Source organism: Alligator mississippiensis, chromosome 9, assembly GCF_030867095.1.
Source record: "Alligator mississippiensis isolate rAllMis1 chromosome 9, rAllMis1, whole genome shotgun sequence".
In the NCBI taxonomy this organism is placed as follows: Eukaryota; Metazoa; Chordata; order Crocodylia; family Alligatoridae; genus Alligator; species Alligator mississippiensis.
The window spans coordinates 16,008,268-16,139,343 of NC_081832.1; the positions used below are offsets into that span (position 1 = coordinate 16,008,268).

Sequence of the window (131,076 nt, forward strand, 5' to 3'; positions counted from 1 at the left end):
TCGATGATTTTCCAAGGTCCCTTCCAGCCCCAATGTCTACGAAATCTGTGAAATATGTATAATAAGCAAAACTGGGCCCCTTCTTCACTTAGGTCCCTAGGCGTGTTTGCCTATACATTAATCCAGCCCTGGGTACCACTCTATTTAACTGAAGGTGGCAGAAGCAGGCCCTATGGATCTCATCACAGCCAAGTTAGCAAGTAATATAGGTGTTGCCAGACTGGATCAGACCTGTGGTCCAGAATCCTACCTCAGGCTTTGGGCAGAACCAGCTGCTTCTAGCTAATGTCATAATCCCACTGTTGTTAGAAGTGTAATAATCAAGCTGGACATTGTCCAAGTTGGTGGGGGAGGAGGTGGCAGGGAGCAGCATTACCTGTCCAGGCCTCCTTCCACACCCTCTTTTACTGACTGCATAAATCAATGACCCTCTAAAGGGAGGACCTGTTATAGATAAAAACATATACAGGACCTAGTATATAAGCTATGAAGGAAAAGCAGCTGTAGTACACCCTTATCTGTTTAACTCAATGGCACACCAACAGCTTGTGTTGAGTGTCTGGATAGAAACCTTATATCAAAGCAGCAGCTCCATCCTGTCTCTGAGCTGTGAGTGCTCTATGTGTTAAAAAGGCCAGCATCTTTTTTAACTACAGTTTCCTTACATATCCACCCCGCAAGTTGTGCAGTGAATATGCTGTTGCTATAGAGACAGAGGAAACTGCAAACACACTTACTACTTCTCATTGTTTCTCTAAAAGGGAAGGAAGGGATGCAGACATTAGGAATGAAGCACTTTAAAAAGGGTAATACATCCTCTGAGCATCTTAGAACAATACTGTTAAAAGGAGTTTGATTTTCCATTTGTTGTGGCATAAATACTTCTACCCTTGTTTTCCATTAGCATGGGATCAGACCTAGCTCTACCTAACAACAATCCCGATTCTTTACAGCAAATATGATTTTCAGCAGTTAGTAAAAGGTTATGGTTGTACATCAATAACAATCAGAGTGAATAAATAGCAGTGCCTGAGCCTAAGTTTGCCCTTAGAGGATATAGGATGGACTTGATGTGGGGGGGAAGAGGGGGGTGCAAAATATCAGTTAATCAGAGTCATAGAGAAGTTGGGCTGGAAGGGACCTCCAGAGGTCATCTAGTCCAGTGGTCCCCAACCTTTTTTATACTGCAGACCTGCAAACTCGCTCTAAGAATTTTGGTGGACCGGGCATAGAAACAATTTAATTTACATATTTAAATTAAAATTTTATGTGAGGAGGGTTGTGAGGATCAGAGGCAATGTATGACACAAAACAAACTCAATAGACAGAGGCACAGTGCAAAACAGACCTGCACATATAATGCACAGTGGTTTTGGAGCCTGTGAATCACCCGATGGGATAAACCCATACTTTATGTATGAGGAATCATACTTGCGATTGAAAGTTGCTTTTTGGCATTGTTTGGCATTTTCCTAGCATTGTACATCCTCTGCATGGTTCTCCTCTCTGTCATTCAGAACTCCATTGCCCCTTTTCACAGAAGCACTCTTTCCAAAAAGCCAATCTATTAAAGTTTGCTTGATTGTCTCTTAGCTGTTGCATTCGAAGTGACTAGCCACAGGTACCACGGTCCAGTTTCAAAAGCTGAAGTCACAGTCATTGGCTGAGTGAGGACATTCTCGCTGAGCCAGTCAGCATGGCATGGGCATGGCCCGGACATAGAACTGTTGCTAGCAGTGATAAAAGCTCTTGCCACGACTTGGCAGCCAACCCTTCGTGGTCCGGTACTGGGCCACAGCCCAGTGGTTGGGAACCTCTGATCTAGTCCAACCCCCTGCCTGAGGCAGGAGCATCTCTATCCAAACCATTTCATACAAATCCATAATCTAAAGCAGGGGTGGGCAAAATACAGTCCATGGGCTGGAGCCCACGATGGGTCCTTTGACCCTGCCGAGCCTAGGCACAGGGTCAGCCCAGGCTCTAGCATGTGCAATAAGTCCTGCCATTGCTGGGCATGTACTGGGGCTGGGGCAGCATGGCAGCTGGACTCAGCTTCCCAGCAACCCCAGCAGTGGCCACTGCTAGTATTGCTGTTGCCGCTGGCCCCAGCTCTGCTGCCCAGGCACCCCAACCAATCAGCCCTGCACCCACCTCGGGGCACTGGACAGATTAGGCAGGTGGACAGATCAGGCAGGTGGGACTCAGTCGTATGGATGGGATGCAGCTGCGGGCAAGTAGGTAGCAGCATTGGGGAGCAGGATGGGTAGGCACGGCCAGGGCTGGGGCCAGGATTGTAGGGGAATGACAGTGTGGGTCTAGGGCCTAGGGAAAGCCAAGATGTGGGGAGTGGGTTGCAGCTATGGCCCTGGCCCCTGCCTGCCTGTCCCACTCGTGGATGCTGCTACCCACCTGCCCATGGACACATCCCTTCCTTCTGGCTGAGTGCACCTCACCTGCAGAGGTTCTGGGTCAGCCTCTATGGAGACCTGCCACTCACCAACTCTACCTGGCACCCTTGGCAGTGGGTACAGGGCAGACAGGCTCACCACACTGGACTAGGTCAGCACCTCCCTCCACCCGCTGGCCCGCAACAGCTCACCAAAACTCCCCTAGTGGCCCTCCTGCCCAAATAAATGCCCACCTGGGACTTCATAGATTTCATAGATTTTTAGGGTCAGAAGAGACCTCAATAAATCATCAAGTCTGACCCCCTGCCCTGGGCAAGAAAGAGCACTGGGGTCAGACGACCCCAGCCAGGTGCTTGCCGAGTCTCCTCTTAAAGACCTCCAAGGTAGCGGGGGGCACCACCTCCCATGGAAGCCCATTCCAGATTGTGGTCACCCTTACCATAAAAAAGTTCTTCCTGATGTCTAATTTAAATCTGCTCTTTGTCAGTTTGTAGCCATTGTTTCTAGTTACCCTGAGGGGCACACTAGTAAACAGAGCATCTCCTATTCTTTGCTGCTTCTGCCCCCCTGATGAATTTATAGCTGGCCACAAGATTGCCTCCCAGCCTTCTCTTGTGGAGGCTGAAGAAGTTTAGGTCTCTCAGTCTCTCTTCGTAGGACCTTACCTGCAGGCCCTTAACCATATGAGTGACCCTCCTCTGGACTCTCTCAAGGTTATCCACATCCCTCTTGAAGTGCGGCGCCCAGAACTGGACGAAGTACTCCAGTTGCAGCCTCATCAATGCCGCATAGAGGGGAAGTATCACCTGCTTAGATCTGCTTGTGATGTACCTGCTAATGCATGAGATCTAAACTTTCAGGAAAACTGCTGCCATCCCTGACACAACACAAGACATAACACCCTAGCCTGTCACAGGTAAAGCAGGAGAACCTCGATTATCTATGTCCTGCTCCTACAAAAGGATGTTAATATATATTCAAGAGATTCCAGATAGAGGACCATGCCCCCTGCTTCAGGTGAGAGCAAAAACTCCCACACCCCATACCAATCCAGCTATGGGATAAAATTCCTTCTTGACCTCAAACGTGGCAAGAAGTCTTACCCGGAGTGCAGGGGCAAGACCCTCTATCCAAGAACCTCCGGCTTTAAGTCCCAGCAGGGGCATTGGCACACCCCAGTCAAAATCCCCAGCCTTGGCCACAGTAACTTCCAAGGACTCAGAGGAAGGCATAACCCACCCCTGACACATGTAGCAGAAGGGTTACTACCAGCAGAGCCCAGAAGCATGGGAACAACCTGTAGTAGAACACAGTAGAAGGGGATGTCTGTCCCTTGCCATACAGATATGAGGTGGAAAGGAGTTTCAAAGAGATAAGGGCACCTCCCTCCCTCCTTCCTCACTAAGGACCCCAAACATCCCTAAAATGTCCAAGGTCTGGGGCATCAAGAGCTGCTGAGAGCTCTGAAAGAGTCAGCGTGGCTCTAGCTCCATCTGCCACTAGCAAGAGGTCAGTGATTGATGGAAGCAGTGAAGTTTTTATCCCTCAGTCCTCAGGTTTGCAAGTCTGCTCGCCTGCAGTTAGGGACCTCTCACTTGAGATCTGAGAAGCAGCCCAACTTTTACCCACTGCTCTGGGGAACTGTATCACAACTGGGCAATGAAAATGAGCGAGGAGGTGGGAGGAGGGGAGGGAAACGATTGCAATTCCAAGCCCTGCCTGGGCTCAGAGATCAACGGCTGTGGGGATGTGAGCTCTACTCTATGATGCAGACACTCGCTGGCTGATCCCATCACTTATTTAAAAGGAAAAGTGTTTATCTCAGCCAGGCAGTGCCGAGGATTTGCTTTGCTTTGCAGACACAGAAATAGATCAAATTAAGACAGCTGCTCACAGTGTCAAACCCCTCTGAATGCCTCATCTATTCCAGCCTACAGCTAGTCCTTAGCTCTTCACAGGAATGGCTGCTCAGCCCTGGACATCTGCGAGGGGTTTTGCTTTACACTGGAATGCACATAGTTGCACGTCACCCCTGGCTGCTGCACACCGGGCAGAGGACAGACGGGGCAATAGGAGGAGGGGGTGCATGACTTCCACCAGCTACAGGAAAGCCGCATGTAACATTGCAAGGGAAATGCTCCTCCCTCATCATCCATTGTGGGGAAGAGGCTGAAAGCGCAAAGAAAGCCATTTTTCTACTACTTACCATTATAATCTCTATTACAGGGACATCTACAGATCCCAGATGAGAGGGAGGCCGCTCTGTACTGGTGTTGTACTAACACAGAATAAGTTCCTGCTCCAGGAGGTTACAAATTGCCCTCACAACAAACCCCACAGGGCTGTGTTTACTTGTCGTGGAAAGATCCAGGTGAGTCCCTGCTGCCTGGATTCAAAGCCCTGGTTCTAGGGAGCGCAGGGTTTCTGAGGCCTGGAGCTGGGATGGTGAAGGGTGCCCGAACAAGAAATCAAGAATCCAACGCAGGTTGAACAGAAAGGAAATTTTTCCTGCTTTTTTGGCAAAACAAATTTAAAAAGGGAAAATGTTCATTTTGGATCACCCCAAAACACTTTTTAGACCCAAAACACACTGTTTAGTTTCATTTGAGGGCTCTGGATAAAAACCTTATATCAAAGCAGCAGCTCCATCTTGTCTCTGTGTTGTCCTCTTCTTTAACTTTTTGCCTTTTAATTTAGGTCAGTTTTTGTTAAGTTTTTAAACGAAAAAGTCAAACGTTTTGTCAAAACTAAACATTTTGGCATTTGCTAAAGAAAACTGTTCATTTACAAATAGGATGGTTTGACATGTCCACAACGTGCTCCCCGCATTTTTCCAGTCAGACGTGTTCTCTGAGGGAAACCCGGATGTGTGGAAAGTCCCACTCCCTCCCGACACTCCATTTTTTGGCCTCTGAAGCTTCCTCCTGGCCCTTCCAGATGCTGCCCCTCCAGCCGTGTGCCTGGTTCAAGCATTGCACACTGGCCATCCCTGGTCTTGTGCACCTGTGCTTGCTCCCACCTGAGACCATGTTGGTTGCCCTGTACTAGCTATAAGGGCTCCCTCCTCCACAGTCAGCTGCCATCAAGCCAGAATGGATTTTGTGGCATTTCTTGTGTCTCAGCCTTCGTGTGGTCCTTTGTTCCCCATGCCAGGGCTTCACCAGAGCAGCAGAGGGACTGACAAGGCAGTGCCACTCTGTTCCTTTCTTTTCTCTGCAACTGGGATCTTCCCCCTTCTTGCTATAGTTGGAGGAACGCGATGCACACTCCAGATGGCTCTTCTGCTTTTCCCCAGCCTCACTCCCACTCAAAGCAGCAGGGGTGCTGCTGTTCTGGCCAGTTGCTTCTGTAGCAGATCTGTGGGCGCCAGAGTTGACAGCCAGTCGTCTCTGGCAGCTCCTTGGAGAGTCACTAGGAGGGTGCAGAAATAGCTCATTCTGTTTACGGATTAAAGCAAGGAGGAGAAAACCCTCCCAGTAAAGATGCGCTGAGCTGGTAGATGGGATGAGGAAATCTAAAGGATAAATCCTGCTCTGTGTTAGGATCCCTAATGCCTTTCTCCCCTCATCTGGTTGGGGCAGCACTGCAAGATCCTGATGTGGAACAGCACAGCTCTGAGTAGAACAGGCTGGCTGTGGGCTAGACAGCATGGCCACACTACCATCTAACTAGTGCTCAGGCTGTAGCTGGCATTACATGAGCTGGGAAGACCATGGTCCTTTACAAAGTGAGTCCAGGACTGCCTTTGCCATGCACTGTCCCCAGCCTGTCTGGGACCAACACAAAGCAGGGTCAGAGCTGAACTGTTCTCCTGTGCCCCACACTGCACAGCCAGACAAGGTAATGAGGTACTGTCAGCATGGGCACATCTAAGATTTTGAGAAGCGGGGTGCAGATGGTCCAGTGCATCATCTCATATAAACACAACATATATTCTTCTCCTGCTAAAGAGAAACAGGAAGCGTTCCTAATATGGTATGGGGCTAGCACTATCTTATTCAGTTTAAAATCAAAGCAAAATGCAACGATTGGAGTGGGCACTAATTTGCTAGTGTATATATAAAGTTTAAAAATTAACACAACAAACACGGCAAAAAGTAGTAAAAGGATAGTGTATCATTAGTCCTGATGTCATTATAGTTAAATGTATACCTCTTATTCAGACTCGTAAAACACAATCTAGCCTTCCTGAGCATCTTGACAGTGCTTCCAATACTTCACTGTCCGTCATTTCTACACCTGAGCTACTATTACCACACCTGACTTAAGGTTCTTAGCTAGAGCTAAAAATAGTCTGCAGTGCTTTAAAACAGAAGAGACACATCAACAGAAATAACATACAGGAACATCGCAGAAGAATGGATAACTTGGATAGTGAAACATCAAGGGCATTAAAAAGAATAGAGGGTCATTAATACCTGTGGAGTGGAGAGAGATTAGCAGGAATTAAGGAGTTTTAGGGTTTTTTTTAGAAAAAATGTTTGTGTCCCAAGTCAAATTAGCCAAATCAATTCCAAATCCAGGAGTCATTCAAGAACCATACATGGCCCTACTACCGGCAAGCATTTTCCACTCCCACCTGGAGCTTCAGATGCTTCCAAATCTTTTGCCGGGCATCTTATGTGGAGGCCCAAGCCCGTAGGCTTGGGGTTCAGATGCCCCTGAGTTTCATTTGCCCTCAGCAGCATGGGAGGAGCAAGCTAGGGAGGAGTCTCCCATTTCCATAAAGTCGGTGTATAGCCAAAATGTTCCCACTGGAAGTGAAAGTGGGAGACTAATTATGCATTACCTTGATCAGAGTACTACCCCCAGCCACATTTATGGTTTTCTCTAGCCAGCAGGAAAACCACATTGGTGGTTATGGTATTTCCCCTGCCAGGTAACTAGGGCAGTGAGCCATGAAGTCAGCTGACTCTCTCAGCACTACCTGAATAGAAATGCCACTGCCCCTCCCAGGCAGTTGGTTTGAAAGTTTGGGGGGGAACAGGAATTAAATGGGGGTGCAACTGCACCATTGCTCACTCCCTCTCCCCCCCCCCCCCCCCCGGCTGCATCCCTCCCTGGCTGTCTGCTTGCATTGCTGTCTCTCTTTCTCCTCCCTATTTCATGGTAGTCACCACCACGTAGCAAATTTGATCCCTGGACACAATAAAGAAAGCAGACATGATGCTCCACTTGTGACCTTAAAGCTCTGACAGAAATTATATTTGTCACATGATTGGACCCCTGAAAGCACTCTACAGCCATGCCCTGACAGAAGCGCCAGGCTGCAGAGTGCTTTAAAAGTGCCTGGTTGCATGACAAATTAACCCTATTTAATGAGGGTTCAGATGAAGGCACTCTGAAGCACAGTGCCTTCATTAACTTCTGTATGTTTCTGCGTACAAGCAGGGCTGGGCTGCCCCATGCTGTCTACAAGGACGGGAGGGGGATGGAGGTGGGGAAGAAGCTCTGCTCTGGGGTTTGCCCAGCCTGTGCTGGAGGGGAGGCAGAGGGGAGCAGGTGGGTTGGAGCTCACTCCACCCCCAGCTCCAATGCACCTGTCCCCCCTCCACCAAAAGTGGAGCAAACCACAGATGAGAGCTTCTTCCTGCTTCAGTTTCCCATTGCAGGGGACAGCAAGCTAGCCTCTGCATTTTTGATTGACCTGGGTTTCCTCCTGAATCTGAACTGGGTCCATCACGTACCTTGAGCTCTGGAGAATTTACTGAATTTCAGATCTATACAAATCTATCAAAACTCCTGAGAGTCCTCAGGACCTAATCCAGGGCGATCTCATGTGGAGAACTTTCCTTGGTCTTTCATTTGGGTTTTGGATCATTTTATTACAACTGTTTTACGGGAGCACGGAAGCCTCTTCACTGGAACAGACCAATGGGTCATACAGCAATTCCATAGGCTGCTGCTTTGACTGAAGATTAAGTTGAAATTATTCATGAGCAAAGGAGGCCTGTGTGTTCAGAGGTGAGTCACTGCTGCTTGTCACAAGCCTCTTCAACCTACTGTAAAAATACAAGACTGAAGATATCTTTCTCAACAATCTACTGCCTGGGTATGTGTTTAAAGTCTTTTTTTAAAGTGGCTCTTAGCATTTATTCTAAGCCTATTCTATCTAGCTCTGTTGCTATGTGCTGTCTGACTAGCACACCTGTCTCCTCTTCATTACCTATCTGGAGACTCTGCAGCTGGTGGCACCTTTAATTTCAGCATTTCAGGTGGAACTGGACAAGAGCCGTTTCACAGCCACAGAGCCCTTCATTGCCTACCAAGTGCCAGGTGACTTCTCAAAGTCATTGCAAATTTGCTAGCCAGAAGGTATTTCAGAGTCCCTTGGGAATCTCTTGATTGAAAGGTCAAAGAACCATGGACTTGCCTATGCAGCAGGGCTGCTTTGGTTCTTAAATGAAAGGAAACCAATACAATGCTCAGATTGTGCATATACAGAATGTAGAAACATGGTCCAGTGTTGCCCTAATCAGACAAAACACCTTGATGGGTTCAGAGGGGAGCATTACCATGGTCTGGCAGAGAGAATTTAGCCTATCGGGAATGGAGGAGGGTGTATCCATGTCATCTGCGTTTTCAGAGGTTAGTGTATGTATAATGCTCATGCCCTTGTGTGCAACAGGAGCCTTTACAGAATAGGGAATCTTTACAAAATAGGGGCTACAGAATAGAGATTGCACAGCAATAGGCAATTGATCCTTCACTGCCTGGTATTAGTGCCACATACAAAAGTAACTTAGGTGCTTAGGCCACATTTTAAAAAGTGTGCAGGTAGGTAATTTATCGTGCTTCAGGAAGCTACTAATGTAGACAGGTGCCTCAGACATGTTGAGATCTACATGGTGTGTGTTTCTGTGACACAAGGCAACTACCTCAGCTCTGCTAATCAGTCTGATTTAATAGGATGCACAGTTGGGGCCTGACAGCATCCATAAACTGTGTCCAAAGTCAGGCGAAGATGAAAAAGCTCTTTGTTCATTGCAACCTATGCTATTTGTGACAGGAAGAACCACTTGGGTCTTTGGCATAGCCTCAGGGTCGTATACTCTGAGCATTTCACAAGTGAGCATGTGTGTATCATGCAGGAAGCCTTGGTGGCACCTTGTAACTTGGGCATCATAGCAGAAGGCTGAGGAGCATAGACTTTGACATTTTGGATCAGAGGTTGTCCCTCTCATCTCATTGTGGCTTCCTCTTCTATGGCTACTGAAGCTCAAAGACAATTAGAAATTCCACTAAAAACATGATTCAATAAGACACTTGGAAATGGATTCCCTTCTGGCAGTTGTTGAAACATAACAAGGAAAAGGACTTTTTCTGTAACCCTTTGGCATGTTCAGCACCTCTTGCCAGGCAGCTCCAGGCTGTACAAGGCTCAGAGCTGGAATCAAAGTCCCCTTGATTCTGTGTGAGGCTGCTGAGAGCCCTACTTAATGAAGCCATCAGTGACAAAAATCCTGGCATACCACTGCTATTCACAACATTTAGTTTATAGGCTGGGTGGATCCGTCAGGCAGGGAAAGGACCTTTCCCCCAGAAGACCTGTCAAGGGGCTCAGAAGATGAATTCCTACAGAATCTCTGGTGCGCTCAGCTAAGGCAGTTTCCTTGACTCATTCTCAGGCAATCTAGTGAGTGGTGCAAAGTGGCCCTCCCCTCACTACTGCAGCATCTTTGCTCACGGCAGGAACAATGGAACAACCGGCTTTCCCAAGCAGTGCAGCTACCATCTATTGCAGTTAAAAAGCACTCTTCTGCCTCATATCTCTTATACCCAATTCCTCCCAGAGCCTTCCCCAGACAGTTAGTTCACTGCTGGGAATATAGTGACAGTAAGGCTCACATACAGTCTGCTGGTGGGTTTTAAGTGGCGGAGGGAATGATGAGACCTTAGGTTTATCTTGAGTCCTTCTGAAAAGTCTGTGGGGTAGACAGCTCATGGGATAAATGGGCCTTCTGTAGCAATCTCAGCCTCTCCTAACTCAGAGTATTAACAAACATTAACTGCACGTTAAAGGACTGGCCTGAAGTGCCAGTAAGATTAATTCTAAAAACAATCTCTCTCATGCAGCTGGAAATAAAAAATAAAAGGCTCTCCTGCATCTGGCATTGCTTTGATATTGCCAGATCCACTGCAAAATGGGAACTGAGTATGGAGCCAAAGTGACAAGGTCCTTATTTGATGACATGTTTGTGAGAAGCAGGGGAGAGGATGCTGGGCTAGATTTATATCTTGGCAAGTTGTTTCTTAGATGCGGTCTATGGGACATTTTATAACACAGTAACTTTAGTGTGTATAGCTGGTTTGCCATGAAGTGCCTTCCATCCTCGCATAACCTTTCTTTTTAAAATTATTGGATATCTTAGCTCGCAGTAAATGGAACAGGAATGACATCACTTCACAGGAAGTGTGTTTGCTTAAAGGTTTGGGTGGATATATTCCAAACTATTTTTCTTCTGGCAGTCCCCCAGCTACTATCCCACACTGCACTGTTTCACGTGTGGATTGGCCTGCTGCTGTACCTCACTGCCCTCTGCTGCTGCAGGGACATCCTGACCAGATGCTACTGTTCCATTAAATATAGTGAACTAGCAGGACTGCCTCATTTTGACACCAAGTAGTTCATATACCATTATAGAATCCCTCAGGAGTTCCTTGTGCTGCTGCTTTGACCCCTGCTCACTTAGAGAGATGCATGTTCAGCCCCAGCTCTCACCAGAATGCCAACATCCACAAAACTGTATCAGAGCAAATGAACAAGAGTTGATCACCTTATAAGTCAAAGCAGAGGGGCTCTGGCAGAAGCAGCAGAGGACAGGAGACTAGAACAGAAACTCCAGTAAGCCTTCACTCCCTGCCCAAACTATGAGGAACTGGGCTGCAGATTTGCAAGTGTTGCCACAACTGAATCTGATCATGATGTTATCCCTACACTACCCAAGACATCATAGCCAGAGCCCAGGAATCCACCAGAAGCCCCCTTGGCCCCCCATATGATGTGGGGCCTGACAAGGAGATTTATCAGTGCAGCCAAGAACTGTATGGTCTTGCAGATTTAGACAGTACCCAGGAGGACAGCCATATTGAAACCACTGTGGTGAAGAATTTTTCCAGAGAGTATTGTGAACTCCATTATAATAAGAGTTGAGACCCCATGGAGCAGGGGTGGGCAAAATGCAGCCCATGGGCTGGAAGTGGCCCACCAGGCCATTCTATCCAGCCTGCGGGGCTCCTAAAAAATTTAGAAAATGAATATTTAGCTGCCCCTGGCTGCCTGTCATGTGGCCCTTGATGGCTTGCCAAAACTCAGTAAGTGTCCCTCCACTCAAAATAATTGCCCGCCCCTGCCATAGAAGGTGATACATGAAGTAGACACAGTTGGCTTTATCAGAGACTATGCATGGAGACCATTAAAAAAAGCACCTACTGCAGCACATAGCTCTTCAACTAGGTCCTCACCAAGCACCTCCTAGAGCAAAAGGGGGTGTTCACGAAGGGAAGGACTGAAACCTTGGCCATATCATTCAGTTCCCCAAAGGCTATTGATTGGAATCCAAAGGGGTGATTCTCCATTACAGTAATGCCATGCTCATGTGGGAGGAACATTCCTTAGGTAAATACCCCCTGGGAAGGGGGGAATCCTTGGCTGTGGGCCACTTCTGATCCCGCTCTTCCCTTTCCATTTGGCACAGAGATGAGATAATTCAGCGTACTGATCTCAAAGGCCGTCCATGGGCTGGGCCCTATGAGCCATCTGTCTCCTGATGCACAGAAACAACAGTTCAGGGCAGCTGTTGTAGTCTGCACATTTGGCTGTGCAGGGCAGGATGCTCCTGAAGGACACTAAGCTCTGGAACCTCTCTCCCACCCAGTCTGAGCATAAGGCTGTTGACTTTCAGGCCACGGAATACTAACCACGAACCAGTCCATTTATCCTGGCTCTTGATTACTGAGCTCCTCTCTCTCTTCTAGGCTAGGGAGAGACATTCAAAAAGCCTGAGTCTGAATTGATTCAATCTTTGCAGGTTAGTCTACAAACCAGTTTAGCCTAGTCAGGTTAATCACACAGATGTCCCCCCTGGACTGAAGAAATGCAGGCACCCACCAGTGACTCAGGCTAGAAGCTGGGGGGTGCTACAGCAGCCCTCCCTTCCCTTCTACAGTGCTCAACTGAAGAGGAAGGGGGGTGGTTTGTGATTAGGCCCTGGCAGGGTGTGCTGATTATTAGGGAGAGGTGTAAACCCCCACCCTGCTGCTCCTGACCAGCCCAGCAGGGAGTTGATAAAACAGTGTTTATCAGCCCATTAAGAAAACAAAAGCCTCTCTCATTAATTCAAGCTCTTCTTAAACAACTTTTTCCAAGGAAGGAATGAGGGACATTACCAGCCAAGCTGTTGATTAGCTACAAAAATGCCTAAGTGGGCGCTGTCCTGTCTGCTTTTGTCCTGCCTGCCTGTCACAGACACCTCTCAGCAGGATCATCCCTAGGGGAGGGTGAATCAGGGTAACTGCCCCAGGCCCTATGCTTTGGGGGGCCCCATAGTCAGTGCCCGTATAGGCCCTGCCACTGCCAAAAGCCGCCAGCTCTGCTGCCAATGCCACAGGCCCTGCACACCCCTAGGGATGATCCTGCCTCTCAGCATTTGCTACCATACCACATGCTGGCTATGGTCCATGCTCTAGGAGAGGGGAGGGGGGAATCCCTGCTTGAGCAGGGAGTGGTGAGGCAGCTGAGGGGCACAGGGAAGCCAGGCAGACGCAGCCGTGCCTACCCTTTCTGCTGGAGATACAGCGAGAGAGCAGTGGGGAGGGGCCAGCCCAGCTCTCTGGAGCAGAGAGCCCCACTCAGGGCCACAAAGCATCTGGGATGCTGGGGGACTCTGGTTTAAGTTAAGTGAGGAAGGGGTCTGGGACAGACATTGCACAAACCAGTTTGACCCAAATTAGTTAAGTCTGATACTACATTCAACCAGGTTTATCTCAAACTAGTTTCAGTCATTTTCAGACTGGTTTATGTGCACTGAACGCCTGTTCTGTTACAGGTTTAAACCAGTTTCTGATCACTTAAACTGGTTTATGTGTAATGTCTGTCCCTAGCCATAGAGGTGGCAGATTGGCAGAAGGCTGCATGGATGAGCTTGCCCTGGAGGTCCTCAGCTTCCAGCATGGGAACCTGGTACTGTTCTCCTGCAGAAAAGGCACATGATTTTTTACGTTTTAATTATTAGTATTTTTACAGCATGATCTCATCACTGGAGTAGCAAAACTGCCAGTCCTCCTTGCTGCCATGGGCCCAAATAGCTGCTCTATTCATCAGCATGTGATTTATTAGGTGCAAGGCAATTCAGGTTACTGAGCTCTCCCTAGCCCTTCTCACATGGTCTGGATGAATGAGGCCCCTGGTCCCTCCCGTTACTACGTGGAAAGCAACCCAGAAAGATTGCAAAGTGAAGCAATCACTTCACATAGTGCAAGTGGTTTCCTCTCCTCGGGTCTTCATAAATCATGGCCCCTAGAGCTGTTTGAAAGCAACTCCGACAGCTCAGCCCATGTCCCAACAATTCTGCTGCACTGTTGCTGTGCACAGACTGGCTTGGCCCCTCCCAAAATAGAAAGTGGATTTAAGGTGGAAGCTCTGTTGGATTCCTTCTCCTCTGATAGCCGTTGGCCCCCGCCACACACAAGAGAGCATAGTTAAGCTCTTCTCTCCTTCCCCTCCCCGCCCCCCATAAATCTTTCCTCCTGCTTCTTATCCCTCTGTGGTGCCACAGCTGCATTCAACATTGGCTGAGAATTCACAGCCATGGGAGCTCTTTGATCTGTGTAAAAGTACCTCTCTGACCAGCACAGGGAGGAGTGGGTGGTGCTGTCCAGTGCCGGGACTGAGCTGAGCTCAGGACTTGAACATAACTGGTGAGAACAACTGCGATACTCTCCTGAGTATTAATGCACAGATTTATCAACAGGCTTAAACCAAACCCCAGGTTCAAGTGTTGCAGCTCAGCTGCACCTCAATGCAGAAAGGCCCAGGTAGGTCCCTGGGACTCACAGGATTACACTGGCTCTTCCAGACCCTTCCCTAAGGCTCCATCCTTGAGATTTGATGCTGCCCTTTACATTTGGCTGTTCGGGAGCCTGCAGAGAAAACGATTGATACAGATTGAGCCCAGGAGTTCTGGAAAGGGCAGCAACTTCCAGGGGCATCTGCTGGGTTCCAGGCACCTATGGGTCTTGCACCAAGTGTGGAAAAGAGAGGTCTATCAAGGTCTGCTCCAACCCCCGATTTACCCCAAATTCTCTTTCCTCTACTGGGCTCCTGTAAGCTAGTTCTGCTCCTATATAACAGGCCTTTCCTCTAGGCAAAGGGTGGTTTTCCTGCTCCTTTGTGGTGGCACAGCCTATGTACAGGAGCTGAGAGCTTCAGTGAATCAGGCTGAGGAGTCACACCACCCCGTATGCTTTCTTTCAGGACAGTACAGATAACCCCTAACAGTTGCCGTTCTCCTGTGGGGTACAGCAACACAACAATCTCCACTGCAGAGATGGCGAAGCTAAGGCCCAGAGTGGTGAAGTAACTTGATCTAGGTGGTCACACTGTCTATGGGATAACCAGGAAGAAATCCCAGATGTTGCCATACTGCACTTCTTTCCATCAGCCACATGGCCCTGTTAACACTTTTGCACAGAGACACACCTGCAAGGTTATTAGATAGGCATGTGTCTCTGCAAATGAGCCCCACAGCATGCCTAGCCATGGGATGGGAACATTTGCAGCCTGGGGTTCAGACAGCTAGTACACCCTAAATCCTAGCAACTAGGGTAACGTTACCACAGGCTGGACGTAATTAAAGCAATTGATTCAGTATGCTCAAAATAACTTTGCTGTTCTCTCTTTCTCTTTTGTTCTTTTATGATTCATGACCTCTCTCTGGCACATGCGGTGCCCTTTCTCTCTCTACAAGCTTCCCCAGCTCCATCTATGCCATACAACTGCTTTTCTGAGAACCAGAGATATAGTCAATTAAATGTGAGGAACACAGATTGACAGGTTTCCTTAGCAACAATTGCTAAAAACATCCTGCTCTTCCCCTTGTTTCTCTGATCTGTAGATGCTGCCTAGATACAAAGGTGATGGGCACGCTATACATGCTGCAAACAGAGAGGGTACACGGGCATTAGAGGCAGGTGAAAAATGATGTGGGTCACTTGGTACCAGCAATTTCCACTAAGGCAGATGAGACTTGTTGAGGCTGAACAAGGAAGAACTAGAGGGACTAATTTTATTACAGTTAATAATATTGAAATTAAATGCTACTAATTAAATGCCTCTTCTAAAGCTCTTTTCATCAGAAACCTGAAAACTTAATACCTACCGCCCTTAATAAAAAGATTTTTAGGGTATTAAGGAAATGAGCCCAGTGAAGCAAATAGCCTTAAGCCCATTTAAGAGAGGGAGAAACAGTTTATGAACATATTAACTTATAATACGTCCCCAATTGCTCCACAAGATCTGCCCATGTGCATGCTCTTACTTTGTGGTAAGTAGAAACTAATCTGTCACTGGGGGCTAAGCTACTTCAACTTCCACATGCTATGGGATAAAAGGGTGCACACAGGCACATGTTACTATGAAGCAGCTGAGGTGTGACAAAGTTTTTCTCTATGGTAAGTTGTTTACAAGCTGTATCCTGATTCCCACAAAAGTTCACATTTTCATAAGTAGTCACTGACTATCGTGCCTTTTTTGTGGGTGCCTCACATGCTTTCAATGAATGTTCAGCACCTAAGTATATTTGAAGATGTGGGCCCTAGGCTCTGATTTTCAGGCATGCTAAGCACTTAACAGCTCACATTCATTTCAATACAAACAAAGGCTTTGACTGAATATCTTCAGTGATAAACTGCTGCCTTATGTAGTTATAGTATCTTTAAGGATATGGAGCTTCAGTACCATAACTGGAGGGGCTACAAGGGCCGCCTGGGTCCTGTAGTATCGTGGTGATGTGGACTAACAAAGGAGTCAGCAGAAGGTAGGAGTCAGGGGTAGGCTGGGCCAAAATAACCTATTTTTACTTGATGAAAATTGTCACTTAAGACAGGTCTTTTATAATTTGTGGTCAGTGAAGATTTCCCAGCACTTATTATGGAATGAGAGCATGGGGAAAGGCTTTTCTTTTTCATCAGAAAAATCAAACACAAAAAACAGTTTATTTTATTGCAAATCTCCTTGAACATTTGATATTAAATTAATCTTCTTTGCAGCTCTAGCAAATCAGCCAGTTACATGTAATGCATTATATACCACCTCACCTGTCTGCCCAGGAGAAATCTCAGAACCCAAAGAGAGAAAAAAACCTGCAGGAGAGTGCTCAACAAAACTGAGAGTTGTGGGCCTGTGGCAAGTGGTCCACAACTGATCTCTGTGTCACAGTGGGCCTTATCATGTTGAATGCCTTTGTAGTGTTTTCACTTGAAAGGTTGATGCTAAGAGACCATGGTGGTCCAAACAAAATTTTAAGGGTCAATAATAACTTCTTGTCTGCAAAATTTTGGGAACCACTGCTGATGGGATGGTGATCGCTCAGAAAAACAAGCCTGGGCCATCATTGTGCAACCTGCTCATTTACCAGCTGCATACTTGAACATTTTGCATTCAAGAGCAACAGCAATTCATTGCTGGACTTGGGAGCACACATGGTTCATAAGGCAAGTAGTGTGCTATTCCTCTTGGGATGCACAGCCCAAGTGCATAACCACATTCCATTGGCTTGGTACTGCTGTGAAAGCACCAGAAGAGGATGATTTCCCAGCTGGACTAGCAACAGGCCCAGCACCATTGGACAAGAGTGCAATGACTTTCCCAGCTGGGCTTGCTAGACACTGCATTATGGCTGAAAGTGGTCAATGGGAGTATGAGAGACTCAGAATGACTCAGGATATCATCCAAAAGTGGCTTTTCAATAGGATGACTCTTTCAGCTAGAGCTCACAAGGCCATCTGCTCATTCCATAGTGTCTGCTAGTGATTAATGAAAAGCCCATGTCACTGCTAGGGCTCTATTTTGATAAACATGGTTCTAATAGGCAGATCTGCTTCCCAATGCATTGGTAATTAATTGAGGAAATTTATAAGCACATGGCAGTAATTGAACAGAATGCGCTTGCCTTTTGTCTTGCACAACATGTACCCACCCAGCACTCATTCCTGCCCATGGTAGGTGGTTGGACTGCTCAGGTCTCTTCTGACCCTACCAACTATGAAACTATGAACCTATGTTTTCCCAACATGGATCCTTGATCAAGGCCAGCTAGCAGACTAGCAGGGATTGCCCTGAACTGATGTATTCATGAAGGAGAATTACTCACTGGGTATGATTGTTCCACATCTAGCTTCCAGTCATCTCTTTCCAAGAATGCATCTTGATGTTTAGTTTTTCTTCTTTTCCATTTCCCGTTTGTTGTGCCCTATGCTCAATTAGTTATTTACATCCTTGTTTTTAAGGATTAGGTGTAAAACAGTTCCAGGTGCAATTCAGCAATGAACTTCAAAAATGTTATCAACCTTCATTGTCTTGAGTTTGCATGCCATAGAACTCCTCTTCTCTTCCTCCATAACCCGAGAAACAGAATAATTCAGTGTGCAAGTATTCCTTGTGGTATACATTGTCAAAGGCTGGTTTTCCTTTGGTGGGTACACACAGTTCGACCAGTATCTTACTGGTACATCTGTTTGTGGGTGGTAACATCTGTGTGCCCCCTTTAATGTAATTCCTGTGCGTGTGTATATGTGAGAATTTATTTTTACAAAACTTATTGAATGGGATAGTTTTGCTGATGCTAGTGCTAGATTTGTGTGGTTGCAGCTGCTAATCTATTCAAAGGAAGCCTGTAGGTGTTTCAGTAACAAATATTTCAGGACATAAAATGGCATGATCATGTGGAGTATGGGGATGGCCTAGAGGGAAATGAGTTTCTGTCTGTCATCTTTGATATGAAATTTCAGATGGAGGTCCTTTCAAACTTATACTCAGTGAACATTTGGCACTTTTCATGAAATTTAGTGAGTAAATTTCAGCTGGCTAATTGCTTTCTGTTGATTTTAATTTTCCCCAACAGTTTCAGTCAGGGACATCATTTTCCACTTCCTCATCTAGCTCAAGTTGTATAGTGTTGCACTTCAGTGAAGGGTGATTTCAGTGATAGAAGAATGGTCTTTCTCCATGAACACCACCTGCAGGTGCTGCTGGCAGTGTCAGTAGCACTTCTCATAAGGGGTGCACTGCCAATCTCAGGGGGTGCACATGCATCCGCATGCACCCCTATGCATTGCCAATGTCTTTCTCTAAGGGAATCTTTCAAATGGGAGGTGCAATAGGAAAATAGATATGTTGTTAAGTTGCTATCATTTTGAGCTACAAAGGTGAAATGCAGCCAGAGCCCATGTTTTCTTCAACATATTGCAAAAGTGTATTAATACTGAACTGTAACTAATGGCAGATTTCTGTTCCTGTCTGTGTTTGACCAGTACATCCAGTAATTGGTTGCATGCAGTAGGGTACTCTGACAACATCACAAACCTTTTAAATCAATTCACTAAGTGGCTTTGAGGCAGACAGTCAAAGAGAAAGAGAGAACAACTTACAGAGTCACTTGATTTTTTCTCTCTAAGTCCACGGAGATTATGGAGATGAAGGAGCAAATAGAGATGCTGTGGAAAATTTTTAAGGAAGAGGAACTGAAGCACAGAACTGCCTAAAGGAAGCCAGAGGGCAAGATACTCAAGGATCTGCCATTTGTTATCAACTTTGGTGGTATTTGGTCCCTGCCTCTGGGACACTGAGAGTAATGTCTGTCTAGAACAATCTTCAGTTACTGTTTCATGGGTAGACACACCTGCCTTGGTCTGAATTCAATAAACAATCCCAGTTTAGCAAAGCACTTGAGCATCATAAGCATGGACTTCTGGCCTAGTAAAGGATTAGCAGGTACACACATCGCCCTTCCAGTCAGGGTTTAGTGAGTGGCTGAATGCACTGCACTTTTGTGCCATTGATTCAATGATGCAGTCCTGGGACAGCCATTCAGATGCATCTCATGATGTCCTACTGTTAGCACTTTTTATCCCATGAACCTTTCTAGGGTTTGTCCTGGAACAACAGACATGGACGCCTGAATGATCGCACTTTTTGCTGAGTAGGGTCCTTCGAGCCCAGTTTCAGTGAATGCAACTAACAAGAATGACCTGGAAAAAACCCTAAAATCCTTACTGAGAAAGTCTGCGGGTAACAAAAAAATTTGGAGGAGTGGTAAATAACAAAAGAGACAGGGCACTGATGCAGAGTGAGTGCACTCAGTAAACTGGGCACAAGCAATATGTATTTCAATATGTAAGGTTATATTTCTAGAAACAAATAATTCAAGCCAGGCTTACAGGCTGGGGGCTCTCTTCAGGAAAGTAGCAACTCAGAGACAGGCTTGGGGATCATGGCATCTATCAGTCGAAGATGAGCTATCAATGCAATCCTGCAGCCACAAGAGCCAGTCAATCCTTGGAAACATAAACACCTGTAGCTATGAAATGAGAGGGTGATAATAGACAAGTGGAACTATAGTAGGACTTGTAACCTTTACCTATATGCCCTATATTCTGCATATGTAGAAAAAAGACTCTACCTTATTATGATTCACCTGCTCCATTTGTGAGGACCTATTTATTTAAGCAGTGTAGAGGACAGAAATTCTGTTTCTAGCAAAACTACGTTATTTTGAGATATGGCTCTTTTCTGAATCAGAGCAAAATCTAAAATTCCTTGCAAAAAATTCATCCCCAAAATTTCATTTTGAATCAAGTGAAACTCTTTCTTTTGATAAAACACAAGTTTTGTTTCCATTCTGATGTTTATCATATACCGTAGCATATAACTCAACATTTAAACAGTTCAAAACACAAAGTCTTTTGAAAAATGAAAAAATCAAAATGCTTCATTTAGACAATCTCAAAACAAGACCTCTGGGCATTGCTGGAATGTTTTCCCTCAACTTTATCCCACAAAAATGGAAGTTTGTCAAAATCAACATGTTTTTGCAAAGTCTTTGGATTTCAGTGGAATTGTGATGGTCTGTGATTTTTCAAAGTTCTTCCTCTATCTCTAATGTATACAAATTTCTCTTCAGCCAAGTAGCTAATACTTCCCTTCCTCTATCAAATAGTAATTAAATTTCTGACCTCACTGTCCTTCCATGGTCATTCAAGCTTTATCACATCCATACTACAGCATCTATTTCCTAAGTCTTCATTCCTGCAGTTTCAAGAGAAGACCAGAAAGAGAATGTGAATCTCTGAAGCCCTAATCTTTAGCCACAGACTCCCATAGCTACACAGGTGGACCTCATCGCCCCCTTCAACACAAAAGTAGTTTGTGAAAAGCCTAAGATGTGACAGCGTGTACATTATCATGCAATGTGTGAGACTCAAGATTGACAATTCACCTGCTTTCAGAAGGAAAACTCTTGTCTGAATAATTATTTGCCTCTAAAAGCATTAACTATGTGACAGACAAAATTCCCAGTCCTGGGGCCAGCTTTGAGGACTTCAGTTATGACATCCAGATTCCTGCTCTTCCAGCTTGTGTCTTGTGAAATCATGGCGCTCATGCCTCAGTGGTAAAGGCAGAGGCCAGCTGGTCTACTCTATACGCATCCCCATTCTTTTGCTTATGCTTATGTGAAATGCATGTATTAGGTCATCCATTACTCTCCTTCAGTCATTTCTGTTGTACCTCTGAGGTGCATGTGGAAGTGGGTGAATTTGTATGTTAGAAGTGCTGCCAGTTCCCTGTATATTTTCCCAAGAGGGTGATTATCTCACAGTTTCTCTGTATTTAATGTTTTCACACACAGCTATAAACGTATTACTGGTTATTTGTATTGTTGTCGTACCAAAGAGCCTCGACCTTGGACTATGGCCCCATTGTGCTTGGCACTGAACAAAACAGAGATAATACATTTAGAGCAGAACAGGATGAAAGCCCCCTCTTGCTCTACTCATTGGGTACCTCTACACGAAACATTTACTGCAGTTGCCTAAGTAGCTCCACAGTAAAACGCCACTGTCTACATGCGAGGTGCTGTCAGGATGGAGTAAACTAATTGACTCCACCGTAGGATAGTACTGCTAAACACTAATACTATCCTACTGCAGAGTTATTTACCTCATCGCAATGCACATGTAGACGCTGCTGGAGCTGCTGGGGTACGAGGGTGCTTCAGTGAGGGGGCTGCCTGCCAGCTAGCCCCACACTGAAGCACTCTCGTGCCCCAGCTAGCCCCCCTGCAGCATGTTGAGCTGGGTTAGAGCAGCCCCAGTCTAGCAGGCTGATCCCTGGGTCCCCCTGCCAGCCAGGGCTGCTCTGTCCTGGGACAACATGCTGCTGTCCTGGGCGCACGTGCAAACAGCATGCCCAGGAGCAATAAACTCTTGTGTGAACTATGCTGGAGTTTATTCAATCACCTTAATAGCACATGTAGACGCACCCCTTGGGAAGTAGATTGAGCTGTTGAGCATCTGTAAGGTATGTTTCGATCTTTCTCTGAGTCTTCTCCAATTTATCAATGTCCTCCTTGGAATATGAAAACCCAAACTGAACAAGCACCAAATGCATTAACCAGCACCAAATGCAGAAGCCATACAGCCTTCCTATAGCTATAATTATATTAATTTGAAAATGCAAATACATAAAATGTGAGGGTGATTATATACACGCATGCATACAGACCATGAGCCAGCCTTTAGAAAGTGAGGCCTCTTTCAAGCAGGAGTCAATGTGCCCTGGATGAGGCAACAGTCAAACATGACTCTCACCTGAAGCTATGGCTCTAGCTAGCTTGTAGCTATGATTCTGGTTCCACTCAGGTGCTTGGGTTGGAGTGTGTACTGACAATTCACCTTTGCTGCTTGCAGCAATCTGCCTGTTGAGCTTGCTTTTTTGCTGCGTATCAGCAGCTGCTGCCCAGAGACTCCTATAGCTTAAAAGTTTTGTGCATTGGGTAGTGCAGTTTGCTTGCACGTTGGCTGCCAAGCATCCTTTGTGCCACCCTGTGGTAAGGAAAACAAATTCAAATTTTGGCCCAAAGATTTCAGATGTCAACCACTGAGTAATGGGTTTCAACTATAAGTCTGGAGCCTATATAGAGTCTAGTGTGTGGATGGGAGGGTGAGAGGGTCCTTTGCTGGGGAACTAGGGGTGCAGAGACTGTATCAAGAGTCAGTATCCAGACATGCAGAGTCCTACATTGGGGGTACCAAGGCTGAGGTTTCTTATTGCCCCCGTGCATTGTTATTTCATCCTTTGTGGGTTTATGTGAAAAATATTTAACGGGCCTGTAATCTGACCTTTTCCCTTTGAGTGGCAGCAATGAATTCACTCATCTTTTTCTTCTGCTATATGACCTATGGTCCTGAATCATAACCCTTGCACTTTGAAGAATTTAACTCCTTCAGTTGCAATTGCGCTAGCCTATAGGCAAGCGTGGAGGGCCCTAGTAGAGAGGCCAAGGACCAGATTTTCCGGAGTACTCAGCTTTCACATTTGAGAACGATGGGAGCTCCTAGAGGCTAAGCACTTTTCAAAATATGTCCCTAGAATTTTAATCCCATCCACACATCCCTAAGGGCTTCCAGTCTTAACAGGATCAGTTCCTGTTACCTATGTCTTCACCCTTCCATTACAATTTTCTAGCTACCCCACCCAAAAGAGATGTTCACCCCCTACTCCCCTCTTGGCTTAGCCATGACAACTATGCATATCACACTTCAATCTGTAATGGCCTCACTTTTCCAGTAGAGGGGTCTAGCACATAAAACATAAGGAAATAGGAAGACAACTGCTCCTTTCTGCTGGCATGCTCTCTTTCTGCTGGAGTTATTTTACAGACTCTCCATACTACACTGCAGCTGGTATTTCTGGACTGGAATCTCTCCGGGGTATTAGGTTTGGAATCTTTCCTTGCAGTAACATGTATATCGTTTCACAGTTATCTGTTATGTCTTGGGGGGGAGGGGGGGGGGTCTCTCTTATTTCTCCAGTCACCCAAACTCCACATTAGGCTGAACCAAGCCTTGCAGCTGAGGAGTCTTGAATAACAAACCTGGGGCAGCTGAGGAGCCTTTGTAGTGCTCCCACACGGTACATTCCAGCCCCTTGCTGGTCTCTGCCGTTCTATTCTGACTGTAGGCTGCCTGCTTTGTAAAGAATATATTTTCCATGAAATTAAACTGCTTCCAAGCCTGGCATGTAGACATATGCACACTCGCAGGCCTGCTTTTGCAAGAGGACTTGTGTACACTGGTCCTCTCCTTGTAGGGCCTCCTCCTCAAGCATTGTCTACACTGATCTTGATACTGTATTATAAGGCTATCCATGACACAGAGCAGCTCACAATGCTCTGTTTTGTGATCTCCATGGGTGTTGTGAGTTTTCCAGCAAAGTATTTTAAAAGCCAGAACTACAACACCTATTTGGATAAAATATCTCTTGGAAAGCACACAGATACAAGAGAGGAGAGGAAGGGGAAAAACCCAAACAAGTGCCGCAGACCAAATTTTGGACCACACAATCCTAACTGTTCATTTAAGTCTGGCCAAACTCTAAAAATGCACAATAAATAAAGTGAGCAGATAACTGTTTATTATTGCACGTAATCCAGCAAAACAATTGACAGAAAATTCTGGACAGCGTTACACAGATTGTAGTACACAGATTGCAAAACCTGGGGTGAAGGTGTTCCTTGTGACAAGTGAAATATATCTGTAGCTTCGTAAGACCTGAAAAGTTTAACAACATATCTTAGTCAGCTTGGAAAGCATGCAGTTTGAGGTAAATCTGTTACTCTGCATCTAAGGAAACAAAATCCCTAAGGAGCTATAATATTGTATATATACATATATCCACATGCAAATATGGATATATTTATATATATGTCACATAAAAGCAAATCTACCTACTTTTCTCACAACATTATTAGGAGCAAGGCACATAGCTGAGTGCACATCACATGCATAGAAAACTGGGGGAGAAATGGCCTTAGGATTTTTGAAAAGATCAGTTTTGTGCTCTGTGATAGATAAAGGCCTCTTAGGTCTCCCAAAGGTAATCATATATGTGGTTATAAAAAGCAGCTGGTATACAGAAGCTGTGCAGCTGACCACTGACTGCCAGCAAACAGAGCATAAAATGTCAAGGCAACTGAGCCTGGTGTTTACAATACATTTATAATTAGGAAAAAGAAAAAAGGAAGCAAATTCCTACTACTCTGTGTCCCATGGAAGTCCTAAGACATGCCGGACAGCTCTCTCAGGACTGATACAGCCATGTGGATTCAAGAAAGGGTTCAAATTCTCTTCTCTTTCACCAGTTAATATCATGTAATTGCTACTGTGGCAACGTTCCTGAGCTAACTAGCATTATAAAATAAACTTGGTTCAAAAAAGAAAAGGGAAAAAGAGGAAAGAGAAAAGAATTACTGTCACTCCTCTATATCAGCATTTCTCAACCCATGGGTTGCGACCAAAACGTGGGTTGCAAGAATCTATGAATGGGTCACAAACAAACTTTTAAAATGGATTCTCCTTTAAAGGAGACAAATGTGGGAAACCACGGGTTTTCCTTGCAGGCTGGCAGAGCTCCAGCTTGCAAGGGGCTGCTTGGGATCCTAATGCCACCCCCACCCCAGTCCCACACACTGGGGACTGGGGGATCCCCCGCCACCCCAATCCCACACACTGGGGACTGGGGGCCTCAAGTCTGGGGGCAGTGGGTAGGGAGTGCAGGGCACTGGGTCAGGACTGGCCACCAATGTTTACAAATGGGTCCTGGTACAAAGACGTTTGAGAACCACTGCTCTACATCACAATTTTAACTTCAACAACTGATAAATTATACCACAACCACACAGAATTGTTACCTTCATGTCTCTAATCTGTACTAAGCTCTTCAACATCTGCCACACCCTATCTAAACTCCTTACAGTTTGGTAACTGGAAATGACTGTTTCTCCCCCCACTTAAACATCATTTCCCCCTCATTCTTCACATTCTCTCATTTCCCCCTCCCTGCCCCACCCCCCGTGGGACTTCAGTATACAGTGAGGTGCACAATTGACTATAAATACAGGTTTTCATTACCTTCAAAAATGGATACAAAATGCATATTGCTTTTAAAAAGGAAGAAATATCTGAGCACTCAGTTTTACACTAAACTGTAACTTCATCTGTGCTGACTTTTTATCCTTGCACTATAACAGTCACAAGTATCATGGTAGAAGTGTCTCATTCCAAAGGGATGTAGCCCTTTTGTAGTCAGTTTGTAGCTCTTTATAAAGACTCTTGTGTATCCCCAAGGCATTTAACTTTAGGACAACAGAATAAGGTCTAGCATTATTCCCTCTTTATTTTATTGCTGGTCAAAGCCTGTATTCCGTGTATTTTTCTGCCACAGGGCCAGATACACTGGAGTCTATTGAGTTCCTCAGCTTTGTTTTTTTCATGAATAAACTGGCCTCTTATTGTAATAGTTTCATACATATATTTGAGCATTTGTTCACACATATTTGTTTCACTGGACTAACAATGCTGGGATGCCAGGCCTACATGCCAAGATTTAGAAGGGGAAGGAACTGGTGATACCTAAAGATGGCACCAGGTAAATCACTCACTGTAATAGAAACTTCCACCATTTTCACTGTGTTAAAGAAAAGGAGTTCAGCACATCTATTTCATCTCAAGTTATAGCTGTGGAGTAATCTGCTGCTAGATGATCTTCTTTAATTACACAGACAACTCTTGGCAACAAGAGGGTGTCTGGATGCTGCTTAGCCCTTAAATGGACACAGTCTCCATCTACTAGCATTTGCAGCACTCCTTGCTCAAGTGAAAGCCCTCGGATTGGCCGATCCGTCAAACATGAACAAACGAGTGCACCCTGCTTACTGGTTCTCCAGCAGCATCATGTGCAATCCAGGCATCTGGATCGAGTTTGCTTGCATTTTATGCAGTCCAGTTTCAGTTGCCCTTAAGCAGGAAATGATTATAGAAGATAGGAGAAGAAACAATTTGCATTCATCACTTGGGGTGATAACTTAGGTGTTAGGACATCACTAGCATGGGTTCCCTGAAGGATATGCTTTCTATAGGAAGTTCCTTGCTTCACTTGGGGTCAAGACCTTATCAGTATGCTTCACTATTTAACTAGAAATCTGTAACAGCAGAGGAAGTGGCCTGAGGCTTTTGCTAATAGAAGAGACATAATACTCTTGGGTTTGGGGGACTTGTTTGAATATCCCTCCGTGGCATGGCTATTAGGCATACTCATGGTTATCATGAACACTGCATTATCTCCTTGTATTCACTGTTATTCTTTGGGAAATAAATTACATTGAGGCAACCAAGGGAGTCAAAAGACACAGGGCACTTGAGTGCATGAAAGAGAGTTCTCATTCACGGGTCTACAACTACAGAAAAATTCCCCTTCCTTGGCACTGTAGAGTAGCTGATGACTTTGGTGAGGACACTATAAGGCAACGGCTTGTTCATATAAAGGAAAGAGCGAAGATGGGCTGCAGAAATCCAGGCTTCTTCTTGATGGACCAAAGAAGCTGGCCGCCGATTGAGAGCATTGAGGCTAGCAGAAACGTTCTTTTTAGGTTCATGTTTGCAGTGGAACCTGAGGTACTAACGTCCTCTTAGATGTTTCCGCTGGGCCGCAAGTCTAATCCCTGCTAAGGTCTGTGGATTCCATCAGTGACAATGCCTGTTCTGGACAAAGATCAGTGGGAGAGTCAACAAGGAGCAGTACTTATACCCAGCACATAACCATTCCTACTGAGGTTGTGCAAAACTAGATTCAGTCACAAAAAATCTCTTACCTCACCAAAGGGTCAAGCCTTTAACCAAATCTAATTACTAGGAGCTGCCATTTTCCAATGCAAAGGATGACCGTGTTAACATATTTCCCACGTTGACTTCAGTCACACAATTTGAACAACGATCGATAGATTAAGATGAATAAAGCAGTGTTCTAACTGATCAGTTGTATCTCCTTGGAGTCCCAACAGAAAGGGAGCTTGATTTGCTGACCTGGGCTGAGGAGACACCCGTTTATATCAGCTTCAGGCTTGAGACTAGGTCAGGATTAGGGTTTGAGTTCAGAGTCATTATTTTTTCTTACACAGTTTCAGCCCAGGGCCTCTAGTCACCACCATTCAGCCTCCAAATTACACTTTGAACTGCAGCATAATGAGGACATGTCTCCTTCAGTGTAAGTCTACTCTTGACCAGGCTGCTAATTAGGATTCTCTGCACTGACAGGATTAACATGGATGCTAATCAGAGCTACATAAAATTGTAACCAATATCCATTCAAATTTCCTTTGATTCTGCTTTGGTTAATATGAGGGAATGCAGTAACATGAGTTTGCATAAATATACTAGCATACAAATTAGGTGGCAACAATATTAATGGAAAAAGCGTATTTTTAGTGACTTTTCAGAACATTAGTGAAATGTGATTTTCAATTTGTATCACAAGTTCTTCCAGAGGAAGTCTTACTCTTTGGATCACTTTCTTCCAATGGGCAGAGGTGGGAGGGAGGTCAAACATACATGCTGTGACTTGTACTCTATGAAAATCATTTAATTTTTAATGCTGGAAAACAAATCCCTAATGAACAAACTGCTGATTGAGAATTAATCATTCAAGTTAGTAAATTGTTCTAGCACAGTAGTTGGTCTTCCACCCTTTGATATGCTATTTAGGCATGTTTTGACTCATGGAGTGTGTCTACAGGTCGCCATACGGCAACGTTGTTCCTGCGCCATGCTTTAGTACTTCCTTTTGGAAGTACAGCAAAAGCTTTGTTATCTGGCACGCATGGGGAATGGGGGGGTGCCAGATAACCAAATATGCCAGTCACCTGAGAGGCATCTTTGCCTGTTTGGGCCGCCATCCCTCCCACCGCGTCTGGCGTGCCACCACCCCTCCTGTCACGTCAGTATGCCAGGGGAAAGGGAGGGTGACCCCAGGCACACTGAGGAAGACTGCTATGCCCCGGGCAATAGGGACTCAGCAGCACAATCTGCTTTGTCCCAGGCTGTGGGGGCTCGGCAAAACTGGAAGTGCCACGGTGGGCACTTCCGGTTTCGCTTTTGCTGCATCAACTGGCATGCCGGTTAGTAAGGTGCCGGATAACGCAGCTTTTACTATACTAAACTGTCCATACAGTGCCATGCACACAGCATACGGTTAGTTTTAGGTGCTACTTGGCCGTAGCAGCACACTAAAATGAGGGAGCATGCTGCTACGGTGAACTAGCTGCCAGTCATGTGTAGACTCATATGATCACTACATCACTGTAGCGTATTGTACAGCGACGTAGAACGTCACTGCAGCGATGTAGGGTGACGTGTAGACGTGACCATGGAGTAATAGAAGTATTCAGTTGCTTAACAATCTGGAAAATCTTTTTTCTTCAAATGTATATAGTTATTTCACAAAAAGTCCTGACAATGTATAAATCTGAGAACCTCAATCTGCCTGCAGACTAACTGGAAACATAAAAAGATATTACACATATTGAATGTATATTTGCTATGAATTATCTATCCACTCAGTTAAGCTGGTCATTTATTAAAGGATCCAAATTTAAATCTTTCTTTCTTTGAAATGTTAAAAAAGGAGGTAGAGAATTTTCTTTTGCTAATATTCCAGTTCATTGAATTTATTGTTCTTACCTTGTCTGAGGGGCACATCATGTCAGAAAATGTACAAATAAGATGGCCAGACCAATATTCAGTAAGATGACCATGCAGATCATGATTGTGTTAGGTCCCTAGAGGAAAAATGCAAAGCAGAATATTATCCACCAGACTCAGACTGAGGACAGATATGATTACCTTGATTACTAACATATTCAAAAGAGATGTAAGCCTTTTCTATCCAAAACAGATGCCTAAAGCTTAGGCATCTAAATAACTGGCCTGATTTTCAACACTGTTAAATATACATTAACTCCCAGCCTTGATCTCCTAATTAAAGCTCTTTCCCTAATTAACCATGCTGAGATTACATCAGATCAAAGCAGCCTCTGGTCATGTAGAAACAACTTGCAAGCCTCCTTTCAAAATTTCATGCACAAATTATTCCCGTTTGCAATTTTGTAGATTTTATGATGAAAACTGAATGTTATTTTGGTTAAACTGTCCTCATTTCAGAGGAAAAGCTGTCCAAATTTTGCTTTTTCCAAATAACAAGGTAAATTGCACCAATCCCAAAGATCTAAAAATAAAACACGCTTTAATCAAACGAAATGATCTACAGATGTGTTTATCTATAGCAGCTTCAAAATGAACTTGAATTTTTTTTCATGCCAGGTTTCAGCTCACAAGGAATTCCTAGTACAAAAGAAAGAAATCAGCCCACTCTCCCATTTTATAATTTTCTAGTGTCCCTGACATACGTGAAAGATGGGAGATGTGAAAATTATGTCAGAAAATACCTGTTTTTTCCCACATTTTGAAATTCTGAGTTCCTAAATGTCATGAAAATGTAACTAGCCCAACCACCACACCTACCTGGCAACTGCTTGGCATGAACGACATGCCCAGTCTAGATTAAATGGCCCTCAATGCTTTGTAATCCAAAGGACTCTACAGACAAAACTTCATGGAAAGGATTTAGTGGTGTATTTCTAAAATCCCAGGGGATGCCAAAGTCCTTGTTGTCTGTGTGTGATACAAACTCGGCACCAGCCATTCATTGCTCTCACAGCTCACAAGAATCCAATGTCCATGGCACGTCCACCAGCACATAGTACCACACTGACATCATATCCTGTATATTTAAGCCACGCATTAAGTTCTTTAGAGCTGAAACTATCTTTTTCTGTCCTGTGTTTGTACCATACCCAGCAAAATGGAGACCAGCTTTGTGACTGATGCTCCCAGGCACTACCTTAGCACAAGTAATAATTAACAAGAGATGTGAAAGAAATTTAAATGACATGTGAAGCAAAGCCTCCTGACATGGGCAGTTCTATTGGTTTATACTATCCAGGTCACTCTGCCAAGTGACCAGATTCAAAACCGTACAGACTTTTCCGTATAATTACTGGTGTGTTGGTCAGTTCTATTGAGAACAGCAATTACTACCCAAATGTTTGATGCACAGGAGTCCGAGCCAGCAAATGAAAGCATGGGATTCTAATGCTAAGCACTCCCCCGCAAGGCACGTCAATATGGCTATTGCCACTGCATCGTCACTGCTCAAGCTAGCTAGACTAAAGCCAGCTCAGAGATGCTCATTTATACTACAACCACACCTCCCGATTGCCGTACAGACACAGCCTTCCTAGAGTGACTACCCCAGTTTCCCTTAAGATGCAGCTCCTGAGACACACACAATATGACAGCTCTCTAGTGGTGCAGATTGTTCTTTAACTTTCATGTTCCCAAAACGCTCCAGGGCTGTTTACTCATTGATTCTTTCCTACAGAGCTATTGGCCTGCAAGGCACATGAGAGAATAGACTGTAAAGAAGATACCAGTCAGTGGATATTTTAATCCATGTAGGTCCCCCATAGATTAATATATGGGATAAAAGGTACATATGAGAGATGCCTCAAAAAACCAGTGGTCCCTTCAGTTTACCTAACCTGGCAAAAGAAAGAAAATAAACTAACACATGGGGGAGGGGGTGCCATTCCTTGTGATATGTTATGTTCTATGTGGTTTTTGATGTGTTCTTTGAGTTTCTAAGTCTTGCAACTAGGAGCCAACAATTTTCATTACCCTCTAGGTGAGGAGAGCAAAAGCTGTGCTTGCAATGGTGAGAGAGTGATAGGAATGTTTCACTAGGCAGGTGGAGGAGAACTTTATGTCTGACCATTTTGTTCTGAGCTAGAGGCAGGGCTGGCTGCAGGAGTTATTGTGAGGCAAAGAACTGACTTTTTTACAAATGACAGATCTAAAAAAACATCTAGCTGCCTGCCACTGATCACATGGCATCCTGGAACCAGAAGCTGTGGATAAATTCTGATCCCATCTATCCCATTTGTGAGCTGTATTGTGTGTGTAGGAGGCACTTGCACTTGATGTTGCAAAGATCAAGGGAAGGTTGGTTATTGTCTGGAAGTGAAAGAGATGAACTGCTAAGAAATAATTCATCTGAATGCATGTTACTGTCAGGCTAACTGATAACTGGATTCCTTTCCAGAGTGACAATTTATACAGAAACCTGACTCTATAATAATCATTCTCTGTCTCATATCTGTCACTGGGGCCTCAGATTGGAATAAAATAACTTTCTAGTAGCTTATTCCTTCATTAAGCCCAAACAAAATCCCTAGATCTGGATGTCCCCCTGGACTGTGGGTCCTGAGTGGCTGGTAATCTTAGATTGGCATGAGAACACAACCACAAGCACCTAAGGAAATTCAGCTTCTGGTCGCAGCGTCAGGGCAGGGGCCTATCCTGTGATTGAAGGATCATGCAGGATGGCGTGTTAGTCTGGCACTCAGGAAGCCTGGATTCAATCCCAAGTTTGCTACAGGCTTCCTATGTAGCCCTGAAGAAGTCACTTAGGCAGAGGCTTCCGCAAACAACTAGTGATTTTGGGTGTCTTCCATTTAGAGAGGATAGCCTGGGAATATTTAGAGGGAGGGTGTTGAACCCTTTCTGAGAAGCAGGGGTCTTTGCATTGTCTCAGGTGGGGCACCCTGTGAAAATGAGGCTCATAAAATCACTCATTACTTCTACAGTTAATCTTTCTGTGCCTCGGTTCCTTATCTGTAAAACAGGCAATATCCTGGTAGTCCTGTGGACATAAATACATGAGAGTGGAAGGCATGCAGATAGAAACAAAATAAAATCATATATAAATACAATACAATAAAAAATGTAACTGGCCTGAACCATCATCTGAACCTGGAGTCAGAAAGTCAAACCCCAGGCTTATCCTACGTTAACATAAATTCATATTTTTAACAAGACATCCCATGATGTATTTCACCTGAGACTAGAAGCAGAAACAACTGAAGACGAGAAATATTCTCCTTGTGGTAGTACAAGAGAAAAGCTAATTTTACAGACAAGTTTTAAGTTAAAAAAAGATATGGGAAAGCCTCTAAACTTTCAAGCCTCCATGAGCTTTACCTTCTACTAGTCATTGCTCACTTCTTACAGTTACAGACCAATGACCAGTGTCCTGAACCTGTTCCAACTAGAAAGCCCTTCTTTGGGTATGGATAGAATTATTCCAGAGATCTTTCAGAGTTTCACTGATTTTAAGTGAACATCTAGTCTGAATTACAATTAAATTAATTTAAAATTAAATTGCTGGAAAGTTGCTTCACCAGAAGTCAAATTATTGAGCCAGCTTTCCTAATGTGACCATGCAAATTTATTTCCCGAATTTGCGCGTGTGAATGGGTGAGGGGTCTGCAAGCCTCCTGCCACTGAACTGATGCATAGGCTGCTTTGAAAACCAGCACAAATTCCCCTTGTATTAAAAACACCATACAATATCACCTCTTCAAATTCTTCCGCTTCCTGTGCCTCTGCTTCAGGAGGTCCCTGTTTAGTTACCACCTTAGGCTCAAGTTTAGCCAGAGCTTTGGTTTCAGTCTTTCGCTCAGCCTTGGCTTCAGTTACAGGTTCTGTTTTTGTGGCAACCTTGTGCTCAGGTGGATGGTGCTGCTTCGGCTCTTTATGCTTGGGCTCTGGCTTGTGCTGCTCTGGTTTTGGTTCTTCTTTGGGCACAGGTTTCTCTTCATGTGCTGGCTCCTGCTGCATGATGGGTGTCCCCCCTTGCCTCTGGGGTTCTGCTTTGTGTTCAACAGCCCTCCTTTCAGCTCTTGGTTCTGGAGAGGCTGATTTGGTAGGTGATCTGGGCTCAGGGAATGGCTCTTCCTCATAGTCCAGGGGTGGAGTGACCGGGGAGGTCCTCACGGCATAGCTGTGATAGCCTTGGTATAATTCAACATCAGGTTCTTTCGTTATCCTCTGGAGGGGTTTGATCTCCATCTGGTCTGTCGAAGTCCTCACGTTGCTGTGCTGGCTGGGGCTCCGGGATGCAGGTCTGCCATTGGCTGCTGATTTCTCCCCGTGTGCCAAGAGTGCATTGGATGGTGTATTGGGCCTACTTCCCCCATGACTGGCATTCCAGCTGCCAGGGCTGAGAAAGCCATCCTTCTGGGAACTTTGCTTAGCCTGCTTTGCTGCTGGGGATGTACCAGCCGGACCCGGCGATGGTGTCTGGACAGGACTCTCCTTGTGGTGGGCAGTGTCTTTCTCGTGCAGCTGAGGGCTCTCACGGGGGGTTGAAGGAGGCGGAGGTCCTTCTTTGCGTGGTATTTCCTCTTCCATGTTTACAATGTTCTCAGCATTTTCCATAATTTCCTGGAGCAGCTTCCTCTTCTGGTACTCAGGGCCTGCAGGGAGAAGGAAAGCAACGTTCAGCACTATGTAGGAGCAGCTGGTTGTTTTCTACCCATTTCCTGGTTCTCATGAGCTAATGGCCATGAATGAATAGATACTCCATAGCCTCTTCCACTATTTCTCAGCACACATCAGCAAAAGAAGCTTTGTTTTCAGATGTGTCATCACCTGGTAGCTGTCTGTGCCCCTATATTTTTGAGCTTGAACTTAAGGACAAGTGCAAATATAAAACACCAAACTACCTCATTTGTGGATGCAGACCAGAGGCAAGTTTGTAGTTATTAATATGCAGCACGGACCCATTTTTTACCAACAGGAACAACAACAATAAATACCCTCCACAAAAAAACATAAAAAGGATCTTTTTGGAAAGACGGGCTCTGGGTGTTTGCTGAATCACATACACTGCAGACAGGAAAGAGCCTGTAGTGTACTTGGACGGACCAGGATTGCTCTCAACAGTTAGAAGTAGCACCTACTCACAGACTGCAGGCCAAGACTGTCACTTTGCCAAAGTCCTACCCTAGGATAAATTACCTCACATTGGGTGTGCTGGCTGATTCCCACAGCTTAAGGGAGAACTCTCTGTGCTATTTGTCATGCAGTCTATATCTATCTCTGAGTTCAAGTAACTTAGCTCATGAACTGAAGCCCATTTGGGGCAGGGGGACTGGCTAATGGAAGAGGAGACAGTTCAGATCAATAGCTGGGGAGTGACCCTGCAGGCTGGTTGTAACCTGCTCCCCCTTCCCCCCTGTATTTTGAAGGACAGTTCTGATTTTATGGTTTTCCCCTGTGTTTCACAAGGTCAGCAGATGCTATGGGGAATTTAACAGTTTCCCATTTCAGACTGGCATTCACCTTGGCACCAGCAGTCCATTTCAAACTAACTAGTTAACAGAAAGAGGAAAATTTTTCTGACTCTGACTATCTTATTTTATTTCCTCCATGTTCCCCCTAGACCAACATGTCTTTTTCATTTTCTGTGCTTAGATTAACAGCCCTGCTGCTTTACCTCAAATGACAGACTTAACCAGCTGGGGCTTTTGCTGACGATGGCACCCCAGTCCAGACGAAAGGGTAGCCTGAAGAACCCAAGAGAAAATCCTCCTCTTAATAAACTTTCCATATGTTTACTTCTCCATGCTTGAAGAAAGCACTGTACAAGCATCTTGCATCATTGGAGATTTTCTACAGTTTATCTAAACACCTTAAATCAGAGTATGGTTTTGGAAGGGACTGGCCATGCAGTGGACACGCAGTCTGATCTCCACCTCTGATGCTGCCTGTTAAACAGAAAGCAATGGGGAAACTGAGGCAAGCTATACTAGGTGTTTTGCTTTTCATGCATTTGTGCAGGAAAAGAAAATTGTGTCACTCAGGATTGCAGGGACAGCACCTGTGAAATGTCCAGCTAAGTGACCTGTGGCACAGAGATCCAGCCTGGAACAGCAGCGAGACGACTCGATGCAATGACACAAGGTGACTCCAGGATTTAAGTTTCACTCTGTCCTTGTCTGACTTGCTGACTTGTCATCATCTCTTGGTAACATTACCATGGGCTAAATTATTGTTTGTCTGTCAGTAAATCCTTACTTCTCATTACTCCTGGGCAAAGAGTGCCCTAACCAAGCTGACCTGCTTATGTCTTAAAGTGTGCTAGTGGGCCTCTGCTAGATGCCAAAGGCAGAATGCAAAATTGAGGGTACAGAGGTACCTTATCCCTTGCCCCACAAGAGTGGGATGTGGAATTCCTGCCACACACAGTCCTGGCTGTTCTTATTATTTATATAACAGTGGTGCCTAAGCTGCCCCTGTGGCCATGTCCAGATGAGCGTGGATGTGTGGTACGTGATGTCGCAGACCACCTTGTGGCACCACACACCACACATGCAGGCTTTCCCCACACTGCTACTTTTCAGTGCGGGGGCGTTTCTTGACCCCTGGATCACTAGGGTAAAAAAACCCCCAAAAAGTGGGGCAGGGCATGTGGCAACAATGTGTGCCATCCTAAACAGAGCCTGGCCAGCCAGAGCTGTGCTGCAGCTGCCAGCCAGGATCCCTGCTACAGGAGTGCCGCAGTTGCAGCTCCCCGAGGCCACCAGCACCCCAAGTGAGGCTGCTGGGGCCACCGCAGTTGCTGTGCTGTGACACAAGGGGTGCCGCTGCTACTTGTCCTTGGGCAAACGCACATTCCTGCTCGTGGGGACGCAGCCTGTGGTGTTAGGTGCTGTACATATATTTGACAAGGGAGAATCCCCATCTTGAAGACCTTCAGGAAGACGATCAGGAAGACGATCAGCCCGGAGTCATACGGCAGTTTAGCCACAGAGCAGTAGAACCCAGGTGTCCTGATACCAAGTATCGGGCTCTATCCAATAGTCCCTGTCACTCCTCCAGGGAGTCTAGCACAGTTCGCTTCCACACCATATGGTTACAAAACTTGTCACAACAACCATTCCAGAAATGCTTAGGAAAACTGGTAGAGAGAAGAGGGTGTCTGCGGCAGATAGTAGGATAGCCAAAAATCCTGTTCACGCTACAGCAAGCAAACCAAATGTACATCAGAACTTGGAACTTATATAAAGCATGTGTGTGACTATTCACTGAACTAAAGGGGGGGATCCACTGAGTTCACACTCCTTTTAGGTTCACTGTCTGCCAGTTCTTCAGCAAACACATTTCCTGGCAGTAACAGTGAATCTTATGGGACCATTTGACGACATCATTCCTGTAGATCAAATTTTGAATTTGGGATCACAGATATTTAGAAAAGAAGCCTGATTCTGAAAGCTACGCTTGGTGGATCAGAGAACAGAAATGTACAGATGCTGTATGGGTCTAGTGAGGACAGTCTGCATTTTGAACACAGTGGCTGCTGACAGATGTGAAAAAAAACCAAATAAACAAAAACACATTTTATCAAAATAGGAAGCACATTAGTTGGGCCCAGCTTCCCAGCATCTGTATAGATCATGCGCTTCAGCAAGGCTTTTTGGCGCTTTTATTGAATAGCCGATTCAACCAGCTATTAGATAAAAATGCCAAAAAGCCGCGCTGAAGCACAAGATCTATACACACACTGGGTGAGCTGATAAACTAACATAACGCCTCTTGTAGGCATGTGCTGTGCTTGGTGTGGGGATCAAGTTCAAAGTAAAGCACTTGTTGGGGGGGGAGGGGGCAGGGGGGGTATTGTTCACATCTGTAAGCAACCTGAATGTAGTTTGCTGCTTGTGGCTGACTAGCAGGGCAAAAACTTCTGGCAAGATGCACTTGGCAAATTGTTTTGAACTGTTTGTGTAAAGTGCCCACCATCCTGGGGTCGTGCTCTGGGACTGGGGCTCCAGGTGCTCCACAAAACATCAGTAAGAATAATTAGAGATAAGTATATGCAGCTCATGGACACTTTGGGAGCTGAAAAAGGAGTGTGCAACCAAGTGCTTTATTCACTGCGAATAATGATGTTTGCCTCTGTCATACCATCCACAGCTGGCTTTGATTACAGTATCACATGGCTAGCTCTAAAATACCTTTGAAGAAGTAGAAATATGTCATGATGTATGTGCTCCAGGGGTGAGGGGCTTCCAGTTTTCTCATGGTGGGCTGTCTGGTACTTCTTGTCTCCCCAAGTATTGACTAGGGTTCGGAGCTTGGAGACTAGAGTTTGCTGATTTTTTCCCTCCAATAAATCAATGGTGTGATTTGTCTCCTCCTAACTCTGGGCCACACAGGCCAACTCCTACTAAAGGTGGTGGTGGGGGAGAAGTAGAGAATTTATTTTAGCTGCCTTGCCCTTCCTGCGCGCTCCTGTCAATCAGACGGAGCCCCATCAGGGCCATTTATTTCTGGCTGCCACTAGATTATTTGGAGACGATTTCACCAGTTGTTCAGTCTCCTCAAAATAGTGCTCAGCTGGCCCCCCACCCGCCTTGAGTTCCTCACCTCTCAGCTGGTGCCGTCTTCTCCCTCTGAATAATTTACACAGGAAAAATCAATGTCCTTTGAGGATATTGCCTCATTCCATCACCTCCACCTTCTCTCTCTCTTTCTCTCTAAACAGCACACTACTAGCTCTGTGCAATCACTGCCTGGTGAAAAAGCACTGCCAACAGTGACTGATTAAAATGTCCCATGCTGAGAACCCATGGAGCTTGCTACTATGAAATTGAAACCATGCAAGAGAGAATTCATATTTATTTTCCTTTGTGTACATTTCAGGCTCTTTATTTTATCCACTTGAACCTGAAGCTGCAGACAAATTGGAGTTTGCATTGTTTAAAAACTGACAAAATAAGGCTTGATAAGAGAGGGGAAACATTCTGAAATCAGAAAGATGGACACAAACTGGGAGAGATTAGCCTCTGTATGGCACTAGATAAGAATTTGATTTCAGCTGAGCCAGGTTCCTGGTTACGCTGCACTTCCACTCCTTTCCAGCCCTCTTCTATTACCAGAGCAGTGCGATGGAAGCCCAGTGTGCACAAAAATGTGCGCTGATGTGTCTTGGTTAATAGAAATGTTCTCCTGGTAGGTCTGCATCATTTTTATTTTTCTGTTCCCCATTCTCTCAATCCAAAAAAATTAAATTGTATTGAAAATGAGTAAGAAAAGAAATGTGAATGCTAGAAAATGCAAGAATCTTATGTGAACCTAAATACACAGAGCTTTTTAAAAGATTCAGGTACCTGAGGCTTGAAGCAAGAAGATACTTGCTGTTTCAGCCACTGAGGCCATTTCATAAGATGGTGCAAATTATGCTATAGAATCATCACAGACCCAAAGAAGATATATATCTTAGGAAGAAAAAAAACACACTGGGAATTCAAATTTCCTTTTACTTGTAGGCTATAAATACTCCAGTATGGTTGGGTGAATTGTGGGGCCATGAATAACAGCTGATAGGTCTCATGCTGGGATCAAATGATGTTTAGCTATTGTTAACTGAAGTGTCATACCTTGGCTTATAGACACGCCAAGGTGTATGGTGATTCCCAACCTAAAGCCAGCAACAACAGAACTTATCCTGCTTTGTAAGGGGCAGGAATGGGAAACCTTCCACCAACGGCAGTCTTGCAGGCTATTACAGCCAAAGACAAAAACAGACAGCAGGGAATCTGGGCAAAACCTCTGAGGCTTCTTCTTCATTCTGAAGAATGTCTCTACATTGTAGCGATAAGCAATTTTCCTTTCCTATTATGTGTCCTGTTCTTATATTTTGATAAAAGAGATCACTCTAGTCCTCAAGGTCCTGAAGTGGCAAGAGAGGTAGGGAAATACAGTTCAGTGACTAATAAATATGACTGGGAGTCACAGCTGGTGAGTTCTGTTCTGCCTTTGGCTTACTGTAGTACCTGAGGCAAATTACTAAGCGTCTTCATACAGTCAGGCACAGAGGAGAGGGACTTGCTAGAGATAACAAAGCTAGTTAACAACAGCTTTGGAAAAATATACAGGAGCTTGAACAGTTATCTGCTCTGGGAGTCACCCAAAGTGCAGGTCTATGGGCATGCCTACACACCGCCCTACGGGTGATGTAGTGACATGCTACGTTGCAGTACGGCGCTACGGCGATGTAGCGATCACATGGGTCTACACATGATCAGCAACTATGTTGCTGTAGCAGCACGCTCCCCTGTTGTAGTACACCACTACAGCGAGGTAGCGGCAAAATCTAACCATGTGCCACATGCAGGGTGCAGTAGTTACTTTTGGAAGTACTAAAACATGGCGTTGTAGCAACATTGTCATATGGCAATGTGTAGACGTGCCCTGTGAAAGCTGAATTGGAACCATCAACCTTTGTAGCACGTGCCCTTGCCTCATGAGAGTGCACCACTGCTTATAAGAAATCAAGCCTGGCCCATGCACATCAGCAGCTGAGGGCATCGTTGGACCCACCAAGAGGAAAAAACATAGGCTTTTAGTTCCATTCAAGTTAATTATAAATTTGTTTCATTTCCTCTCTGTCCTTTCAAGCATCTGTTGACCCAAAAAGCAAAAGACATCGGGGGAAGGGTCTCTAGGTGAGTATCTCTGAGCAAATTGGCCCGCTCAGGTTATGCTCATGCTCTGTGCTTGACCAGAGAAATTGCACAGCACTTGCTCAAGCCTCTCTCACCCTCTGCTCCTCTTTGAGCCTGCCTCCCCCCTGCCCCAGAGGGACACAGCAGCAGCAGAGAGAAGTAGAAGATGCTCCTATACTTACCTGGCTGGTAGAAGTCTGGTGAGAGCTCCCTGGCCATCATCCTTGCTAGGCTTGATTCATTGTTAGCGGCCTGAGCTGCCTGTTCAGCTCCTTCTGCCTTGGCTTTTGCATGGGCAGTCCTGGGGAGAGAACATCATTGTGACATTAAACGCCTTCCAAGTTACAATCAGCACTGCCCAAGCACATGGCACCAGCTCTGCAGTAAACATGGAAGAATTAACAGTCTGGCACTACAGAACCACAGCATTTCCAAATGATCCCTGGGACACATGGGATGCAGAAGCAGTGAAAAGTTTAGCTTAACCTCCTGCCAATCAGTAATCTTACTAGGAAGTTTTCTGCCACCCCCACCACTGTAGGCGACATTACAGTTAAAAACAGACATGAATTACTAGTGACAGGTGGCAAACTACCATCAGGCTAAACTATCCCCATCAGTTAACCCAAAACCCCCACCCACGGGAAATGAAAACCCCGACCCCACAGAAAAGTCAAACAAAAAAACCCAGACTTCAACAAGTTATGTGCATACGTGTATATGTGGAATGTCTGCAAGTGTACATCTAAATATGCCAGAAACCAAGGATACTGGGCTTTGAAACTTGCTGAGATTACCTACTAGTTATGCTAACAAACAAGACCTGTGGGGACTGTAACACCTCCAACTGCATGGCTGGACTCTTGAATACAGCCTGCAAAGGTATATCTTGTACCGCATACTTTGAGAGATGAAGGATAGGCTCCAATGTGCCAGAAGGAGCATTTTCTAGAGTTCAGGATCTGACTCCACAAAGCTCCACTGAAACAGCCTCCAAGCACCCAAACTTGGGAGGCTCTGGTAGAGGGGCCCCAATGAATCATAACCGCTGTAGTGGGACAGGGCTGAATAGTGGCCCCTGAGATGTGGCAGCTGTAAACTCTCCTGGATTGAACTCCACTTCTACAGTAGGGGCAGGAGATAACAGTTTTTATATAGGCTCCTTCCCACATCTTTCACCTGACTTTGAAGCAGGGACCATGTCCTCCAATGTGTCTGGCCCAAATTGAGCATGTATTGAATGTACATGGCGGTAAGATTATGTCCTAAAGGTCAACAGGAGCCTCAGAGTTACAGTGTCTGGTACACAACTAGCCTCATCTTTCCTGCTCAGCTTGGGAACAGATTGCAGATCCCAGCATGAAACAGGAGGGAAAATTTCCCAAGTTCTCTCCTGACCTCTCAAGATACTCAAGAGACTTTAATGCCTCTCAAGTAATTACCAAAGAAACAAAAGTCTGATTTTGCAGAACTGGCTCCCTTATTACTCTCAAACTCCAGCGCTGCATTTGTAATAGGAAAATTACTGGGATGAGGGGAACGGATGTATCCTCTTTCATAACATGGATTCTTTACTCATCTCAACTCCTTTACAGAGCATCTCCTACTTGCCCTGTAAAGCTAACTAAGTTATCTGGCTGGCTGGCTGGGTGTCATATTCCTAGGATGCCTGGCATTTTGATCCCTGTGGCTTTACACAAAAAAACCCATAAAGCTAAAAATTAGGCTTAAAAACTAAACAGCCAGGCTCAGAGACAAAGATGCCTACTGTTTAGAAGGAAGCCTACACAAAATCACATACAGATTGTACATATATCACTAATCAGATATGCAAATATCAATCCACAGTCATTAACACTACTATTAATTACAACTTTGCCTTACAGTACCCTGTGCACTAGTTAAGTGACCCCTTTTCTCCATTTCACTGAGTCTCCTTCAGGATGGAAACCAGCCACAATGGTTTGGTGAGCCACAATGGTTCAGATATATTTTAAGCCAGGAATTGAAGAATGATGCTGCAATGAAGCTGTGAAACACAGAATATAATCACCACAGGTGAACCTGCCCAGGATTAAATGAGCTCTCAAGGTGCCTTCTACCCTATTTTTTATTATTCTACGTTTGAATTTAGTTGGAATAACCAGTTTAACTCCTCCACTCAACAAACTCCCATATGCAGGGGGGAGATGTCTGCAACTATTGCAAGTGCAAGGTGTATATACTGAGGATGTTCTCCCCCATCTTTTTATGGTAAAAAACAACAGGAAATTCCAGTTCTGAGTTGCAATGGTTATGTGAAAGAAGGAAAGACATAGCACATTCTTTAGGTCCAGCAGTACTGTAAAATAGCTAGGGCTGAAAGGGCACCCTAGGTTGTAAAATACAAAGATAACAACATGCAGCACACGATACTTCAGAATTCATGTAGCTGGGAACATTCCCTTTTATGCAGAACACTGCATTCATCCTACTGCTTACATTTGTCATCTTCCTTGTTAATGCCCAAGCTGGTCTGTGTGGGATAATTTTTCAATAATTTGGGGGGGGGGGTTATTCCAAAATTATTGGAGCTCCTAAAACATTAAGAGGTAACTTCTGATAAGAAAGAAATATGCAGTTTTAAGCCTCGACTGTATGCAGGAGGTCACAAGCAACTTGGATTCAGAGAAACAGAGAAAGCATCTCCTTTTTTGGTAGCATATAATCAGTGAGATTAATTCCAGTATAATCTGGTGAGGACCTGATAGTATATTTATATGCTTCTCAGCCCCAAGGAATTAGTGTGGGCTCAGAGCGTTCAATGCACATGGTGGGAGCCTCGGAGCTGCCTCCATCTTGCAGGATGGCACTTGCTTTAACTCTCCAGAGCATGGCTTCAAGAACAAGCTTGATAGCCATTGGCAGTGAACTGTCATGCCTGCAGCCCAGAGGGAAAACCTGAGGAAAAGAGGCATCAGCTTTTAAGAGCAGGAACCTTTGAGTCTGTCCTACAGCATCTGGGGACAGTATCAAGAGGCTGAATTTGCACGTTTCAGATTAATATATGCCACTTCCCAGTACATCGGCTAAAATGATGGGCCCGATTCTTTGTTTCTCTCAGCATAGGAATAGAAACCATTGTGACTTTTCCATTCTTGGGCCTTTCTTGCTCTGCGTCAGAGTTACTTTAGGTCTGTCCCAACTTATGTTTTGGCCCTGTTCCCTTCCTCCGCCAATGCCAGGGCTGTGAGGGGGGTAGCTCAAAACCATTTCCTATACAGAATGCTTCTCAGAGGCCAACTCTGCTGGGTTTTATGCGCCTATAAGCTGAATAAAGTGCCATACAGTCAAATCCAATGGGACTAATTACTGGTAAGGCTGCACCACCCAACCCTTCTTATGGCCCATGACTAACGAACGCAAAGCACATTGTTTGTGAGAAATAACAGTGATCCTCAGAGAGTCAGGCATCAGGCAGGCATTTTCCTATCTTCAGCTCCCTCTGTGCAAAAATGAAGTTTATTTCCTACCTATGTGGACTTTTTACCATCTTGTACCATCTACATTTTTCCCAGAGCCTGACGAAGGGCCTTTGATCCCAAAAGCTTGCAGAAAAGGACAACTTTCTTGCCATTTTCCAGTTGGTCTAATAAAAGGTATCATTGTGGAACCAAGAGTTCTAGGTTTTTGTATGTCTTTTTGTCTCAGACCAACACGGCTACCAAAGACACCCCTGAAACATGGAAGATGCCGAATTTTAGCTGATTTTGGATTTTAAACTTAATTGCAGAACAACAAACAAGTTTTTTTTCCTCCCTGCCTGCCATCTGACACCTCCAGGGAAGGAATTCTACCTGATTAACACATCAAAGAGCTACTCATCACAGCTCACAAGACACTCTCATGGACCCAGAGGAACAGCCTTCCATCTTCAGCTCCCCCTGTGCGAAAATGAAGTTTATTTCCTACCTATGGGGACTTTTTACCATCTTGTACCATCTACACTTTTCCCAGAGCCTGACAAAAGGACTTTGATCCTGAAAGCTTGCAGAAAAGGACAACTTTCTTGCCATTTTCCAGTTGGTCTAATAAAAGGTATCATTTTGGAACCAAGAGTTCTAGTTTTTTGTATGTATGTCTTTTCCTATTTGTGGCTTTCTCAATTCAGCTGAGCAGGAGGGAGCCTTTCAAGCTCAGCTGGATGGAAGGTTTCCCTTGTCATTAGCAGCTTTTTGCCTTTAGCAAGTTGTGGTGTGGGGCTAATACCATAATGGAGCCTCGCTCTAAGGTGCTCAACTTCAATGGACTTTTGGGGGAACTTAGAAGGCCAAAGAAAGGAAGAAACTTGCCATTCATGGAAATACCTTTCCCACCTTCATCTTGGTTTTGCTTATTGATAAAGCCCAGAGAGGCCCCTATACATGGCTCCCATGAAGCTTGTAAGTGCCATATGCTGATTTGTGGTGGGGATGGAAAGGTGTAGTTTTCAGGGCTCTTCCCTGAGGTTTGGTTAACATGTACATCACCAGTGCATCACTGCATGGTATCAAGGAAAAATGGATCCAACAATGAAACACAATTGACAATATTCATAACTTTCTTATCATCATGGACCCCACATTTAAACCCCTGGCTTTGCTTTACCAAGGTGGACAATGTTGAACAGGGTTCATACTGAACAAGGTAGATATAACTACCCACTCCATAAATGGAATTTTATTAAAGACCCCAAGTGCGAGTGTGGCAAAATCCAAACTATAGCATACATCATGGAGAAATGTCCTATTTATCATTTTAATGGTTGCATTGAAGACCTGCACTAGGCTACTGATAATGCTTTGTAATGGATATCAGATCTAAACTGTCACTCTAGCCTTGTCCCTTAGTGCCATTGTTTATGGATTGTTCTGTCATTCAGTTGCTGTATTCCATACAAATAAATAAATACATGAATAAATAACTGCATGGCTTATACAAACCATACAAGCAGAGGATGAGAAGGGACTTTGATCAGGTGCACACTGACCTCTTATGTGCCAAAGTGGACTTCCTTCTCTACCACTGTGTGTAGAAGCAAGGCAAATGCTAACATTACCTAAGGCCAAAGCAGATGGCTGCAAACCTGCTCAGCTATTCCTCAGTACTCCAGTGGTGGAATAGCCTAGGTTTGCTAACCAGACAACACAATTCCTGAATATGCTAATCTGATGGAAGCCCCCATTTGGTATTCAGAAGTTTCCTACATAGCTGCTGTTATCTTATCTTTATCAGGCTGCTGAAGGGCCTTGGGGAGTGGAAGAAGTAAGCTTTTACATCTGAAATTCCCACAGGCACAGAGAAAAAAGGCCAAGAAAGAACAGTAAAGTTGGCTGAATCCATTTGACCTGATGCAATGACCCGGTCAGTCTTCCCAAGCTAAGCCCAGTTGGGCTGAGTCAATCCTTGGATGAGGAACACCAGGGTCTTGCAGGCACTGATGGCGGTGCTCCAGGGCTAGCACTGGTGCTAGAGGCTGCACTCCACTGATACCAATGGAACAGCTCTGGAGTTACCTTGATACGAGAGAAGGATCTAGCTCAGGGGTGCTCCTTTTCCAGCAGACTGAGAAATGGCAACAGTCACATTACCCAGGAGTGCAAAACAGAAAGTGAAAGATAATGCCACATCCGACTGGAAATGCAGTTCAGCTTTGCAGAATGTAGACACCAACTGCAGTTGGGGTGGGGCTGATTCTGACAGACAATGAACTGAGTTTGGATTTGTTCACTTTATGGTCTGAGTCTGGGATCTTTCTGGTTCATTATAAATGTGACCTCCTGTTCAGACATGCAATTCCTCATGCTTTCAGGAACATGCTGCTTCAGTCCCACGAAGGTCTCATTTATCAGCAACTGACCCAACCCTTTGAATCTGGGGACTAGCGATACCACAGCTACACCACGCTCTACAGCCTTTTGCTTAGAAATTGGCACCTCAGTTGCATCACATGCTTAGCTCTGCCAGCTGCTGGGAGAAGATAAGTCTGCTCTGAAACCTCTGTCTATGCAACTCAATGCCAATACATTTACCCTTAGGCCTTACAGTTCACACAGTCTAGTAGTGTCTGATTAACTTCTTGTAGATACTAGGCAATTACCTCTCTCTGGACAGAGGTGCTGGGCCTGGGCCCCATCATCATTTAGATTATTTTTTACACCACAGCTGGTGCGACCAGTTCCTGTATTTTGTAGATATCGACTGGCTTCCTATATTGGTTGCCTTTAAGTTCCACCCACAGTATGTTCATGGCTCAATGATATTAGGACTCTAGGAACAAGGAGAATTTGAGCAAAGATTGCTCCTATTTATTACCACTGAAAGGGAACTGTTTCTTTATAAACAGCAGGTACATTTGTTACAAAGCCACACACACTTTTAGCTTCTAAACTACCTTTCAGTTTTATGCTTATTGTTGTAAGGACTAGAGAAACCAAAATCATGTGCATCTGAGGAACATGATAACCAGGAACCAGAAAACATGGTGGCCTGAGTAGAGAAAACTAAGACATGCCTCTACAGCACAGGAAGACAAGATCAGCCACTTGCATGAAGGGACCAGGCATGGAGTCATACCTGGCAATAATAACGACGACGATGATGATATCTAGGTCTTATCTTTTCTTATTTGTATTAAAGGCTCAGGAACCCCCATCATGGACCAGGACTTAATTGCACTTGACACTGTACAAACACAGAATAGAGACAGTCCTTGCTCCCAAGAGTTTACAAGGCAAGGTGAGTACAGACAGACAGATGAGGGTGCCCAAATGCTGGTCAGCATTTGAAGCAGCATCTCAGCACACGTCTTATCACTGTCAGTTTTCTGTAGACATTGAGACAGAAGAGAGTCTTATGGTGGGAACTGTGGGAAAGAGGCATCACTTCAGTGCAGAAGAGGCAAGAATTCTTCCCAGAACTAGAATTGCTCAAAAAGTGATATTTTTTTTCTGCAGAAAATCTGTGCCTTTTCCAATCACAAATTTTGGAAATGTGACTTTTACCAACCAACACATTAGCTGCCCCACAGGTGGACTTTTCTAGCCACCTATACATCAAGCTTCTGGCCTGGCACCAGGGAGCAGTCCAGAGGGAGACAAGCAGGTTAGAAGAATTAGAACAAGGATTGCCAAAAGAGCCTAAAAGCATTAACAAATCCACCTAGATAGGTTAAATTAAGCACATGGGCTAGGCTTCTTGGTGTCAAATGTAACAGTGCTGGATAATACATGATAGCCAAATCTCGGGTAGGATGGTGAATGGAAAGGAAGGGAGCTTAAAAATCATGAGCTCAGTTTCTGTTAGTCAAGGAACAGTTTGTGAATGTACCCATCCAGGATCATCTGGCATTACCACCACTAGCAGCAGCAGCATTGCGTTCATGTTGCTGTCGTTAGGAAATTCTCTTCTTAATTTTTTCTTGAATTATCTCATTTGTTATGCTAGAAAAGCTCTAGACTCCACCCATTTCAGTATTAGTATGGGGACACAGCAGCACACCTGTCCTTTCTGGCCATCTCCCAAAAGTGCTGCCCAAATCGCTCCTTTGATTGCTGCTAGTCCCAAGAGCTGCAGCTGAGCATGGTCACTAACAGGTGAAACCCTAAGTCAAGCCAATAAACCTGCCTTCTTGGACTGTTCATGTATTTTCCACATCCAGATTACAGTGGACTGTAAGTGAGATTTAAATTAGTTGAGAATACTCCAAATGCCAGACATGGCCGGAGAGTCATGGGCAACCTCTGGCTGCTGAATTGACCTTGTGACCAGAAATAGTGAAAGAGCTCAGACTTCTGATCAACTATTTTAGGTTTTTATGGTACAGGAAGGACAGCCCCATAGAGAAAAGCACTAATCTCTCCAGGTTTTCCTTCATCAGAATGATTAAGAGACCCCTTGGGGAAGAACTGGCAAAGTCCCTTTTTGCTGTTCCTTGCTGATCACTTGTTATTGTCTTTCCAAACTACCTCCTACTTCCTAAGTCTGTCACCAGCTACGGCCTATATGACTTGCAGATTACTCACTCTCTGGGGCAGAGGTGACTTATTTGTTACTGGCTTATTTGGTGCCGTTCACTATGGGATTGCAGTTCCTAGGGACTATCATAGTACTACTAATAATAGAAATGCATTTATATATTGCATATTTATTTGATGGGTTGGATGGCCCTATATAAATGTGGATGATGTATGTTGCTCTTGGGTTTTCAGACAAGTTATGTACACAATAAGAAAGCAGAATTGCATGTCTAACTGCATGCACAACTGCGGGTCTCACATAACCATGCATACAATCGGCTCTCTCTGTTCATGGTGAGTATACAAGGACCTGGTTGATATACAGTCACTGTAAATGGACCAAGTCTTCATACCCCTTTATTTAATCAGAAAATATTGGACATGATACTTTGCGGTAATGGTGTCTATTCTAAATATCACCTTTTCTGTTTTTTTAATCCTTCCTGGGGGCTTTAAATACTTTGGTTCAACATACTAATAACATTTTGGGGGAGGGGGGGAGAACAGGAAATGAACTAGGCATCTTTGTGCATAATTCAGTATTATAATTTTCATATTTACACTAAAGAGAGGACAAATTACCCAGATGGAGGAGGGAACAGCATCTGCAATGACCAAATGCTACTGCCTGCCTTTCTATTTTTGACTTCATGTTGTTGGCCCTGCTGCTTTTGTTCAGAAAAGTCTTCTGATCCCATGCTTCCCAAGTGATAAGACACTTCCCTTTTCTCAAAACCTGTACCTTTCGTTATACCACTGGTTGCCTATAACTTTACTGCTACGTTGTGCTCTGCCTCCTTTCCTTTAGCAAACTCTGCCTCCTTTTTCACTTCCTCTGCCCATAATTCTATTCAGATCCATCTCTGTCACCCACCCCCTCCACAGACAATCACAGGCCTTAAAAGCTATATGGAACCTCACTGTCCAACCCCCTTTGCACTTCATCTTTGGTGTGTATTGTAGCTCTCCAATCTCAACTACAGGCTACTTGAGTCAGAGACTTGACTGATATTTCTTAAAATTTATGCATATGTAGGGTGTTATATAATTAATAAATACAATACACATAATTTTGTTACTACCTAATATGGCTGATATATTCTCTGTTCTAAAGCATATCTCTATAAAAAAAAAACAAACTAAGCTAAAACAAAAAACACTGGAACTCCACAACATGGCCTTGGGGAATTACTTTGATTTCTAGTCTTATTTCGCAAGCAAGTAATTTGTGAGATGCACTGGGATTTTCACTCAGTGGTACCAGCACTTAGATATTGAAATGACTGGCACTACTTAAGTACTCAAGCAAGTTAACTAGATAAACATAATCTTTTCTCCTTCCTTCTGGCTTAAAGGGCAATGCACAGACTAGCTTGTTCTGGAGAAAAGCATCCTTTTACACAGGGAATGCTTAAGGAGCAAGGAATTGTCGTCAAAGTTCACTGAAATCTCACAAGCTCACCAAGCATTAGTCTTTATGATTACTGGGTGAATTTTTAAAATACTGAAATGTTATCCTCAGCTCAAAATAGCTCAAAGCCACTTGTATCCGTCACTGAAGGATGCTTCCCCACGGAACAATTAAAGTGATATTAATCTTATGGCAGACAGATTTGCAGCTGTCTTCATGTCTTCTGCATCTACCTAAGGATCTACATTCTGTGGAGAGGAAGCATCCTAGCTGTTGCATGCTAAGGCTTTCTAATTCCACATTGCTGTCAGTCTGGCTTATTACAAGGTCATGTTCTTTAATGCAGCAGGTAGGGAAGCCATTGACCCAGGTGAGGGAAGGACTAACTTGAGCAACTTGTTGGGAGACTATGGGCTACTGAGAGTTGGAAAAGCAACAGATTGCAGCTGCCCTTCTCTTACATGTGCAGGTGAAGCTCATGGAGACTTCAGATTCGAATGGGCAGTGTCCTGTGGCAGCTGTAGTACTGAAACTGAATCCTGGGATCTGCGGTCTCCCTGGGTCACACATGAGCGATAAGGCAGGCTGCATTATACAACTCCATGGGCTGTGTGTGCCCTGTGAGACTTGAGGGCAGCTGAGATATCAGCGTAAGGAATGTAGGAAATGCGGCTCCCTGCTCTGCTTTAACTCTTCCTGCTATCATCTCCTGCCGCAGGAAGAGCGTGGAGGCTGGGCTGGTGAAAGGCTTTCCAGTTCTTCCTCATGCCTAGTCGAAAGTGCGCTAGGACAAAGTCAGCCAAGTTCTCTGTAGAAAAAAGGGCAGATACAATCTGTTGCTAGTAGCTGCTGTATATCCTTCCACCCATTTTCTTGGCTTGGAACAATCATCTTGTTCACTTCCAGGGAGAACTCCCCCCCAACCCTCCAAGCGATCTCAACAGCAATATTGGATGCAAGGTAGAAAAAAGAATAATTGTGTTTGTTGGAAGTTTTCAGCCCCAAATCAAAAGTTTTTCAAAGAAACTAAACAGCTTCCATAAGATGTTCATTCAGTCCAAAGGCTAATCTTTCATTGAAAATAAGTTCTGACAGAAACATTTTCTATTTGCACTTCTAGGTTCAAGAGGCCTAGATTTTAAGACCAGAAAGGACCATTTACAACCCTCTAAATCAGGGGTTAGGCAACATGTGTATGGCCCATGGGCAACATCTGGCCTATGGAGTCATTGGATCTGGAGCTGGAGGGCTTTGGTGGTATTCTAGTGTAGCAGGCTTGCCTTTTGGAGCTTGGGTCGAGTCCCAGGCTTGAAATCTTGCTGTTTTGATTGGTGGAGTTCATCTCCCAATCAGGAGGCAGCAAGAGTTGTTCAGTCTCCCCCTTTCCTGAGGGGTGGGGGAGAGGAGTTCCCCCCCATCCCCGACCTGATTGAAGACTGCAACACTCAGGTCTGGAAGACTTCAGGGAAGAGCCCTGGAGCATATAAAAGAAGCTGTGTGCCCAGCATGAGGGGAACACAGTCAGGACAGAAAAGAGAGAAGAGCGGGGCTTAGAAGACCTGAGGGGAGCTGCTCAGCAGCAGCTCAGCAGTGCCCCTGAAGACTTCTATCTGGCGGACGGCTCCGGCGGCTAGGCTCTCAGCGTGCAGCACGGCACATGGCGTCCAGACCCTGGGAGCTGCGTGAGGCAGCTCAGGTCTGCAACCTCTGGCGTGTGGCCGGAGACAGTGCACAGGCTGGTGCATGGAGCAGGACCTTTGAAGCACTTGGATGGCTCAGGTCCTCAACCCCTGGAACAAGGCTGGGAGCTCAGTCCCAGGAGCAGACCAAGCCTGGTGCTGCATGAGGCAGCCCAGGCCTCTGACCCATAGCAAAAGGTTGAGTCCAGGGAGACAGATGGTGCTCGGGCTACTGAGCCAGCAGACAGGGCCAAGCCAGAGGCCCCAAAAGCCCTGCATAGTGGAGCCCTGTTCCAGGGGACAATGACTGCCCCGAAGCCCACTGCAGGTGAGAGAGCAGCCGGGCGCAGAGGACAAGGACCACCCTCCAGGCCTGGGCCCCGTGAGTTGCAGGGAAAAGAGGATTCCCACAGGGGAGGGGAGCCCCCCCGGTTAGTTAAGTGCTCCTGAAAGGGGAGGTCCCACTGAGAGGGCCCCCCTGAAAGTTACCAGCTTCTTTGTAGGGCTTGGGAAAAGCCCAAGGGCATTGTGGTTTCCCCTCAGGATTGAGTTTATCTTTGGGGTTTACCTGTTTCAGATCAGATACTTACCTGTGACATACCTGTATCTGGAGCACTGGTATAAGGTTTTGTGTCATTTACCCAGAGGGTATTGTTTATGTTACTGGTTTAGATATCTCATATATATATACACACACACACATTGTACTTGTGATAAGTTAACGTAAATAAATGTCTATATAGTTAAGTCCCCTGGCTGTCCTGGCCTGGCTCTATAGGGACGGAGGAAAACTGAGCTGTCTGCAGTTCCCACCCCACAGCACACCTGCCAGCTAACAATCCCTTTCAATTGGAGAAGGGGAGCACATACCCAAATTTACCTGGGCTACACTAGCAGCGGGGCAGTTTCACCCATGCCACAGCCGAGCAGCTCAGAGCCGTGATAGCGGTGGCAGCAGCAGCAGCAGCAACCAGGTTGAAAGTACTGGCCTACCTTGCACCCAAGCCAGGTTGCCCCCGCCTGCCACTACTAAACCTTGCCAGCCACTGCTCTAGGTTGATCTCCTGTGTAACATGGGTCTTGGACTGTCACCTGCTGGTTCTGGGTTATTTCCCCCCCTGTGCACCATCAGCAGTTAGAAAGCTGCAGTCAATTTAGGCCCTGAGTGGGGCCTCAGTCTCTTCCAAGTGTTGGCACAGATATCACCAACTGGAAGTCACAAAACAGTTCTATAGACAATGTAGAAAAAAGGAATGGACTCCCTCTCCCCCCTTGTCTGCAAGGCGTCTGTAGGGCTGACTGGAGTTAAACAGTAAAGACTCCAGTTTTAAAGGGCTGCTTGGCTGTAGCTCTGCAGCAAGAGAGGTAACATGGATTTTTTAAATATAACAAAAACATTGGATTTCTTATTTAAATTGTATTTTATATTTACAATCAGACTGTTTAGATTCCATAGGAAAATATATTGAAATTACATTTGAAATCCTGACAACATATATTAAGATCCAAACTTGCAATAATTCAAATGAAACAAAACCAGTAATAATGAAGCAGTACATTTGCTGCTGCAGTCTGAGAGGAAGCCAGACCACTGAACTGGTCGGTCACTGGCTAAGCACCTACAATCAGAATTTGCTGAAGTGAAAAACTTCTTTTGCCAGCAGCACGCTATTCTGCAGGTGCAGAGAGGATATTTTCTTCAGTTTATTCAACTATTTCATTCAAAGGTGGGAAACTGGGAATTGAAAAACAAAGAAAGCTTATTATCGTTTATCAATCTAGGAATAAAAATGGAGGTAAGGTGATGAGATATACTAGGCCTAAAATCTTATGGGATGTTATAACAAGAAGCTGTCCATTCAGTTGACTGACTGCAGAAAATACTTTATTTGTTTAATAAGTCCGTTTGTATTTAAAACTAAATAAGTTTCCTATGTAGTTTAATTATTAGGAACACTTTTAAAATGCTATTTTTGGGCATTTTAACTTTTGTGAATTCTGACTTCTGTGCATATGCAGCTTGACACAAATCATAAGTAAATAATCATCATCATCTAGTTAAAAAGAAATATTTAATTCATAATTTTCTAACATAAAATGTAAACATTTACAATCTGGATAAACATATGTTAAGATATAAAATTGTTTAGATGTAACTTAGATCTGAGGGAAAGCTAAAAAGAACAATTGATATCATGTATTTTATTTACTTTCTTAAAAGCACTAATGTGGCATTCAGTAACTACCCAGCATACATACATAATGAATGCGTGAGCTCTTGTGCCACTCCTTTAACATCAGACCTGTTCTAAACATGAGGGAGGAGAGAAAATATTAAGTGATCAACTCAAATTTACAATGTATGTTTCTAGCACAACTGGGGATAGAATCCCATCAAAGGAACTGGGGTTACTTGGAGATGATAAATAATATGTAAATCTTCCTTCTGAGCCAAAGAATATATGTAGCATACAGTTGCAAATCAACATGTTTTTATGATTAGCAACCAATGAGAATAAACATTTCTTTGGAAAAATAACTTTAAAACACCTACTTAAAGCAAGATTAACACTGATTACTAAATCAATGCTTGCTGATCATTTAATCATGATTTCAATCAATCCACCTCATTCTGCCTACACATGTACACAGATCAGGTGTGCAAGCTGCATTTTATACGGCCACTTTTCAGAACGAAGTCACACTTCATCTTATCCTATTCACTTTTTTCTTTATTTAGATAAGAATTTCCCATGAACCCAGATTTAACAGGCCATTAATTCCATTGTCTTTGCCTAGGCAGATATCTGAATGTACCCCTATCCCTCTCTCTGCCTGTGCCTCCTGTAATTGCTCCCCTCTGAGGGATTCCACCCACAAATGGCTCTGGCAGACCCAGGAAGCGGTTGAGGAAAGTGTGTCATGTTGGAGAGAGGCTCTCTCTCTGTACATGAATTTGCTCTCCCTCATCCTAACATGGCATGAAAGTGTGTAAAAAACAAAAACAAACAAACAAAAAAAAACCAATTAAAAAAACCCAGATGTGAGGAGTCTACAAAACAGACAAACCTGTGTTCAAATGCCTTGTAAGCTAAAATCCATCTCAGCCTGAAAAAGGTAGGCCAAAACTATGTTGCCATCTTCTGCTTTGATTATAGAGGAAAAGCAGTTTGTCTTAAGTGTAACTTAGATCTGAGGGAAAGCTAAAAAGAATAACTGATATCATGTATTTTATTTACTTTCTTAAAAGCACTAATGTGAAATTCAGTAACTACCCAGCATACACACATAATGAATGTGTGAGCTCTCGTGCCACTCCTTTTACATCAGACCTGTTCTAAACATGGGGGAGGAGAGAAAATATTAAGTGATCCACTCAAATTTACAGTGTATGTTTCTAGCACAACTGGGGATAGAATCCCATCAAAGGAACTGGGGTGACTTGGAGAGGACAAAGCTGGAGGGTAGGAGGCACAATGAGAGACTGCAAATTCATAATGACTAGAGCCAAAAAGTTAAACTGAACTCCATGGCCCCATCCACACATGGTGTAAATGTTTGGTTCCCCGGGGACAAGTAGTGGCGATGCATCTCTAGCGCGTGGCAAGGTACCCTGGGGGTGGCAGGGAAGGCTGGGCCAGCACTGGGCTGGCTGCAGCAGCCTTACCTGGGGTCTTCCCAAGACTGCAGCAGCGGGTGATTCTGCCATGCAGAGCCCAGCCAGCAGCTGCAGCAAGGCTCCAGGCAGCCCAGTTCTGCTTTTGAGCGGTGCACCCTGCCTGTGCATGCACTGCTCTACTTTTTTTCTCCGCAGGTTTTTTTGACCCCTGGATATCCAGAGGTCAAAAAACTACAACGTGGAGAACAACTGAACGTACGGTATGTGGCACTGCAGACGTGTCTGCTGGGTCACATGCCACACAGCTGCGTTCATCTGAACGCGGCCTATGTTCCCAGGGTATAAGACAAAGAACTAAGGGACATCTAGGTCAGGCATTAGAAAAGTGTCCATGTCAGGACAAATAGGCATTGGATAGGGCAGAGATTCTTTCCAACCTAATTTTTTATGATTCCCCTGCTGGCTCATCTAGTACCCGCACCCAAACCTACCTATCCTGCTTGCCAGATGGAGGTATTCACAGGAATGGCTGTGAGGTGCTAACTCAGATTCTACAGTTTTGTTCCCAGGGTAACAAAATAAGTCAAAACACCACCACGGGGCAACGAACCTGACTCAACTGTGTTCTCTCCTAGATCACAAAACGAAAATGAGAACAGGCAGCAGCCAGGACTTTCTGCTATCCCTTTCCTGCAGTATTAAAGTCAAACTAGAAGCAGTGGAGTGACTTCAAGAGCCTTTTAGGGATGCAGCCTCACTGAAATGTTCAGATGTTCACCAGAAGTGGCAGCACAGTACAAGGGCTCTGTGGTTGTAATTGTGCGGGCCCTGAGCTACACGGGTGATTAAAGGAGACAGGGTAAACATTCTTGAGACCTGCTTCACTTTAGAGAGAGATTTTTTCTAGCCACTGACTGCCAGCAGCTGTTCCACCCAAAAGCAGCCATCAAGAGGCACTTTGTATCTATATGACTCATCAGGATTTATGGTTTAGCAGGGAAAACATCCAGTGGAACCAGTCAACAGCACTAGTTATAAGGTAAAAGCTTCAGGATGGTGCTGGGGCAAGAGATGTTCAACAAGCTGGTACTGCCCCAGAGCTTCCCCACACCTGGAAGACATGGGAGCTAAACTTGCAATAATAAGAACAGCCCCTCCCCTAGGATTTCAGTGCTACTGTTTCTAGACACCAAAAAAAGTCTGATGGGTGGGCCTGTCAGCTCCAGATGTTGAAGCTGCCTGACTCACAGGATTCAGATCAAATTTCTGCTCCAGGGCCAGGCTCATTTCCCTGAACTGGCTTATGCTGAGCCTCAACTAACACCCTGTCAATCCAGCTTCTGGTGCCCACACTCCAGGCTGGGGTAGTGGGATCTAGCTTCAGACTGTGCAGCTCCAATGTATTTTCCAAATACAGTGTCTGTATTTTCCTGCTTTTTTCTTAACTTCACTATGCTGTTTGCTGTTCATGCAGCCAGTCACAAGGTTACTCTAAATAGCCTGCAGACTACTCTTCCTTCTACTTTTCAGTGACCTGGGCCCTCAACTAGCAGGGAAAGAAGACAATTCAGGAGACCTGGCAAACAAGTGTGCTGGCACAAGTTGTTTCTCAGGAGCTACTGCTAGAATGGTTGCCATAGCAGAGGAGTCAGCATGGGTCAAACTGTGCCAGGGAACCTCTCCTTATGTACTACAGCTCATCAAAGGCCAGGGAAGAAGCAACTGAGATCACACAGCCCCAAACAGCAGTTGCTCAAATGGCCCAGAGATAGTGGGACCATAAGCGCTTGAGTGGAACAGAGAATGGAAGAGATGGAGATTGCAGGAGTTCTCCATTTTGGTTGTCAGACCTCTGATGCAAGAGAAGCTAAGACATCCCTTTTCCTCCCAACTTCATGGGGCATTGATTCCCCACCCCGATACAGCACTCTGCTCCCTGAAGGTTACAGCCAGGAGGGAATTCTCAGAAATGGATGGCAGAAATGGAAGCATTTTTAACTGCACAGGTGGTAAAAGATCATCCCACAGTGACTACAAAGAAAGAAAATCAACTTCAGCTAAGCCCCGGTGTAGAGTGTTTGTTCTGCCTGCATGAGAGACTGCATCAGGTCAGCTTAACCCAGTGGTATTCAATAAGCAAAGAGACCCAAAAGCAACAATCTCTCCCCCAGTCTGCTTCCTGCTTGCAGAGGACACAGGTAGGCCAGGTGCAGCTTATATGAGGCCTAAGAGTTGCAAAGCCAGGTGAATAGGATTTCCTTAAAGGGGCAGCAAAATGTTCACCACACTTGCATGCATCATCCTTTGCCACAGACCGTGAAGCAAGCTAGCACTGCAAATCATTCCTTTCCCTCCAACCCTGACTTAAAGCCAGGTTGTAGGCAAGCCCATAGCATGTTCAGCCGTTGGACGAAAGAAAATGGCACTTTTTGAAGGAGCTGCAAGCCCTTAGGCCAAGGGCAGGCAAAATATGGCCTGCAGGCTGAATCCGGACCGCCAAGCCATTCTATCCTGCTCATGGGGCTCCTCAAAAATTTAGAAAATTAATATATCTGCCCCTGGTTGCCTGTCAAAGTTGACAGGAGCAGGGGCAGTAGGACCCAGGGGAAGACACTGGAAGGATCAAGTAGGTGCAGAAGCAAGGCCCAGCGTCCCCGCTTCCTCTCCCCCCCCCCAGCCAGAAGCCTCCTGCTGAGCAGAGGCTGCTGGCCTGGGCCCCTGGCTCTGTTCCTGCCTTCCTATGCCAGAGGAAAATTCAGATAAGAAGCGGGGAGGCAGGGGAGGACTGTAGGCAATCGCCCCAGCCCTCAGGGTCAGGCTGAGCTGGTTGCTAGAGTCCCTGCACTGGAGCCAGGAGCCATGTGGTGCCAGAGTGGCCAGCAGGGGGTGGAGAGGAGTGGTGGCAGCCACACGTAGGGAAGCGCTGAAAGCGGCAGCAGGCAGAGGGAAAGAGGCAGAGAGCAGGGGTCTGAAGCAACAGCTGGGAGAAGTGCAGGGTCTGTGCCAGTGTGCCAGGGCCAGGGCCAGGTGGGGGCTGGCAGGAGCTCTGGACCTGGGCTGGCTCCCCCTCTTGCTGCTGGTGCAGCCCAGCCTGGTTCCAAGGCCCCTGTTGCCCATGCCCCTGCCACCCTGCTCTGGGCCCTGCTAGTGCTGGCTCTCGGACACCAGTGCAGCCCCACGCTCCCACACAGCTCTAGCTATGCTCCACGCACCCGCTTGCTGCCACTTCCCCCCGCCTGCCGCAGTCATTTGCCTGCTGCTGCCACCGCTCCCCTCCACTCTTCCCCCAGCAGCTCCGGCACCATGTGGTTCCTGGCTGCAGCACTGGGCCACAGGATTCAGCAGGAGCCGGCCTGGCCCCTGCAATTCTCGGCTCTGTGCAGTGATGGCTCAGCCGGTCCAGATCCTGCTGCATCCTGCAGTCTCCACCATGCAACTGAGATGTGGTGCTGGAGCAGTGAGCGGTGGGGAGGGAACAGGGAAGTGGTAGAAGAGCAGTGGTAGCAGATAGTGAGGGGAAGTGGCTGCAAGTGGGAGCACAGGGCCATGCTGGTGCCCCAGGACCTGGAGTGCAGTGCCTGGGCTTAGAGGAGCGGTGCGGGAGGCTCTGCCTGCCATGGCAGGGGGTGGGCAGAGGCAGTGGGCAAATCCTCCCCTTCCACACATGGCACAACCCTGCCAAGCCACCCTCCCCCTACACACTCACAACCCCCCACAAACCCCGCCACACACCCACAAATCTATACCCACCCACCCATACCCCCCTACAATATACAAGACTAAGGCTTCATTTTAAGCTATTGTGCAATCACTTCGGTGTACGCTACACACACGCATGTAAATCAGGACAAAAAGATTTTTTGAAATCAAATTAATGATTGTTGTAGTAAATGTTTGATTTTTAGAATATAAATTGGTATTTTTCTGGTTCTGAGATGGCAGACCCTTGCTGAAAGGAGTACTTCTGGGGGGGGACAAGGGGAGGGACTTCCAGTGGCAAAGGTCAGGGGTTAGCGGTGGGACTTCTGGTCACAAAATGGTAACCAGGGGGAGGGGCACCTGTTAAAGGGCGGGGCTACCCTTGCGGCCCTCAAGAGCTTGCCAAAACTCAGTAAGTGGTCCTCCGCCTAAAATAATAGCCCGCCCCTGCCTTAGGCTTTGGGCCAGATTTTCTAAGGCTTCGGCACCTAAGGATGCTTAACACCCATGATTTCAATAGGCACTTCTGAAAATCCACTACACATTTATCATCTTCTGTAGGCACCTAAGTACCTTCAGAAATCCAGGCCATAGTTCTTATCTATGCAAAAATCATCTATGTTCTCAGTCACTGAAAACTGATTCACAGGGAAGAGGCACATGCTACTGTAAGCCAGCCTGCTAAATATTCTGGAAACTTTTATTCAAAGACATATTCAAGAATCAGATAATAAGGGATTCTTTTCATCATACTGCCATTACAGGTAAACTCATCCTGGGAGACAGAATCCATGCCTCTGCATCCCTGACACCTTGTCATGTGTCTTAGTGCTGTGTGCCTCTGTTTCCTCTCCTATGGAGATAGGGACGATATAATCTCAGTGGAAAGGTAAGGAGATACCGGCTAATATGAAGACAGCACTTTGAGACATGGGAAGCATTATATAAGGGTGAATTACTGGTGTTCTTGAACAGTATTTTAGAAGACATTTTATTCCTGTGTGAGAGGGTTTTCTTCTTGTTCTTTTAGAAATGCAGTGTTCTTCTTATTTAGCTTTTGGTATTTTAAAGACACCCTGTGCGGTCTCTGAAAACACAAGCATTGCATTGGGACCGTGCAATGGGTTACAATCTTTTATAAAATAACAAAAATAAGCCACAAATGACCCCTAAAGTTCAGACTCATGAAGCGACAGGGACCAGGCCTCCAGCTGCATGACAAGAACTGGAAAGACAGACTTGTCCACAGGTACAAGTGACACAGTACTGCTGATCTGCTCTTTCGGAGTGCCTCTAAAAACCAGAGGAGCCTCCAGAAACAGTCCTCCTAATCTGGAAATCCCTAATGATACAGCAAAACCTTGACGCAAGTAGCCCAATGCATTCTTTCCCCAAGAGGTTTGAGACAACCTGGGGTCCTAGCTCTAATTGAAATGTCACTTCAGTGAGGAGAGAGAAAAGATAGACAGGAGAGGAAGCACAAGAGAAAAGCAGCCCAGAGACATGTACTGCCTAGCAATGCAACCCACACTGTCCCAGAGCCAAGCACAGCTGACCTCAGCAGAGAGAGTGACAGTCACCTCCATTCAGAAATACAACAGCCTGGAAAAATGGAGACAGACGAGCAGCTTTTGCAGCCATTGCATCAAACGGCACCACTTGGAAGAGACAGGGGATGCACCTACTGAGGTGAGGGTCCCCATCATAATCACTTACTACTTCCACTCTTACAGAGTTTGGCAGTATATTAACTCCATCCATTTCTTTTTATTTCCCCATCATTTCTTGGTTGCAACTCCTCCTCAAGAACTCCTTCCTAGGAACAAACCAGTTCAATGGGCTCTGAGGAACCTATGACAAGGATAGCAAAGCAGTATTGAATTTTGACTTGGTCATAGGAAACCAGGTCTCTACACCACAAGAAAACTACAGGCAATACGTTCAGTGGGCATGTCTATACTATCATCCATCCATCCCCTTGTACTGCGACGGTCAATTTATCCACAGGCCACTTACAACACAAGCAGCACAAGCTTTTCCCATGCTGCTCCTCACCAGCATTCCTGGCTTGGAGAAACAACCTCGATGTACAAGAAAGGAGGTGAGTCTCCTTGGCCTATTCAGCTCTTAGCCTTTCTGCTGAACCTTCTAATGAAGGGGCCAATTACTACAAATAACTATAACGTAAGAAGTGGAAACTTTCTTCAGTGCACCTCCAAGCTCATCAGAGGCATGAACCTATATCTAAACATAGAACACAGAAGGCAGCCTGGCCGTTCCACCCATGACAACAGCAGCAGTTCTTGTTTCCTAGCCTGAGCGACCGAACCAGTGAGCTCTTCGTCCGAGTTCCCTTCCCTTGGCTTTATGCTCTTTGTGCAGTCTCTGAACATGCTGGCTAGCTAATGGGCTTTCCTTATGTTTTGCAGACAATCCATTTTATGTGCATGAGTCAGCCTGGAAAGGGAGTTATGGTTAGGGTTACTGTTTCCAGTTCCAAAGAAGACACCTCTCGGGGGGGACACTTCACTCCCAAACCACAGCCCCCTGGCACTGCTGCCACCCCTCTCTCCCAAGCTGCAGTCCTTCATCCCTGGTGCTACCCGTCACTCCCGACCCGCAGCACCCTGACCCTACCAGTGCCCCTCACTCCCAATCCACAGCCCCCCTCCCCCCCCCCCCCCCCCCGGGCTATGCTGGTGCCTGTCCCAAACCACAGCCCCCGTTCCTGCTGCTGCCCCTCATGGCCCTGCCAGTGCCCCTCACTCCCAGCCCACAGCGCCCCCCCGGCCAAGCTGGTGCCTCTCACACCTGACCCACAGCTCCCTGGCACTGCCAGTACCTTGCACTCCCATCCCAGAGCCCCCTGCTCCCCCAGTACCTTATTCTACACCCACAGTTCTCCCACCCCTGCCAGTGCCCCTCACTCCCAACCCACAGCCCTCCTGTTCTCCCCAGCCCTGCTGGAGAAGGCCTCCAGTTGCCCACATCCCGACCGGCCCAGAATGCAGTGGCTCCGGCTCATGCAGGTGTCCACAGAGTGAGTCTGGCCTCAGCGGGGGCTGAAGAGAGAAGAGGACACCTGGGGCACCAGTGCTGGGGCTCCTGCACTGTGCCAGGTGGCCTGGCTACATCCCCCCCGCCCAGGGCAGCGTCTCCCGGGTGCTCCACCCTGCGAGCATGGGCACTGGCCCCCAATGTCACTAGCCTGGCTGCACAGCTCCCCACTACCCCCAAAGGGTCCCCCTGCCCCTGTGCCTTGCGGCAGCCCTTATGCCTAGATACCATTCCACAGCGCCGGCAGGCACCTGCCCCCCGCGACATACCTATCCCCTCCACCCCCCTGCCACCCGGACAGTCCCCAGGCCGGGGCCCTCTGCCTCCTGCCCTGCATACGCTTACCTGCATCCAGCTGATGGGACTGCTCCCATCCCACTGCCTGACGGCATGATGGCCACGTGCACCCACATGCGCAGAACACGTGATGCCTCCTGCCTCCAATTGCTCTCCCCCTGCTCCTGCCAGCAGAGCAGGGCAGAGCAGAGCAAAATCCCAGACATTTATTCAGATTTCAAAAACCTACCCAGATGGAAATGGGAGGACCCAAAAGGAAGACATGTTCAGGAAAACCCGGGCATATGGTAACCCTAGTTATGGTATATGCGAATCTGAGGCAAAGGAAGGAAATGCTTTTTTCATCCATAGCACGTATCCTGGACAAAAAAAACCAAACCAACACAGCTTCTGTGAATGCTGCTCAGTTTTTCTTGCCAATGGCGAGATCAAGCTGAATCCCATACTTGTTGAAGCCCAGGTTTTCTTCAAACCTCAATTTTGCATGTCAGCATTCCTCAATATAGGCAGTAGGGCTGTGCAAAACAGCACCGTTCCATTTTGACTTGCATTTCGATGGAACAGCATTTCATTTTGAATTTCATTTAAATTCAAAACCACTGTTCCATTTCGTTTCGTCGAAAGTTTTGCTGTTTCGACGTTTCGCTCATAGGCTATAATGGGGAAGCTCGAAACAGCCTATAACTTTGTCATTTATGGCCTGATTTGGATGAAACTTGCAGAAATGGTAGTCACTTCTAGGGGCATGATGCCTGACAAGTTTCAAAGAGATAGGTGCAGGGGTTTCAGGGAAACTGCACCTCAAATTCTTGAAAGCAAAAAACTCATGTCACGTGTATGTGTTAAGCCACAGTGGGGTCAAAACTGCAGGGGTGGTAGCCCCTGCTGAGGCAATGAAGCCTGCCAAGTTTCATGGTGTTAGGTGCAGGGGTTTGGGGGGAACTGCACCTCAAGCTGCGGAGAAGCAAAACTTGTGACATGGGTACTTGTGGGACTGTGTCTGTCTTGGGGCACAGGGGGATGAAAACTGCAGGCCTGCTAGGCCCTGCTGTGGCCATGAAGCCTGCCAGCTGTCAAGGAGATAGGTGCAAAGGGAGTCTGGGTTCTGGGGCCTGCACCTCTAGCTGCTGACAGGCAACACTCGTGACATGGGTGGGTGACACTGTGTGTGTGTTAAGGTGCGCCCTCACTTAACTGACACCAAGGCAGAAAGCAGGGCAGTTCCAACAATACTGCCTTTTATGCAGTTTTTCCATCCCTCCCCCAGAGCACTGGGATTGGAGGGGACTTCAGCGAAGGGTGACAGTCACTGGCCAGCTACACAGTCAATAACGAGAGCACTCCTTCCTCCCTCTTCCCCCTCCCTCTCCTTACTTTAGCTTCTGTTTCCCTGCAGGCAAACCCAGCTTGAGCTTTGAAACTCGAAACGTTTCAAAAATTTCAAAACGTTTCGACTTGCCTTGTTTCGTTTCAAGGATGTTTTAAAGCTCTCAGTTTCGTTTCGATGTTGCTGTTTCAAGCTCAAAACAAGTTGAAACAGTGTTGAAATAAAAGTGCCGGTGAAATTTCGCACAGCCCTAATAGGCAGTACAGATCAGTCGCATCATATGCGCATTTAACTTGCGCGAATTCAACTATACGCGGGCTGGGAGGGGGGAGCAGGGCTTGAGCTTGCACGTGGCGCTGCTGCTTACCTGGAGGCCTATTATGGCAGTGATGGTCACTGCCTCCAAAACCTCCCGCTGTCGCCATGGAGCCGTGCCCGGAGCTGTGTAGCTGGCCGCCGGGTGGCAGCGGCAGCATGGTGGTGGCCGGGTGGCGCACAGCCTCCCCACCACCACCCTGCGCTGCGCCGCTGCCGCCAGCCGCACAGCTTTAAACACAGCGCCGCGTGCAAACTCAAGCTCCGCCCCCACCCCGCGTATAGTCACCAATTTTCGCCTTATGTGATTTTTGCTTTACGCGCTGACTTCAGCACCTAACCCCGTGTAAGGTGCGACTGACCTGTACTCTGAACTTGTACCGGCAAACAACAAAGATACAGTAATTTGTGCTCCACAATCCAGCACATGCAGGCTAGTTTTACAAATGCAAAAGGGAAGGCTTTAGTTATTCTGCTGCTTCAGACCTTTTGTTCACTTATAGAAAGGATGTAAAAATAGAGCAACCAACCACAATCCAATGCACTGAGGCTCCTGAATTCCTAGCATTAAAGTAAATGCTGGTAGTTTGTTTTATAAACTAATGATGACTTAAACAAGCTTCAATTATATCACACCCTTTCCAAGCACTTAACGCCTCAGTGGAGATCAGGTGCTCCCCTTATGGTTCTAGCAGCCTACAGAACAGTGCACAGGATAGAAGAGCATAACTGAGGTACATAGGCGACTTTGCCACAGTGCCCAGTAATTCTTGTGTGCGTGTGTGCCCAGCAGGTTCACACACATTATTCATGATCAGAAGAGACCCAGGCAGTTTAGAGGATTAGCAGAGACTGAACATACTGCTGTCAGAGAGATCCAAAGGTGATCTCCACAGTTTGGTCAAAGGTATTTATCTGATTTCAGTGGGATCTGGACACTTAAATGCCTTTGAGAATCCAGACCTCACCCCCTGGCCCTGAGGTGAGGTACCTCTTGCAGAACTGGAGTAAATCTCCACCCTGATCAGATTTTAAAGCCACTGTGGACCATTACAATCATCTAGTCTAACCTGCATTATAAAGGTTGGGAAATTTCACCCAATGTCTAGTCTGCAATTTCTGGTTAAGCTAAATGATATTTTTTAGAAAACTGAAAGAAGCTTATTGAGCTTTCAGTGATACTGTTCTGAACCCAGCATGGCAAGGAGGAGGAGTTTCCAATGTCTTGGGGACAAAGTAAGGAATCCTGAATGGACTTTTCCATCTTCCCGAATGCTCTTAGATGGAACAAGAGTGCGTGCCATAACACAGTAAGGCAGCCCTGTGGCTCCCCTCTCTGGAGCAGGGTGAGACTGGAGACCTCTGATTGTAGAAAGAGACTGAAGTGACAGCCCAAATTTATTTTGGTCAACTTCTTTTTTTAAGAGGTCTGATCACATTACTGCAGAAATGCTGTTCCCAACTATCCTGGCTCCTTGACAACCCTGTCTGGGAGGGCTATTACAGCAAATGCCCCACATAGAGCCCAGGATGGGATTCTGTCCCTGGGCCACATTAGTCCTTTTCCTTCACTCACCTCTTTTGCACAGAGTCCATTTCTATTTATTACATATTCATGATGTGAGATCCTGCCCCAGAAGCAAATATTGCAATAGAAAGCATTAAAAGTCACAAAACTAGCTGAATGCATATAGGCTTGTCTTCCTCTGAAACTGAAGAAAATTCCCTTAGAGAGATGGATTTGAACGGCACATCAGTATTGCAATGTTTTGTCATGGTCTTGAGAAACCAGATTCTGGCGTCATAGGAAGACGTGAGACCATTGGAGTTTCTACCCTGCATAGTTCTGTGGAAGAAAAGCTTGAAAACATGTCTCGGTTAAACCTTAAAGGTCCTGCCCCAGAAAGCAAATAAAATGAATTCCCAATGATTATGTTTATTAAAAAATAATGATTTTAAGGTCAAATCTCATTACTTTAGGCCAAATTCCTAATTTCTGAACTGGGATTTGGCAATACTGAAACTCCAAACTCAAAACACCTCCAGCCAGGGTAAGATTCAGATACAGACACAAACTTTGCAGCTAACACCTGCCTGCACAACAGACCAAACTGAAACCCCAGAGATGAACAATCCAGGGCTGTGGGAATGGCTAGGTCCCGCAGGCTGGGCCTAACTCTCTGCCACAGATATTCTGAATGTTATAAAAAGTGTTTCTCTCTGAGAGGCTGTAAGAGTTACCTTTTGCTGCTTGATTAACCTATTGACTACTGTAAAGCCCTGGAATAGAGGCAATGGTGGCTATTGCATGTGCTTTGGGAAAGTCTTGATAGATACACTATGTTATTAGTAGAAACACGGAGCTAAGATCCACCTGAGTGGGCTCAAGTTTTACAGGATAAGAGCTGCAAGCCTTGGCGCTCAGCTGTTGCATTCTCCCGTAGCTCTGATAAACCGTTGCTATGCATTCCCTTATTTAGTCAGGGACTCTCTGCTGACTCCAGTGCTTTCAGTACGTCATTTGCACCATACACCACTGTCCCCCGAGGAGACACTCATTCCTGCCTATGTAATGTAGATTTGAAATGCTGAGCACATGGAGATATAAGTAACATTGCTCAAGAATGTGATTGGGCAGAAGAGTTCAGGGAAGTGATATGAGAGCTGCATTTCAAGTCACAGCAGATGGGTGCTTCTGTTATTTTAAGGGAGAGCTAAGTAGCCGCACAGACACATGGAGCACGGGTAGACTTATATTTAGAATTCCAAACCTTGAAGCAAATCGTGTAACTGGCAAGAGGTGAGTCCTGCACAAGTGAGACCTTGAGAAAGAGGGTCGCACCATGTTTTCATGAAACCAAACCTTCACCCCCTTCAGTTATAATTTATATACTGTCCTGGACTTTCCTTCACTTATTAGTTCAAGGCATTCTTGAGAGCCACTTTATCATGTACTAAAGAAACAATGCCAGGCACTTTAAACTCCGTTTTATAAATCCCAAGAAAGATATATGTGCAGGCTGCAGTACTTTAGATACGGTCTGATCTAAACTTAAAGCTGTACTGCACTGATCTTTATTCATGTTTGCCTCCAGTAAAAAATCTGGTGCTACAGTGTTAGACAGCTGTAGGTAAATTTGTGGCAGAGATTTTTTCTTGCTATCACATATTTGGATTTCCTGATGATAACAAATGTTCTCTGTCATTTGATATATTCTGGAGGTCAGCTGCTATAAAGTTACAACTTTCAAGGCAGTCAAAAGCCAGGGCCAAAGCCACCGTGGGCACATGACAAGGCCCATGCCAAGGGCTCTTTAAAAAAACACTGATTTCAGTCCTATTGGATATGTGCAGTTGGATGCAAATCCTCTAGTCTAGTGGCAGTCTCAGAGAGCTGAGCAGAACACGTAGAGAGAGAAGGGGCTGCAGCCTCTGCAGAGCTGAATTTGTCCTTTTAAAAGCATTGGCAAGCTAAGAAGGAAAGTCGTTTTTGTAGCAAGAACTACATAGCTAATGACCTGAAGGGTCTTAGGTCTCTGGAAAAAGAAACAGGCCAAATCACTCCTTTCTTATCGAGACCCAGACTTGGGCCCTTAAAAAGCAGCCAAGTCTGCACCTCATCTCATCCCATCACTGCTGCCTGTTTTTGAAGGGATCGCTTACCCTCTGCACGACAAGCTGGCGCATACCCTGCATTCTAGCACACACGCCATGAGGTAACTGCACAGACACCCGCCTCCCTAAGGCTCAGCTCTCAGCAGCTCGGGGTTCATTTTGATGACCAGAAACAGCAAGAGCTTCTCAGGGCTGCAGAGTCCCAGTCTTCAGCACCCGCCACGTCAGCTTTGCGTACTTGGAGCGCCTGCTGCACAGACACTACAAGTCTTTAGCTGATCCATCAGGAATTTACAGCAAGGTTTCTAACCCCAGCCAAGAAGCCTAGAGATCACCTTTTATAAGGGTCATTGAGTAAAAGTCTCCCCTGCTGTCAAAATATGACCCAGCTTGTGTGGACACACCTGAGGTAGCGCTAAACTAGCACCCTTGGATATTGGTAGTGGCACAGCCAGGGCAGCACAGAGATCAGAGCAGCCAGCAAAGCCCATGCAAGAAACTGGATTTTACTGGGATGGTTAGCCATGCTGCTGTGGCAGTGCTACTAGCAGTAGTACCCTAGGTGACTATTTTAAAGCTTGCTTGCTTGGTAGGCCTATGCAAGCTGAAGTAGTTGTAATATATTGGCTACCCTGAAATGTTGGCTTTGAGTCCAAGTATTGTGCAGATATTCCTGTCCCCTTAGTGCTATGTCTCAGGCATGGACTCTCATTTCTGCCAGTTTGGATGAGAAGGTGCCCACCAGCAGAGTTCCAGTTGTTTTTTGATAGATCAGTTCCTGAATAATGGAAACACTGGGAGGAGACCAAATATTACTGTATTTCCTTACAAGGCTCCTTGAGTTGTAGAAAGCCAATGAAAAACCAGGATCACATCTACACGTGAAGATCCTTGGATTTACTCAAGTTCCTAAAGACACTGGGCTGCCTGGCCCTAATACACAGCTCATAATGATGACCTCCTACTCTTACAGAAAGAAGAGCTACTTCCTCTGAGAGCAGGACGAGTGGCCTTCTCCTAGATGCAAGGATGTCTCCTGGGGTCTAGGTCACTCATTACCATTTCATATCAGGGCTTTATGCTGTCACAAGTTGCCTGAGGGTAAAGCAAGGCAGCTCTGTTGACTTCAGTGTGCTTTCATCATGACATAATGCGACTCCTTCTATATTTGGATCCCGTAGCGTCACTACCAGAGAACGCATTAAAGAAGCCATTTTACCACCTTGAAGTCACCTTCTCATTTCTGTTGAGTTCCAGCATCTCTTCCTCCCTAACCCATGCATTTCAACCTTTAATTTGCAGCACCATGTATTCCCCTTGGAAAGCACTGCATTCTTCATACTGGCACATTTACCAAGGCCTGCCCTAGACTCGATGCTTTGGAACATGCCTGCTGCACAGTAGGATGAATCTGCATGCAGGAGGCTAACTCCTCTTCTGTCCTGAAGTCATAATCAATCCAGAGTTAATTTTCCTCAGCTTTGCTGTCAGTGTGGCTATTCCACTGGAGTATGGAGAAAGCGGTCTCAGGACATGCCAGGCCTGGTGGTGGAAAGCAACCACTGTGGCTTGATGGAGGAGCTTGGGTAAGGTGTGATGGATGGCTACTGGTTAGGTAGGGAGGATTGCCAAAAACAGATATTCCAGGTAGCTCTCATCGGAAACAAAGGGATTGGAAAGTCTTTTAACTTTAAGAACAAATTCAGACTCTAAAAGTGGTTTCAGAGATGGGCTAGGAGGGATGAACTCTGCTGGGTCTGTTTAGGTCATTAACCATAGAGTCATGTGAGCAGCATCACTAATGTCACTAGAGTAGCACACTTAAGGAAAAGAAGTTGAGACAAGGCTCTTCCTGCTCAAGTCTTGGCACTGGCAAGTTGCTAAGCAATGGTTCCAAAGCTAGGGGAGGACTCTAGAGACATGAACTTAAGTTCTGTGCTCTGCCACATCTTTCCTGTATGACCTTGGGCATGCCACTTAGCCTCTCTGTAAAATGTGGACAATGGCACTGCCCTATCCCTCAGAGCGATAACTGTATTAAAGATTAAGAGCTATTCCAATATTACAGTATTGGGGGCCATGTATAGATCCAGGATAGGTAGTTCTAGTTATATGAATGCAAAGAAGCCCACTTGCAAGTGTTAAAAGAGAAGAAATGTTCTGTAGTTACAAGAATGCTACTTATAATACAGCACCTGTATAAGAATTTGCCATTATTTTTCACCATCTGTTAGGTATTTAACTTGTCTTATGGATGTGGAAACTGAGGCAGAGGTCACATGACTTGGCCAAGGCCAGAAAGTCAGTCATAGTGGAACCAGGATCAGAACTTTCTACGGACAAAATTTACAGCATTCGACTTGCTCTTCACCATATCACTGACATTAAAGGAAAAGGAAGAGACATGTTAGTCAGACTTAAAAAAAAATCCCCGAGTAGAAATGCTAGCCCCTTCCAAAACAGTACTCATTTAGGGTAAAAGTTCATTGAAAAGATGAACAAAGTTTAAAGTGAGCAGGAGATACAATTCTGCTCCTCCATTTCCTTAGCTCTCTCACCCTAATGCCAGTCAGCCCATCCTCTCCTTGCAGCAGACCCAATATCAGCTTGTAATCAGAAATGTTTTAGAGCATTCAGGAAGCGAATGTCTGAGCAGAGCTTTTATTGTCACCAAAGGCTTCTCTAGCAAACAATACAAGGTAGGGACTCAGGGATGAACAGACCAGGACAGCATGGAAAACTCAGCAGGTTTGAGGTTAGGGAAGGGGAAGAATTGTTTCATGCCAGCTGCAGAGCTGGTAAAATGCAATCAGAAGCAATCTATCACTTGGGGAAAGTTATGCCCTCTATCCATTGGCTTGAGACCTACATTAATCTGATGCATGAGATGGGAGGACTCATTAAGTAAAAATGGCTGTAGCATCTTATTTCCTCTGGCTCAAAATTTTCCATAATAGGAAATTATTTCCAAGCTGTGCTAGCAAGGGACACCATCCCCCACGAGACCAGCAGGCACATTCCAAGCCCTGATGGAAAACACCGCAGAATCTCCTTTTGATCTGAAGTGTAAATAGTATATAATAAAAAAAGCCTTATATAAACTGACTGGTTCTTGGGGGGCAGCTCTGCAGCTTGAACATCATTATTTATGGCCTTGTAGCACTCTGAGTGTCTTTTCCAGTGCACTACAAAGCTGAGTAGGAGTAGAGAGAGTGTTGGACCCATCCAGATGATGTCAGGGCCAGCGCCCACTGCCAAGAGGAGCGTGGCCCGGTGCCGCTTGCCAGCTCAGGCAGCAGAGCTGATCTGTTATTTTTATCATAAGACACTCATTTGAAATCTTGCCTATTTCTTTCTGACAGTCTCCATGGCAACCAAGCCCTGCAAAAAAACAATCAAGCTCAACATTCGCACAGAAGCCTCGGTTCCACCTGGCTTCCCAGGGATCTTCCAAACGAAGCCAGAGCTGATGGCTTTTCAATGGAGGCCCCATCCCATATTTTTGCCCTGCAGCTATTTCCTGACTTTGCCTGACAAACAGGCCAAGTCATCTCCTTAGAAGTCAATCTAAACTAAAAGGGGAAAGGCAAGAAAGAACCATGCCCCTCCCAAAGCTCTTATTCAGACTCCGACTGACTAGATGCCTGGGTCAGGAGTGAATAAAAATCTAGGGCTCAAACCTGCAACTGAGACACACACTGAACAGTGTTTTACTTATGGCTCAGAGCAAATCAGTAAGGTAGGAAAGGAGGGAGTGTCATGTTCTTAAATATTCAAGGGTCAAATCCTTTGGTTCTCATTCATGGCTAAGTTCTTCCATGGCTATGCATGCTGAAATCAGAGTGACAACTAAACAGTAACCTATGGCTTAGCATGAGTTAGGGTGATGGAAATCCAGCTCTCAGTGAAAATGAAGGATCTCCATAACTAAATAAAACTCTCCTTTTATTTTTCACTTTTAAATTGGTAAAACTGAATGAATTTGTAACACAGCCTCATTGCTGCCATTTCCCTCTTTGCACTTTACTCTGCTTGGCAAATATAACTGGGTGGGTCTACTTCATCTTCTGTCTGCACCTGCAGAAGTCTGTCTGTCCTCCGAGCCGCTGGGGTGCTGCTGTCTGTGGGACTCTGTGTTGGGAGAAAAGTTTAACTGAAGAAAAACCGAAACTCTCTCAAACAGCGGATGACAATATTTCTATTCTATTATTACAAACTCTGCCTTTTCTTTTTAAATACAAAATTTAAATTTGTGGCCCAAAGTACTTGTCTGCATTACTTTAAGCAAAGAGAGCCAGGTCTCCTGAAGGTTCTTCGTATTCTCCAGCAGTTTGGTGAAGGATTTCCAGTACAGAGACAAAGCAGAGAGAACCTACCCAAAGCGTTTCACAGCATTACTTTCCAGGACATCTTAAACCAGTCTGAGCTGAGACAGCAGTCTCCAAACTACTGAGATTAGAATTTACTTGATTTCTGCCCCATGGCCTACTGCACACAAATCCAGGTGAATCATTCAGAGCTGAGTAAACATCATCTGAAAAACTATGATGATGAATACAAGGAATTCTCTGCCAGAGGCCCCTCTTCTCTGAGGCAATACATTGGCTGGTGATGACAGTCTCTGAGCTACACTGGGCACATCTACAGGTTCATTAATGCACCTTAGAATTACTGTGCATTTAGTTAGTATTTGCCTAATGAAGTAACACCAGTGCATGGTTATTTTGTGATGCTTATTGTATATTAGCCTAATAACACTGCACAGTAGGCTATTAGCAGGGTTTCTGACCGGCATACTAGACAGTGTTATTAGGCTAATGCGCAGTAAGCATCTTGCACCCACTAAGAGTTGACCTCCACCATGAAAGCAGAGTACTCCATCTTGTTGTCAAGGGCTAAGTACAGACAGTCAAGAAGCCGGAGGCTGAATCGATTGAATCTTCACATGTTAGTCTAAGCTGCGTAGATTGAACTGATAAGCAAGTGAACCAACATTCATTTTGATTCAGAAACACAGCCACATGCCTGCAGTGGCCCAGGCCAGAAGCTGAGAGGTGTTAGAGCATGCCTCCCCTCTCGGTTGGAGCAAACAGCTTGGACCAAGTCTAGCCCATGCACCGTGTGTGTGTGGGGGGGGGGAGGGAGGGGTTTTGCGGGGGAGATGCAAAGCATCCTAGGATTCTGGGGGGGACTGTGAGTTAGCTTAAATCTGGAGGGGATCTGATATAGAAGTTTAACCAAAATCAGTTAAAGTCTGATACTACATCCATCCAGGTTTATCTTTCAGTCATTTTGGAAGCGGTTTATGTGCACTGAACTTCTGTTGTGTTACATATCTGAACCAGTTTCCAATCACTCATACCAGTTTATGTGTAACTTCTGTCCCTAGCCAAGAAGATCCGCTCCAACCCCAGGTGTATGAACCCTAGAAATGAAATTGTAAGGACATCCTGGAGGTGCCCCGAGCCACTGTTTTCAAGCATACTGGAAACACTGGCCTTGAGCATGATGCCAGTGTCACCCCCTCAAGGTGACTTCACTATTTCATTTCTGGGGCTGATGTGTGTAGACTAGAAGATATATATGAAGTGATGTTTAGGGACCTACTGAAATCGTGATTCCGTGTTTTTCACGGAAACTGAGAATTTGGGCTGGTTCCACAAAAAAAGTGTGGGCTCTGTGCTTTTGGTAGGTTCCCTGAAAAAAAGAAAATTAACAAAAATAAAACACTGGCCCGGCTGCGCAGCCTGCCGAGGGAGGGAGGGAAGTGTGGTGAAGGGGGCTGCTGGCACAGCAAGATGGGTGCCACCCCACCCCTCACTGGCTGCAAGGGCTGTCTGTCATATGGCCCCACACCTTTCTACCAACTGGCGGCAAGGGCTCTGGCCACAGTGGCGATGAATAGGGGGTGCACAGGGGTGCATGTGCACCCCCTGAGAGCACTGATGTACCCCCTGACAGGCTGCGCTCCCTGCTTAGGCAATGGGCAGGGGAGGCAGGCGGGAGCACCTGTGCCCCCCTTGCGAGTGCCAGCCGGGGAGTAGGAGCACCAGATGAAGTGCCGCAGCCACTTCCAGGAGTGCTTCCCAGTTGGCATGATTGGCTGTGGGGGGGACACCACCTCCAGTCACTGACCGGTTGCTGGCGGGGGCACATGCCCCCCCTAACTAAGGTGGCACCAGTCGCCCATGTCTGTCCACACGACAGCCAGCTCTCACAGCCAATCTGTGGTGAAAGGTGGGGCTGTACAACAACAGCCTGAGCAGCCAATCAGTGGTGATGGGCAGAGCCACCAGGGCCCCTCAGCCAATCAGAGGTATGGGGAGCTGGGGGGAAGGCGCCACAATTAGCCTGCAAAAATGGTTGCTGGCCTGAGGATCTGCCTACAAAATTGGCTGGCTGCTACTTCAAGTTCCCTAAACCCCTTGTGATAGTGAGCGGAGAGGGGAGGGCTTACATCCTCAGCAGCAAACTAAATCTTCTGCTGCAGTGGTGTAGACATACCTGATGCACCTTCAGTTCAGCCTACCCAGACTGGTTTTTGTCTTGGTGACTATGTCCTGAATGGTGATATCTAAGCAGCATGTTGCTTTTCTACTACGAAGTGAGAGAGCTCTAGAAACTGGCTCATTTGTTAAAATCATTATGTTATGTTGATAACCTGGTTCTGCAAAGCCACTACATGCCCTCAACCCTCATGCCACTAGGAATAGGGAAAGAGTGGAAACCAGGTTGTGGCACACAACCGCTCAAGAATGCCGAGCTGTTCTGTTGGTTACTGAAAGGATGTGACCCTAAGGGCCTTGAAATGGAAAGTCCTTATTAGAAGAGCAATTGCAACATTTGTTATCACTGCCCCAGAATCCTGTGGGGATTAGTGTATGATGGAGCATTTCCACCAGATGTTGTGATGGGCTTACTGTTGAGTTGCTATTTTAATAAAGGAAGTGTCTGACCTCCTGTTGCACCTGCTGACTATTCGCCTGACCACTCTACCTTTGTCCTGTTGAGGACAGGGGGGGCAGATTAAGTGAACTTTGGAAGAAGCTCTATGCAGCAGAAAGGAAGGACTGTCCAGTGGTGAGAGCATTAGTCTGGAACACTGCAGACCTGCAAGGATACATTCATGAAGACAGTGAGGTTCTACCCTACTGCAGGCCCAAAAAGATACCCAAGACAGAGAGCCTGGATACATACGTCAGCCAAATGCTTAGCCAATAGGAGCTCTGTTCTTTGGGAAGTGGAATTTCAGGGGTGCACTGATAGAGATTTTTGGGGCCAATACTGATAGGTGATTTTTAAGGAGGTATATTGGCCAATACTGATCCAGTTTCCGATACCAGCCTGGTAGCTGGCACAGCAGTGTCCAGCTGGTAAGTCTGTTATGGTAGAAGGGGATGGGGAAGGGAAGACACGTGGGGGGGGGGGGGGGCACAGATTGAGGCACCTGTGGTGAGGGACGGAGTGGGGTTGGAGCAGGGACTGGGGCAGGTGCTGCCTAGCTGGTGCAGGGCAGGGTGCGGGACAGAACCGCAAATGGCTTGCCTGGGGCATGTGTGCGGGGGCAGCTCCCACTGTTACGCGCACCCTGGGAGGGCATGAGGGGGGTACCCCCCAGATCTGTTCAGGGTGGGGCACTGCTGTTGCAGGCGAGACTAGGGCCAGGGCTACACCGGGTTCTTCCTGGCAGGTCTGAGCCGGCTTGTACTCGGGACAGGTGGCATCAGCACTGGGAAGGGGCTGGGGGGGGGGGGGGGTGCTCCAGCCACCCCAAAATTCGCTGTATTCCCCCTCCACCCCCAACCCCCTCTCCCAGTGCTGCTGCCCACTCCAAGTGCAGCCTGGCCCAGCCCCTGGCTGGAAAGAGTCCCATGCAGTCCTGGCCCCAGCCTGTCCCACCCCATGCAGATCTGGGAGCACCCCCCCACCGTGCCCTCCTGGAGAAGCGGTGGAAGCTGCCAGATGAGAAACTCCCGGATGAGTGGCACACAGCAGTGGGAGCTGCTCCCTTCCTCCCCGTGTCCTCCAGACAAGCTGCAGCTCCGTCCCTTACCCACGCCTCCCCGGCTCGGCAGCACCTGCCCCAACCCCTGCCCCACTCCCTCCCTCACCATGGGGTCCTGGATCTGCCCTCCACACCCCTTCCCTTCCCTCCCCTTCCACCACAACAGACTTACCAGCTGCACGCAGCTCTCCAAGCTGCCAGCTGTGCTCCTCACTGCCTACATGCTGCGCTGCAGCTGCGCACATGCACAGGCCATTTATCAGCCAAATTAACGGCTGTATTGGCCAATTTCCAATACAGACAATTTTCTTTATATGGGTGCCGATCTGATATTGGACCGATGTATCAGTGTGCCTCTATAGAATTCCCATCTGTCTTTCATGACAGTTTCTAATAACCCAAGACATCACAATCGATAAAGAAACCCTGGGCATCTATAGGACGTTCCTCCACACTCCTACCAGGCGTAGACCAGGAACTCCTACCTGGAAGCTGCGATCTCAGATTTCTGTCTGGCGATGGCCGCTGCCCTCTGGGCCCCCTCCACATTCCTGTCCACCTTCTGCCTGATCTTGGCACTCTTCAGAGGTATCACTCGCTTCTTCATACCCTTGATCAGGACATTATACCTGTACTTGCCTTCTTCCTTCTTGCCATCGGGCATTGTGGTGCAGCCGTAGCCGTGCCGCAGATTGTCCAGCCACTCACCCTCATATTTCAGGCCGCTCGATCTCTCACTCACCCCAAAACCTGAGCGCTTGTCATTCTTCCATTCACCCATGTAGGTCTCCGTGGTGGTAGCATCAATGTCCGACTCAAAGGGTGGGAACTCTTCGCCTTCCGCCCCCTCTCCCAAGCTGACAGTGGAGGTAGCATCACTGGCGGCAGAGCTAATGCCGCTCTCGCTCTTGAGGAAACTGATTCGGCTCTTCTGGCTGGCCAAAGACGTCTTGGATTCAGATTTCTTTAGCTTCCCCAGCAGAGAGCTCCGTCTGAAGAGGCCCCCTTTCTTCGGCTTGCCAGCTTCAGCATCTGAATATAGGCTGAGGGCAAAGCCTCCCCGAGTGATAGTGGGGGACATGGGGATGCTTTCCTGGTTAGCTGCTGGGGAGTCCTGTTGGGGCAACGTGCCATTGCTGTGCTCACTACGGAGGGAAGAAAGGGAGGTTCGGAGAGGAGAGCGGACCACGGATGCCATGCCATAGGGCACGCTCTGACGGACACCATATCCATGACGCATGCCATTGGTAAACTGGCCTTGGTAAGTTCCTAAAGGCAAAAACAAGGACCTAGTTAAATAAAGCAATTTCTTTTCCCCCAAACAGGCAGCTCAGTACAAGGAACATGTATGGTTAATTGCATCATTGGAAGACATCCTGTCTGCCCTCCTGCCCATGCACCATCCCATGGTCTGTGTGAGGAGAAAGATGTCATACCTGCATGTGCACATATGAGTTTGGAAATGTAAGGGTCCATCTTGGCAAGAGGCCAGATGAGAAGAAGCTAGACATCACTGATGCTGGCAGCCTACTGGTGTTCTCCTTTAGCTGACTAGCTAAAGCCTACAGGCTCAATTCTGATCTTGCTACATCAGCTCAAAACTTCCTTTACGCCAGCGTGGCTGGAAGCAGAAGCTGCCCTCAGCACAGCTGGAGTTTTAAGTTGCATGCCCTGTCCCTGACGACTGATAGCCATCTCAATTGTTCTGTACATGTGCATAATCTGCTAACTAGCTCTTCCACAGCATTCTGACAGCCCTTGCAGTCCAGGCACATAATTAGGGGTGGGCAAGTGGCCAGCAACTTAGAGAAAGCACAAGACTGGCAGCTGCCACTGCTGCTTACCTGAGTGCCTCCACTACAACCCAGGGCACAAACATCCAAGTTAGTAGCTACACCTGTTTCAGTCCACTTCCCTGCTCCACAGCTTGTGATTCACATTGTTACCCATTGTTCACTCTCTATGCAGTGAGCTGGAGGACAGATGCGTGTTGGCCAGTTGAGCAGAAGGGCAATATTAAGGAAAGAAGATCTTTTGTCTGAGGCACTGAACTGACCCGAGTCCAGTTTCTGGTTCTTCCTGTGTGACTGTGGGTAAGTAAGTCACTTTGTCTCTTCAAGCCTCATTTCCGCATCTGTAAAATGGAGATAATGATACATCCCTACTTCAAAGGGATGTTGGAAAGAACAAAGGTGCTGGAGACACTACCAGGACTAGGCATAAAAAGAACTTAAATAGATGCCAGGGGGACTTTAAGAGACAATTTTGTAGGGACTATGCATTGGAGAACCACTCTCCCCAGCATGGGGCTTTCGATGCACAGCATCTTGTCCTGTGATTTCTGTATGAATTTTCTTTTCTGGCTCCAAAAACACAGCAAGTCATCACGAGTAAATTTATTTTTGTGAGGTATAAGGAATGAGAGACCAGCCACACTTCAGAGGGGTTCGCAGCACCGACCTGAGGGTAGGAATTCAAAAATATTTTCTCCCTTCCCTACCTCTCCTACATGGCCTTAGATGGTCAATTTTAGCATCCTTTTTTGCATTGGGCACTAAGAGTTCTTACTCAACCATCACAGAGGTCTCAAAATCATCTTCTGGGTCTGTCTGTTCACAAAGCTCAGATGGGGTCTTCCCTCGGGGAATTCCTCCATTTTCCCTTGGGCTCTTGGAAAAGAAGCCCTCAGTGATGTGGAGCCAGAAAGGCCAGCCTTAGGCCAAGCGCACAGAGCAGAACTGACTTTGTAACTCATCAGCAGGAGACTCTGCAGCGGCAGGAAAACTGTGCGGGCTGCAACTTGCCTCATTCATTGCTTCAGATTGGAACCAAACTGCCCCTTGGATAAGCTACCATTCTGGCTCAAAACATGGCACAACGCATCAGGAGACTGGGAATCGCTCTCCAACCGTCTGAAAAACCACAAGCCTGTTTATGGCTGTGGGGAAAGTTAGCTCCCAGTGCCTCAGATCCAGAGCTTTAAAACCAGGATAATAATTCTGACTTATCTTGGGGGGTGCTGTGAGGCTTCAGTTACTAATGTCCAGCTCCTCCCTAGGATCAGCAATGAAGAAAGACAGCCTGGTCAGCAGGGAAAGTCTTTATTTGCTGGGTTATGGGGTAGAGGTGGGGAGAAGAAATACTGTGGGGCCTTAACACTAAATGATCTGAGAGAAGCTGAGTGTCACTGCTGAGGCCAGTTCAGAGACTTGTCAAAAGTGAACCCATTTTCTGCCCAGCAGATACCTCAGAATGCTAATTTTCCTCACTCAAAAATCCCTCTCTCCCTGGGTTTTCCTCATTCTGTTGATATGGTTGCTACAGTAACTGGCAAGCCACCAAAAGCAGCATTCAGCTCTGCCTCCATCCATCACCCAGCTTTACAGAGTCCAGAATGGACCATCCCTTCCTGAAATCAGTAAAATGCAGGGCAAAACTCACCCCCCCAGGCTTTGCACAGACAAGATATCTTTAGATGAAAGGTACTAATGGAAGGCAAATGCTAATTACAATTTGCAAAGTAGGACCCCCTTGAAGGGTGAAGACAAATGGCCAACTGTGCAGGGGGCATTTTCATGGGCATCTACAGTAAATATCCTGCTTTCCAGTAAACTGGGACAGGATTCCTTGTCAGTGATTTACTGGGAAGTGGCAAAGTACAATAAGCAAGCACTGCCCCAGAGAAGGGCATAGCCAGCATCCACCCCACAGCATGATCAGCTGTTGGGACCCCTGCTCAGCAAACCAGCATCAGATAAAGGTAGTGGCACAGTATGTGTTGCTCCCATTAACTTTTCCTTCTCATCTTCCAGTTGTGCTAGAAAGAAAAGGATCAGCTTGGCTCCAAGAAATTAAATTCCACTGTTCAAACTGCTTTATTCAACCCTGGGATGATCTTGCCCCTAGGAGAGATTCCAATTCCTTCTTTGGTAACTATGGGAGTGAGTATTTTATGGTCTCTGTGGCCAGTTGAATAGAATAATCTTTATTCCCTAGTTTATGGTTTTGCTGAAATCCATTTTAGACCTGCATGCAGGATGTTCACATACACAGCGCAGAGGCAGGAAATACAAGTGCTCAATTCCAGCGCTAGGTGCAGCACAGTAGCAGCAGTACAAACACCATCCCTCCCTACCAAAGTGCCTCCAGCAGCTGGCTATCTACCTCCTTATATTGCAGAATGACATCAGGGCACTAAACTCAGGGTTAGAACCACAACTAAAGTCAAAGGGGAAATAATTTGTTATGAAGCACATACAGGTTTTTTTGTGCCTGCTTTACAAAAAGATCATTGTGTGCTAGAGTACTGGGGGTGGCTATTTGTGCGATGTGGTGGCCTACCCAGTAGGAACAACCTACCATGGTAAAATGTCCACTCAACCAGACTGCCCCATTTCTAAAACCATACTAGGAAACAAGGTGATGGACAAGGCATGGCTGTGAAGCCAGAGGCCTGGACTTCCTTCCCACCCTCCCACTCACAGGTGAGAGTATGAAGGAGTTACTTGAGGTCCCTGTGCTCCTGAGTTCCCATCTGTACAAGAGGTCACTGTCACCAGTTTTAAATACAATGAAGGCTGTCTAAATAACTACAAATACTGCATATGACTGGCCTTTGAACTCAGTTGCTTTGTCTCTGCTCAGTGGCTGCAGCCTGAGAGCAGAGCTGACCCAACAGCACATAACATTAATGACCTTTCAGTGCTTTTAGAAGTCTCCATGCAATGCTGTTGCATTATTAAGCAGCTTGAAGTCTCTGAGGCCTAGAGTGGTTAAATGACCCATCCAGGGTCACAGAGTAATTCAATAAGAGAGTCAGAACTATCCATGACACATATTGATCCTCTGACTCCTACACCTGTGCTCTGTCAGACAATGCTACCCCTCGCCAGGTTCGGCAGGCACCATCCACACTAGAGGGACGGGATTTTGAAAAGTCCTAATGTATCAATGGGATTTGGATTCCTAACTTCTTTAGGCATGTTTGAAAATGCCCCCAGGTCTTTAATTGGATTAACTGGAGCGTTTTAGAACTCCTTTAGCATGATTCAGGCTGCTGGATTTAAATGCGGTTGATCCAGCCAAAGTTTCTGTACTCATTTTAAATTGATTTTAGACCCAACCATGCTCACCAGCCAAATTTGGTTTAAACAGAGTTTATTGAACTAATATAGATAAATGCCTTGTGTAGATAGTGCCTGAATGTGAATGCAAGGGCAGAGGAGACAAGGCACTAGAAGTCCTTGACTAAGCTCACAATGTGCTTGTGAAGAGACAAGGATTCCCAGCTTTTTGTTGTTACATGTCACTTCCCAAGCTGTAATTTATAACGTCTCACAGAGGCTTCACCCTTTTGTCCACTAAGAGCCATAAAACAAGCGCCAGAGCTGTGCAGTGTGACTATTGTGAGGAGTTAGAAAACCTGTGGCAGCTGCCATAGAGCAGCCGAAAGTCATGAAGCCAGCAAGCAGTAGAAAGGCAACTTATTGCTGCTGTAACCAGGCCCGTCACATAGCAAGGAACAGCATATGGGAACAACCAAGAGGCAGGTGTTCCCATATCTCCTCAGCAAGGACCCCTATGAGGAAAGGGAAGCAGGGGGCAATGGGGAGACACCCTGAGAAAGTAGCATTGAAACGACAGAAAAAATGTTAGCGTTGACCTTTACTCGCAGTCAGCCGGCCCCCAAGAATGCCAATGTCTTCTCATTCGCACTCAGGTAGAGCAGGGGCAGGCTCTGTTGCAATCCATAGGGTTACAGTAGTATAAAAGTCAAGTTATTGAAGAATAGCAGCCAGTGATTAGCCCTGGGTACATGGAATCAGGGCTCCTGGGTTTTAACCAGACTCTGCCTGAACTTGCTATATGACCTTGGATAAGTCCCTTCATGTTTTTCTGACTTATTTTTCCCGTATGCAATTAGAGATAAACCAGATTTTCCTTCCAATGGGAGGTGTTTGGAGACTTGCACCTTGTTACAAAGGGAAGTTGAAAGTGGCTGAAAAAACAATTATATTAAAAAGGTGCAAACCTTTATATAGACACTTTCATTCCTGTTTAAAGAGTGCCTTATTTCGGTTTAGCTTAGTTTGTTATGGAATCCCATAGAAAAGAATGAGTTTTTACCGCAAATTAACTGATTCCCAGTTAAGGCTACACCTGCACAGGTAGAATATGGTATGTTTTTACTGTGGATAACCAGGGATCCAGGTTTTCCATTTGCTATGGAAAAATGCAAATTTTCCCCCTTAATCACGAATTTTCTCTTTAAAGGAGAAAAATGCAGCAACCGCAGGGCAGCTATCCCCTTGCAGGCTGGCTGAGTACAGAGTCAGTTAACATGCTTGAAGGCCAGGCTAGACACTCATCAAATGTTGGTTCTGGCCTTCAAAACTTTGTGGCTGTGACAGCCAGAACCAGAGGGATTAATAAGCAATAAATATGTGCTTCTTGGAGGCATTTGGTATTTTGCCTAAACAGGTAATATTAGTTAATATAAGCTTGTAAGTTTGTAAACTGCAAATGTAACTTGTTTGTCATAAGTTTAACCAAAATGATAAATTAACTGTTCGTGGAACTGACTGGGCCCCATAGGCAAAGCTGTAGATTAGGAGACCTAACAGTTTTTTGCTCAGGGTTCAGCCTTGATGATAAAACTAGATCTAACTACTTGGCACACCCAACACAGTCCAGGAAGGTACATCCCAAGAAAGCATATTCAAATAAAACCTAAAAGGGGTTGGAACTTAGGTGAGGCAATGTCAATTTCAAACCTAAAGGTGCTGCATCATAATTTGCTTATTGGATAAACCCAAGTCTGGCTAGTAACCTTTTATGATAATTTTTAACACCTTTCAATCCCATAGGGTAACAGCTATAGGGCAACATCATGAATGGCTTTGTGCCAACAGATTAGCATAAGACTAGGTATAAAAAGCATGTGCATCAGGTAACCAGCAGGAAGGAGGGAACAGAACAGTCATTTCTGTCCCACGCCCGGACCCCAGACTCCTGGTGTGAGGAGGATCAGATCCTGATCAACGGATCTTCCCCAGTAATCCCTCTGACAGTGTCAATCGGGGATGCCTGACTTCGCCGGAATCACTTGGTGCGCACCTAGCATTGAGGGACTATCAATAAGTTGCCAAACCATGTCTGTCTATCTGTTGTTTTGAACAGCCCAGTGGCTAATACCCTCGCAGTGCCAAGTTGGCCTGCGACAGAATCGATCTATCTGTTATTATTTACCATTAGCTCTTTAATACTGCATTATCTGCTTATCGCATTTATCTTTCTGTTAACTGGTGTGTGTGTATAAACTATAATAAATTTGCCTTTATTTCACTCCCAACTTTGCCTCCTCGATCTGAAACTGAATCAAACAGCCCAGTTAGCCTGTGATAAAATTGATACACTCACAGTGCCCAGCTGGCCTGTGACAGTGGCTCATCCTAGCAAGCAGCCTGGGATAAATCACAAAGTTATAGCCTGCTAATCAATTAAGTCAAGAGACAAAACTCTAATGAAGACAAGCTCTTTAAAAAAAAAAAAAAAAAGATACAATGGCTTCAGGGGAGGAAAGAGTTTTTGAACATGTAAGATATATAAAATATTAAAATCCAGGTAAGCAGCTTTAACATATTTTTCTGGGCTCTTTCCTAGGACTACATTGATCAACTACTACATCAGAACAACAACTGCCTTGTCCATGCTAGAATTTTAACACACAATAGATAATACGGGTTAAAAAGCTTTTTTCCCACCCCTTGGGAGATATGACCAGTGAGTTTATACAAGGTTTTGCCCTAGTTTAATGAAATTGATGTAAAAGCATGCATTCCACAGATTAGGAGCAAGTTTGTGAAGCGATAAGCTCTTAGCTAATGCTTGGAAAGTTCCTTAGGTTGAAGGGGCTGTAAGACAGAAAAGCATAATTATTTATTGTGTTTTGGTGACGCATTCTGTACTAGAGCTGCATGCAAGCTGGCCATTTCCTACTCTGTGGTTTCAAAACTGAAGGACAGATTTTGAAAAGTTTAAAATTTTGACCGAAATTACAGGAGAAATAGCACAATTTTTCTTCATCGTTCCCCCCCCAATTTTAGGGCAGAAATTTGTATGGGGAATTTTCTCCTTCTCTCTCGCCTTCTTAAAAAAAATAATAATAAAGATACATTCTTAAAGTGAAATTACACTCCTCTGCCTCTGAAATCTATTTTTCGATCCCACCAAAAACTGAGCCAGTGGCAGATAAGGGGAGTTGTTTGGCAAGCCTGTGAAAATGCGAGTCATTTCTTTGATGGGGCAAATATCTGACTCCCATTAATAATGTCTGCAGCATGGTACTGGGAAGGCCACTGTGGAGTAGAGATCTAGAGCTGGCAATGGCTAAGAAAGCCAACAATTTAAAAAATGGTTAAAAAAAATCTGTTTAATGATATAATCGTCTCAGTATGAAACAGTGTCCTAAGTAGGAATATTGAATTCCTAAGGGGCGAGTGGAGGCCCAAGTGGAAGGAACAGAGTTGAGGAGTGTAAATCACATCCGAGTAATAATGACATAGCCCTGACGCAATCAACCTGACCCCTTTCTTCAGATCCACAGAGCTGGGCTAACCCGTCTAGTCTGGATGGGGAGCGACTCATTTTACAGCACAAAAAGGGACTGTCCTCTCCACACGCATCCTTGTGAAACTCAACTGACAGCGGGACCCAGGACAATAAAAGGAGATACATGACGATGTTCTGTCTAGCTATGATAAGCAGAAGCACACCTCTGAGCAAGTGAGAGCACAGTGCACCCTCCGTCCTGCCTAGGCCCACTGACATGACAAGGGAGGATGTACAGAGGGGAGAGTGGATACAAGGAAATAAAGGAAATCTGATTCTGCTTGCCATTTTGTTCGTAATTCTTGCTCACGAGCAAGACCTAAAACACAGGCAGACACTGAACAATTCTTGCTAGCACCACTACACCCATGCACCTCCGCCCTTGCCATTTTACTCCAACCCTGGGCCCCAACTAATGTGCTGATGTTTTTATACTGTGGAAAATTCTGCCTGAGGACAAGGATAGGACCCAGCCTTGCTTTCCTCCCAAATCACTTTCCCTTGCGACCCAAGTCAAAACTGGAACTGAAGCTCTCCAGAGGTGAAAGGCCAGAATGTTAATTCTCTGAGTCACTTAATCCCAAAGAACTTCCCACTGGTATTATTTGACTCGTGAGCGTGTAGGCTGAAGCAGATCAGGGCTGGGGATGATGGATGAAGTCAAGAGGGGAGGGGAAGCATTTGAAAGAAAACATAAAAAAACCACACACAAAAAAGACTCTTTGTATTATCACCTGGAAAAATGCTTTTAAAACCAAATTACAAGAAACCCTGCAAAATTCTCCAACCTCCCTGACTCTCAGGAACTACCCAAGTCTCGGTAACCCTGATTAGGAAGGGTAATGGAAGACAGGCCAGTATTTACCTTTTGCTGTTTTCTAGAGATTTCTGCATCTGCTCCTGAAGAAATGGAGCTAAGCCTTTCTATTTATACACCCGGGATAGAAAGGCTCAAGTTGCAGAGTGGATTAAATATGGACCCTGGAGACAGGCAGTCCCAATCACGCTGATTCACAAGTGGATTGTGTGTGCCCTCTGCTTAACCCGGATAACACCTCACACCTTCCACAAATCACTGTGGTCAATTAATGCAGTCGCATGCTGAGCTACTTGTCAGTGATGGGCTCAAAGGCTTTAAGTCAGGTAATGACACTCCTTCACGAAGACAGGGGCAGTTCTTCAGGAGATGACAGCCTCTCTCTCCCCTTCCCACTTTGGGCAGGAGGTCCAGAATAACACACTCTGAATAAAGAGCTTATTGAGAGTTTCCTAGCAGTCAAAATTGTAACGCTAACTCTTATACTCATGTGTGTGGTGCCCAGATACTGAAAGGACAGGTACATTAAGAAAACTTAGGGTAGATGGACAGATAGATTAAACAGATACATAAACCCACATGTAAAACAGAACCCAGAAAAGCACTTGGAAAAAATTATCTGAGTATAGCTTGATTTAAATCATCTTACTATTGCTATTGGATAGCTAAAAACATCACCCCTTGGGTTGAATCCAGCCTTGCAGTAGCTACACTAGAAAGGGAGCATGAACTAGTGCAGTGGGGGGCAACCTTTTTGGCAAGCATGCCATAAGTTAGCCCTGCATTCTCCCCTTGTGCCACTCCAAACCCCTTCTTTTGCCAGATCTGCTGCTCTGCTTTCTGTTCCCAGCCCCATCTTTTGCTGCGTTGCCTGCCCCCTCCTTGATCTGCTGTGTGCCCCACACCGAAGCTGCCTGTGCCACTTGTAGCATGCAGAGACAAGGTTTGCCACCCCGGAACCAGGTGAAAGGGCCAGCCTTGCTACAGACTTTCTCTGTGATCTTGAAAGACTCGTTTTATCCTCTTCAGTAAAACTGGAGGGGATACTTCTCTTTAAGGGATACTTCTTTTTAATACAGCACTTTAAATCCAATGAAGAAGTAGTACTTCAGAATTGTTTTTATCATTATTTCTGGAGTCAGTCAAGTTGCACTAGGGCTGACATTGGCTCAAGGTTTTTAGGAACATCCAAATCTCCTCTTCGCTGCCTCAGAGTGGCTGTTCAGCATCAGTAGTAGGAAGTGTGGCAAACTTCAATACTGCTGCCATCTATTATCTGCACTTGACAGCCCACAAAAACAGCAGCAAAAATCACTGCTACCACCTCTGTTCCAGCTCCAGAGAAATCTTCCTCTAAGCCTCACCTTCTTCTCTGCATGATGAATGCTGTTATATCCTTCCCTAAGTTTCTCCCCTAGTCCCAGCTGTGCAGAGGCCAGAACTTACCTAGCTCTGTCCTTCACCTATGCACAAAGCAGCACAACTGTATCCGAGCACTTCAGGATCCAAAAAGTGCCCCCTCCTATTTTTATAATTGTCCATAGACTTTCTTTGGCCAAGCCCACAGATCTTTCCTCTTCCTGCTACTTGTCATCTTCCATGATTCATCTAGCACAGGTCTCCACAATTCCACCACTGTCAGGGGAAGTATTTTCTTCTCTGCAGCTCCTACCAGCTGTAACTGCTTCTCTAACTAGATCTCTCTGCTTCACAGAGTCCTTATCTCCTTTCACTGCTCACCTAAAACTCACCTACCCTCTCTTTATCTGTCTTAATGTTACATGCTTACATTACATGCAACAATTACATGCTTTATTTCCTCACAATATGAATTTTTGCCAGTGTGTTTTCTCAGCTAACTAGGAATTGGTCTGCACACATCAACGTTGCAAAATGTTTTGGGGCCACAATTTGAATGAAAGAGATGTACTTTTTTTGAGTAATATATACTGTCATTTGTAAGGCAAAGCAGGGGTTAGGACCACTTTCTTACAGTAGCAGATTCTTCCATGAGGTTTTATATTATCAGACACAGAGTGCCTTGAGACACAACCCACTTCCCTCTCATTAGTTCTAGAATGATGAATTTTGGTTATGCTGGAAGAAAAGCCCGAAAAAGGAGTCCAAGCAAGGAGCCTTTCACCTGGTGTTTTAACATGGGCTGCTCTCACACACAAAGGACTTCCTGGTACCAAATCACATTCCCCTTTTGAGCTACGATGCCCTGTCCACAGAAAGGGTGCCAGGCTTAATTTCTGTGAATAGAGCTATATTTTCAAATGATAATTTGAGCTAAATACATCATTTAAAAATACAGGTTTAATGCTTTAAAAACAGATGGACAGGTTTAAATATTAAATACGGGTTCTCAAAGTTGGAGACTATTTTTCTCATGCAACTAGTCCAGTGACACTCAACCAGGGTGCCAGGACCCCTAGGTTGCTACAAGATCCTTTGAAGGGTGCTGTAGGAAGTATGAAGAGATAAGTGAGGTGTGAGGAGGTAAACTGATTAGGACAGGCTGAGGCTGGAGGTGTAATGAGATAAGCAGATCCTAGCATGCTCAGGCTCTGCCTGCCTAGCTGCTCCCCCACCCTCACTGCCTGGCCCCTCTGCAGAGATAAATTTGTTTTAGAAAAGGGGTGCCCCTTAATTCACAAATGTTATGGAGGGGTACCTTGAGTCTGATGAGACGTGCCTTGAGTCTGAAAAAGTTCAGAACCACTGGTCTACTCACCAAGGAGCTAGAGCTTCAAGGTTGCACCGCCCTTTGCAGCACGTGGCAGGAAGGCTTTCCTAGGTCCTTGAATTGGATGTCTCAAGAACAAATTTTAACAAGCTCACGTTAAGGGAGTTTGGTCCCATTTGGATCTGGTGATCAGGGAGTAGATGAAGACAAGCAGACAGAATGAATGCTGTTTTCGTAACATAATGTGCTCCCCATTCTCAGTGCCAGTTATTAATCACAAATCTTAGCTTCTGGTGTTGCACCCTAAATATTATCCTCTCTTAAAAGTCAGAAAAGTTCTTATGCTGAGTGAACTGCCCAAACACCCACTATGCATAGGCCTAACTGTCTGATAACGGACCAATACTTGGCAACCACATCACCCTCATCAGTGAACTTCTCAGAGTTCACAAGCTAGCCACAGTCAGACCAGATCAGTCCTTGGAGACCCCAAAGAAACACTTTGGGATTGCAGGAAATTATTTTAGTGGTTTACATCTTTCTGGATCAGTTCTAAACTAATGGTCAAAGGCTGTTATGGATATATTAAGTGACACATTCCCTAATAAGTCTGGGAACTGCTTCAATATTGAGTCAGTCACAAAAGAATGGTAGGGAATATTTCATTGACAAAGGGGCCATCTGTTAGATGGTATATAACAAAGTCCTAACTTATTCTGAAAGACACAATTAAGGATCTGATTTTTTTTCAATAGTAGAAGAGTATTCACCTTAGCACCTCAGTTACATTTTAAATTCTGACATATTCTTTCTTTTCTGCCTCCCCTGATAAATAGGGTTAATCCGAACCATTCAACACTCACAGCAGCATACCAAAGAGATATTACTGGGTGAGACAATCCCTTCATATTATCTGTAAGACAAAGTAAGACACTTCCAAGTGAAAAATATTATACTAGGTATTAGCTAGGCAACAATTCTGAGTGTGTCATTAAACTAAGCGTAAATAAACCTTGTAAATGATTCAAAGATGATTATATCAACATTTTAAATTCATCACAAATACAAGTATATTTTAGCTTCTGCTGTAGATACTGCTGCTATAGTAAAGCTATATTTTTCCATATTTACTCACCTACCACCCCCAAAACAGCACCTTGTTTTTGGGAAGGTAGAATGAAGAAAAAAAATTTTCCTTTCTGTTTAGAATCAGTTTCAAGACATACCCCACTTTGCAATTCCTAATTTGGGGGAGAATAGCAAGTGTGGTATGTGAATAAATAAGGTATTATTTAAATCAATTCCATGCCCTGAAGACAAAAGATGACTGAAAATTTAAGGAACAGGACTGATGAAAGACACCACTTCCACCCTCCAGCTTTACCCACAACCTCATGGTTCAAGAGCACAAGAAGTAACTTCAACAAGACTCCTCGTACTATTAAGCATCTTGCTCAATAATTCTTGATAAAAGCCAAGCCTTGGAATGCCAATTGCCTGAATCCTCGCAAATCTAACAGCTTTCAGTGCCATACTTCCCTATGATGAAATGTTATATTTCTAAAGTTATTTTGCCTTCATAACTGATTGCCAGTGTGCGTCCTGAATAAAAACAGAATGCAGTTCTGAGGCATATTTCAATGAATTCCTCCCCCCGCTCCAAATCACCCTCTTTATTTAGCTAAACTAAATATGGCAGACTGGAATGTTACAGCATAGAAGGGCTCTGCAATTCCTTACACAGGGATTCTTGGGATGTTTCATTACTTCTGTCCCCCCCAGTTTCAGACACTTGTCAACAAAGCATTTCCAACATGTATGGTGAATATTTGAAGAATCGGTACAATTGGGGTGTGAGCACGGATGGGGATTTGCCAAACAGTGGTTTGATCTGGAATCCCCTAAATAACTTAACTCCTGTCCTGCTGCATTTGCCCATGTCACCCTGCAGTTTGGGATTGACCAGAACCCACAGAGCAGTGCGATGCTGGCGTGTAGGTGACAGGCGAGATGCATCCTAGCAAGGATTGACATGTATCCAGGACAGCTCCAGGAGGGGATACACAGGTTCACTTGCACCTCCCTTTGATTCCTCCACCAAAATTTAAACCCAACTGCCTGGCAGCAGCAACAGTTCTAGCTGGGCAGTGCTGAGGGAGTCGCTTGACTCCATGGCTCGTTAACATCTACCCATCCCTTCTGAACTCTTCATTCCACAGGTGTTAACCACCCTCCCTCCTTTTTCATGATCTTGATGTTCCACCCATCCAGCTAGCCTTTGTGCTGCAGTGCTGTGCTCTGTTCACTGTTCCTAGTAAGGAAGCTGCTATTTCACAGCCCTGCAAACTGTTTTTAACTCATTCCAATGAAGATATATTGGTTTTCACTTCAATCTTAAATTGAAGAATCCAGCCCTGAGCCCCTAGTATATTACAAAAGCTTCTAGCTTGCATTTAACTGGAGAAAAATCTGTGTTGCGTTATATGTGATGATGCATGTCACACCTTTTTCCATAATCCTAAATTTTTTGGCTTAAGGCTAAATTAGTTTCAAACTCCAAATCAACTGAGCTGAGCTCAATCGTTCAAGTGTGTGTGGCTCTACCACCAGGCAAGTTTTCTTCCTCCCAGACCCATCAGTCTGGCACTTCGGATACTCCCCAAATCCATGGCAGGCATCCTAGGAGCAGGCCGCAAGCCCAGAGGCATTGGAGCTCCAATGCCCCCTAGTCACGCTTGCTCCTAGCCAAACAGTGGAAGGAGCAAGTCAGGAGAAAGCGCAAAAGTAGGCTGCACAATGGTAATGGGGACAAGTTTCCAGCATTTGGGAAAGGGGTAGGGGTCAGCCTGCATGGTGGGCAATGGAAAACCTGGCCATTGCCCATCTCCCCTGCCAGGTACATGACCCACTCATGCTTGGGGAAACAACATGTGCGCCCACGTTGTGCTTTGCTGCGAGATGAAGGGTGCATACACACATCCTCAAAAGACTTCAAATAAGTGACTTAACTAAGTCAACTTATGCCACATTGGAGCACATGCAACTACGGCTCCCTCACAGGGTAGCAGCCATCTTGCAAAGCAAAGTCAACTTAATTAATCCGACTCATGACAACTGATGCAACTCAAGACTTGTGCCGCACTGAACTCAGCTCTGCTCCACACAGGAGTGTCCGCTCACAGTTCAGCCGACTTAACCTTTTTATTAAATCGGCTTAGCTATCAGAAAGCCAAGCCGCAGGTGCACAGGCAGGGGTGCGCATTCCGCCTGCCTGGTGGGGCACCTGATTGGCTCAGGGCTCCACCAATCCCTGCACAGCTCGGGCCAATCAGAGGCTTGAGCCTTTGTATCGCGCGGTAAAACCCGGCGCGGACAGACGTGCGCCCCCCGGCCCGTCCTTACCGCCGTCCGCGTAGGTCTCGGTGCCGTAGCCGTCCTGCAGCCCGTTGTTCCAGGTGCCCTCGTAGCGGGCGCCGCTGGCCGCGCTCTGCCGCGAGCCGTAGCGGCCCTTGAAGCCGTGCGTCCACTCCCCGCGGTACACCCAGCGCCCCTTGGTCTCCACGCCCAGGCCGTGCCGCTTGCCCTGCGCCCAGTAGCCCTCGTACGTGTTGCCGCTGGGCCACGTGTAGACGCCCACCACCTCGAAGCCCGAGTTCCACGAGCCCGAGTACTCGCCCTGCCCCTTGGGCCCCGTGCAGATGCCGTGGCCGTGCGCCTTGCCGCCCTCCCAGCCCCCGCAGTACGCGCCGCCGTCGTCGAAGTCGAAGCGGCCGCCGCTCATGGTGCCCGGGCTTCAGGTGGCCGCCGCCGCCGGCCGCATCCCGCGCTCAGCCCGTCCCGGCGGCCCCGCGCTCCCCGGGCGGCGCATGGGGGAGGCCGCCGGCCCGTCCAGGGACGCGGCGGGTCCGTCCCGAGCTCCGCCCGCGCCGCGGCTCCTTCCCTCGCTCCGGGCTCCCGCTACGGCGGCGCAAAGGTCAGAGCTGCCCTAACAAGGCCATCGCCGCTCCCAAAAATAACCCCCCGGAGCCCGGCCTCCGCCGCCGGGCCCTTTTATGAAGGAGGGGAGAGGCGCCCCCCCGCCGCGGGCACGGAGCCAGGGCCGGCAGGGGGAGGCTGGGAAAGCGGCGGCTTAAAAATAGCCCCTGGGAAGCCGGCGCGGCCGCCTGGGGCTCCGGCAGCGCGGCGGGGCGAGCCCCCGTGCCCGCGGACCAGGCGGCGAGGCCAGCACCTGTGGCAGGACGCGTCGCCCTCCAGGCCCAGGAAGCCGCCTCCTGCCCGGAGAGGCTGGGCAGGGCGGGGCGGGGCGGGGTGCTACAGAGCTGCCTCCTGCGCCGGCACCGCCGACAGCTCCCTCCTTCTCACCAGCTGCTGGGAGCCGGCTCAGGTCTCTCCTACCTGGGGAATGGCTGGATGGGACAGGACAGCCTGGGCACAGTCCTTACTCCCTGATAGCATAGCTGCTCCTGGGGCATCCTTCCTAGTAATAGATGAAGGACACAGCACTGCATTTCCTCAAAAGAACTGATTTATATTTCATAGAGTTCTAGGGTCGGGAGGGACCTATTCGATCGCGGAGCCCAACCCCCTGCTCTGGGCAGGAAAGTGCCCTGGGGTTAGGGTTAAAAGAACAAGCTTTAGGGCAGGGGCTTAAGCATAAAGCCTAAAGCACTACTGGGACTTTAAGTTATTGCCCTACTTGTTTCCAGCTGGGCATGAGTGAAGGTGGACGTGTAGTACCAGCAAGTGGAATCCCACTGCACTGTCCGTGTCACCTCCGTCCTTCCAGGGTGTGGAGGCCATCGAGCCCATCGCCCACTCGACCATGTCTAGGTACTCAGAGCAGGAGTATGATCAGACGCTTTTCTTCCCCGCAGCGCTTTGATTTCTTTGCGGGACAGTCACCCATATGTCTGCTCTGCACTGAACCCATTCAATTGAACCCAACTAAAATTATGAAATTATTACAGGAGAGGATGCTGGGACAGGGGGAACTGCTGCTTAGAATTTACAACATTACAGTATTAAGCTAGAGAGAGCGATTTAAGCAAGGGTTAAAGTAGCATACAGGAGTTACATTGTTTTAATCACAACAATTTTAAAACTATTTAAGCCAGTGCAAGTTTTCTAATTTAGATAAATCTTCACCTTAGAGGGGTATGTAGTTAAAAGTCCCCATCCCAGGTCAGCCAAGACAAGCAGAAAATGCCTAGTTTCCAAAAAGACAGAGGTGGATACTTCACTAATACAATACCCTTCCCTGCCTCTTCAGGTAGGCACTAGGTTCTTGTTTCAGAGCCTAGTTTCAACTGCAGGTCATCTTCCTTCTTTAATAGCTTTTCCTGAAACTAAATTACTTTCTACTCCCAAGACTGACAGCCAGTGGCTCTGCTCAACAGGTAGCAATATTTCTTCTTTTCATCATGCTACTACCTACTATGGTAGTACAGTGCACTCCATTTACATACCTTCCCAATTTATTGCCTCTTGCTTATTACCTTTTAATAAGCACCCCTTATGGTTATAGCCATTAAGTGCATTAGCATCTTTGTAATGTAATCGTGTTCCGATTAACTACATAGAAAGTGAAAGGCAAGCAGCTTTCTCAAAGGGCTGTTACTAAAAGCCGCAACGTTAACTAGAGCTAGTTTGTTTCATGGCTGCCAAAACCAGGGCACTGTACACTTCATGGATATGGTTTACATTTTATTAACATAGGGGCATATTCTGGATAAGTGCAAAGCCTTTTTTTTGATTCCAGGGTACTTGCTTAAGCAGAAAACACCATAGCTACAATGCATCTCATTGGACCACACAATTCAAATCTGCAACTGCCAACTACTCTGAAAGGGGTGGGGGGAGAAGGGAGGACAAGGACCAGAGAAAAAAATAGGACATCATAATGATCCAAATCATCCTTTCAGTCACACCTGTTCTACACACTCAGGGTTAGTAACACAGAAAAGTTAGTAAGGGATGATAAGCTTTTTACTGAACACCATGCTACTAAGAGCAGGTGCTTATTCCACCCCCCCCCCCCCCCCATACCAAAGATAACTCTGGAGCTAAACTGTACTATTGTTGCAGGTTAACCCCCATGAAGGTAGATATTGCGGTGAGATGTATTTTCCAAATCCCAAGACTAGCTTTAACAGTGGTTTGATGCATGGGCTTAAGGCAAATGTCACTCAGGTTTTATCTGTAAAATTGGACCAACCTCCAAAGTCCAAAGCCTGTATTTGAAGAGGGTTTTGTGGTGATCATAGGCCCATATTTTTATAATGTTGAAGAGGTAGAACCACCTGTGTTTAGGCACACTTTGCAACTGCATATGCAAATGATTTACAACTGTAAATCGCAGGAATTGAAATCCCATGTCAGGCACAATGCCTCAGGCTAACAATATAAACCAACTACTACCTCCCTCCCTTAATACCAACTGGAATGGGATTCCTGCTTTCAGATTAGGATCTTCTCTCAGCCAGCCAGGGTCCACAAGTATGATCACTTAAGCAAGTGGAGCACCAGAAGTGGTGGAATGATCAGCCCCAAGCATACTTTGTCAGTGAGCCAGTAAGTAAAAAGTAAGATTGGCTTAAAAGTGTGTTTAGATGTTGGGCTCTTTTCCATCGTCTTCTGATTTCTGAGGTCACATGTTCAAGCTTTGCACTGATGAGTGCCAGAGTCACCTTAAAAAAAAGGTGAGAATCTCCCATAAACATTCAACTCCTGGAGATGGGGTTTTTAGGCAGACACCAAGTATCAGAAGACGTGAAAAAATTGCAGAAGTTAACAACACTGAAGTTGCAGCTTCCTTCAGTTTGATATAAGCTTTGTTCCCAGAATGCTTATTCCTCTTGGTTTTCCCACTCCAACCATGGTATCACTGTCTAAAATAGGCTAGGTTCAGGATTTTTTAATTATTTCCATCACCAGCTGGTTCCAACTACAGTTTCCCTGTGGAACACAGTACTGTTAACAAAGAGTTCAATGAATTCAGGTCCTAAGGATTTAGTTGAATTACATATACATGCTAGCACTTACAAAGGGGCTTAGCCTGCATTGGCAAAGTTGCATAGTTGCTTCCTGACTGAACGATAACCTGCAGACATTTGGTACACACCCCACTTATTACATGTATATTAAAAACTCTGGTACTCAAACACCTGGTCATGGCCTTCATGCCCCCACCGGCAACTTTGAAAGCAGATTTAAGTATCAGTTAACTAGCAGCACAATTTGGTCACAGACATGGAATAAGGGTGACATCTAGTGGCTACAGAGAGGTAGTGTCTAAATAGATTAGTGTGTTCCTCCCCTTCTCAAATCAGTAATCATTTACACCATATTAATATTGCTTTCCTTAGGGTTCCTAATGGATGTGGCACCATATTCTAAGAGGGAATCTTGCACTACACAAAGTACTGTACAACTATGGATGGTTCTCCAAACTGCATTCCACATTGTGAACAAGGGATGACAAAGTCGAAGGGCCACAAACTCCTCCGTGACCGTTTCAGGCTGGACATAAGGAAGAACTTCTTTACTGTCCGAGCCCCCAAGGTTTGGAATAGATTGCCACCAGAGGTGGTTCAAGCACTTACTCTGTACACCTTCAAAAGACATCTGGATGTTTATCTTGCTGGGATCCTATGATCCCTGCTGACTTCCTGCCCCTGCGGCAGGGAGCTGGACTCAATGATCTTCTGAGGTCCCTTCCAGCCCTAATGTCTATGAAATCTATGAAAATCTAAATCCTTATCCCTGAGTATAGGACTAACAGAGAAAGGAATAAATGTTCCTTCTCCTTCTCCCCCAAGCAAGTATTGATCCTGTCCCTGGGATGCAACAGCTACTGTACAAACTGGAGATGTGCAATGCTTTGATGAGCTGGTACTGGCAAATCTACTGAAAGAGTCCAAGGAATGAGGAAAAAAAATTGGCAAATAAAATTAGATTCCATATCTTATAGTCTAGCTCTACTCCAGCAACAGACAGCCACTCACACAAGGAAAAGGAGTCACTTCAAATTTAAATACATCTGGCAGACCCTTAGCTACTTAAGTGCCGGGAAATTCAAGGGACAGTGGACTCCAAACACATACTGACCAAGGAAGCCAGTTGCCTCTTTTGGGGCTCCTGACAGAAGAAATGCAAGTTTAGTTTGACATCACTGATTTTGCCTTGAGAGATCACTTCACTCTTTTAGCTAACAGTTTTCCAATAGATAGCCACTATTTTGTCATCCAGCTACATCCAGATACAGATCCAGGACAGGCTGATATCATAATAACTAGAGGTGCAAAACTAAGCAGGGAAATATTTTCCACAAATTCTCATCTCATCTCTCCCACTAGGCATGGGAGAACCATAAGTACATAGCCAAGAGCCAGTAAGGATACCAAGGATACTACCAAGTGATATCACAGAACTCACTTCCTGCCTGCAAATCATTATTAGAAATAGCTGATACCATAATTCCCTAGCTAAACATGCCACTCAGGGCAGTACTTCAGAACTGTAGCTACACTTTCTCCCTTCTGCAAGAAAGATGTAGAGGAGACCACTGACTCCAACACTGCCCCTGGGGCAAGACACTACTCATAGGGCACATTTATGAGACACTTAATGCCCACCCAACTAATTCTACTGCGCATCAGTGTGGCTGGCAAGAAGTGTGCTAATGCACAGATTAGTCCAATGGGCATTAAGCATCACACAAAAAGCATTCATCTGCACTAATGTGCAGTAGCACCAGTTACAGCACATTTAGTACTTGTTATTACAGGTACTAAAAATGTGCCATAATTACAGTGCATTAATAAACACATAGATGCACCCATAGTTTAGTAAAAGGGAGGAAAAGACTACAGACAATGGAAAGGCTCAAGCTGTCCCCTGCTCTGCAACTCACTCACATGCAAGTGGAAGCCTGAACATCTGTTAGATCTCAATTCATAGTAAGAACTCAACAGTAGGAAGCAGGAAAAAGAGGTGTTTAAAGTGTAACAGGATGAACAGGTACACTGCAAAGCATATTAGAGAACTTGGAAAATGCGGTCTCTGGCTTTTAGCTACTTCTTTTAAAGTAGTATTTTGCACAGGAGAATCAAATCATCTCATCCATTGCTTTTTTTTTTTTTTGGTTATTAACATAATGAGGAAACACCATTCAAGATAAAGCCATCTATTTCTCCTTCTGTAGGCAAATATGCACAATCTACTGGAAATCACATGCCTCTTCAGTTTCCTTTACATTCTTTATGCTTTGGATTTGGTAGCCTGGTCCATCAGTATCACTTCCAACGTTACACACCAGTACTTGATAATATACTAGCCTGGAAGATGAGGAACTGCAGGGAGAGAGGAGGAGGACAGAAAGAAACAAAGCCTTTCTTCAGACAAACATGAAAAATGTTGCCCCCCTCCAAAAACACAAATGCAGGTATCCACAGTGGCTAGAGCAAGAGGTAGAAAGAGGATGAAGAAGAGTGGGATAGAAGCTCTACATTTAAAATGCTCTTGTAATCTGGCGAGACAGGATGGACCAGCCTACCAGCAAGACCCTGCTCTTGAGTCCACCACAGACTGAGTTGCAACCCAGTGTAAAAAAGACTTCAGGTGAGAAACTGCATCAGACTTCTCAAATGGAGAAGCTTGATCACATAGGGTTCTCTGCAGTAAATCCCAACTGCTTTTTTCTTCTTTAAAATATTATCTTTAATTACCACACAGCTTCCCAAATTCACCATACCTTAAGCAAATATGGGAGGACATTCCCTAACCAAACTCACTGGGGTCTAAATCGTATCATTTTGAAATTAAGTTGTCTCATGTCAATAACACAAGTTAGCTGAGATGCTAAGAAGTGTTTTTATTGCAAGCACAGTGAGCAGAGAGTGAGTTGCTTATGTGGAGAGTGACCAATGGTCGATTTCAACCAAAACCCCCTTCAGTATTAAATGCCCATTGCAGTCAGGTATACATCATCTCTGCCATGTGAGACATTTTCTTTGGAATATACAAGTAATATTCCAAGTATCCTGAAAGATCTTCAATAGTCACATCATCCACATAGGCCCTGGCTTGCTCAGAGCAAGATCGTGGAGAGCTTGAAGGAGTTCGGGATGCCAAAGGCTGAGAGTGGTCCTCAGTGACTGTTCTTCTCTCAGGTGGCAGTGGGAGAGTGTTCTGCAAGCCGGAGAATTTGTACACTTCCATGTCTTGCCACCGCCTACACTGGCAGATCTTGTCCATGCACGCACATGGCTTGCTCATGCTTTGCTTGGACACAGCCTGAAAGTCAGAAAGATCTGTGGTCTTTAAACTTGCTTTGACTGTTAGAGAAATGGCAGCAGGAGAATTATTCAATTTGTTTTCTGGCACTTGCTCTGTAACAAAAGCCACCAAAGACTCGGTACCAACTCCTTTGAGGCCAGCATCATTGACATGAGGATTGGATTGTTCCTTTATACAGAATTCCTTTGCTTTGTCCAGAGGGTCAGCTGGGCTCTTGCATACTAACTGGCTGCATGTGGAAGGTGGTTTGGTACTGCAGTGAATAAACTTAGGAGGAAGAATTGGAGACTTGGAACGCCTGCGGCGCTGGGTTCTCACTGCTCCTCTTGAAGGTTTCCTCATAGACCTAACAGTAGAAAATACACAAGGGAGTTTTATTCAGTTGCCAGTTGCAAGTACTCTTCCACTTCTGTGAATTAGGACAGGCTGCTAAATGAATGAATGAATAGGATTTTTTAAGAGGGAATGTAGGAGGTAAAAAGGGTACTTAGGAAAAGTTGTCTTTCATGCTAGCACAGGAGCAGCACAGAAATAATAGCAAATCAAGAATGGGAGAAGGATAAACTAATACTGTAGCTATCATTTGAAAATGTAAAGCATGAAGTACACACAAAACATTAGAGGAAACAGAGGCAGGAGACTCAGAGACAGAACATAGATGTAGACAGGATGCTGAGTGATTATGTAATGGCATTCATGGTTTAAAGTGACACATACTACAATAGCAGCTTATTGGATACATGTATACTTCATTTCTCAACCCAGATGTGGCTGAAGTGCTTAGAGCTTCACACACAACAGAGAAATATTTCACTTGAATTTTGTAGTTTTAGAAACAATATTAGTTGTTGCTGGGCAAGGAAATCCAGTAATTTAAAAAGAGAAATGGAAAAAGGCAAAACATTTTGCAAACAAATGTGCTGAGGATCCTAAATCAGCAACAGAATCAGGTACTAGATTTCAGCCCAGTGTGTTCACATTTCCAAGTCTTGTCAATCACAGGTTGCTCTTACCCATGCCAAGTTTCTTTAGAGGCACACGTGGTCTTGGGTTTGCTTTCATCAGTAGTTGTTCTAACCAATGCTCTTGTACTTGTCCCTTCACCCTTCACAGAAAGGGCAGCAATAGAGCTGAAAGAGAATGTATAATAGTCCCATGAATTAATGCAAAAAATGAGAAAAAAGAACATATGTCAAAGTACACTGGAGAAGTTTTGAATCTCCTTTCCCAAAACTTGCTCATTTTATGTAAACAGTACTGCCTGAAGCAAACTGCTTGCAGAGGATCTCTTAGAAGTCATTCTTTCAACCCTCCTTGACCACTGAACCATTAAAACAGGGAAAATACAAGTGTTCTAAGTCTTAATAGGTTAACATTCTGTGGTGAACATACATAAATTAAATAATCAAATACTTGTACCATTGTTCTGTAGTAACATTTGTACTGTAGTAACATTTTCCCCTCTCACGCATCTTTTCACTACTCAAGCCACATAATGTTCAATAGGGGTGTGCGAAGCGGGCCCTATTCGATTCGGATTTGGCCCAAATCAGGGACAGCGATTTGATTTGTTGATTCAGATCACTGTCCCTGATTCGATTCAGCTGAATCTGAAGATTTGATGCTGATTCAGAGAATCAGCGATTTGCACATAGACACAGCTTTAAATGTTTTTTCTACATACCTCAAGGTACCAGCATAGCTTGTGAATGCTGCGATGCTGGGGTGCATGGAGTGTCCCACAGAAGTGGGGGTGGGGCCCTCCACGTGCTTGGCGGCGAACCCAGAAGTGGACCGGAAATACTTCTGGTCCACTTTCAAGTCCACTGGAGGATGCGTTGAGGGCCCCCCTGGCTCAGCAATTGGCCACAGGGGGACCCTGGGTGTCCCCCCTGACCCAGGAGGGGCGCCGCACGCTCCCTGGCAGACCTGGAAGTGAGCTGGAAGTGCTTCTGGGTCTGCTGCCGAGCATGCTGGGGATCCCCCCACACTTCTGTGGGACACTCCATGCACCCCAGCATTGCAGCGCTGATGAGTTGCCTGCTACCTAGAGGTATGTAGAAAAAACATTTAAAGCCATGTCTGTCCAAATCATTGAATCTTTATGAATCAATTCAGAGATATTAAAGCAGGGGCAGACAATTATTTTGGGTGGAGGGCTGCTTACTGAGTTTTGTCAAGCCATCTAGGGCCACATGACAGGGAGCCAGGGGCAGAAAAATATTAATTTATTTATCTGCCCCGGCAGATCCTATCTTCTATCCTATCTTCTCAGGATAGAATGGCCTGACAGGCCGCATCTGGCCTGTGGGCCGCATTTTGCCCACCCCTGGATTAAAGGGTTCTTTGGTTCGATTTGGAGATTTGGCCACTGAATCAAATCAGGGACTAAAGCTTTGCACAGTCCTAATGTTCAAGTTCTTCAGAAAACAGAACATGATTTTTCCACTTGCTCTGTAAAGTACATAGCACCCATTCTGGCACTGTAAAATTAATATAAAATAATATTCTAGTAGTTGCAGTTTGCATGGGTTGCTAAATAAAGCTGTTACAAACTGAAAACCAGAAATGAGATTTCCAGCTTAGTATGGATAGGGAAAACATTAAAGATACAATAGGGAATAGTCTACATGAGTTTTTAAGGACTTTTACCATGGCTAAATTCTATACTGCAGCTGTACAAAACCCAAGTGTTACAAGTTAAGCACAGCCAAATACTCTATAACAATGCTCTGGTATAGAGGGATTGAAGACATATTACAAATACTGAAAGGAAGAGGGTTTTAAGAGAATCCAGCTTTTTTCCCCCTAAAGCTTTTGTTCTGGTCTAGCTGGGGACCAGGACATCTAGATAGATTAACCATAACACTGCATTTACCAATCAATGATTGTTTTCTGATTTCGCTATTAAATGAGGAAAGCTCATCCATTTTTACACTGATGATTTTTTTTTTTGGTAAGTACAGAGGATACCAAAGCACTTTGGCACATGGGGGCTCACCCATCAGCAGTAAAATACAGCTGTTTTTTCGACTAATGAACAATGGTACAAGTATTTTAGAAGTCCAAAGTGCCAGGTAGGGGGGGAAGGCAGGAGGGGAGCAACTAAGATTGGTTAGTACCTCTGGACTAATACAACTATGCCTTTACTGCCTCTGGTCCTTAATGCAGAAGGGTAAACCAAATGTTGAGAAATACTCCCCATAAGTCTTGAGTGTGGATGTGAAATATAGGATGGGGAAGACAAAAGAAGGGGGTGTGAGGGAGGGAGAGCTTGTTCCTTTGTCTTTTCTTGCAATTTCCACTGATATTGCACAAAATCTGAGCTGAACAAATCTGATTATATAGAAAAAAACCCAGCCTGAGTAAAGAGGGGAAGGTGGGGAAAATGGATTCTATGGATGATGAAAAGGAACAAATTTGCTGGTATAGATAGAGGTGAAAACTGGACTTGGGAGAAGTGGGGGGGGTATGGAAAGGTTTTCTATGCAGGTTTCTTTGAAGTGTGATTAAATACTAAACACATCATTCTCTCACTTACTGAAAATTGATTTAAAAAAGTAACTGAAGTGGCTGCTGTTTGGCATCTAGCTTTTAACCACAACTACTATAATTTTCCCAGAGAAACCGACTCTGAAGAAAATGCCTCTTTTTCAGATGGACAGATAAAAAAGCCAGTCTTTCCTTTACATAAACAAAACATATTTATAGCTAAGGAATATTTAACTAGAAATACAGTACTAGTGTCTGTGTCCAGGAAGAGAACCAACTACAAGAAACTCTTTGCAGCATTACAAGCATAGCCAAAGGAGCTACGGAGTTATAGCATATTACAGTCTCAGGGCCCTGGAAGATTTACTTAGCTCTCAGACCCACATTTTCAAAGTTGAACACACTTAACAATTACTACTATTGTGTACACAGTTACTCAGCAGATATGTGCAAATTAGACTTGCAAATTTGAAAGTTTAGGCCCATGTCTGCAATCTCCTGGGAAGTCCCTTTGTTCTGAAAAAGTCAGGTTGGGAAAGTGTGTGCACACTTTCACCAGCTCAAGAAACCTTTTGTGTACACCCTTCCATAAAAAACAGCAGAGAAGAGAGACACGGCTGGGAACACCAAGGGGAGCGTGATGTGCAGTCTATTAGTGGTATAACATGAAGAAAATCAGTCATTCCTTAGTTAAACGCAGCAAAGAGCTGGGGTTGAGTTGCAGTTTAAAGACAAGAAGATAAAATGTCACAGTAAAGCAGAAGGGTTAGAGGACAGACCTTGGGCAGTCAGTGGGGTATCAGTAGAGGTGCACCAATACATTGGTCCAATATTGGATCGGCACCAATATAAAGAAAATGGGCTGTATTAGAAATTGGCCCAATCTGGCTGATACATAAATGGCCTGTGCATGCGCGCAGCTGCAGCACAGCACATAGGTGGTGAGGAGCACAGCCTAGCTACATGCAGCTGGTAAGTCTGTTATGGTAGAAGGGGAAGGTGCGTGGGGGGCGGGAGAAACAGATCAAGACCCCCACGATGAGTGGGACTGGGGCAGGCACTGCCCAGCCGGTGTAGGGTGGGCGTGGGATGGAGGCATGACTTGTCGGGGCGGGGGGGGGGGGGGGAGGAGGAAGGCATTGGGCGGGAGGAAGAGGGAGGAGTGTGCCCCCTGGATCTGCGCGGGGCAGGCTGCAGCTGTGCGCTGGGGCCAGGACTGTGCCAGGTTCTTCATAGCAGGGGCTGGGCCAAGTTGTGCTCCCAGTGCTGGCACTGGGAGTGGAGGCTGGGGAGGGGGGCTACAACAAATTTTGGGGTGGCTGCAGCCACCTCCCTGTAGCCCCCTCCCAGTGCCACCACCGCCCACCCCAAGCCCAGCCCAGCCCCTCCTCCTCCTCACCCCTAGCAGCAGCCTGCCCAGTGCAGATCCAGGGCGCACATGCACACCCCACCCCCGTGCAGTAGCGGGAGCTGCCCCACCCTCCCCATGCCCCCTGGAGAAGCAGTGGCTCCATCCCATGCCCAGCCCCGGCTGGGTAACGCCTGCCCCAGTCCCACTCGCTCCCTCACCTTGGGGACCTTGATCTGATTCCCCCGTGCCCCTTCTCTCTCCACTCCCCTTCCACCACAACAGACTTACCAGCTGCATGCAGCTCTCCATTCTATATCAGAAGTCAGACTGGTATTGGCTGATATGCCTCCTTAAAACCTGGCTATTGGTATTGGCCCCAAAAGTCTATATTGGTGCACCCCTAGGCATCAGTAAAGCTTAACCAGAAGAAAAAAAAGCTCAGCCAATAGGATCCGTGCTCAGTCTGTTTTCAGGAGGAGATTACATAACATCAGGCTAAAATGTTCAGCTCACTTGACAAACAAGACAGCTCTGAGCTACTGCCATGACATGAGACTAATAGGAATTTATGATACAATAACCTCATTTCCCTTAGTCACAAGTATGATTCATTCCTTCCACTCCAGTGTTCATCACAGCTCTGTTCCCTACAGTTTTTCAGTATCCAATCTACCGATCATCTTTGCACTTTGGTTTCATTAGATGGGACTTTTGTGGAAAGTCCAAGTACTATTCAGTCATGTTTTCACCAAGACCGAGTTACGGCTATTCCAAGCTTACCAAAATGGTCTTATCCTTTGCTATTTTAGGCTTCTCCTAACACACACAATATAAAATTGCTAGACACATTTTACTACACTCCAACATTAGAAGACTCTGTGAAAATTAGTTTGAACAATATTTTACTCTTAAGTACTTTAAAATGAAGACAAAGCACATATTTCTACACAGAGAATAAAATGAGCATAGAGAACAGAAATGAGTCAGAGAAGGGAATACACGGAATCAGTGTTACAGTCAGGATGACAATTCAGATTGGAAGTATTTTACCTGAAAATCACCACGTTCTAAGAATCTTTACTTTCAGGTCTCATTAGTTATTTGCCAAGCACTTGAAGTTATAAGCTTTGAAACATTTCATCATACTGAAGAGAGCTGTAACAACTTCCAATTTTTAATCTATTAATTTGTTACAGCAAATATAGATATTGTTGAAATAAAACTGCTCAACATGTGCAGTATGTTCATTTGCTCACTGTGTTTCCATGAATTAAGGCAGGATACTACAAATCTATCCAAAACCCTCCATTTTAAGACAGCTGTATTAGTCCAGAGGGTATTCTATGCTGAGTCTTGATACACTGGTTTCAGTTACCCAATGAATCATTTTGCACTATATTGTTTATGCTGGGGGAGGCAAATTTCTGTAAAGTGGAATTCAGTCCATACCCCCTTGTCCTAGGTGAGAGCCAGTGGTTATTTAAGAGAGGCAAATATACTAGAATTATAGGGAATTATCAAGAAACAGAGACCACTCAATTGAAGGCTGTGTGAGAGAAAAAACCATCCTTGCTCTGAAGAACCATATCAGAAAAGGTAAAGCATTCTAAAGAGAGGGTCCTGGGCAGAGGAAGTAGGATGTCAGATTTTTATTGATCCCAGTAAACTGTACTGATACAGGACTGAAAGGCTCTGGGAGGCTTCCTGACTCACCTAACCAGCTTGAAACCAACTAAAGCCTTGTCTACTCCTTTATTTCAATCAGCAGTGCAAACACACAGCTTGCACAGATGCTCTGCAGCATTATTTACACAAGGGTAGATCAGTCTGTTTTCAATAAGTGTAGCTTGTGTTAGCACGTTACACTACATTGGTGTAAGCCAGGGGTCGGCAACTCCCAGCATGCATGCCGAGCATGGCACACGAGGCCATTTTCCTCGGCACGCATTGGGGCCTGGGAGGTAGCAATTATTTGCAGTCTCCTGGCTTCAGCAGGCCCCAGCTCTGGGTAGCTCAGGGGTGGGCAAAATACAGCCCTTGGGGCAGATAGGCCATCCATGTGGCCTGTGGGGCCCCTAAAAAAAACTTAGAAAATTAATATTTATCTGTCTTTGGTTCCTGCCAAAAATTACAGGAACCAGGAGCATTAGGACCCAGGGGAAGCCCGGCAGGCTCCCACAACAGCAGGGCCTGCCCAGCCCCACCCCCCCAGCCAGAAGCCCTAGCAGGGGCTTCTGGCCTGGGACCAAGTAGCTCCTCAGCTGCACCAGTGCCGGAACCTCAGGTAAAAGGGGGGGGGGGAGGAAGGAACCTGGGGAAAAGTGGCCCCTCCCCTGCCACATGGCTGGTGCTCCCTGCTGCGGCTGCTTGCAGCCCGCACGGGGCTGTCCTGAGCAGGCACAGGCAGCCTCATGCGGGCTGTGAGCAACTACAGTGCAGGGTGCAGGACACGGGATGGGGAAGGGGCCACTTTTCCCACGCTTAGCACGAGCTTGTAACCTGCCCCCGCAGCCAGCCTGGGCCCCACACGGGCTCCAGGCTCACCTGTCAGGACTGCGCCACAGTGGCAGCAGCTGTGGCCCCCCCACTTGCCGTGCCAGGCAGTGTTTGCTGCTGCTGCCCGCCTGGAGCTCGCGTGCTGGGCAGCCCAGAGGTGGCGGTGGCAAATGCTGCTCAGCGTAGCAAGTGCGGGGGCCGCAGCTGCTACCGCTGCGGAGCAGCCCCAACGGGCAAGCCCAGAGCTGGCACAGGGCCCAGGCTGGCAGCGGGGACGGGTTACAACCTGGTGCTGAGCATGGGAAAAGCGGCCCCTCCCTTGCCCCATGCCCAGCACCGTACGCTGCAGCTGCTTGCAGCCCACATAGGGCTGCCTGTGCCTGCTCAGGACAGTCCAGCATGGACTGACAGCAGCTGCAGCAGGGAGCGCCGGCCATGGGGTGGGGAAGGGGCCATTTTTCCCCTGCACTCAGCACCAGCTCGTTCCCTGCCACAGAGCAGGGGGTTGGGCTGCATGCTGCCCCCCGCCTTTACCACAGGGCTGGGGGGGGGGGGGGGTGGTACTGGGACTGAGCGGGTACACAGGGCTCCCTGCTGCCTTTCCACACTTCCCCTGGAGGTGGGGGCAGCAGCAAGGGGCACAACTCTGCACTGCTGCCTACACTGCTCCCATGCACACAGGGGAAATGTGGCCAGGCAGCGGGGAGCTGGGAGCAGGCAGCTTTCTGCAACCTGCACTGTGCCGGGTTCCAACGCTGCTTTGCAGAAGCGGTGAGGGCAGCACAGCAGGAAGCATTGCCGGTATGTGCTGCCTCGCCGGGGCTGGGATGCAGCTGGGGCCAGGGCAGAGAGGCAGCAGATGTTTACAACTGGCCCAGGTTCTGGGTAGCTGCTGAGAGGTACAGAACCCAGGCTGGGGGGCAGGGGCTTTGGGTGGGGAGCAAGGGGTAGCAAGGCTGGGGGGAAGAGGGCACAAGCAGGGCATCCTGCCATGTACCCCCTGCCCTCATTTTGTTTTTCTGACATGCCAGCACTCCAGCACCTTCCAAGGTAGGCATTTTGGGGGAGTTCTGGCACTCTGGCCAAAAAACACTGCCTACCCCTGGTGTAAGCTATCTGCAACAGGGGCTCACACTGGAAGGCTGGACAGCTGTAACAGAAGGTGAAATCTAGAGCTGACCAGGCTTGAGTAAAGTTTGGATACAAAGGTCAATCAAGTAGTAGAGGGGTGTCGCATTAAAAACTGAAGGCGAAAACTCCTTTTGCTCTAGTAGAGCATTAGGTAGTGCAGTAAATACCATTTTACGGATCTTACAGGTAACAAGAAGTCCTATGCACAACACCTTCCATTTCAATGTGTTCTGTTCAAAACAAAGGTTTGCAAATACTGCCCCAGAGAGCAGAGTACCGTGGCGGTTTTCCCATGTCACCATAACAAGAGCCCCAGTATTGACATGAAAAATAAATCACTCATTTCTAGGAATGAGATAGGAATCCACCACCATGAGTGGCTGCATAACTGGCACTGCCAGTATAGACTAATTACAGTGCTAGTAGTCCAGTGATGTGGACATGCCTTCTGGCAACTGGAGGCAAACCAGTCACTTCACATGAGAAGCCAAATGCTAGAGCTCTTGATCACTGGTAGCCCAGCTGTTATTGCATTAAAAACATAGGTACAAAGTATACCATTCTCTAAACCATGAAAACCTGCTGAAAAATAACCCTCCCCCCAATTTCAGATTGTCAAACTAGACTTAAGGATTGTACTACAAAATCATTCAGCATCTACCTCAGCTCATCCGGAATTTATTTATAGAGTAGTTCTCCAGCAGTCCAGCCCCATTAGCACTCTGCTGTATACTAACCTTGCTGTATCAACTCTTAGCTTTTTAAAAGCTGTCTGCAGACTTTCCTCTTCTCCATCCTTGGCTTCTGTTTTCATCATCAGGATGCCCAATTGTTGACAAGTTACCATATAATGCTGAAAGCAGAGAAATCATGTAAGAAGAAAACCCACAAAAACCAGAGGCAAGCAGTACACTGAAACAAAGGTTGAAATGATTGTCCAGAAACAACATAACTTACTAGAAGTAAACCCAGTTATAAAACTGCACGTAGAAAGCACAAATCATTGTAAAAAAAAACAGCTGCAAGCAAATTCAGGAAGAATTATGAAATACTTAAAAATGGAAGGGTCATTGCTGCCTCTGGACATATACACTACATCTCTACTGGGGACTCTCCTGGCATAACTATGGCAGCAGCAACCCTGTAATGTAGAGGAGCCCTATACCAGTCACCTTTTTGCAGGCCACTGGTAAACCATGGCTTAAGAACTGTTCTAGTGTCACTTTTGCTGCCTTTTCCTGTCAAGGTGATAATGTAGTGATAATAGCAAGCCAGGTCCCAGTATTAGTAAGTTCTACCAGATGTTCTGTCCAAATTTTTCCCCGTTTTCAACTGAACATTGTTACACCACAGTATTTCAGAGTAACTATCCGTTATTAGCATTTTACCCCCCAAACTAGTTATCCCATGCCCCTTCTGCAATTACCTGTCCCCAGTTAGATATAAATAAGTGTTAAGAACAAGCCTGTGTGTTTAGTTTGAATGCAATACATGAAAACAAACAAATAAAAAACCTCCAAAAAACTTGTTTTAAATTAATTTTGAAATTGCAACAACTTCACTAGTGCTTAAATGTTCTAATACATAGCTATTATTTAAACACTTTACAGTGATGATGAGTCTTCCTCACATTTTAATGAGACAAGGCTATTAATTTTTAATTATATGCAGATTCAGAGTAAGGACACCAACTCTGTCTTCATCAATAGCAGTTACAGGGGCTGAATTATTTTCTGTCTTTGTAGTGAAACAATTTACATTCTGGTGTTTACATTCTTCCAAACAGAAGTACTTTCAGTGTGTTGTTGCTTCCAGCTAACCAATGTAGAACCCATATTTTCTTTAGTTGGGTTAATTCATTCAAGGTTGAGAAAATGATAGAGGTGCACCGATACATTGGTCTGATATTGGATTCATACAGATACAAAGAAAACTGGCTGCATCAAATATCGGCCCGATGGAGCCGATAATTTGGCCGATAAATGCCCGTGCTGTGCGAAGCCACAGCACAGCACTCAGGCAGCAAGGAGCAGAGCCGGCAGCATGGAGAGCTGCCTCCAGCTGGTCAGTCCAGTGTGGTGGAAGGAGAGGGGGGAGGGGGCAGATCCACGCCCCCCACGGTGAGGGAGGGGGCAGGCACTGCCTAGGCATGGTGTGGGGTCCAGAGCCACAGCTCGTGGGGAGGAGGAGGGAAAGGGAGGCAGCTTCCACTGCTGCTCGCACCCCAGGAGGGCACAGGGGGGCATCTACCCCCCGGATCTGCATGAGGTGGGCTGTAGCTAGGCTCTTCTCAGCAGGGACTGGGCTTGGAGCAGGCACCAGCAACCCTGGGAGGATGCTGCATCCACCCCAAACTTCACTGCTGCTCTGCTCCCAGTGCCGCTATCACCAGCCACCTGGCACAGCCCCAGATGGAGGAGGGGCACTGAGCCAGGACTGCAGCTGGCAGTGGCTGTGCTGGGAGCAGAACGGTGGTAAAATCTGGGGAGGATCCACCATCCTCCCAGTGCCACTGGCACCCACTCCAAGCTGAGTCCCTGCCGAGAAGAGCCTCATGCAGCCCTGGCCCCAGCCTGCCCTGCCTCACACAGATCCGGGCACCCCCTCCCCCATGCCCTCCCAGGGTACAAACAGCAGCAGGAGCCGCCTCCACTTCCCCACAAACTGCGGCTCTGCTCCCCACCCCGCCACCTGGGCAGCGCCTGCCCCCGCCCCATCCCTCACCATGGAGGGCATTGATTGCTCCTCCATCCCCCTTTACCTCCCCCCTCCCCTTCCACCACACCAGACTTACCAGCTGGAGGCAGGTGTATCAGAAATCGGATCAGTATCAGGCAATATGTCTCTTTAAATATCGGGCATAGGTATCAGCCCCCAAAATCTCTATTGGTGCACCCCTAGAAAATGATTAAGAACTATAAAAGCAAAAGAAATTCTCACTCCCTGTTCTCTTCCATCTACAAATAAAAATCACAAGGGAGAATATAACAGGAGGGAAAATTCAGAGGATATGTCATGGGTATCTTGATTAGTATTTTAAAAATCCTAAGCAGCTACCTTCACCTCTAGGAGCCTAAGTATCTTTAACAATCTGGGGAACGGTAATCTGACGCTAACTGGGCGTGTCTACATGTGCTGTTAATGCTATATAAAGGTTTAATGCACAGTAAAATACTGCACAAGAAGACTTCCCTGAGAGCAAATCTGCTCCCAGCAGGAGCAGCCTGGTACAGAGCTGCTTACTCTGCAGCAGCTAGGGGGAGCTCCAGGCTCCCCTAGGATGCTAGCCCAGGGGCTGGCAAGGAGCATGGGGCCAAGAAAGCTGTCAGCTGCAGCAGCAGCTGTCTTGCTGCCCCGTACACATCAGGAAGGATCCTGATGTGCAGGGGGGACCAGGAGACCATTACTGTTGCAGAGCTCTCCAGCCCCCTGCACATGGGTACAAGCCCAGTGCCCAGCAGGGCTTCCCCATGCAGCTGGGGGCTGGCCAGGAACTGTCCCTTCTGGGGCAGCTCCCAGATAGCTCCAGGCTGCGCAGGATTTCCCCCCACAGCCCAGAGCTGGCTGGCAGCAGGACAGTTCCCGGCCAGCACCTAACCCTAACCCCCCCCCCCCCCCCCCATACACACACACACAGCCTAAAGCTGGGAGCTGCGGGGGTGGGCAGAGCTACCCCATCCCAGCCCTAGTGCTAGGGCTGACCAGGAGCAAATTTGCAGTAGCTAACTGCAGTAGACTACTTTACTGCATAGTAAATGGTGTGCATGTGTAGATGGTGACACTTTAGTAGATTAGTCTGTTGTGCAGTAAAGCATCTCATATAGACATACTCTCTATTTACTGACTAATTTACCCTTTATTTACCTAGTACATCAATTTACTTTAAATAAAAATAAGTTAACAAGCTTTCCCCCTTACATATGCAACTTTTTATTTAATAAACATTTAAAACTGTTTCTATGCATTTTAATTAAATTCCAATTTCCAGCCAAATGCCTCTAGACATACTAAACAAAAAAAAGTTTAGCAATTGAGGGATGAATCATTCACTATTTTCTAATACAATAATATACAAAACCTGGGAACTTACCTAAATATTTTTCAAGCTATTTAAGCATTTAAATAAACATATATGGAAACAATGTATCCTTCTTCTTGGCAAAAAAAGAAATACCAAATTTTGTTTAGTTTAAAAACATTTGGTTTGATAACCGTGCCAAGAAAATGAAACCCTCCTTCAGAATCTAGAGTAGCACAAATGTATAACTAGATTACAATAAACTATAAATGGTTTCTTGTTTGCTGATTTAAGTCATAATTAAAATGTACTCTGCCACTAGCCCTACTTGGACATTAACATTTACAACCTCCCAGTCTTTTTAATCATGTTTACTGCCCCTTTACCTTCTGCCAATTCATCAGTATTACTTGTAAGTGGTTGCAAAAACTGAATCCATTATAGTTCTACTAATTTAAACAAACGTTAATATTTAATATTTAGTGTTTAAATTGGAGTACTCATACGCAAGGGTGATTACATTTATAGTCTTTTAAATCTAAAACCTCCATATATTCATGTGCTTACACATAGCTGTCCTATCACCCAAGTCCCTATGATGCTGCTTTTTGGCTAGGATGAATTAGACGCTGCATGATTACTAAGTCACTAGGAGGATAGATACTGAACATCTATTATCATGAAGGCTCAGTAATAAGAAGTATTAACTCTTATTCAACAGTATCCATTAATTTAATTGCAAATATGTTAACTGAAATAATTCCAAGTCATTTATAGTCTTGAAAAGGCAGCAGGTTTCAGTAAGAGAGACTTCTAACAAATGATGAGACATTTACAAAACCAAAAACGAAAACAAAAAACTACAAGATATAATCTGCTACCTAATAGTCACTTCTCCATGGCCTCCCACATCTCTCAGCTGATGTTTCTGCTACTTGCTCTAGGATGACTTCACATTCAAGCAGCCAGATGGTGTCACGATGAGAGAAGGGTGTGCGTGTCATAATGTATTTGATATATGTTTTATGTTACTGAGACAGGAAGCAAGTAAATGTAAGAGAGACTGATACAAGACTAGTCACTGCAGTATTTATCTGAGTCGACAAGCAGGAAAAAAAATGAAACAGCCTGGTTTACAATACCCTCTTGCTCGGATGCTGGTTAAGACTTGGATTTATTATTCATGCAAATTTAGTACATGGCAGCACCACCTCACCAAAATTATTCTTTTTTGACACAAACAGAAAGTGTTCTTAATGACATTGTGCACTTCCTTGAACCTGAAGCTCTGTCCATGAGTGTCATGGAAGCCTTGACCTCAACAAGGAAATAGATGATTTTTATTTTTTTTTTAAGATACCTTAAACAACACAGCTCCCATGTGTAGGGCCACGCTGTGTAGTTCAAGATCTCTCAGGGGAAGGCTTTTAATCTCAATTCCAAGGGGGATGGCTTTTAATGCCATGACACTTTTGGATCAAGTGGACCATTTACACAGCAGGATCTGATCACACGGACGCTATTCACTGGCACAGGTAGGACTACGCAGAGGGACATCACCCAGTGAATTCATTCATGTAAATTTTACGATGAATTCACCTTGTCAAAGTCCTTCCAGCACCAAACTAGTACAGAAGGGAAACAAGGAGTTATTATTTGCTCTCTCTCACAAGACAAGAACTAGGAGTCAAAGTGAAACGAGCAGAGGGTCAGTTTAAAACTAACACAAGGAGATTCTCTCACTAGCGGGTCAGTACCATGGGGAACTTGCCACCACCACAGGCTGAGCAGCTTCAAAAAGGGGCCGAACACCCTTGGAGGAAAGGGGCATTAGTAGCCACTGAGCAGGGGAGCGAGAGGCAAAGCCTCCGAGCTCAACCCTCCTCAACCAGCGGTTCCCAAACTCTGACAGACTGCGCACCACTAATTTAAAACGATGCAACCTTAATTTTTTGTCATATAAAGTAATTATAATAATAATTTAAAAAAACTGTTAACACGCACCACTGACAGGTTGTCGGCGCATCACAGATTGGGAACCACTGTCCTACACCTTACATACCGGAGGCTGCAAAGGTGAGAGGGCCAGAGGGGCAAACCCAGGCGGCTCTCAAAGCCCCGCAACGCAGGGGGCAGGGCCAGACAGTCAGCGACAATTCCCACGCGAGCACGGAAGGACCCTGGGACACCCCCCACGACAACTGGGGAAGCCGCGGGCCTTCGTCCCCGCCGCCCGGCCCCACGAGCCCCGCTTTGCGATTCGCAGAGGCCGGGGCCTGTCGCCGCACCACCCCCGCCCGGGCCCCGAAGCCGCCGCCACTGAGAAGAGGGCGAGGGCGCTTCCTCCCCGGCCCCTGCCCCGCCCCAGCACCGCACTCACCGCGCCCGGCCTAGCCCTGCGGCCGCCGCCGCCGCCGTTGTGAGGAAGCCCCGCCCCCGAGGGCAGGAAGCGACGGCAACCGGGACGGTCCGCTCCGTAGCGCGCAGGCGCAGCGCGGGCGGGGCGGGCACAGCAGGACGCTCTGTTCGCCGCGTGATGCGCGTCACTTCCTGTTATTCGGAGCCCTCGGATGGCGAGGCTGGGAGCGGGCGGTGAGTGACGCAGCGGGGCTGGGCCGGGCCTCCCGCCGGGAGAAGGGCGTGGGGGTCGGGGCACAGGGGTGGTTGCGGAAAGTCACTGAGGAGTCAGAGACTCGGGGCGCCGGCGGGAGGGTGCGGAGCTCTCCTGCTCCGTCCCCCGGCGCGGAGCAGCCCCAGCTCCGCTGCCTGCTCCAGCCACGGTTTTGTCTACCCGGGTCTGAAAAACCTCGGCGGACGGAGACGCCGCTCCCGCCCTGCCCGGGCAGCCTCGCCACCCTCCTGCCGAGAGAGTCTTTCCTAATATCCAACCTGAACTTCCCTGGCTGCAGCTTGAGCCCGTTGCTCCTTGTTCCGTCGCCTGCCACCGCAGACAACAGTCCAGCGCCGTCCTTTTTGCAACCCCGTGAAGGCTGCTATTCAATCCCTCTTCGCTCTTCTCTTCTGCAGACTAAATAAGCCCGGTTCCCTCAGCCTCTCCTCACGAGTCGTGTGCCCCAGGCCTCTAACCATTTTCATTGCACTCTGCTGGACTCTCCCCAGTTTGTCCACCTCCTTTCTTTAGTGGGGGGCCCAAAATTGGACGCAAGACTCCAGATGTGGCCTTGCCAGTGCTGAATCACATCCCTCGAGCTGCTGGTAATGCTCCTGCCAATGCAGCCCAGGATGCTGTTGGCTCGTATGCATCTCACTGTCCGCTGTCACCCCCAGGTCCTTTTCTGCGGAGCTGCTGCTTAGCCAGTCAGTCCCCAGTGTTTTATCATCAACCCTCACCAGACAAAAACAAGAAGTCACAACATGAACCTAGTCGGTCGTCGATTTAAAATTACCACCAGGAAGCTCTTCATTCAGCGCATCATGAACATGTGGGACTCATTGCCACTAGATGTGGTTTAAGCTGACGGTTTTGCCAGCCTCAAAAAGGGATCGCACATGTTTTTGGCGGAAAGGGGCATCAGTAGCTATTGAGCAGGGAGCACAGGGCAGAGGCTCCGAGTGACAGCTTCCTAGACCTTAAATGCTGGAGGCTGCAAGTGAGAGAGGAACAGTGGGAAAGACCCTGGCCAGACCCTTTGTCTCCCTTTCAGCACCTGCTCTCTGCCACTGTGACACGCAGGCCTTTTGGTGTGCCATTCCTGAACACGGGCCAGTGCCCACCAAATAGAGCTGTAAATAGAGCCCCTTACTAAGGGTGACCACTAAGGGTACACAAGTGACTGTTTGACACGGGGCTTTTGATGTGCTATTCACTAGCTATAAGCCCCCCCTTAATAAGGGGGGAGCACTAAGAGCACATCAGCGACTGTGACACAAGAGATTGGGCAAGATGGAGCTATGGTCTGACCCAGTCAATGGCAATTTTATGTTCTTAAATGATGTCCTACAGTAATGGGTCCCTGTCACAGAGCACTGAGTTGCCCTGTGCCTGAAGAGGGGAAAACTGCTAGGGAAGAAGCCTTAGCAGTGACTAAGGAGCACAGCTGTGGGTTGCCAGGGCAACCAGGGAAGGTCAGCTGACCAGAGGGGGCAGGGCCTGGCCCTTATAAAGCCCAGGAGCAGAGGCCTGAGGCTTTCCTGCCAGCAGCCAGAGAGGCAGGAGCTCCCTAAGGCAGGATGCAAGGAGAAGCCGAACTGCAGGTATAGCTTGACCTGAGTTGAGCAGTGTTGTTTTAGCCGAGCGGCTCTACGTTATGTTATAGCCTAGGGGCTTGTGTGTTTTGCTTTGTTGTTGTTACACCGGTGGTTTGGGTGAGGCTATTAGGGGTTGGAGGAGGCCTCATAGGGGACCCACACTAGTGTGGGGACCCCAGCGCCAGCGGGCACAGCGTACGGGGTACAGAGACCCCAGCCCCAGAGAGGGGTGATTTGAGAAGCCCAAGTTTGGGCACTGGGAGCCCCGGATAGGGGGTCGCACTATTGAGAAGCCCAAGTTTGGGCACTGGGAGCCCCGGATAGGGGGTTGCACTACTGAGAAGCCCAAGTGGGACACGGCGAGCCCCAGAAGTGGGGGGGTCGCACTACTGAGAAGCCCAAGTGGGGCATGGCGAGCCTCAGACAGGGGGGCAACATTTAGGAAGTCTAGCATCATAGAGAAGACCCAGAGAGAACAGGAAGGGGCCAAGATCGGGATAGACCTGAGTTAACTTCGGCAAGGTGTGGACTGCGGTGTAGGGGAGGAAACGGAGCCGCAGATAGCGCCCCCTAGCGGAGGGGGCAGTATAAGGGCAGCCTCCTGCTAATTAATACTAATTAATTAATTAAGATCAAGGCATGGCTGGCGAGTAGGCGGGCGGTTGCCCCAGAGACAGGTGGGTGGGCCCCACTGAGGGCAGCCCAGATCGACGACCTGTCACAGTGGTGCATTGGCCGGGAAAGTAAGGCCGTGTACGAGTACGGAATCGAAGTGCCCGTGGAGGGAAAGACGAACCCTAGGGCTAAAACAGGAACCGAGAGAGGTATTTAGAAAGGCAACGGCAACACAGACCTGCAAGGAGAAGCAACCCTAAAATGATGCAGAGGGAGGCATCGAGACCTAATAGGGGTCCTGCAGAGAGAAGTCCGCAGTCAGGCGGACCGAATGGGGGGGTTGCAAGATGAGGTGGCGGACTGGCAGCAGAAGTGTATACATGCAGAACGACTAGTTCAAGAGCTGCGGAACCAACTGCTTGAAAATCATGCTCAGACCAAAGAAAATAGGGAGGTGATCACCTGGGAGTTGGAGAAGGTAAAGGCATACATGGCCAATTATGAGACACTGTGTGAACAAAACCTGTCTACTTTGTGACAGGAGCTGGGTGTCTTTGAAGCAGCTATGATGATCATGGTTATGGTGAACATGAATCACCACCTGGGTGACCGCATTGAACTGAAAGGGAAGGCGTGGCAGGCGAGTAGGCGGGCGGTTGCCCCAGAGACAGGTCACATTGAGGGCAGCCCAGAGTGACTACCTGTCACAGTCCCCAAGCACTATTGGGAACCATCTAGGCATGCAGGTGGTTCCTGTGTTGTAGATCTTGTCCTTAGTGCCATTAATAACAAACTTTCTATGCATCTCTCGCTTCTTGCAGACAGATTTGTTAAGGCTGAACATAGTTCCTTCAGGGACCTCTGAACTGAAATAATTCTCTTCAAGTTGTATATAGGATCATATAGCAAGTGGGGCTGGAAGGGACCTCCATAGGTCACATCTAGTCCAGCCCCTTGCCTGAGGCCCTATCTAAGTCACCCCATACAAATCCATTATCAGAACTCTTTGTAAAAATACCGTCTGCCCTGACACAGCGTAAGACATCACATCTGAACTTGCCACAGGGAAAGCATGGGGACTGCGGCATCTGATATCCTGCTGCTGTAAATGGATGTTGATGTGCGCTTAAGAAATCCTAGGTGGAGGGTCCTGGTCTGACCCTGTGGTAGCAGGCAGAGGGAAGCAACCCCTGCTCCCCCAAGTCTGTACCAGTCTAACCATGGGATAAAATTCCTTCCTGGCCCTAAATATGGTGTCAATCTCACCCTGAGCAGTGAAGCAAGACCTTCTATCCAGGAATCTCCAGCTTTAAATCCCAGCAGGATCATTGGCACACCCCAGTCAAAGTCCCCGGCCTTGGCTGCAGCCAACACCCAATGCCCCTGAGAGACGCTTAAAAACACCCTATTACATGTAGCAGCAAGGGTGGAGAGTTGGGATTATTTAGCATATATACGCAAGAGTTAAAGCTAAAACTTTTTCTCTGTTTGGGAGCACTTTGCTTGCAGGCTTGAATAGGGTGTCCTATTAAATTAGTACACTGTAGTTCTGGAGTGGATAGAAGCTTATTCAATCTTGCCATTGACTAAAAATAGGGTAATGTTCTCTTCCCTTTTTAAATACAGCATTTTATGGAGATAAGTGTTCCCTTAATTTGGCCAATCACTTTCAGTGTTTAAAAATAACCTGTGTTGGAACCAACAACACTCAGCATGGCAGGCTTATTTCTGTTTGGGTTTGTCCAGTTCAGAAACTGCCTTTCTTCTTGTTCCTGTTGCTAGTTGAAACTGGATTGTTCTCCAGACAACTGAAGAGTCTGGTAGTGGGTAGATAGTGGGTAGATTTTCATATCCAGGACACTGTTTATTGTTTAGCAGTGACTGAGCACATGCCCAGAAGGATATTTGTTTGCCAGTAAGTACTTTATTGACTGTGGTCTTATAGTCTTGTCTGGGTGTATCCTGTCTAAAGAAGGGTAAGTTGCAGAAGCAGTGCAACTCTCTTAACTGTTTCATCGTCCACACTGCCTCTGCACTGACCCTGGGGGCACCTTGTTCTGCTTCTCAAGCTCCTCCCCCACCATGTGCATCACATTCCCAAAATGAGGCAATTCAACTATAATAGAATGGCTTTGAGCTCTAAATCAGGGCTGTCAGATCTGTCCTTGGGTTCAAATACAGCCTGTGGGACTGTTCAGTCTGCAGAATTTGGGGTCCCTGGATCCTAGTAGACATGGCCATCAGTGGCACCTCCCCTGGACCTGTACTGCCATCCAAACACAGCTCAACATTGCTGCATGTCCCTGGACCTGTACTGCTGTGCAAATGTGGCTCAGCGTTGCTGCCTGCATGTGACCCCACTGCAGTTGCTACCGGTCCTGCAGATCCAGCCCAGGAGGAGCCCCTGCAGTCTGAACCTGGTCCAGGGTGAGTTGACACCCCTGCTAACTCATTCCACTTAGGTGGAGTGCCACCCTGCGCCTGAAATTTGCCTTGCTTAGTGTGATTTTAGCATTCTTCTGAGCAAAGAGTGTACATACTGTTTTTTAGGTTTTGTTTCTTGTGTTGTATGTCAGGCCAGAATAGGTAAAGAACAGATAAAAGACTTTTAGATAAATACATAATATATTTAAGCTGATGGGGCCTGCTGATATTCTTCCTTGAGCATTAAAGGAACTAGCTCAGTAGTTCTAAACCTTGTTAGACTCAAAGAACCCCTTGTTAGACTTGAGAAGCTCCTCCATAACTTTTAGATATTGAACAGAGCACCCTATTTAAAAAATGAATGCATTTATTACAGTGCTTGCCTCTTTGCAGAAGGGTCAGACAGTGGGGGCAGGAGAGCAGTCAGGCAGGGAAAGCCTGAGCCTGCTCTTATCTGCTTATCGCCTCCCGTATCTCCTTACATTCCCTGTGACACCTTTTAGAGAATCTGATGGCATCCCAGGGTGCCCCAACATCCTGGTTGAAAATCACTGAACTAGTTTAAGCAATCTCTGAACCATCAGCAGTTATCTTTGAGAAGAGGATAGGGAGTTCCCTGAAGAGTGGATGAGGACAGACCTATTACCTGTCTGTAAAAAGAGGGGGAAAAGGAGAAGCTGGGGAGTTACAGAACAGTCAGCCTGACTTTAATATCCGGAAAGATTCTGGAACAAATTACTTATTGATCAATTTGCAAACATCTAGAGGATAAGATAATGAAAACAGCCAACATTGATTTTTTTTCAAGAACAAATTATCAAGCCAATCTAATGTTCTTTGATGAGAGAACTGGCTTGGCAAGAGAAAAGAGATACCTTGATTTTTAGTAAGGCTTTTGCCGTTTTTCCACATGATCTTTTAAGCACACTAGAGAAATACAGTTTAGATGAAATTGTGAAAGGTGGGTCACAGCTGAATATCTACTCAAGTAGATATCAATGGTTCATTGTCAGATTGGAAGGATATTTGAAGTAGGGTCCTGTAGAAGCCTATTGTGGGCACGTTAAATATTTTAGTTAATTACTTGGATGATAGAGTACAAAGTGAACTTATAAAATACGGAGAATGTCAAGTGCCTGAGGGTTGAATGCACTTGGAAGAAAGGATTGGAATTCAAAATTGGAAGCTTGATCTGAAATCTACAAGTCAAAGTTCAGTAAAGCCAATTTCAAAATATTGCACATAGACAAGAGAAATCAAATGTGCAAATATAAAATAAGGAATGACTTCTGAGGTGGTACTGAAAAAACGGATGGGGGAGCATAGAGGACCACAAACAGAATGAGTCGACAATATGTTTATCTTGTAAAAAAGGTAAATGTTCTAGAATATTAACAGGAATGTTTTATGGGAAGCCTGGAAGGGATTTATTTCATATTGCTTGGAGCTGAGGAGGCCTTCCCTGTAGTACAGAGATTAAAATGACCATACAGCGAAGTAGTGAAGGGCAAAGAAAGCACCTCAAAGACACCCTGAAGGCAAACATGAAGAGGTGTAACTCTGACAACAACACTTGGAACACCCTTGCTCAGGACAGCAAAAATGGAGGAAGGCTCTTTGGGAAGGACCTCAACACTTCAAAACAGCTTGTCAACAGGCAGAAGAGGAAAAGAGGAACAGGTGAAAAGAACATCAAAACATCCAATGCAGCAACACGGTGCCCATCCCTCCTGGAAACACCTGTCCTCACTGCGACAAGACATGTGGATCTAGAATTGGGCTGTGGAGCCCACTATTAAGACTCACTATTAAGATCCTTGGAAGACAGTCTTACTCATATGTGAGTGATCATCCATCATCATGGCTTTGAGAAGGAGAATCAGAAGGGACAATGGTGATAAGAGCTTTAGAAAACATGAACTCTAAGAAAAGAATTGAGTTTGTGTGTTCTAGAAAAAAGTTGCTTATAAATAAGATAGCAATCAGTTGTTTTTTATGTATGTTATGGGTAGAAAAAAACTAGTTTAATTTTCAGAAAACAAAGGTTTAAGTTTAGGTATTAGGAAAAGCTCTCTAAATGTAAGGAAAAATAAGGGAATAGTCTACTTGGAGAGGTTATGGGATCTTTTTAATTAGTTTAACCAAATCAATCAGGGATGACCTAGCCATCCTGCTATACCCATCCTGCTTCAGAACAGGGTGGTAGAACAAGATAACCTCTTGATGCCTCTTCCAATCCTGCATTTCTATGGTTAGTTTCTCTTTACCTTATTGATAAAACTTTTTAAAATTCCACAGCATATGTTGTTGCAACAGGAATTTGCATAATTAGGCTTATCTACTGCACTGTTAAGTACCTACATGGAAATCAAAATGCCAGAGTTACTGTTTTATAAACTGATACCTTTTGCCAAAATCTTATGCTATATGTCTAGTGAATTGTAAATTGTTAAATTGTAAATTTTGGGAGGCAGGGACTTCATCTTCTGTGTTGTGAACAAATGCTGAGTGTGCAGTTTATGCAGAATAAGTGCTAATGCAGTTGTTTTAACCTGAAGGATGAGAGATTGATCCTGTATAGTATCTTTCAGTTGTGTAGAGTTCTTTTCAGAAACAAGTCTTCTGTTCTTGCTATTAAATCACAAATTTGTCTATTTTTCAGTATACAATATATGGCCCAGTCAGTGATACTCTGACAGCCCATCAATGGACTTGGAAGCAAAAGATGAAGAGGAAGAGAGTCTTCAGACAGCTTTCAAAAAGCTAAGGGTGGATGCAGCAGGGTAAGTAAACAGGCAAAAAAAATCATAAAGTTCACAAAATTTTAACAAAAAATTATGTGTGTATTTGTTTTGCATGGGTCAGTACTTTATACGTATTACCTAGGTCCTACAGCCTTGTCCTATCCTCTGTGGCAGGCAAAGTGAAGAGCATAAAAAGTTTGTTTCAGACAACCAACTGAAAGATTCCCTTCTGGAGCACAACAGCTGCTTGGTGTCCAGTACAATACCACACCGTCAGCTAGTATAGAGAGTGAAGAACACTGTATCTTGAAACTGCAGAGAGAATACAGAAAAGTCAGGAGATAATTATTTGCCCACATCAGTGGACTCACTCTTAAAATAACTTTGAGCTTTGAAAACCTTTGATAACCTCCCATGAACAGGAACTCTAGCACTCCATCATTGGCTACCATGATGCTGGGCAATGGCTCACAACTGAGTTTGAAGGAAGGATACTAATTACCCTTACTAGTAGCATTCCTGGTCACCCTGTGTATCCTTTTCAGTCTTCCAATCAAGTACTAACCCTGCTTAGCTTCTCATCCCTCAGGAGCTTACTGAAAAAGTTTGCAGGCTTCCCTTGAAACAGTTATTTGATGGTTTTTAATGGAATAGGATGCATCAGTATTACATAGTACTAATTTATTCTTTAAACAAGTGGGTGAGACAGTAGAACTGTGCAATCTAGTGTAGATATGTTGTGTTTCACATGATTCCACATAAGGGCAAGGCCTCCAGGAGTATATAGATAGGGGAAGTGCCTAGCATTGATGATGACTGTATATAACCCAGTCAGGACTGTTCTAGCCTCAGGAGAAGTTAGGGATGAGAAGTTAGTTTAAGAAGTTAGGGATGAGCTTTAAGTTGCTAACATTTTTCTGCATTAAGTTGTTTTCTGTTAAATAAATTTCAGGAAAGCCAGCTGCTCTTTAGGTGGAAAAACTTAGGAAATGCCCTTACTGTATGTACCTCCTGCAGCTCTTCTAACAGCACTATTGCTGAAATAGCACACTTGGTAAAACTCTTGCTGTCTTTCCTGATGATTCTTTCCACTCTTCCGGCTCATTCTCCTCTTCTCCCACATGTAGTCAGGAGGATTGAAAGGGCAGATCAGTCCAGAAATGGTATGCTATGTAATTAATCCCCCAAAACTTCAGGTGGCAGGGAGTCCTCTGAGGAGGATTTGTCTACACCAGATATGTAACCGGGAGAATCAATGAGAAACACACAAATAGCTGCTTCATTTCTATGGCCACATCATCCTTCCTGCCAACTAGCTCTTTGGCCTGATGCTAAGACCTATCCTTGTGTTTTCAGTGAAACCAGGAGTCTGTTTAATAATGTGTAACAATAGAAATTGGAACTTGAATTTACATTTTGGTAGCACATCTTTTTGACAGGAATAAGGCGTGACCACAGTCTGCAGACAGTGTGAGAGCATACGTTATAACCCTTTCTTAATACAGCATTTTTCCTTTCAGATCTGTTGCCTCTCTCTCTCTGGGTGAGGGGACAATTCTGAGAGCACCGATAAGAGCAGCTACGGATGGAGCCAGACCACAGTCTGTCTGTTCAAAGGAGACGTGGCATGGGTAAAACAAATTAACAGGACTGTACATGTATTCCCCTCTTCATCTGAGATCCTGAAGACTTGCACAAAGTCATTTCAAAAGGGTTATTATTAATTAAACATTTTTATAATTGTACTTTTTTTCTCATTTTTTATTTATAAAAAACTTTAAAGTATTTCAATTTGATTGTTGTCTAAGAGCCTTTCAACAAATAGTTGGAGCAAATACTATTTGCTGTTTCTCCCTTAGAGGCATACCTGTAACATACTGTCACAGTAATTCGGTTAGTTATCCATGATTTCTTTGAGAGCGCTCTCCTTTTGGTCTTGTACTAATTTTTCCCCTAAGGCTTGCCATTCCTTGAACCTGAGAAGGCCCAGTTCCTTCAGATTCCTCCACAGCCCCTGGCCCTCAGCCTGTCCTTTCACAAAAACTGCTAATAAGTAACTGCCTCTCTTTGTAAGAATCAGAACATACTTTCACTGATTGTGGCTCTGTTTTGCTGTTTCTAGCTTTGGCAAAACAAGTTGTTAACTTTTAGAGCCAGGATCTTTAAAGGTAGCAGTTGGGCCCATGGGTCTTTCAAAATGTACTCAGATGTTCCATTATGGTGCTTCCATCCTCCTAATCTTCCCAGACTGTTTTTGAGTTTATGGCTTATGGCATATAATAAGCATTCTGCTATCCCAGCATAAGTTGCACAGTCCTTCAATAACTAGGGTACATATCAGTATTTTTAGATTCTTACATAACAGCCATATATTCAAATACTGTGACTAGGGACCTAACATTTGTGGCAAAAGTGGGGTGCATGGCAGCTTCTTTAATCTTGCAGGTTCCCTCATACACCCCACTGCTACTGATTGGTGAAGGGGCGCCACTGCTCCCCGCTTCCCACTTGCTGCTCACTCTTGTTCGGTGGGGAGGCGAAAACTGTGGTTTTAAATATGGCACCGTTTTTGCCTTTGACTGGCTGAGGGGCCATGGTGGCTCTGCTGCTTGCTGCTGATGAGCAGGGAGGCAAAAATAGCACCATATTTTAAAACGTGGTTTTTGCTTCCCCGCCAATCAGGAGCAAGCAGGGAATGGTAAGTGGCGAGCTGCCAGGCCCCTCCACCAATTAGCGGGGTGAGGTATGCGGGGAACCTGTAAGATTGAAGGAGCCAGTGTGTACCCAACTTCTGCCACAAATTTGGTAGGTTCCCAACTATGATACATCAGCTCAATTCCTATTACATCATAAATGCTAGCAGTTCTCAGGAATAGGATACATCCTTCTGCCTCAGTCCATTGCTGCTTTTTTTAGTAGCAGGTATAGTATTTATGCAGCTTAGTGTGGTGTTTAGTTACAAAAAATGTCTTACAGCAGTAAATTGTGCCTCCTCTGGGTCAACAACACTTCTACAACTTTCCACTAAACTCTAGCTGCTTCCATGTCACTCTCCTCCTCTTGCTTGCAGCATAAACTGGGGTGGAAGTAACCAGTCCCCACCCACTTTCCACATTATATTTAAAAGTACAGTCACTGTTGTCATTTGTAGCTGACATGAAGCATTGTCAGGGTCTTCGAATACTGGCAGTTCTCTTTTGTGATTGTTGTCTGCAGCTGATGTTCTAAACCCAGAGGAGTGTTCAGATTTTGTTGATAATTATCATTTAGGTTTGATACTTGATACCACCATGCTCTGAGGCCATTTTAGAAAGCGTTCAAACTATGGAAGAGGTTTCTGAGTAACCTGTTTGTTGGTGTATTGTTCAATGACAGGTGTATAAGGAAGCCTTCAAGAGGGTCGGCAAGAACTCCTCGTCGCAGGCGTTCCAAGTCTCCTGTCCTACATCCTCCAAAGTTTACATACTGTAGTATGAAAGCCAGCAGCCAGTTGAAACATAAAAACCAGCCGGAGGCTTCAAAGAGTAATACCAGTGCAGACATTTGTGCTACAGAAGATCCATACACAGGTGAAAGAAATGATTCCCACTTCACTGCCAGTAGTCACCGAAGAGTCAAAACTGAAATTTTAGTGGCTTCCACAACTAAACATCCTTCAGAGAATTTGAAAGAGAGTTGTGCTGCTATTTCCTCATCCTTTGAAACCAACCTGGATTCTAGTCAACCTTCAGATTTCCAAGCATTATCCAAGCTCAGCAATGGCAAGCAGTGCCCTTGCATGGACAAGAAGTGCCAGTGCAAAAAGTGGCAAGCCATGGAAGTGTATTCTTTCTCTGGCTTGCGAAGCGTCCTGTCAGAATGTGAAAAGGCAGTACTCGGAGTGCATTCTCAGTCCTTGCAGAAAAGATCACCCGCTACTGTGGCTTCGACAGGTTCTCCTCGGTCTTGTTCCGAGCAAGCTCGAGCCTTCGTGGATGACGTGACTATTGAAGATCTTTCAGGCTATATGGAATATTACTTGTATATTCCCAAGAAAATGTCCCACATGGCAGAAATGATGTATACTTGACTGTGAAGAGCAGAGAATCATTGAGTTGGAAATCTGGTGGCAATGGGTGGGTGAAGTGCTTTGTCAGTGCCATGGCTATTTTCATTGCTGTGTTTGATCAAACCTTTCTTTGCACCATACAGTGTAGTTTTTTAATAAAATGGAAAACAAAATAGCTCCTGAACTTAGTTTTAAAAGCGTGCACTAAAATGGCTGAAAACCTTAAAGAAAGCATTGTAGATCAAATAAAGTTCTTTTGTTCTTTGGTGTTTGCTGTGGACATTTGAGCTGCCTGTAGTGGTCTCACTGGATACTTTTAGAAGAATAGTCTTTTGTTTGATTCTGGGAATTTCTGGTGTTCAGGAAATGCCCTAAACTGCAGCTGATCCCAGGAAAATCCTGCAGATTGAGTGCTCTGCCTTAAATGCTCTGCTGTGTGGTGGGGGATGGAATAATTACAAAATCCCTGTAAGATTTTTATGCTTCATTGCTGAATACATATTCAGCCTTAATCCCAGTCTTTGGTTTTGGCTGAGAAGTTTTGTTTTTTAAATTATACAAAATGCCATATAGTTTGGATTCCTACGGCTTTAAAGGAATGATCATTTTTTCTCTTGGAGCTCTCCAGTAGGAGGCACGTGCTACTTCTACCCCCTTCTGGCATTGTACAACCCATTTTCCCTTGGCTTCACATTCCCTTGTATTCTCACCCTAGTTTCTGCCTCTGTCTTCTGGCATTTCCCCACACCCACCACATCCATTTTCTTTAAAGCAACAAAAACTTGCCAGGAAAAAAAATCCAGGATGGGATCTGGATGCTGTGCATCTATGAGCTATGAAGCTGATGGGTTTGAGGCAGTTTCAGGGCTTATACAATTCCAGGTGTGCCTGGTGCTGATATAGGACCAAGTTCTCAAATTAAGGATAAAAATCTCATTTCAGGGACTCCTTGGAGCCACTAGGACATTCTGGACGTGTTCCTGTCCCAGAAATCAAAGGTGGTTGGTTGCTTTCATTTTTTTCTCTCCCTTTTTCCTCTGCTCCTCATATTTCCTTGTGTACCCCTCATGCAGTTTCCTTTCTGCACACAGACACAGACCTTAGCTTTTCCCCATGCTTCCCTGTCCTAATTATTCACTTCCTTCATGCTGAGTAAATCTGATGCAATGGCCAGGGGTTAAAATAGTTGCAGAGGAATGGCATGGAACTGCCATTAGTAGATGCTCCAGAAGAGGCCACTGACTCTCTCAGGTGTTTCAGAGGTCAAGAAGCCTTCCTGTAGAGCAGGGTTGGCCACCCTGTGGTCCAGTCTCTATGTGTGGCACACGGCAGATTGGGGAGGGGACAGGCAGCACAATATCAGTGCAGGGAGCAGAATGCAGAGCAACAGCTTGGTTAGACACCCCAGGGCAGGGAGTAAAAAGCAACATCAGATTAGGTAAGGAAGGAGTACATCATGAGGAGAAGAAACAGCAGCAGATCAGGCAGGGAAAGGGGATCAGAGTAGCACTTAGGAGGGTGCAGAGCTAGTTTGTGGCAAGCCTGGCAAAAAAATTGGCCCCCACAGCTCTAGAGCATTGATCATGCCATTGCACATTTCGTTTTCTAGAATGCACCCACATTCTAGCATAATTGGTGGTGATTGTCTCTAATATACAAAACCAAAATGCTTCCTTTCCAGCAGGAACAGTAATGGCACAACCATCCCCTTTCCTTTGGAAATGAGACCTGTGAGCTGAGAGGGACTCCCATGGTCACACTGAGGCAGTTCTTCCTGCTAAGCAGTACAGCATTGCTCCTACCTACTGTTTGCAATTGGGCAGTGACTGGTGTTTAATAGTCAAGCTATGGAATAGAGCTACTGGCTGGTAAGCTACAAAGCTGGTATATCTGAATGTAGAACTGTATGGGGCCCGGCCCCCTAAGCCACTGAGTTCAGTCTCATGTTCTCAGGTGACCTTTACCCAAAGATTTCCCCAGATCACTGTTCTAAACCCTCCACACACAACGATCAAGAACACCTTGCATCATGCCATAGGTAAAAGCAAAGACAAGGGCTCAGCCAATTACTTGCTACCACAATGACAGGTTGATATATCATTAGTGGATTCTAGAAAGAGGACCAACATTTGCCAGTCTGAAGTAGAAGGAAAATTCCTTCTGGCCCCCAAATTTGGTGATAGCTATGACCCAAAGTGAAATATTGAGGCTTCTGGTCAGGAACCTCTAGGTTTTATAAGTGCTGGCAGGAGTATCAGTGCAGCAATCAAGAGCTCCCAACCTTAGTTGTGGTCAGTGTCCCAGTGCTTCAAACAAAGGTGAACTTCCCCCCACCCTTCCCTTCCACCAGAAACCAAGTAGCGTTTATGAGACTGGGAATTCCTTCCTGTCTCGACAGACAATCTGCAATAACTGAAGCATGAGCTTGCCAGTATTGAACCTAGAACAGTATACAAGGATGAGATAGTCTTGCTATATAATGGAGTTCTCAGCACAGAGCTAGAATCAGGCCATGAGGCTTTGGGAGAGCAGAGGAAGGAAGGAAAGAATGGGAGGAACACTCCAAAGCTTAGGGTTTTCTTTGGATTTCATTTGAAGGCTAGAGCATGGATGGAAATAGCACAAAAGCAGCTCTGACAAATTATCTATTCAGGTGCCTGGTGTCATGAAAACTGAAAAGAAGCAACCTGAAAGACGAGTTCCCAGCAGAGGGTTTGGCCTTCCTTACATAAAAGCCTTATGTGCGTGACTGTCTTCACTGTTTCTGCAGCCACTTGTAAATCTGGAGGAATAAATATCCCCTGATAAGAGACATAGGGCTGGAAGGGACCTCCAGAGGTTGTCTAGTCCAATCCCCTGCCTGATGCAGAATCACCTCTATCCCATACAACCATAATCTAAACTCTATGCAAGACTTGTCAAACCTCACACAACAGACCTAACACCCTAACCTGCCACACGTAAAGCAGGGGAATCATGGCAGCCAAAGTTCTGCTTCTATAAAATATTATCAATATATGCTCAAGAGGTTGTGAGTAAAGGGCCATGCTCCCTGCTACAGAGGAAGGCAAAAACCACCACAGTCTACCAATCTGAGCATTGGGTAAAATTCCTTTTCAACTCCAAATACAGTGATCAATCTGACTGAGTGGAGCGGCAAGACCCTCTAGCCAGGAACCTCTGACTTTTCTCCCAGCAGGAGCATTGGCACACCCTAGTCAAAGTCCTCAGCCTCTGGTATGGCAGCACCCAACACCTGTTGGAAGGCTTAAAAACACCCTGGCACAGCAGAAAAGGCAGAGAAGGGGGCAACTGGCAAACCCCAGAAGCACTGGCGATGCATAGGGGGTGCACACAGGTGCACACCCTGAGCCTGGCAGTGAACCTCCTACAAAAAGGCACTGCCGGCGGCGCCTGTGGGTGATGGCCACTCACCACCCCACCCCCCTCCACCGACACCGCCAGTGGCAGGGGCAATGCATAGGGGGTGCACAGGGGTGCATGTGCACTCCTGAGAGCGCAGGTGCATCCCCTGTCAGGCCGTGCTCCCTGTTTAGCCAGCAGGCAGGGGGGCAGGCAGGCGCACCAGTGCCTCCTCTGCGAGCGCTGCCCAAGGAGTGGAGCTGCAGCGGGCTGCACCAGTGCCTCCTCTGGAAGCGGCGGGGCTGCTTTCGTGGTGAGTGAGATCGGCCACAGGGAACCCCCCCTCAGTCGCTGCCAGCAGGATTGGCCACCGGGGGACCCCCCCCTCTGTCGCTGACTGGCATCAGGGGGGCATGTGCCCCCCTCCCCCGACTCAAAAGGCACCAGACACCTATGGGCAATGGCATCCACGGGCAGTCCCCAATCGCCATTGACCGCTGCTGACGCTGCCAGCAGCATCTGCAGGTGGTTCCTGACTGCTGGTCGGCACTTGCCACCCCCCGCTCCACTGACAGTGCTGCGACCACCTGCGGGAGCTCCCCGCTTGCTGCCACCATGCTCCCACCACCGTCTGCGGGAGTTCACCGTGCCCCCCAACCTCCGGGGGCATGTGACGTTCATGCCCAGAAGCATGGGAAATTCCCATGGTACAACACAGACAGAACTACACCTGGATCAACTGGCTGTCCAACCTCTTTTTGAACACCTCTGGTGATGCTCTTATGCTGAGATGCTTTGACTACTTTCCTAACCAATTGTGGGAAAACTTACCTGACCACAGGGGAAACTGTGGGAAGGCATGATTTTGTCTGTCTTCATTGAAAAATGGGCAGATATCAGACTGAGGTAAAACAGGCCCCAGGCTCTAAGCTACACATTAAGCTAGTAAGATATCCTGTCTTAAAGCCCCTGCAAGCCCACCTCAGTTTTTTCTGTGTAGTCAGTGGGGGGGAGGGGAGGGTTGAGGCTAAAATCTAGATAATAGTCTGGGATGATTTTGCGCCACAGACACCTCTAACACCTGGTATTATCCATCAGACTCAGATCCGTCATGATGCCTGTAAATCCAGTTATTTTGTTCATGTCTAGGCAAGTGATGAGCTGACGAACTCTTTTTCCTTTGCTTCCCTGTTGTTGCACTATATTCTAACTCCTGCACTTTCACTAATTCTTTCAACCCTGCTGCTCCTTGCTCCTCCTCTCCCTGTAGCCAAAAACAATTGAAAACTACAATTCAAGTGGGTACCATATTCATTTACTTCTCAGTTACCTTCCCTTCCCAACTCCTCCCCTTATCTGCTTCCCATCTTAGATTAAGAGCCCTGCAGGGCATGGTTGTGATGCCCATATTAATGGGGATTTTAATCCCAAAGGAAGCCTTCTGGTACTCCATGATATATATGTTTATTACCAAGAATAACAGGTACCTCACAGTGTCTCAGCACCTCCTGCCCCAGCTGAACCTGCAAGCATATATTTGAGGCACAGACACGTTCCTGCCTCAGAACTGTAGCCTGAGCCAATGAATTCTTGTTCTCCTTGAAGACTGGAGCTATGTCCTCCAACTAAGATACATGCTGGTGTTCACTGGCTCAGGCTAGTTGAAGAAATCAAAGCAACTAATTCCTAAAACTTTGCATTTTCTCTTTGCACTGAGGCCTGGTACTGTGTCTGTGAAGTCCGGGCATCAAGCCCTTCACCCGCCTTTAAGTTCTCTATCAAGTCTGCAGTAGTTTAGCCTGGCTACCATGTGATACTTCTCCTTCCTCTAGTTAGCACCTTGCTGCTGAGGATAATGCATCTTTCAGACACCAGATTAAGTCTCACTGGTTGCATCTACATGAGATGCTACTGTGCAGTCATTTAGTACATGTATAAACAAGTACTATAAACAAGTACTAAATGACTGTGCAAGAACTTGAGTTGCTGCTCAGTGCCAATGAACACCTTTTTCATGATGCTACTGCATGGTAGCCTAATACTACTGTGTGGCAGTGTTGTATCACGGTTGTTGCCAGGTGATGCTACTGCATAGTAGTATAGGGGTACCGCGCAGTCAGCATCTCATGTAGACATGGTCACTGTCTCCCACAAGGTAGATCAGCCTGTTTCTCATTGTACAGATGGGGAAAACAAGTTAGAGGATGGAAGGAACTTTCCCAATGTCATACAATATCTGTGCCAAAGTCAGGATTAGACCCCAAGAATCCTGCCTGCTGAGCCATCCCTTGGTTTGTTAGGTAACAGGTCATCTGTGTGCCCATAAGTGCAGGCTTCCAGAGATTAAAACCTTCAAGAGCCAGACAAATCAAAGACACAGTTGGTTTTATTCCACTACACAATGCGTTGCATGTAGTAAAATGGGCCACTAGATGGTGCTTTCTGGATAGGGATCTGTAACAAGGGGCAGATCCTTTCCTACAGCGTTTACTCTGAGTTGCTCCCTGTCTTTTTTCCTTGGCTTCATGCCCCAATCAGTCTCACTGTTTAGTTCTGTCCAGTTGGAGTGGAAGCTTTGATGCAGAGGGACCTGGAAAGATGCTTACGGGCAATGAATGCTTCTCCCGTTCTGTGCCCCGGGGGAAGAAAATGTCAAGGCCAGGATGAGCTGGGGGGGGGGGGGGGGGGGGGTACAGTACTGCATTTCCTAGTGCTGCAGGATAGGAGTGCTTGACAAGGGCCACGCTGGCCTCTTGCCAGTCTTGAAGGCAGAATGGCAGTGCCAGGTTTGCACACACATGCACACACACTCATGCATACACAAGAACAGTATGCAGAAGCTGACCCCAGGGCTTGTATCTCCCAGGGTGGATTTGTGGAAATTGCCTGCTGCTGTCACAAAAGCTCCAGCTGATCAGCTTTTTCCTTTGGGTTATTTTTAGTCGTCTTTGTTTGCACAGTGGGAGCTTTTGCTGTAGAGACTGAATCACTTTCACAACTGGTTCATGAGCCTGAGGAGGGAAAAGGCAAGACGCGAGGGCACTATACAGTGCTTCCTGAACTACAGGTACCCACACTGTGGCTAACAAGCCCTGCTGGTGGCACACAGCACAATGGGAGATAATGACCTAAAGAGAAGAGGCCGACTCATTTCAGTTCCTCTAAACTCTGCCCAGCCCCAATGGATATTTCTGAAGGACATATGGTACATTAAGAAATATATTTATGGAGGCCAGATATGAGCCTTACATCCTGCCTTAAAGGCCAGGCTGGTGGGGAATGAATGGGGTGGGGCACCCCTAGTAGATGTCATAAGGCTTGGGAATATTTCACCAAATATCTCAATCACCTTCCAGGTTCTCCTCACCTGTCACAAGATGCTTCATTTCATGAAGTTGTTGGGTCAGGTAAAGTCATGCAATTGAATGTAGATGGAAACTGGGAATATGCATAGGGGTGAGCCTCTGAAAATATCCCTCGAAAATATGCAGCTGTGCACTTCATATCCAGGCACTGCCCATACAGACTGGCTACTGCACACAGCTGTTCCCTGATTTGTAGGACACAGGGGTTTCATCATGTGCTAATGCAGCCCCACATACATCTGGGGATGGATCTGAACTGCTAAGTTATTCAGTTCATCCTCCCATCCAGTCCTGCTACCTCTTTAGCCACTCTGGTCTGAAATGTTCTGTGATGGGATTTTGAGCCCTTTCTTCAAGAGACTAGTCTGAAGCTAAAGATGCTGTTATTAAGAAGCTCTTCCTGATATGAAGCAAAGCAAACAG

The 131,076-nt window shown here is 46.1% G+C and overlaps 3 protein-coding genes across 12 annotated transcripts; 1 reads left to right on the forward strand and 2 right to left on the reverse strand.

The window, feature by feature from the left end:
• Window positions 1-24,077: 24,077 nt before the first annotated feature.
• JPH2 (junctophilin 2) lies at window positions 24,078-91,359 on the reverse strand. 5 transcript variants are annotated; one of them, XM_006275231.4, is made up of 6 exons: window positions 90,504-91,343; window positions 75,471-76,254; window positions 40,108-40,226; window positions 32,991-33,892; window positions 29,199-29,296; window positions 24,078-27,224 (listed from the first exon to the last, which is right to left on the reverse strand). In XM_006275231.4, exons 1-5 carry the CDS (start codon window positions 90,880-90,882, stop codon window positions 29,216-29,218), a joined length of 2,265 nt encoding a protein of 754 aa, XP_006275293.1. In that variant the 5' UTR covers window positions 90,883-91,343; the 3' UTR covers window positions 24,078-27,224; window positions 29,199-29,215. The 5 variants fall into 5 exon arrangements, with proteins under 5 accessions (XP_006275293.1, XP_059589160.1, XP_059589161.1 ...); XM_059733177.1 differs by lacking the exon at window positions 90,504-91,343 and adding an exon at window positions 84,461-84,520; XM_059733178.1 differs by lacking the exons at window positions 24,078-27,224; window positions 29,199-29,296; window positions 75,471-76,254 and having other exon boundaries at window positions 33,805-33,892; window positions 90,504-91,359.
• A 5,593-nt stretch (window positions 91,360-96,952) lies between these two features.
• On the reverse strand, window positions 96,953-112,348 carry OSER1 (oxidative stress responsive serine rich 1). 3 transcript variants are annotated; one of them, XM_019484561.1, is made up of 5 exons: window positions 112,266-112,348; window positions 110,767-110,916; window positions 106,605-106,720; window positions 98,411-98,527; window positions 96,953-97,743 (listed from the first exon to the last, which is right to left on the reverse strand). In XM_019484561.1, the coding sequence occupies exons 3-5, from the start codon at window positions 106,712-106,714 to the stop codon at window positions 97,074-97,076; spliced, it is 897 nt and encodes a 298-aa protein (XP_019340106.1). In that variant the 5' UTR covers window positions 106,715-106,720; window positions 110,767-110,916; window positions 112,266-112,348; the 3' UTR covers window positions 96,953-97,073. The 3 variants fall into 3 exon arrangements, with proteins under 3 accessions (XP_019340106.1, XP_014465178.1, XP_019340107.1); XM_014609692.2 differs by lacking the exon at window positions 110,767-110,916 and having other exon boundaries at window positions 112,266-112,345; XM_019484562.1 differs by lacking the exons at window positions 110,767-110,916; window positions 112,266-112,348 and adding an exon at window positions 108,662-108,764.
• A 39-nt stretch (window positions 112,349-112,387) lies between these two features.
• On the forward strand, window positions 112,388-124,194 carry LOC102568889 (oxidative stress-responsive serine-rich protein 1). 4 transcript variants are annotated; one of them, XM_006275228.4, is made up of 4 exons: window positions 112,388-112,477; window positions 119,796-119,916; window positions 121,398-121,508; window positions 123,253-124,194. In XM_006275228.4, the coding sequence occupies exons 2-4, from the start codon at window positions 119,840-119,842 to the stop codon at window positions 123,944-123,946; spliced, it is 882 nt and encodes a 293-aa protein (XP_006275290.1). In that variant the 5' UTR covers window positions 112,388-112,477; window positions 119,796-119,839; the 3' UTR covers window positions 123,947-124,194. The 4 variants fall into 4 exon arrangements, with proteins under 4 accessions (XP_006275290.1, XP_006275291.1, XP_059589162.1 ...); XM_059733179.1 differs by lacking the exon at window positions 112,388-112,477 and adding an exon at window positions 114,035-114,100; XM_014609695.3 differs by lacking the exon at window positions 112,388-112,477 and adding an exon at window positions 116,912-117,136.
• Window positions 124,195-131,076: the final 6,882 nt, after the last annotated feature.

Coding starts and splice junctions, on each gene's coding strand:
- JPH2 (XM_006275231.4), bottom strand. CDS start 90,882: ATGAGCGGCGGCCGCTTCGACTTCGACGACGGCGGCGCGTACTGCGGG. Junction 40,227..75,470: donor TCTGAGATCGCAGCTTCCAG/GTAGGAGTTCCT, acceptor TTCTCTCCCCAG/GACTGCCCATGCAAAAGCCA. Junction 29,297..32,990: donor AAGCGGAAGAATTTGAAGAG/GTGATATTGTAT, acceptor TTTTTCCTCTAG/GGACCTAACACAATCATGAT.
- LOC102568889 (XM_006275228.4), top strand. CDS start 119,840: ATGGACTTGGAAGCAAAAGATGAAGAGGAAGAGAGTCTTCAGACAGCT. Junction 119,917..121,397: donor CTAAGGGTGGATGCAGCAGG/GTAAGTAAACAG, acceptor TTTTCCTTTCAG/ATCTGTTGCCTCTCTCTCTC. Junction 121,509..123,252: donor TCAAAGGAGACGTGGCATGG/GTAAAACAAATT, acceptor GTTCAATGACAG/GTGTATAAGGAAGCCTTCAA.
- OSER1 (XM_019484561.1), bottom strand. CDS start 106,714: ATGGTAACTTGTCAACAATTGGGCATCCTGATGATGAAAACAGAAGCC. Junction 98,528..106,604: donor CTAAGAGTTGATACAGCAAG/GTTAGTATACAG, acceptor ATTCTCTTTCAG/CTCTATTGCTGCCCTTTCTG. Junction 97,744..98,410: donor TCTAAAGAAACTTGGCATGG/GTAAGAGCAACC, acceptor TTCTACTGTTAG/GTCTATGAGGAAACCTTCAA.